This window comes from Rhipicephalus sanguineus, chromosome 6 (assembly GCF_013339695.2).
Source record: "Rhipicephalus sanguineus isolate Rsan-2018 chromosome 6, BIME_Rsan_1.4, whole genome shotgun sequence".
NCBI classification, from domain to species: Eukaryota; Metazoa; Arthropoda; class Arachnida; order Ixodida; family Ixodidae; genus Rhipicephalus; species Rhipicephalus sanguineus.
The window spans coordinates 132,279,650-132,423,828 of NC_051181.1; the positions used below are offsets into that span (position 1 = coordinate 132,279,650).

Genomic DNA, 144,179 nt, shown 5'->3' on the forward strand with positions numbered 1-144,179 from the left:
ACAGCAGCGCGATCCCCGACCGCTCTCGTAAATTAGTTTCGAGTGAAGGTGCCGTCCTCCATGGATAATTGAGAGGATGCCAAGTGGACGACTGTATGATGACAAGGTTACTGTTAGTTCTTACCGGCAACCTTCAGCGCTTGAGCCAGCATTAATCACGTGCGACACTACTGACGATCTGATCACGCCGCTTAATCCGATCGTCTTATTTCTGTGCAATTGCAGGAAGGTGTAAAAAACAAGTACTTGTTGCAGTTTTGCTGCCCTTCAAGCTAACTTCTCAAAGAGGTTCTTCAGCTGGGGCTAGTTGGTATTACATATATAATGAAGAGTAAATTATACGCTACCTTGTGCTGTTCTCGCACCTAGACATTGTTTTTACGGCGTTTCCGTGAGAGGTCGAGCGCTGAAGGCGGCCGATCTCACCTTCCACTCATCATGCAATGCGCAATAATGGAGGAGGACTATTATACTTGCTGTCTCGTGAGCACGGTCACATTTCTTCGCTCGTAAGAACTGGCTTCGACCGTGGCCTCCGATATTCGCGAAGGCGCACTTTGCTCTGTGCGTTATCTCGGAGTCCACGCTTTGACCGTATAGAGTTTATTGCAAAAAGTGCTGGAGGAAACTCTGGCACTATGGTTTCGCGTCAATGTATTGACAATATTCAGTTCTGGTCAGAAATGTAATACAGAAACGGTACTGTCGAGCGATAGTATTGCCAGCACTCCGCCTCGTAAGTATAGTAAGATACTTTACCGCTCGACTTGGCCACAGACCAACGACGGTAGTAACCATTTTGGAATGTCGTCCTGGGAAGTCATGACAGACGAAGGCAAGGAAGGCATTGCTAAAATTCTTGAAGACAACAGACTTGCGCCGGCGGTCACTGTGAAGATTGTGACTTTGTGTGTGCGCGCTCCCCCTCCCCTTCTTTCTCTCTGCCTCCAACTTTTAAACTCCCCTATGCATTTCTCCAGTGTAGGGTAGTATCCCTGTTATTCTAGACTGGTTAACGTCCCTGCCTTTCCTCTATTTCCTGTTCCTTCCTTACCGCACCGCTTCTGTGGCGCTGCGCGTTACTGCTGAAAACACGGCGACGACTTGCGCACGTTCCTTTGAGCGAAGGAACAACAACAGAGCGTATATATACGAACGCGGTCGGTGCCAAGCCAAGCCAAACCAAGCTGTTCGGGATAATCATTCCAGCCCGTTAGGCAGCGAGCAGCGCATATTGAAGCGCTGGCTCTCCGCCGAATGGAAACGATTCGAGCCCGGCCGCACGCGCCCATTGACATGCATGGCCGCAGAGCTATAGAAGCACATAAGCAGGGATGAGAATAGCACGTCCCGGCTAATTGTTCCCTCATCACAGACGAAGCGCGGCCGGGTTTTCTTAAGTGCGCGGCCCGGGACAATGCTGCGTCTATATGATGACTGCTCGGAAAATGTATGCATTGCAAAAACGTGCGACGGCAATTTGCGTAGCCTCGTGGGCGTGGAAAACGCGTTCGCGTAATTTCTGCTTTCAGGTGCACGCACTGGAAGAAAAGCGCAAGGGGGTTGGGGGGCATGAAAGAGGGGGCAAAATGAGACTGCCGTAAATTAAGACGCAGAAACGTTAGATTCACGGTTGAGAAAGTTCTGAAAAGCCTACTTGGGGGAGGGATGGGAGGGGTGGATCCAGGAAGGGAGGTTGCGTTTCAGGCAAATTTAATAAGCATATCTATATATCTGTGTGTGCTTGTTTTTGGGAGTAACTACTAGCGTTGTGTGAGCGATAAACGTGGGGAAAAAATGGTGAAAATGAAATAAAAAAAGAAATATTGCCGTGGATATACGCGGTAACAGGCACGTAGGCAAGGGGGGGGGGGGGGGGCAAGGGGTCCCCCCCCCCCCCGAAATTCGTCCAGCCTTCTATATTCCTGGGCAACTTTTTTTTCTTTTTGCCTTGGAAAGATTTTCTTACGAACAATTAGGCTTTGCCCCCCCCCCCCCCCCCCCCCCGAAAAAAAATCCTGGCTACGTGCCTGCGCGGTTAAACTATGTTTCTCGAGGGATAGCTCGGATTTTCTTGCTTTGGGAAAGGACAAGACCATTGGTTTGTGGATATTTAACTGTATTGCTTGTCTTTATTGCAGTCTATAAACGTTTCGACTACACGCCGCGACACGGGAGAACGTGTGGCAGTACAACACACAGGTGTTAGAGATATAAAAAAATTCGGCAGATCCCACGCCTTGTGAGGATTGGTTTGATGCAAAGCAGTCAGCGAGTAGTTCTATGCTGCATTTTTTTTTTGCTCTGAGCCAAGTGTTACGATGTGAATTGACGTGTTTTTATAAGTGTAGTAGGTTGTGTGCACATCGTGGGCTTAGCAGGCACGACAGCACTGGCGTTTAAAGCGTAACTTATGGTCTGTCGTAGCGTCAGCACTCGCGTTACAGCACAACGTCAGTGGATGGATGGATGGATGCTATGAGCGTCCCCTTTGTAACGGGGCGGTGACATGTCTGCCACCAGGCTCGAAAAAAAAAAAAAAAAAAAAGCTTCCTTGTTTTATGTTTGCCTAATACCTTATCTACATTGATTAAATCTATGTTATTATACCAAAAAATACAAATTCACGGTCTATCTCTCTGCCTCTTAAGGCAGAATGACCTTATTATTCCCCCATTATTTATTTTTGTTCTTTATCTCTACTTTTCTGCCACCAATACTCTAACCGTCTCTTACTTATTTCTATCGCGGACATGTTCAGCTTTCGATTGTTGTCCCTAAAACCTAAGGCTTCATGTAGACTCGTGCCCACACGTATACCTGGGTGAATATCGCCACATTCAATCAGTACATGTTCCATCGTTTCCTTAGTTCCCCCGCAGCATGTGCATTGTTCTTCTTCGTTACTGAATCTCGCTTTATAACTACGCGTTCTAGGGCAGCCCGACCTTGCTTCAAACAGTAAAGCGCTTCCCCTTGAATTATCATAAAACCTTTCCCTCCTTATTTCCTTTTTTCCCTTTCGGTAGTTACTCAGAGCCGGCTTCTTTTCCATCGCTGCCATCCAATAAGTCCTCTCCGCCTCTCTGACCTTCCGCTTAATGCTCCTTGTTGCCATATCACCCGCACTGCAAGCCGTATATTTACTGGTGAGCCTCCTAGTTCTTTTTCTCCACTGCGTGTCAACACTTTTTCTATACAAATACCTGAAAACCTTCTCTGCCCATCTACTCTTCTTCATTTTCCTCAGCCTCTCTTCGAATCTCATTTTGCTCTGAGCTTCCCGCACTTCAAAGCCTGTCCATCCCATATCACCCTCTACAGCCTCATTTGTCGTCTTCCCGTGAGCGCCCAACGCGAGGCGGCCCACCGTCCTTTGATTTACATCCATTCCTGATTGTACCTCTGACTTCATGCACACCACTGAGTTCCCAAATGTAAGCCCCGGGACCATCACACCCTTCCACAGCCCTCGAAGCACCTCGTACCTATTGTACCCCCATAAAGCTCTGTGCTTCATAATTGCAGCATTCCTCTTTCCCTTTGCTACCGATGCTTTCTCTTGTACCTCCATATATCTATCCCCCTCATTTACCTATACTCCGAGGTACTTGTACTCGCTTACCCTCGGTATTTTTTGGCCCTGTATAAAGACCGCATGGTCTTCGTGATCATTGAATACCATCAATCCACATTTTGTTGCACTAAATTCTAGTCCTAGAGCCTCACATTCCCTTCCGCATATATCTGCCAGTCGCTGTATATCATCTTGACTGTCCGCAAATAAGACAATATCATCAGCATAAAATAGACCTGGAAGCTTCTGCTCAACCATCGTGCCGACCTGTTTGTGTGACAAATTAAATCCAATGTTGCTACCTTCTAGCGCTTTTTCCATCCTCACCATGTACAGCATGAATAACAGCGGGGACAAAGGACATCCCTGTCTCAGCCCCTTGCTAATTTCAACGCTGTCCTTGCTACTTATTCCTTCCCATTCTATACAAACTGTATTTTCTCGGTATATTTCCCTCAAAAGCTGTATACAGTCGTCACCTATGCCCACTTCTTCCAGTATATCCCACAAAATTTCCTGATTAACGTTGTCATACGCCCCGGTAATTTATTTATTTATTTATTTTCGATACTGCCAGTCTCATACGAGACCAAAGCAGAAGGGCATCAGTTCTTGGATACACAATACAGTTTTCAGTTTCACGTTTATACAGCGGCATATTTGTCAGAACGTGTAAGAATGGTTGGAGGCAGAAATGCCTGTAGGGGTCTCGAGGCAAAATTCAATAAGTACATTCTGAAAAAATGGCGTTAATTGTATACAAACACTGAGCAATCGGTACATACTTAAAGACGGCATAGAAGACAGCTCTTATCTAGTAGACAATAGAACTCTAGTTGTACACAAACACAAGAGCACTGGGAACAATACACCAGAAAAATCTAGATAAGCTACGTATAAGGGCCTGTTTTCTATTTTCGATATTTCTATACACTGAGTAAGAACAAACAGATTATCGTCTAACCGCCTGTCGATTCGAAATCCATTCTGAAGTTCTCCCAAAATATCATTTTGTTCCACCCACGCTTCTATTTTTAATTTTACTGCCTGCATCGCCAACCTGTATAGCACCGATGTAATGGTTAGCGGTCTATACGATCGAATGTTATCCTTTTCTCCCCTGCCTTTATATATTAAGTTCATTCTACTTTTTCGCCAACTGTCTGGTATTTCCCTCTCCTGTAAGCACTTTTCTACGGCTTTCAGCAGTGCTTCTTCAGTGTTATGTCCGAGTTCGTTAATGAGGCTGACTGGAACCCCATCTAAGCCCGGTGTAGTGCGCTTAGGAATTTTTCCTTCGGCTTTCTTCCAATTGAAATTCTCTAGTACTACATCTTCGTCGGTTGCACTCCTTTGCGTACTTTTACTCACCGGGGGAATCCCCTGGGCGACCTTTTTAAACGAACCGGCTGTTATCTTTCGGATGTAACCTAGCGCTTCATACCCTTCCAATTGATTTCCTCCTTCATCTACCATATGTTGTTGCATTGTGACAGACTTCCTACCCAGCGCTTTTAGGTGGCTCCAGAATATCCTAGGCGCGGCCTTCTTCTTTTCGCGAATCTCTGTCATCCAGCGTTCACTTTCACCTTTAATTTTTGCCTCGACTAATTTCTGCACAATGGATTTTTGCTCTAAATATATTTCCCATATTTGGTTGACTTCGTCCTGTGGCCGCTTCTCCTTTTTTGCTTGTCTGTGCTCCCGTGATGCCTCACGTCGCTTCTCGATCGCCTCCCGAATTTCTTTGTTCCACCAACTTTTTGGCTTTCTCTTTCCTTTCCAACAAATCGTTTTCTTCTCTTTTTCCATTTCTTTTGTGATTATATGTAGCAGCTCACTATACTTCCAGTCTTTACCTGGTAGTTCGTCTACTTTTTCCTCGACTCTTGCGGCTATATTTGTTATTTGTTTGTCATTTAGATACAAGCTGCCAAACTTTGATTCTATGTTCTTATTATCAGTTTTATATCCCATTTGTAATATTATGCGTTTATGATCACTACCCAAGCTGTTAATGCCTTCCTCGTCTATTCTCATCTCTCTAAGTTTGTCATATATTCCTTCTGTCATGAGACAATAATCAATGCTCGATTGCCGGTTTCCGACTTCCCACGTGATCTGCCCCTCACACTTAGGCCCCACGTTAACTATCTCAAGACTATGTTGCTCGCAGAGATCTAGCAATAACTTGCCATTGGTGTCTGAATATCCGTCAAGGTCATGAATGTGAGCGTTCATGTCCCCTAGAAGGATTATCTCGGCATCATGACCAAATTCTTTAATATCGGTGCTTATGCATTTCACTATCTCCAGATTCTCCAGTATTATCGAAACGAAGTGCCCTTTACGGTGTGATGATGTGAATATCATACGTAACTTTCGTTAGCGTATTCCTCCGCGGTCGAGAAACGCTTATGGGCAGCGTCGAAACGCCAGCTGCCCAAGCGCACTACATTATAGAACTGTGCCAAATTGAGCCACATTGTTTAAATTGAAAGTTTGCCATCAGTTAGACTATAAAGCAAGATGGCTGTTTACTCGGACCACCAACATGGCAGACTTTGGCAATGTCCACCACGACACGCTTAGTCAAAGCTGGTCAAAGCATGACACGGTGGACATTGTCAAACTAAGTCACGTTTGGCATACTTGAGCTTGACATCTGAGGTCAACTGCGGTCCTTTTAATATAGCCCCGGTTGTAAAGTGTCATTTTCTGCTATTTCTTTTTCTTGGTTGGGCGGCTGTCTTGCTCTGTGGCCACAAAGTAAATTGCGGCGAGATTTTCGAGCGCGGTGGCGGAAATGAGTTATCACGCGCAAATGGGACAAGGTAAAGAGGCAATTCGTAATGGGAGCGCATATACAAACATAAATACAAAAAATTAGAACAAAAATACGCGATTGCCGAGATTTTCGCAGACCCTTCTGTGCTTGTATACCTTGAGGCGTACATTTATTGCGCGTGTGCAAGATTTATCTCGAATATATACAAACACAAACGACGCGCGCCAGCCTGCGTTCGTGTATAGAGCGGCGCTGAGCGTGAGGCCTTTAACAAAATTGCCTAAGAGCGCGCAATATCTACACCGAAAACCCCCTCCAGGGCCCGCATAGAAAGCGAAACTTCCCTTGTCCATGCGTGAACGCCGAAGAAGGGATCGAGCGCGCCCACACGTATACACGCGGACATTACAGCCGCTTACATATATCGTGCCGTACGCGATGGATTTTCCTCGGTTCCAATTAGCCCTCGTTTTCTCACGTTCACGCGAAAGCAGCGCGCGATCATCGGCGCACCTGCCTGTCGTGCACATACGTGGACACAAACACGCACGCGTGCGTCTTGTTGTGTATATGCGCTATAACAACCGAGCAAAGCTCGGCAGCATGCATGCAGGCAACTAACACACCGTACGCGGGCACGGTGCTGCTCCTAGAACGATTAATTTGTCCACGGGTTCGGGATGTATGACTACACGTAGCATATCTCAGGCCTGCTACAGCGAAGTTCGCTATGGCCCAACACACCGGCACTTATTTTCCCTTGGAAGGAACACAACGCAATAGAATACGGGGACAGGGAACGGCGACGCACACACAACGTGGACTTACAACACGTTTCAGCGCTGTGTGTGCGTCGCCCTTCCTTTTCCCCGTCTTATACTGCGCCGTGTTCCTTCCAGTGTTTCACCAACACGCCCAAGCATACACTAAGTTATTTTCCCGTGCTGCAGTTCCAAATGGCGGCGATCGTGCGACGGAAGCGAGGAACGTATACATAGCGCGCATGCGCACGCCATCGAGCACCGTGGAATGGTCATCGCATAGATTTCAACTTCGAAGCGTGTTCGCGACTGCCTATACGCCAATCGCGAAATCTGCTTAGCGCAATCGGAAAGCGAAATTAAGGCGAGCCGAATCGCGCGCTTGCAGGGCGTATACGAAAGCGTCAATTGGGAAAATATCGCACGCATTTCGGAGCCTCCGGAACTGCAAGGCGCGCCGGTAAACACCGTTTAGATATCGACGTGATCTTGTAGCTACACCGACTGCATTTCGTGCCCAACCCCCTCCCACTCCCTCCCCCTGTTCCCCGCCCGGGGTTAAGCTCCGGGGTATTCGAAGTCTCATTTGGCGAAATGCTCGCGGAAATGACACGGCGCGCCTGTAAAACGGCGTGTGAACGCAATTACACGGAGGCCGCATAGTTTAGGAAGAACGAAGCGGAGAACGCCGGTACGTGGTTTAACTAACCAGGCGCCGGAATTCGGTGTCCGCATTCGCAAAGCAGACCGCGCGAGGTATAGCGCAATACGTACGAAGACCTGTCTGGCGAACTGCGATAGGGAACGCGTACGTATATAATACTATAACTCAAAACCAACTCCGCCCACGGGCGAAGTTGACTTTGAGTTGTGCAGCACCGCGCTGTATATACATGGTATAAAGGAGGACACAAAACTTTGCACAGTTGACAGTGCACATTTGAGAGTGTATACCTCCATAGAAAGCGGAGTTGGGAGTCGGAGGGACAAGTTGCACTTTCACTGTGACACTTCAGATCGCTTAGCACGAGGTGGAATGTTTCGAATGTCTCAAGCATTCCAAGAGCTCATGCTCCGCGTGACTTGGGCGCGTTTACTGTCTAATTAAACAACGGGAGCACCTCAAGATTTGAGCATGGGAAGGCTCGCCGAGTTGCGTGCGCTTAGACGAGCGATCAAGCGTAGATCTCTAGCATGTGGGAGGTCGCCTTATTTTCTTTTTTTTTTTTGCGATTCTCGTGGTTGGAGTAGGCTGCAACAGTATGTCGAAACAAAGCGTAATCTTGCCGGTATAAGGTGCCTATAGCCCATAAAGTTTCATAATAATGCAGAGGATAATTTGGCGCCAGTGTGCATGGTTTAACTGATCTAAGCGCACACAGACGCTAGCACGGTTTCAACCAACAAGCCCAGCTGATTCTCTTGCCAGTGTGCATGATACTGGAGCCAGCATGGGAGTGATGGTTAGTACATTGACTTGCTTAAAGTGGCACTGACACGAAAATTTTCAGTTGTCGTTTTTTTTGCGTCAAATGAAAGGTCAAGTCCTCAAGAGCCTAGAAAAGGTAGTGCTAAGCGCGAGTGCACCCTGAAAACGTAATTACTGTATGTTTTTAAAAACTAGTTTTGGTTCCAACTGTACCCTGACGTCAAGCTAGTGTCGATGTCGGTAGGTGCGCCATGGAAAAATTTACTTTAATATCAAAATAAAGTATCTTGTCAGCATTTGCTGAGCTTCACACTTGCTCAGAGCCGTCTCTGCATACAGGAGATTTGTATGGCAGAGTAAACTCGCCTTCGAAAAGAGGTGTCAGTACCCCTTTAAGGTCCGTTCTTTCGGCTCCATGTGCCTTTTTAAAAAGACTTTTGAAATTGGCAATTATAACAAAAATTAAGCACCTTGACCATCTTAACCCCTTTAGGCTCACCAGTTCAATACAGCTCACGAGGTTCACGACGAGCCATTATTTTATCCGAAGCAGAAGTCAAAACACAACAACAAAGCCACAGCTGTGTTCAAAGCCGCAAGCACGAAGACTAGGCAAATCCACGTATTACCATCCATCATTTCCCATGGTTGCTAAACGAACGCAGTGCCAGTGTTCCCTCTAGCAAATATTGTAGGAAACTCCATGCCCATATCGAAACCAAGCACTGCCCTCATAGAAGTTTACTGCGCAGTTTCACGATTATGGTAGTCGAGAATGGGCGCGTGTATGAAGTTTACCGTATGTAGGCCACGCTCAGACGATCGGCTCTCGATATCGGCGTGAGGGAGCCGTGCGCACGGTGCCAGATCGGAATGCGCGACATTGTGTCGCGGGCGCGAGCAAAACAAGTAAACAGCTCTCAGACCGCATCGATCCGGCGCCGGCCGGCTTTCGCGGGCTCGGCTGCGCTTATCTCAGTCGTGCTGAATCTCCTAACTGCATGCTAAGCATGTAATACACGCGCGTACACGCACGTGTAGACATGGTCGGGTTACGGCTGTAGTTATCAGTAAGAACTGTTGAGGCCAAACCCCATATGCGCGAAAATCCACGCGACGGCGACGAGCGATGAAAGTAGCCGTCGCGCGACAGATCACTTGGCTGATCACTCAGTTTCGCAAATCTAGAAACTGTCGCTTGTCGCCCGGAAGTCGTATGACCGACTATATCCAATAGCAAGAAGCCTTAACAGGGTGTATACGTAGGTGACGTACTGCTGGTACTAGACATAAAAAGCAAATAACCGCACGTTCACGCACGTCAGAGGAAAAAAAAATTAATACAAGATCTCCAGAAATATTTTATGTCGCTCTGTTCAAGAAGACATATATTACTTTACATTCGATACCGCTGGCATCATGCCAGTTTAAGTACAGAGTATAGCCGCTCTCATGCCATCAACACCAGAAATTCGTCGCGAAGCCGTCGTGTGAATGGGGTTTGGTTTTGTAAGCAGCAGCTTGAGCAACGGGATCTTCGTCCTTTGAGCCTATCTGTTGTAGGTCACACAAAGCAAACTTACGCGACTTCCTTACAGTCTTCATATAGGATCTCGTGAAGAAAGAGATTGAATCATATATGCACGTTAAATGGATCGCGCCCTGCGGCATGCCTTATGTCTTATGCTGAGCTTTGAGATAACGAACGTTTAATTTTAAGCACCATGTTGGACAATATTTGCCCCAAATAACACCTATTTCATTATGCCAACGGGTATCAACTATACCAACGGGCTTAGCGGATATGACGTCGTGCTGCCCAGCCACAGCAGCCGCATTTTGATGAGGGCGATTTACGAGAACGCTTAAATTTAGCTTCATGTTTAGGAGATCAATAGGTTGTCAGGATTAACATAGAGTCCTCCCTTACGACGTGCCTCATAATCACACGTTGGTTTTGACTCTTAAAACATTAGACCTTAATTAAAGCTTACTGACTTACACGAAAGTTCCATACATACGTGTTTGTTACGTCAGAAATTTATGATGAATACCACTTTATGCCTCCATATATAATAACAACTTGTGGAATATGTGCGCGTCACAACGAAGTGAAGGCTATGTTTAACCGTTCCTTGAAGCTATCTGTCACACTATAGCAGCAGCAAGTTCAACGCCAAAGTATACAGGCAGCGTGATGCCATTGGTCCAGTGACCCATAGCAACAGCACTTGATAGGGCACAGCTGGGTTTCCGGTCGCATATATCTTAACGACCGTTGTACCATTGGTTTGACACAGCCACCGATAAGACATTTGTTTTGCTGAGTGCGTTGGCGAAGTTGGGGAGCGTGATAACAGCCATGCACGGTGTCATTCTCCTTGTAAATAAGGCATTTTGTAAATACAAAAAGAAAATATGCGCTGTGGGAATCGATGTTATGTGATGCATCTTGTGGGTAAGCTGTCCATCCAGCGTATCGCCCAGGATTCTGAGAAGCGTTACCAGATCGTCAAATGCTTTTTGTGTAAGGCGAACGACTGTTTGCTTGCTGCGAGCGTGTGTGTATACACAGGACGATAGAAGCTGGCCAATGACGATAGAATGACAGTGATAGCGTTGGTATGTTGACTGGTGTGTAGTCAAATGCTTTCACAACAAAATGCTCGGGAATTCCAAAATTCTTCGTTAAAAAACAAGATTTAATTGTGAAGGTCGCGCTGAACACTCCGCTCGCAAGAATCTTAGCCAAGACAGTTCGGCATTTGCCATGAATTCCAGAGATATTCGGCGAAAGAAGTCACTTCCCCCCATCATTTTTTTCAGATTTATGAATCTAGCTTTCGTGCAAACGCGCGATGTGAATGAAGCACACCGTATTAAAGGGGCCACGACACCCAATTTTCGATCACAATCTATGTTATGTGGGTTTATCCTTGTGCGTCCACAAACAAGCTGGCGAAATTTTAGCGTATTTGGTCGAGCAGTTAATTTATAATTGAATGCTCTCATAAACATGCGAGTGGCCTGAGAGTCGACCAGTACGCACTCGCCAGCCATGACGTAACAAGCTGCTTGTCGTGCGAGTGTCTGTATTCCGGCGACGATTTTGTTCCGTAATCAGCTGCGCGTGCAGTCGAGCTACTTCAGCTTTGTTCAGCTTGACATTGAAATTAAACGATTTACAGCGGCTGAAAGTTTGGTGGAAGACGACGGCCATGCCCCATGCAGCACATGACGGCACACCCGCCATGGCAAAATGGCGGTCGCCGATAAAGCTGGCGACTTCTAGGGCTTATTTTGCACTGAAATATTTTTTTTTTTTGCAGTCCATTTTTCATATGTGTATAGGCACAATAGACCTTCTACTTCCATTTCTCGCTGAAAACTGCAAATGGTTGGATGACCTTGTCATGACCCATTGAAGAGGAATCCCACTAATTGCTGCGCTAATTCGGCACATGCCGTTATCTGAGGTTAGTCCCGTAGCATCGCCAATACTGCACCAATTTAGTTTAGGGTTCAGGTATGGGCGGCTGGCATATGCGTATACGGTGTACACACGCGTGTGCAGTGCCGCGGCAGCCGGCATGCTCTGCTGCACCGAGCGACGGGCCCGAAGCCATGCAGAACGCGACCAGCAGATGACAGGCGCAGTGCATTCACGTATATAGCAGCCTGCAGATGCGCTCCTTATTAACAAGGCGGCAGTCTGCAGTTCAGACGTCGTCGCTGCGGCGACAGATGCTTCCCGCCCGCTCTGGTGCATACATTTGCGCAGGAGCGCATGCTTGCTAAATTAATTCACTCCTGACCCTGACAAAACGGGAGACTCGAGCCGAAGTGCTCACGTGATGCCCTCCCCACACATATACACTTGCTTCCTCTGCAGTGACGAGCGCAGAAATACTGCGCGGAACATAGTGTATGCGCGAATGTGTTACCCTGACACTGGCCATGCATGGTCTTGGTGGATCGCTGTCGTGGTTCTCATCTTCAGCGTCACCCGCCGCGGTAAACTAGTGGTTATGGCGCTCGATGGCTTTCGATGGAGGCAAAATGCTAAAGGCCCTTGTGCTAAGATTTGGATGCACGTTGAAGAACCACAGCTATAGGTGGCCAAAGTTTCCGGAGCCCCCCACAATGGCGTCTCTCATAATCATATCTTTTTGGTTTTGGGACGTAAAACCCCACCAATTATTATTATTTGCAATGTCGAGTGGCTATAAAACATTAAGTCTGTGCTCGTAGTTCTAGTGAGAACGCTTTGAATTGGCTGTTATACGTAACACAAAGTTGATAGTGAGTGATCGACTGAGACTAAAGGACCCTGAGGAAATCGTTGTGCGGAGCGCATTGTGGATGACGATGTTAAGTGATTACAAAAACTTTTTTAATTGAGTACGAAATCGCTGTGCGGGCTGTCCGGTAGTTTGATATACCGGAGGTGTACGTTAAATGGAGACAATTTGTGCGACCGACATCGCTAATTGCAACACACGTTGCCTAAAAAGAAGTGTAAAACATCTCGGGTGCGAGTGACTGAAATACAAATAAAGGTTTTTTGTTTTTCGGACGTCATTAGGGCGTTTATAATGAGGGGCTTCTGGCTGAAGATATCTTGGGACCGCGTGGCATCGTGCGCGTACAATGTTGCAAATTGCAGCTTTGTTTGCACATTGGGCCTAGCTTCCCAGCCATCTGATGCATGCATTCTATTTGCAACGTATAGTCTGCAAGGTATACAGAGACACCCACATGCTAATGCATCAAATGTGTATACGTGTTAGTAAGTTTGTATTCTACGTCAGCAAGTGGTGCGTGTTTTTCTGCACCTCTTCATGAAATCTGTCTTGTTCCATTGGTGTTGCAATACCACTTGTTTTCAGACGCTGTTTTCGACGCCACGAATTCCGAGAATCCTCGCAATGACGGAAAGTTCCATCTCCATAACAGCGGAAGTTTTCTTTTCTGGAATACGCGGGTATTAGGATCATATAGCCTTGTTGACGATAGTTCCGAGAAATATTCGTGAATAAATTAACATTGACAGCGAAGTTAAACAACGAGGGGTTAAAGGAGAGATCAGATTGAACGGAAGGCGTTCACATAAACATTCTTCAAAGGCACGGAGTCGTGTTGTACAAAGGATAACACGTACTCCTTGGCTATATAGAGGAATTGAGGGAAATTAAATAAATAATAAAAATTTCGAGCTGTCACTGTGGAAGCTTGACGTTCGAAAAATGTTCGAATATAGGCGACACCTCCTGCCACTTCTCACATGAAGCTCAAAATACTCGCGAAAATCTAAAAAAAAAAAAGAAAAATCCGGCAGATCCCACGCATTGTGAGAATGGATTTCATGCGAAGTAGTCAGCGAGTAGCATGCCTATGCCGCACTTTGAGCCACTTCTTACGAGATAGATCGACGCATTTGTGTAATTTGAGTATTAATGTGCATACCATCGCCTTACCAGGCGCGTTGACTATATATACTCTGGCGTGCACACGGTAGTTCATTGTGCGACGTAACGCCGTCACTCGCGTTACAGCACAGACCTCACATTTGTCGAAACGAAGTGCAAGACGAGTTCGTCCCACGCATTGTGGGAATAAGTTTCATGCGAAGCAGTCCCCGAGTATGGCAGCGTATGCCGGATTTCTCGGAGCCGAGCACTACGAGGCGGATCGACATATTTGTGTAAATTGAGTAGTTGTGCCCATGTCATGGACTTGCCAGGCACGTCGACTACACTAGCTCCGAAACGGTGTCTCATAGTCCGACGTAACGTCGAGCTCGCGTTAGAACAGAGACGTCAGTTTTATCGCAACGGAGAGCACGCTGATGCGATGGTGTGCATATCGATATCATACGTAGCGGTCGACGGCGTATTCGAGCAACGCTTAACTATGACTTGCCGAGTCACAGGTGTAGATGTGTAATGTTTATTACATTGTACAAAAGCGGATAACCAACTTTACAACCACAATTGGCGTTGTCCCGACGGGACTATAGGATCCTTAGATTGAGGCACTGGCGTGGTGGTAGAATACTTACCCACCTATGCCAGTTAAGGAGACGACCATGAGAGCGCAAAGAGATTAGATAGATAGATAGATAGATAGATAGATAGATAGATAGATAGATAGATAGATAGATAGATAGATAGATAGATAGATAGATAGATAGATAGATAGATAGATAGATAGACAGACAGACAGACAGACAGACAGACAGACAGACAGACAGACAGACAGACAGACAGACAGACAGACAGACAGACAGACAGACAGACAGACAGATAGATAGATAGATAGATAGATAGATAGATAGATAGATAGATAGATAGATAGATAGATAGATAGATAGATAGATAGATAGATAGATAGATAGATAGATAGATAGATAGATAGATAGATAGATAGACGCGCGTTCCATTGGCTCACTAACAAATGCTTCGCATTGAAAAAAGAAAAAAAAGTTTCGAACTGATGAACGAATAAATTTTATGGAAGAACAGATGCGTTCGTGATCTATGTTGGTGTGCGGAAAGATGGGTAGGTTGGATGTATCGAAGAAAGTGTAACCTACTGTCACTTAGTCTGTACAACGGCGGTTCTTTTTTTTTCTTTTTTTTTTCATTATCTAAGAAAGTAAAATACATCTAACGAATGCATCAGTCTGGCTTTTGGTCCCCAGCTGCTGTCGTATCAGTCTTCCTCCCGTCAGTTTCTGTTTCTTTTTCCGCCTCGTTCAAAACAAATTAAACGGCGGCGACATTGACAAATAAAGTCAACCCTGTTTGTTATCGACGTCGCCTTCTTAAGCGAGCGCTTTGAGCAACGGCAGCCTTTAGTCTTTTTAAATGCGAAGCATTTGTTAGCGAACCTTTGGCACTTTGAATGTTTCTATCTACGCATCTATCTATCTATCTAGCCGCCTACGTCTGGGTGCTCTCGAGATCACCTCCTCAACTGAGTGTACTCCAAAATTGGCATAGCAGGGTAAGAGGATTTCACGAATATGACTGTCTGGTCATGACATGAATAACGTGAAATTCTGTCGAGTACGTCGTCAAACCCTTTCCTCCAGACACGTGTGGCACATACCCGTTTACCACGGGTCGTGGTGTACGGGTATGCGCCACAGGTGATTGACACTTTATATCTACCCAGGAACGGCGAGGACAGACATGCGAAAACAGACATTGGTAATTAAACTCGAAAGCGTTAAGAAAAACCGACATCGGCAGCGTTGACCCGACGAATGCAAAGATTAAAAATTACGATCACAGCAGGAATCGAACCCAAGCATTCTGCGTGGCGGTCAGGTATTCTACCACAGAGCCACGCCAGGTCTAGAAAGTGCCTTGGAAAAACGCCTTATACAGGCGTAATGTCGGTGCAACGTGAGTTGTGGTTGTGGTACTGGCTATGTAATTTTATAACAAAGCAATAAACGCTACATATGTACTCCTAAGATACAGGCGTCATGTCAGGTTAACTTCTGTGGTTCCAGTGTTGGCTCCGCTTTTATAGCAGTTTAATAAACATTACATTTGTATTCCTATGATTCACCAAGCTAAATTCAAGCGTCGATCGACCCCGGATGATTACGCTAACGAAAGCTAAGTATGATATTCACATCATCGCACCGTAAAATGCACTTCGTTTCGATAATACAGACGTATGTGCTCTAACGTGTGTGCTGACGTTACGTCACACGATGAGTTACCCTATAAACGCCAGTGCTGTCGACGTGCCTGGTAAGCCCACGATGTGCACACAACTACTACAATTACAAGAACACGTCGATCCACCTCGTAACGCTTGGCTCAAAGCCAAGAAATGCAGCATAAAACTACTCGCTGACTGCTTCGCATGATACCGATTCCCACAAGGCGTGGGATCTGCCGATTTTTTTTTCTTTCTTCCTTCTTTCCTTCTTTTCAATTTCATTTTCTTTTCATGAGCTGTTCATGCCAGCCGTTAGTTGTACTCCGCGAACGGAAAACTATCGTCATCATGAACAGGCACGCGCTATGTTCATCCTATTCTTCCTCTTCGTCCCCTTCTTCATCTATTGCTTCTCTCCCAGAACACGTGCGCCGATTTGTCCGGCGTGGGATAGAATAACCTAGTAGAGAGAGAGAGAGAAAGAAAGATATAGAAGGAAAGAGAAAGACTGAAATTCTTGCCAAAAAAAAAAAAAAAAAGCTCTTGAGTAGATGGGATTCGAACCAGCGTATCCGCGATCCGAAAGCGAGCATCCTAACCACTCGGCTATCCAGGCACGCCTGCAGAGCATTACATAGACTTGTATAGTATAGTATACCAAGGGGTAGGAAAGGGAATTGAGGGTGATGAGGAAGGAAAGGAGGAGGGGAGAGGTAAAGCGTAGCATAGAAAGATAGAAACAAAGAGAAAGAAAGGGAAGAAAAATAGAAAGAGAAAGAAAGAGAGAAAAATATATTGACAGAAAAGAGAAAGAGATAGAAAGAAAGATGAAGCGAGAAATCGAGAGAGAGAGAGAAAAAAAAGAGAAGAAAGAGAATGAAAGATAGAAGGAGCGAGAATAGAAAGAAATACACGTATATAGAGTTAGAAAAAACAAAGAAAAAGAGAGGAAGAAAGAAAGATAATAAACAAAGAGAAACAAGCAAGGGCGCCCAGCTCCGCACTTCCTTCTGGCTTGGCGCCACTAGTGCTAAGCTGCCTTAATTTTTTTTTTCTTTCTTGAGAGCGCTTGACATGACTCGCACTGCTGCGCGTGTCTCAAGTCACACCCGGTGATATTCATGACGACGCCGTAGTGTATTTAATGCATTTGTTATCGCGTAGCTACTGTGCGTGTTTCCGAAAGAAAAAACAAACGAACAAACAATATTAGGGAACTGACTTTGCAGCGTTAACACGTGTAGCAACGGTAGATTTCGAATTTGTGAGCGTCTTCCTCATTCATCGTCGATGGGATGAGGTAAGCATCATTTCGACGATCTAGCGGACAAAAATGAACACTATATATATTTCGGCCTACCATTTCACGTTCCCTAAAGCTACCTGTATACCCGCCGCGTTGACATTGCGGCTTTTGTGCGTCGGTGGTTCAGTGGTAGAATACTGAGTAAGTTGCAGCTATTGCGTGACGCCTGCCAAGCATGCCGAGGGCGAGGCGGGTTCGATTCCCGCCCATGGTGGCCGCATTTCGATGGGGGCGATTCTATTCTGGTAATTCTGCATTAAAAAAAAAAAACTAAAAACTAACAGGGTCCCTTATGCACACGCCTAAGACGACTGGAAAGCGAAAGCAATCTTCTTTCTCTTCTCATTCAATGCATTGTTCCTGCGCCGCCACCCTCCGAAAGCTTTCTGCATGTAATGTGGTTTTGCATTGCCTCCAGGATCGCAGGCACCTCACCTGGTTTTGCACTGCCTACGTCACGGGCCCACCGTTGACCAAGCTAAGAGACATGTGATGACGTAATCACGTGACCTAAGTGTGACGTCACTGACGTCACAAATTTTTCGATCTGGGACGTCATGATGCCGTCGTACAGTGACGTAATCACGTGGTTATGATTTTTTACGTCACTCGTGCGGACGCCGCCGACGCGGGACGCCGGTCTATTTTCGCGTTTTATGAGGGTATCTAAGGCTTTCGCCTTTATAACGAAGATATTAAGATGCCGGAGAATAACCGGGTTTACATTTGCCCCGTGTGGCTGCGGAATCAGTGGCGGTCGGCGGAGGAAATGGAAGACGGCGCTTGAGCTGGCGTGTCGTTGCATGTACTCGTGGCGTGATGTCTGCAGCCGCGCTACTGTGTGCGTTGAGTCACCGCTGTACGCCGCTGCGGAACCAAGGTCGTCTGATAGCAGCTGTCAGGAAATGCCTATGCGAACATCCCTCAAGTCGCGATACTCGACTATGTAATGGCTAATTGCCTAATTAAGTTGTTTATCATCTACCTCACGCTGATCATCTACATAACCTTTCTTTGTATTTTTGCATCTAATTTATTAACTTGATTGACAATATGTCATCCTCATCATTTGTAATCCCTTAGGGGCCCTGGGTTGGGCATTACATACGGAGGGGGGGGGGGGTATATTCAATATTATTAAATATTATATGCAAGGTCGCGTTAACCATGCAAAGGAATATCACAAAGAGGCATGTTAGCTTTCTAGATTTCTATGGAACCGAGAAAAAAAGAAAAAGAAAAAAAAAGACACGTGCAATGTGTTTCCGCATATGTCGATAAAATCATTTGCATTGTGACTGCACAAGCATGAGATAAAAAAAATGTAATACGTATGTACTCGCTCCTGCAATATCATGCTATGCAAAATGGCAGTATATGTAAATGAGTAAGTGAAATAAATATAAAAAAATGCGAGGTAGTACCAAGCTTTTCTTGTTTTTATGTGTATTCCATAGCAAATGGACTCGCTAGCTTATCACGACATGCACACTTTTATTATTATTTATTACTTTATTGTTTTTTTTTTCTTTTGATGTCCTTAATCAAGTTTGCTCAGCGAGTAGACAGCACTAGCCAACGCTTACCGTCATTTCGCTTACGCTACCCAACATCAGCATTCATTTTGCCATTTTTAGCCGCTATTAACCAGCATTACAGAACGTTACTTGGGGCGCGCGAATATTCCGACATTTCTAATATCAAAACTAACAGTGTCCTATATATCCTATTCCGAGCCTGCTATTTCTAGACACGAATATTTTTCGGACAATTTACTAATACTTTCAAAATGCAACCTCTATGGAAATGCACAAGAAAATATATAGTTGAAAATATGTGGCACGTTTAAACCTTGCAAGAAACCAAAACAAACAAACAAAGAAACCACGTAGGATCACGTATTGCCGCAGACTATGTCGCTCTAGCAACCTGACAGTATACCGGCTATACTGTCTGGTAGCGGTCATTCGCATTTGCTGAAAAATTATTTGCGCGCCACAAACCTGTTTGTTTGCTCCTGATGCCACACTTTGGCTCATACTGCCAATATTAAACATAATATTATGTAAACAACATTTTGTATCTAAACCTTACGTGGTTCAATATTCGAAGACTGTTCGAAGAAAAAAAAATGTTCGATTCGATCGACTTTTGACACTATTCGATTCGTATTCGGCAACAGTATGAGCATTCACTGTTAGCACGCGCCTAAACATTGCCTCATAATTGAGAAGCATTAACTTGTGCTCTGCAGGGCCGATAGTAGGCGAGTGAATACGGTATACCATAGCATCACCTTTCACAAATTGTAGTCTGTGTACGCTATCTACGATATGCTCTTGCATATATATATATATATATATATATATATATATATATATATATATATATATATATATTATATATATATATATATATATATATATATATATTATATATATATATATATATATATATATATATATATATATATACTCGCAAAAATTCATAAACCCGGTAACCCATGTCGACCAATCATATCAGGCATAGGTACAGTAACCGAACCCATATCGGGGTACGTGGACAAATCAATAAGCCACATTCCTTGCACTCTCGCGTCGTATGTAAAGGACACCACACATTTTCTTCGAGATATTGCATATCTGTGCGTGCCGAAATATTCGTTCTTAGTAACCCTTGAAGTGTCCTCATTGTATAGAAATATCCCTCCCGATGATGGCATAGCGGCATTAAAAAACTTGTACACACATCATAGACAACCTGACACCCCATATTTCCCTGCGCTCGCAAGTTTGACGAGGATGGTTTGAATTCAACCAGGAGTACTTTCGACAAATTAGCGGAACCGCTATTGGTACCAAACTGGCACCAAATTATGCTAACATTTTTATGGAAATCTAGAATCCGAATTTCTGTCCCAAACCTCCTTGAAACCACTCCTATACAGAAGATACATTGACGACATTTTTCTCATTTGGACCCACCTCAAAGACACACTTGCAAACTCCCAAAACAATACTTCAACTCCCAATAATTCATGCCGACCCTGTCTAAAGCCTCGATGTCTTGTATGTAAGGCGATGCGGGAGACAAACAAGGTAACCAGCACATAATCCAAGTTTTCAATTAACATACGAGGAAATATAACATGCGATTCCTCTAATGTGGTGTATCTACTCGAATGCAACGTGTGCAGCATGAAATACATCGGACAAACAGAAACAACATTTAGGATTCGTTTTAATAATCACAGAGCCCACGAAAAATCAGTCCCAAATCTACCTCTATCGAAACATCTTAACCTTCCCGGCCATTCCTTCGACAAATTATCAGTTGCACTCTTAGAAACAGGATTTAAATCAAACCGGGAACGTGAACAACGCGAGTCATACCTCATACATCGGTTTAACACCCTCGAAAGAGGCATAAATGAGAACCCGGGTACACTTGCAGCAATTGAAGAGTTCGCGGCACTGTAACTGCAACGGTGACTGGACAGTTAGAAATATCTTTTATTGTCACTATTCTCTTTGAAGCACTACTGTCGTCTTTTTCCACCTCTATCTTACTGACCGACCAAGCTTGACATGTCTAACAGCCACCGCGTACACAACCAAGAGCCCCCGAACGCAGAATTGCAGAACAAACTAGTATTTACATTAAACGCCCGTTTGCTTCTCCTTGCGGCAATGCGCGGTGTCCCCTTCGAAGCGAGACGTCGCCGTACTAATGAGTTAATATTTCAACTCCTTTTCTGCCCGTGCCGCCCCGCCGGAGCCGCGGGCGCCGTCCTGTTGAGGAACAATATTCGAAGGGAGGGAAGGATAGACGAAAGACCCCGACCGATTGTCCCACCAATGTCGTCCAGTCAAGGACGCCGACACCTGAATGGCGACTGTCGGTAAAAAAAGGAGGGGGGCGAGACGAACACTTGGTAAGCGAGTAGGTCGTTGGACGTGCACTTCCGCACACACCAGCCCTTCCCGTTGCCGGCCACTCGTACACGTCGTCTACATTAAAGGTACCGCCACCCGAACACACACAGAACGCAATGCTTCCAAAGATATAAGCATTGACGACGCCACTTGCATAGCGCAGTGACCCCTGGAAATTTCTCCGCCTCATGTTCTTCTTTTTCTCCTTTTTTTTCTTTCTTTTTCTTTGCTTCTTTTTCTTTTTCCCCTCTTTCTCTTCCTTCCTCTCTCGTTTTTCGTAATGAGTGCAAGCAACATGTACCCTTATTCCTGATGAAGGCCAGCCTCTGGCCGAAACTGTCGAAATAAAAAGGTTCCGTTGTTTCTCACCACGGAGGATCTTCTGCACTGTTTGCAACGCTACGGCCACTTTCGCCTACATATATATATATATATATATATATATATATATATATATATATATATATATATATATATATATATATATATATATATATATATAATCTTTTGGCAAGTCTGCATGACAATTCACCGGTGATCTGTGGATAATGTCATAGAATACTGATCTGCACTGAACGCGTCAACTGTCATTCGCTGCCAGAAGAAGCGGTATTGAAGGCGAATGTGCCGGCAAATATGCTACGTGTGTGTCATATGTATAGTTACTAACTCAATTGTTCTTTCTTGACATAGCCGGTGATGAGAGTACATTGCGACAGTTCGAAGCAACGAAACATTTTGATGGGAATTAAATGCGCTGAAACTTGTCGTTAGGGAGCAATTACTGATCTGCTTAGAGCACTAATAGTCGGGATCGAGCATTCCGAACTGTCAGGAGAACGCACTAACGTGTGTTAGGTTAGCCTAGCAACACGAACTGCGAAGAGGTCTTCCAGCGAAGATGTATTCATTGTAGAAGACCTTTTCGCTGGGAGTTTAGTTTGACAGAGGCGAACAATATTGGCGTTAAGAGTTCGAGAGCATATAGTATACATATATAGGCTGACTTTTATCGTGGCCTCCGCGATTACCTCCAGCGGAGCGGCGCTGCACGCTGCCGGAGCTAATCGCGAAGCCAGTCTTTTATTTAAAAAGAAAAACCGGTCCACCCAAGAGCGGGGAGAAATTCTCTTCAAATTGCTAACGCAATGCAGGTCTATACGCACCGTGATGGTGGCGAAAATCACTTGACTCTTGGGGGAGAACTACAATGGAGCGACGAGCGGTTGGCGTACATCTCTCCTTTCTGGCGGATTTCGACCGATGCATACCTCGTTTTCTTGAAATACGTTGGGTGACGATTCGCATTACTTTTAATTCGAAAGCCTTAGATGCCTGATCGAGCGCGAAAATTGACCGCCGGCGTCGTGAGCGTCAACACGAGTAATGCAAAAAATATCACGTGACGACTTCACGATATGGCGTCATCATGACGTGACAGATCGCCAAAATTTGTTACGTCACCATGACATGGCATAACGTGACGTCACACGATGGCGTCATCGCATGACATCGTCGCTTAGTCAAAGGTGGGCCGACCACGGAGGCAATGCAAAACCAGGCTGTGTGCAGAAAGCTTGCAATGCCTCCGATCTTGGAGGAGTAGTTGAGCTTTCGTAGGGGGGCGGGGAGGATCAATACACCGACTGTGAAGAAAAAGATGAAGATGGCTTTCACCTTCGTGTCGTCTTAAGCGAATGCATAAGAGATCCTGAGAGTTTTTTTTTTTTTACGTTGCTATATCGGAACGTTTTTTTTTTTTTCAAGAAAACAAAATATAGACGATGAGAGTCTTGGTTTCCATTCCTCGTGTACGCGATGACACAGGCGTTTCCACTAACCATTAGTGCGGAAAGCTCACCGGGCACGTCATGTCTCATATATGAAGCTTATAGTGCTGTTGTAAAAATAGCGTTGAATGGAATTTATGCAGCTGTCGTGATGAAACGTGAAGCTACAGAAATTTCACTTTACAACATGAGTTTCTGTCGTGTTGCTGAACTGACATCGCATTTTAATAAACACTAACACCACTTTGAAAAAAAAAAGTTGTTTACGCTATATAGCTCTTGTTGTTGCTCGGTAAAATGTCAGTCCGGCTCACGATTTCTCCGAATTCATAAATATGTATGACGTCTTTTCTTGGGTGAAGCTTTGCGAGTGTTTTCTTGTCATAATGTATGTGATATGGAAGGTTAACATGTCAATAAAAAGAAACAGCTCACCTACTTTTACACCTTTGTCCCATACCAAAGAAAATGTTACTTAGTCTGTAAATACTAAAAAAAAGAAGCATTTAATGGCTGTAGCTTAAGCACATGCATGTATGTAAATGCAGGATGTAGTTGATATCGCAAAGTTCACAGGTTCGGCTCCCACCGGCGCCAAGGATGTACTTGTTACGGACGTTAACTCCTATTCCCTATAAAAGTAATCAGATGATCGCAAAGTTATAAGCGTTGTTTACCGTAATGGTGGTAGTGGGTTGCTAGAGGCAGTGCTTGCCCGTAGCTTTTCGTTAGAATGTTCATATCCATGTCTGCGGATTCTTATGCTTCACAATGAGTTGGCTTCTTATGAATGAAAGCGCTAAGGTATACACAAGCGAACGCATACAAATAGGAGATACAGATACATTGGAAGATAGAGGCTTGAACTGATTTAACAGTGGTGGAACCACTAAGAACGTTATCTAAGCCACATTTTCGACAGACACACCTGTTTTTTTTTTTTTTTCTCCCAGACCAGCAACAGCCTTGCATTGGCCTCAGCGACACTACTTGCTCAATTATATGCGGTTAATACATTTGTATAGTATTACCATGCGGCTCGCTTGCTTCTAGCTCTCTTAACTACATTTATTCCACAAACTATCCGGGTATTTATTTTTCGTCGTTTCTACCTAGTTCTTTCTAACCCAGAGTCGGAATTACTTTAAACTACGGACTCAATCCGACGATAGCAACAGCACGTGCTGTTGCCGAAGCAGCTGATGCCGTGTGCACTGTGATTCTTGTTGCTGGGATGTAGGCTTGTGTCCATGGTTTGAAGCGGCTGACGCCACCGCGAGAGTTGCCATTTCGTCTTCGCTGCTGGCTTGCAGCAGGGGATATAGTATAGTTACGCTGGCTAAACTTAGGAAGACGAATATGTATTATGCAGGAAGCAGTTGGCAGTAATCGTCGGGCGTACCATCTTTGCAAACTCTCGCTTGAGGACGGTGAAGCAAAGGGCGGAACGTTGCGGAGGCAACATTGCGTTAAAGCGAGAGATAGAGACAGAGCGAGAGAGAGAGAGAGAGAGACGCGTGAAAAAGAAACAAAGTATGTAATGTATAAAAAAAGACAGCTAATTCAAGCAACGCCATTCGGAGTCTAACGCAATAACGGAAGAGGCTCTCCAGATAAAGCTGGCCTGCTTGCTTTGCAACTATTGCGAGTACACGGTCCTCCTGCTTGAAGAGCTGGAGACTGGGGGACGAAAAGAAAGGAAAGAAAGAAGGGAAGGGAAGGATGAGAGTAAAGAAGACGGATGAATATTAAGCACGGCAGCATCGGGGCGCTGTTGCACGTGTTGCTGGCAAGCGTTGCGAATTGTGAGCTTGAGCTCGATCGCTACACCAAGCGTTGGTTCCTCGGAGAAGGAAGGAAGAAATATAAAAGAAAGAAAATAATATAATATAGTGTTGGAGGGGATGAGGCGTTGCCGGAGGCTGGAAGGACCCGGAACAAGACGGCGCATTATGGTAGAAAAGGGACTCGGTGTGCGTTCGTCTTGTTGCGCACGCCTGACAACGGGCGACTATTCTCAGTACTATGCCAGGGCGTTTTGTAGATGTTTATTATCTTCGTGCGAAACAAGGGCGAGGGGGAGTGTAGAAGCCAAGGAAAGCGGCCACAAAAGTCCAGTTTGGCTTTTTGTTGCTTTGCGATGAGGTTACGACACGAAGTTACGATGTCATGACGTAGATATAAGAACACAAGTGCATACATCTGCAATAAGAGATAGATAGATAGATAGATAGATAGATAGATAGATAGATAGATAGATAGATAGATAGATAGATAGATAGATAGATAGATAGATAGATAGATAGATAGATAGATAGATAGATAGATAGATAGATAGATAGATAGATAGATAGATAGATAGATAGATAGATAGATAGATAGGAAAAGCTCTATTAAGTAGGCATATTAACGACAGTTCTGGACGGGGCCCTGAGTCCAGGGCTCCGCTGGCTCTTGCATCTCGCTGAGCTTGGCCTAGGTGAAAGAAAATAAAATATAATAGGAAATGAAGAGAACAATTCACGAAACGTGAGTTGGCAACAAAAGCAATTTAAGAAAAAAAGCGTGCTTTGGAAACCACTTCAAACCAACTTGGGGATAAGTAGGGAAGGGAATTATCAGTGAACCAAGGCAGACCGCCAGAAACCCACTAGATGAAGACAGCACGCTGCAGGTGTTACGAGCGAGGCACCGCCGGACGGCGAGTTCTAAATTTAAAAATAAGCTTCCGGGTGTGCAGGCCATGCTCGGCGCAGTGTCGAAACTGTGTCCGCTGCCTTCACGCTCTCTGCGAAGTCTGCGATCGAACGCGCGCACGGCCAAGGTTGGCGAAATACAGTGTTGTTAAGGGGGAAGCTTTAGATGCCTCATCAAACGTGAAAAGTGACCGTCGACGTCAACGCGAGTGATTCAAAAGATCATCACGCGATGACGTCACAATAGACGTCATCATTGCGACGCAAGCCGCCACAATTTGTGACGTCACTCTGACATCGCATAATCTGACGTTCTATGTTGAAGTCATCACATGACATCGTTGCTTGGTCAAAGTTGGGCCAATTTCGAAGGCACTCCAAAGCCACGCGAGGTTCAGATAGCTTCTAACGCCAGGATCCCGGAGGCAGTGCAAAACCACGCTGAGGGCAGAAAGCTTTCGGACGAGAGATCAGTACAATCGACTTAGGAGAAGAAGATGGCTTTCGCCTTCGAGTCGCCTTAGGCAAACGCATAAGGGACCCTGCGACTTTTTAATTTGATACAAGGGCTCTTTCTGTGTCATAGATATACAACGGCAGCATCATCACCGCCGTCTTCGTGAGAACATGGTGCTGTCGCTCGGTGAGAGTACAAGCGTACCGATATCGAGAATAAAAAAAAAGCAATACAATTTGCCCTTCGAGCTTCAAGGAAGGGATGGAGAACTTTCTGGAAGACTGGTCGGGTAGCATTGAAAATGGGGGGGGGGGGGATGAGAATGGGAGAAGAAGGGGGGGAGGGGAGCGTGCACTCCGGAAACAACACCGCTATCGTTGTGCGGCTTCTCTTTTGTCACAGCGCTTAATGAGACAGATTCGGAGGCAGCTGCAGTCGTCGCCAGATCGCTTCCGTGTTGACCTTGGCCTTCACACTGGCTCTCTCCCTCTCTCTCTCTACTCTTTTGCTTGCACTGCTGGAGCCCGAAGAGTGGACGAGAGTAGAACGACAACTGACGAAGGGATGCGGGAGTTGCCGCAACGGTCCGTATGTTGCGTAACGGCGCCGTTGTTATAATATACACGAAGCAGCTGTACAGTGATAAGACGGAAGGGCTAGCAAAAGAAAGAAAACAGAATACGAAGCAGAAATGGGAGAAAAAGTAAAAGCGAAACGTAGTCAAGTTATGCATACGGGCGTAAGGATAAGGCGAAAAGGAGAAACTGAAAAAAAAAACAGAAAGAAAACGACAAGGAAAAGAAACTGTAGCGGTGCCTGCTGGCTTGGCTCGGAACGGCTTTTCCATGTTCCAGCGGAGACTCGAGTACTGTAAAGGAGCGGTCTTAATAGACCAATATATCAGGAGGAGGGTGGAAAACGACCGAGTGTACAGAGAAATCGTGTGCCCTACGGGAAGGGGTAAAGCGATATCTCTGCAGAGGCTCGGTCCGCTGAGTGCGTTGCATACATATAGGTATGTATAGCAAGGCCGAACATGAAACAAAAATTTTAAAAGGTGTAAAGCGAAGATAACCCCTCTGCGCAGGGGTGAAAAAAAAGAAGAGAGCTACGCTTTATTATACAACAGGCGCCCCCCCGCGGTCTCTTCATTTTGATTTTTTTTTTTTAGCCGAGGTACACGTATTGAAGAGCCCTGGTGCTCAAACTGAAGGAGGCTCCGCGCCAAGCACGGACTGTGTTTTTTTTTTTTTTTTTTTCCCCTGAAAAATCTCGACGGTGCGGAATTTTGTATGCGGAAAAGAACGGGCGGCTCGGTACAAGAAATGTACGTGTCCGGCATAGGCCATGATGTATACTAATTTCTCTTGCCTCCTTACAACATTTACCTGTGCTCCACGCTGAGCGCCTCTTCTGTATTTTCGTTTCTGTGCGCTGCGTTTTTTTTTTTTGTGTGTGTGTGTGTGTGCGTTCATTACTTTCGCTTCACGCTGTTGCGCAAGTGAGCGCGCACATGTAGTTAGGGGCACGTGGTTCTCCCCGCAAGAACTTTTACATTTCCGGTTTCGGGTGCCTTTCGTCGCTCTCAAATCGTAGATTTCTCCATCACGGATCGATTGTTCCACGTGGCAGGTGAAAAAAAAAAGTTGTTTTTGTTCGAGTTTATAGCTCTATACGTGCATGGTTCGAATGCCCACTTCCTCGTCTGTTACACATAGTTGTTGGCGTTCGTAGTTTTCCTTTAATATGACTGCCTTATGTATCGCTTCCGCCTAGCAAAAGTTGTTATGCAAGAGCACTCCGCTTGTTCAAGGGAGGTCCAGTTATTATTAAACGGCTACTTAAGATATTCGCGCTTTGTAGTTTGTACACAAGCGTGCTATACGTGCGCTACACAAAATAATAAGGATGTAACTATCCCTGGCTCAATACTACAGCTGTTTTATTTGCTCTAACTTGTAGTAATTATTATTGCAGCTACGGGCAGCTATCAGTGATGGAGATGACGCGAATACGTTGAAGGCGACGACGATTTTGAGGCTGTTTTGTGTTGCTTAGGTGAAAGTGCCCAAGTACACTTCTAAAGATACACTTGTCTGCACCTCCTCACGTAACAATGTTTAGCAGTTCTTCATAAGCGCGATGTGCAGCTACTATTTGGAGTGCAGGAACACTTGAATAATAAGTTCCTATATTCGCAAATGACCGATTCATGTCCGTGTTTTTCGAAGGAGGATCCGCCTTTCCAGTAAAAAGTGAGAGAGAGTCCGCTTCTTCTTCCCTGTCCTATCGGATGTTCTTAGTATTGATGTGACTTTTGCGGTTCTTTGTTATCACTTTTGCCAATCGATTCACTCATTGCCAACGCTCATTGCATAGGAGAGAAACTGTGTTTGGGTCGACTGCTTTTTACCATCGGTCGCGTTACCTTCGAACAAAAACGACATGCCCCAGCGCGCCCGACACTTCCCAGGGTGACCTTTCCCGTCTGCAACAGCACTGCCAGCGGGGTCAAAGAGGGGTCAAGTGTGTGAGCGCGTCCGACTAAATCGGCTAAAGACCCCGGAATAACCACGAGTTCGTTGCCTCTTTGCTTGTCATCACTCAAGCCTTTTCACGTAAACGGCAAGTGCATGGTGTCCACTGTGCTGCCAGATCGCAGGTGACACAGGACTTTCTCCCCTAAGCCACCCCGTTTCCGCTTCCATTGTATCCTAACCCCTTAACGATTCCCAAACGACAGTGTTTGGGTACTGTGCCCAAGCGGCCAGGAGAAAAGTACGTCTACTTTCGCCAATTTGTTGGTGACGTGTCGCGGGGGGTGGGGGAAGGGTGGAGTGTTTACTGCAGGGTACGTGCGTCTTTTCACGTTCTTACCAGCGGGTCCTGCCTGCTAAGACATGCTCTTCGTCACGCACGGTTCTTGCGATTACGAGGATGTGCTGGTAGACCAGCTGTGTTTGGTTGGTTGTGCTTACGTGCGGCCGTTCGCACGGATTATGGACTTTTCATCCTGTGTTCTCCACCTTCGTCCGCAGTTTGTGTAAACTGTACGCCGTATTTAGACAATTGGTTCAGGTGCCGTGCTTATACTATAGTAAGGTGGGAGGAAAATGCGTCGGGAGGGTTGTCGTGGCTTTCGATTGGTTATTTACTTTAATAGAATGAAGAAAATGAAAGTCAGCAAAATTGCTGTTCACAACTGTCTAGCTACGTCTGGTGATACCTGGACTAACCGAGCACCGTCAGGTAGCGGCGTCATCCTTCGGGCTTTCTTCTTCTTGATGCTAATGTTTTACCGATGGGTTCATAGCGTTGGCACAAATGTGTTCGTTTCGTTACCATTTATGAAGTGTTTGCCGCAAAGAGCTTCATCCTATACACTGCTCTCCCTACCTCAAAGACTCTATTGGTATTTTCATGCGAGGCATGGGTATACAATTTACCGATTAACACAACAGTAATTCGATGGCTGAGATGTACATAATACTGAGAAATACGCGAAAATTGCTTTGACTCGGTGACCGCGCTGCTGGAAGTCATCATCTCTCGCTAGCCGTTGCCATGGAATCTAATAAATTGAATTTCAAAGTATTAATTTTTTTTTCCCCCAGCGCAACGTCGGTCTATATCACGCACGTGTTGTGCCGTTGCCCTCACAGAACCTCGCGTTCGTCTTAAAACTGCGCGCATACACTGTCCTACAGCTTGTGCCGCTTATGGCCTGCTGCGGTATATATGGGCGCTCGGCTGGAAGAACATAAATGAACATGGAGTGGGCGAGGTTTTTTTGTAGCCTCGGAGCGAAAGATCAAAACTTCGCTTTACGACCTCGAGAGAGAAGGCGCGCGTATAGCGGATTTTTAATGTTCCCCTGCCAACCCAGCCGAGCCCGGGACGCCAGTGGGCTGCTTCGCCCTATTCGCTTCATACGCCACATCCCATAAAGGGATCCCATTCGGCGGCATAAAAAGAAACCCGTGTTCTTGTATCGAGGCAACACGTGAAAGGAGGCTCCCATCTCCGAGACGAGCAATATCTTACACACGACGCACTTTCTTCGAGCGATATTTCTTTTCTTTTTTATTTTCCTTCTTTTCCTGTTTTATATATCTCGTTGAAATATCGCAGTTACCGTTTAGTTTGCGATTCCGGAACGACCACCTTTGGCATGTAAATGAGTTTGGCCGACGTGAACTTGGGACTTATATAGGTTGTGTTCTGCCAGTATATTATAGCGGTGGCGTAAGAGGCATCGCTCGGAGAGTACTATGCAAACCGTTTTATTCGCCGTACAACCCCATGAATATGCGACGGCCTGTAGGATTTTCGACTTTTACGTGCTCTGGCGCTCGTCTTCGTATATTACAAAGCCTAATGTCGCAGTTGGGCTGCTGGTATAGGGAACTCACATATGCTTTCTTCAACTTGGTCATGAGCGGTGTTGCTCCCAAGCCGCTTTTCCTTTTTTCTTTTTTTCGGAGGTTTTTCATAGCGTTGTTGAGAGTACTGTTGTATACACTGAGCTTCCCAACACAACGCAAACTTACGACTTTTTTTTTTTCTCGAAGCATCCGCTGCATAATATTGGCTGCAGTCGCTGACGTAGCACGAAATTATCAAGGCGAACGGCTGTCGTAAACTTAAGCGACTTGTCGGACTTAAAGAAGTTTGTTAGAGCCGATCCCTGCCGGTGCGTTTTGCGTCGGCGCGGTAATGAGGCGTCGGTTCGTGTCGCGCTGTAATGAAAGCTTAACTCCCACCAAAAGGGTATGGTTAAAGAGACCGACAACCAATTTTTAGGGCACCTGTTCTCATTAGCGCAACAGAAAGCTTGCCGGTCAGAGTGTCTAATCACGAAATGGTAACGTGGAAAGCGCCGTGAAACATTTATAATCAAAATTTCGGATCTGCGAAAATGATTAAGTATACACACAACACACGCTGCAAACAGTGGGAGGTGAGCGCGAGGGCGGTTCGTGTTTGTGCGCGGCGGTTTGCTGCACGTGCGCGCGCTCCGCGCGCATGCGTCGCGGCTCGACATGTTCCACTAGTTGCCGCAATGGCAGCACCGCTTCTCAGCGTGCAACTTTTTTTTTAGCTCGTAAGCAGCACAGAATAGAGCGGGGATGAATAATTATATACATACTCCAATTTTGAGCCCTAATTATGGTGTGCATGAAAACATCAGACTTTTGTACAGCAAAGCATCAGACTACGTACAGTCTTTCCCTTTAAAAAAGGTAACCTTTTCCAACTTTATCTCGGAAATGGAACATTTATAAATCATTAATCTACATCCTGCGAAGGCGAAACGTCTATAAGCAACTACTTCCGGGGTCGATTTTCAGGTTTTTTCTTTTTTTTTTTTGTAATATTAATTTTGATAAAGGGCTTTTGACGCGACATTTCCGGCTTGTCAATATATTTTTCTTTATTTTTTCGTTAAATTAAGGTCCGCGCTCCCTAGACCTCTCGAGAAAAAAAAATCTTGTTTTGTTAGTTTTCAACAATTGCCTATACCTTAGCGATGATAGCCTCCATAAAAAAAAAAAAAAGAAAACCCTCAGTAATGCGGTGAAGACGAAAAGTCGTACTTATCGAATTTCGATCACTGAAGATGCCAAAAGTGAAACTATATATAAGATACCAAAGTTTGTTCTATTTTCTTTGTTTGTCTGCGTGCGTATATCCCTTACAAAAATCGCGCAAGCTATATTCAGTTACATGTCATCCAAATGTCTATTGAAAACAAAGAAAGTAAAAAGAAAAAAATCAGAATAATTGTGAAGACTTTTCAGAGGACTGCTTGCTTTAAAAACTCCATCTATGCTATTTTTCTATAGGGCTTATAATCTTCTGAGGATATTATTCCTTGCAGAGACGAACACTCCTAAGCCTTGGAACGAAGAACTCGTTTTCTTTCTCCTCTACTCTTCCAGTAAATTACAACACTTGGCAAAAGAAGGTGTCAGTTCAAGAGTTACTCGCGACGCAGCGGCGCCGTCGTCGATAACATGTCCCGACACATCGCTGCCATCGCCGCCTGCCACCACCACCGCCTCGCGCGTGCGCAGAGAGCGTATTTCATCGGTCGTCTCATTATAGTTTGGAATCAATTAAGTGAAGGCGCCCGTAATCCTCGGTGCCGCATGGCGCAACGCACCCCCCCCCCTTTTTTTTTTTCGTCTATGTGCGATCTTAGTGACCATGAAGGAGCAACCTTTTCCCCTTTTCAATCTATACTTGCCTCGCACGAAATCCCTTTTAATTGCGTACACGCCGGCTGCCGACGTAATGCGGTGTCGTTTCCTGGTCTTCGTTTTACAGCGTGGACAAAACTGCCCGTGTATCAGCAGCTTGCTCTTCACATATTTATAGCCTCGACACAAATGTTACCGTTGTTATGCTTGCGGGGCTCTGCTAGCTTGTACTTTATAGTCGACCGTGGACGGGGTTAAATCGAGCGCCGCATGCTGAGCACAAGCATTGATCTCTTCGGTGTGGAGAACGCGACCTGGATTAAAATTGTGTACGTAGATTGATCGAGTATCGCTCCTGTTTTACTTTAAGTTCCTTATTGCAAAGACATCTTTTTTTTTTTTTTTTTTCATTGTACCATGTTCTGCCATTTGTATATTTAAGCAGGAGTTGCGCCGGCACTAAGAAACATAGTCATATGCTTGTTTTTTGCCATGTAAGTAACTCTCACGTCGTCTCTCTTTACTTGCGTCCCATGACTCTCCAAAACCAAATTAACGTGTCTCTTTAAAGAGAGTTTTATATATATATATATATATAAGGAACAAGAGAGAGTACGACGCACGTTGGTTTTTGCGGTATGTTTACTGACGTTTCGGCTGGTGGACCAGCCTTCTCTCTCTTGTTCCTTATTCTACCGGGGCCAACGTGACTTCCTTGCTGCAACTATATATATATATATATATATATATATAATATATATATATATATATATATATATATATATATATATATATATATATATATTATATATATATATATATATATATATATATATTTGAGAGTAATATACGCGGCAAAAAAAAAAATCATACGACTCTTTTTTTTTTTCTTTTTTGCTCAGAGTGTACTCTGGAAGCAGATACGTTCTTGATTTGCTTTCGTTTTGCTGATAGCTCGTATATATATACCTGACACGCGGGTTTGGTCAACGTTTGTGTGGAACTTGAAGGCTGGCATTTAGTATTACCAAGGAAGCAGGTGAATTCACAGCTTGCTCATCACTTTCTTTATCGCTTTTTCTACACGTATTAAAGAAAAATAATAGTCGCTCTATTCCTCTCGAGAAACTGACGCTATGCGGTTCTGTTGTTTTGGTGCGTACTTTTTCTCGATACAGCTGTCCCACGTATATATATATATATATATATATAATATATATATATATATATATATATAATATATTATATATATAATATATATATATATATATATATATAATATATCAGCGTAGGAAGCTCTGCTCAACCAAGTTTACGAGAGACCAGACCTCCTTTTTTCAATCGCTCGTAGGGTGGCAAATCGGAGACTTAAAATAATAATAGTAATGACTTCATTTCCACCAAGACACCGATGGGGGGAAAGGAGGGAAAATGAGGGGGAGTTGTGGCGGTTTCTATGCGTAAACGCCGAGACACCTGATGCATGAAGTTGTAGAGCGCTCAAGGACATATTTTGAAAGGAGCGTCTAAACAGGCTCCGCGTACGGCGTAGGTGTCACTTTCTCTTTTTCTTGCTTCACTGTGACGCGTTAGTGCTAGGAACGCTATTAATGCAGAGACGTTCGGCCGCGGAGGTGGTATAAGGGGAAAAAAAAAAAGAAAAAAAGAAAGCCCACTCGCTTTAGCAGTGGTGCCCGTTTTGTCATTCGATGCACCCCTTGCGCCATACCTTCTGACCGTGACGAGTCACCGCAGCATAACCACCAATTTTCCGAGCGCTAAACCGACGCTCGACTCTCCTTCTACCGCTAAACCGCATACATATACACACGCTGCATATTCATGAACGCATGCGCAGTCTCTCTCGTCGCGCATTTCGCACGCGAAAAGAAAGCGAGCCCTGTGGGCGTCCGCTGGCTGGCAGGCATGGCAGCGGCTCAACGTAGGAGAAAGAAAAAAGATACAAAAAAAAAAGAAGAGTGTCGGCTTGGAAGCCCATTTTTCTAACGGCCTGAAATGAAGCAAGATAAAAATAAGGACGACGGTGAAGTTGACTAGCAGAACGAGGCCGCGTCGTTGTCATTACGACTGCGCGAGCACTGTCTGCCCGGTACGCGTCCGTTGACAATGCAACCAACCGGCGGTAGTCGGTCTCAGCACTGTGTGTCAGGGTGGCGTGATGCAGTGCGGGTAAGGGGGGAGGGAAAGGAGGGAGGAGGGGGGGGGAGATGCAGACAGGTATAGCGGACGGTGCCTTCATGAGGTTTAGCCCGAATGACACAAAGCAAAGCGACAGTTGGTGAACGACTGAGAGAGAGTGAGTGGGCGAAGGAAGAGAGAGAGAGAAAAGAAGATAAAAGCAGGCCTAACCACTTAGTGCAAGTGCCTGTACGAGCCTAAAACAAAGCCATCAAAATCCAGCCGTCGGAGTAGGCGCTGTCCCGTCGGCGTCGACAAAAGAACTCGCCCGCCGAACAGTCCGCCGCCGCCGGCTGTTTTCCCGACAGCCACGCTATACACTCAAGGCACACCACGCGATGTCTAGCAGCCTGCTGCGTCTTCAGCCTATTTGCTTCTTATGATTTGCACTGAGTACTGGACTTCGGGATATACGCGACACGTGGCGGAAGAAGTGCTGTAGAACCAATAAATATTAAGTATATATAGAGAGAGTGAAGCCAACAGTAAAACGGCTCATGTTGTTTCTGCAGGATTCTGGTTATATACTTGGCTTAAGCAAAAGAAAGCAAAGGGTGTAATTAAAGTTTCCAAAATATGATCGACCTATTTCTGGGCGGCTTCGAGCCGTTCCAAAACGCTTTGTTCTATGAGCGGTGATAGACCTCAACACAGGCTCAATCCGTTAAGACAACGACAACACTGCTCGCGCAGTTTCGCCGAATCTGCACTGCAATTTCTGGCCCCATCGGAAAAACTACTTCGCCGCCATCACGCAGCGCGGTTTGCTAGAATCAAACGTCTATGTATAGAACAATGAGGTTACTTCATTGCAGAATTTTTTTTAAAATTTTTGCAACGCTTTGTACATATGCGTGAGGAAATGATTTAGTTTTCTAGAACTCGCAATGCGATGGGGAGCGTTTCCCTAAACTCTGCTATCATTCCGATAGCTGTGGAAATGATATAAGGACTTTATACAGCAAGTGAGACGGTACCAGCCAACTTTAAAGTTCTCCGACACCGCTTTCGATGACTGATTGATTGTTGGGCTTATGTCGCATACGGATAAAGATGTCTGAATTTGTCTTCGAGCGATAGAAAGTTGGGCTAGTTGGTGCAGAAGTTCATCATGACGAGTTCACCATGACGAGTTCATCATGACGAGTTCATCATGACAAGTTCATCATGACGAGGGGAGGGGGGGGCTGGGAGGGGCTTTGTCACCCCCCCCCTCCTTTCCCCGCCTCATTAGCCGAGTCCGAATGAAAACAAGCATCGCAATGGATGCAAAAATGAAGCGATGGCGTGCTTCTCACGACGGCCTGCCTTTGGTCCCCGCCTTTCCGGGGGTGAAGGTGGGGAGGTAAACAATTCTTGGGATGCAATAACACGGCTCCTCGGCCGCCATTATTGCCAAGAACCTGCATGACTATGACCCTGCACTTTCGTCGGACATCGAAGCTGTAAGCGCGCGAGTGTATGCGAGGGTAGACTGAGACACCTTATTCCCATTTCGAGCATCATCATCGTCATCATTTCGTTTCTTTTATTTCTTTATTCACTCCCTCCTCTGGTCACGTGACCTGCATGACACTTACTACTACTACTACTATTACTACTACTACTACTACTACTACTACTACTACTACTACTACTACTACTACTACTACTACTACTACACTACGACTACTACTACTACGACGGCGACGACGGCACCGTAAAAAGAACAAACAAGAAAGTGGTCTGGTTGACCGCACCGTAAGTAACTGCCTGTTTAGCCGACGTCTGCGACCTCCCGTCTTTGGGTGGCCCGCTCCCTCGTCTGTGTTCGAGGAGCCCTGACTTTTTCCTGTCCCCTTTTACCAGGAGCTTCTTTCTGCCTTAGCCAACCTTCCTGACATTGCTTGGCGTCCTCTTTCTATACGTCTTCCACAGTTCCAGACTGTTGTTATCCGGGTAGCGAGAGCGCGGCTCGCGGAATCGTTGCATTTTCCGTCGTTTTGACGAGAGAAAACGTGATCGACTTTGATTGCCGATGCTTCGGTGCGAGAGAGAGAGAGAGAGCGTCAGTCAGCTCGGCTGACGCTCGGGCCGTGCCGTTTTTTTTTTTTTCTTAAACAGGTTCTCCCGAGGCTACAGTCGTGACCGTGGCGACACTGTTCGCTTCTCGGCGATAGAAAAAAAGCCACGCCAGGCCAGGCCCCCGGTAGACGCTTCCTCGCCGACGGATTTTGCCCCCGGATTGGAGCGTCTGCTTGGCAAGATGAGTAGGCCTGACCCTGGCGGACGGGTCGGCAGTGCTCTTCCGTGAACGAGTCCACAACCGCTTACGGCAGAGGGCCCTTGCTTCTTGGAGAAGGAGGGAGCCGAGAAAGAGGAAGAAGAGATCGCCGTCAGTCGACCACTAACGGCGTCGTTGCAAGCGACGTAACCTCGCAGTGCAAGATCCTGACAGCTGGTTCTAAAGAAGAAGCCCCGTTGCGGGAGAAACAAAACTACCGGCTGCGGTGGTCGGGTGGGAATAGTCGTAACCAAGTCAAACCAAGTGGTTGTAGAGCGCGTTTCTCGGGAGACCCGTCCGCCTTCCGCAACTGCGGGGACGCGGTGGTATACTTACGTGAGACATGACGCCGCTACAATTTATGCCCCCCACATTGTGATGAACGTGTTCAAGCCTGCACGCTCCTCCCCCGCAATTTGTATTTCCTTGCGTGTTGAAAACTCTTTCTTCCTTTGTTTCCGACGCAATTTTTACTCAGAGAGGAAGGAGGAGAACCGCTGCGGCTCGCAATGAAACACAATCAGGCCTCGTTCTCAGCATCGGAAACTAGAGTCGCAGAACACGATGTTTGGGTAGAGGTGGCGGGGGTGCAGAGCTAAGCCACGACGATGCTGCAGAAGACGCTGGCAGCGAACACGCACTGCAAGAAGCAACTCAGCTGTAGAAGAAACGCCGAGCGGATCGGCGCCGTTCGTTGCCGCTTTGCGGGCTGCTGCTCTGTTGCTTTGCTTGCTTCTATCGACCCTGCCCTGCCGGTTCAAGACGCGGCGGAGGGGGGTGGCGTCCCATCCTCGGCCAGCCGGTTCGGTCCCCTCTTCGGCAGTGCTTCATCTTCTTTCCCGCTGTCGTGCCGGGGCTTGGTTCGCGCCGGGGAGCCGTGATCGGGGCCTGGAAAAGCAAACAAAATAAAGCGGGCGCTCGAGTCGAGAGGCAGCCGGGTGAAAAGAAAATCGGCCGAGAAGTTCGCACTTGGCCCCCTCCAGTCACCGACCGTCCCACGCTGCATGAACAACTTTTTGGCCGAATGGGGCGGGGCGGGTCCATGGATTCACGACCGAGATCCCGGGGCGTTCGTGGGGCACCGAGTTTTATGGATTAGAAAAATTCTATATACGGCTGCGTCGAAGTGCACCGCACCGCACTGTTGATAGGACGACGTATATTGGCGTGGACTAGGCGAACAAAACCTGACGTGTACAAAGAGTGGGGGAGAAACCGCTTTTTTTATATGACAGGGAAAAGGCAGGGAGGTTAGCCAAGGCAAGGAGTTTAACCAATGACGTGTCCACTTGGCTACCTTACACTTGGCAAATGGGAGTGATATAACTAATCAGAAAAAGTGAAGTAATTCAAATAACAAAGTCTCAGTTAATGTGAGTACATAGAACACACGCTAACAGTTCAAGCGCTTTCGTAAAGTACAGCCACCTTTAATTATCGCAGCGGGACTTTTGTAGCCTTGTGCATGTAAGAATGCGTATGCCAAGATCCCAGAATCTTTTCCTTTGAGTGTGGTCTTTACCCCAAGCGGCGGCGCCTGGCTTCAAGAGCACATCGTTGTGTTTCGAAGGATGGGCAGTGGCACAAAGGGCGTTCAACTGTCTCGTCGTGCTCGTCATGGCTGTTAACAAGGAATAAAGGCATTTGTGCATGTCAGGCTCAACCCTCACACCTTCTCTAGTAAGTACAGGAACGTCGTGTGACAAAGAAGCGTTTGGGGCTGTTGGTTTCGCCGAATATTCGTCGTTTCTTTCACGCAACTTTTTAAGGCGAAAGTCTTAGATGCCTCACCAAACGCGAAAATTGACCGTCGGCGTCAAAACGAGTGATAAAAAAGATCACCAGCACGTGATGACGTCACCATATGACGCCGTCATGACGTCACACATCGATAGAATTTGTGACGTAACTGTGGCGTCACGTAACGCGACTTCACATGATGACGCCATCGCATAACATCGTCGCTTGGTCAAAAGTGGGTCGATCACGGAGGCAGTTCGAAATCAGATGACGTGCAGAAAGCTTGCAATGCCTCCGATCCTGGAAGCAATGCAAAACTACGTTTGGTTCAGAAATCTATCGGAGGGGGGAAGGATCCGTACATCTTCTGAGAAGAAAAAGAGGCCGAAGATGACTTTCGCCTTCGAGTTGTCCTAGGCGAATGCATAAGGGATCCTGCTAGTTTTTAGCGTTGCACCAGGTAGACCGAAGTCACGCCTCCCCTGCGGAACTGTCTCGATATGAACAAAGGTCTGGAGTGAATCGCAGACACAAGCGGCGCCAGACAAGCAGGCACCGAGTGGATGGGCCTCGACGGGGTTACCAAGACCCCGTCTGGAGGGGAGTCGGGTGCAACCGCAGTATTACGGGTCATAAACGAAAGCACCGTAGACTAGGCGCCATTGGTATTGAAAACGGGCAGTTTACTGTGTGAGACGCTGGCTGCTTTACGTCTCTTTCTTCTCTCTCTCCCTCTCTACGCCGCGCAAGAGCTTTTGTGCCTGCTGGCTGGCGTCTTCGGAAACGTGGCCTGGTGCCAATTATTGCCAGTGCCGTCCCTCTGTGCAAACGTCCTTTTCTGGTCGTAAAGAAGAACGTGTCGGGCGAGCGGCGCTCGGATTTGGCGCGGGCTTGTACCTTATTTGCGCACATTTGTGTGGGGCGCAATTTGTGCGAGGATCACCCCAAGGCGTCTCGGGAGAAGCGTCTTTTTAGCACTTGTGTCTCTGGTGGTGCCTGCTGCAATATCGGAGGCTGGTTTCGTCAGCGCTTAGGACTGTTTACGTGAGACGGAAAGTGGAGTGAGCCGCATAGTGCCGAAACAGCGTACGTGTGAAGGATTGTATTAGTGGGTGCTAGGTGCGCAGATAAATGCATGTATGCAGTTGGTCGACTAGGAATATTTGCTGCACTCTCAAAAAGAAAAGAAGAAAAAAAAAACTGAATTCCGGCAAATTCGGAACACATGGCATAGAATGAAAGCGATACTGCCATGACATTTCCGACATGTTGTTTGTGTTTAGCAGATCTAAATAATTCATTACAAATTTCTTAATATGCTACCCGCCGCAGCAGTTGGAGGCTACGCCGTTGCTGCTGAGTTCAAGGTCGCAGGTTTGACTCCCGGCGACGGAGATGACATTTAGATGGAGGCAAAGTGCAGCAACGCTCGTGCACTTCGATGTATGTTCTCTTTAACGAACAAACGAACAGCACCAAATAGCCAAGGATTAATCCAGGGCCCTACACAACGAAGTGTCTCGTAGTACATCTTGCTTTGGTCAGGACATGGCTTCGCCGCGCGCATGCGTGGCTTTAGGTTTGCGTATTACTAAACCTCTCTCGTGAAGGTGACCTCCAGCAGAGTGAACCGCAGGACAGCACATCCGAACTACTTGAGGTTCTGTGCATCCGTGATTGGCGTTTTGTGCCAGATTTACCTGTTCACCTCTGGAGGTGCCCACCAGTGCATTGTGAGCCACGGTGGTAACCAATGCGTATGCGCGTAACTTTCGGGCATGCGTCGAGACAACTGTAGGTGAAGACGGCCGCTCCGTGTAGCTTATAAAGTCGAGCAGCCAATCCTATATGCACTTCACACGTCCACTAACTAGATAGGCGGGCGATCAATGCAGAGTACATTACGTCTGGAAACTGAACACCAATTCACCGTGGAGCCTGCCGCTGACTTCTCGCCACGACCGGGGACGGTGGTACGGGCTCTCGCTGAGCCCGTTTATGCAAGCCGCTCGTTTGAATATAATGAACTGCGTACTCATATAACTATTCTTTTCACTTTAGGCGTTGGGACATTTAGCCGACAGGAAAGTGCATAGCTCATCGTTTATGTTACAGTGGCATGTCTGAATTGTCATGCCTGGTTGCACCTGTTTCCAACGGTTGTGACATTCACATACTTGTCCTGTCTTTGTTCAAGGTTAACCGTTGTATCCTAAGAGTACCATTCGCGTCGCTTAGATTCTGCATTAAACTGTTGTTCATTGTTCGGACAAGTCGCCTTGTCTCATTCACGCCGTCAAGTGGCGCAAGACGCCCCACACCTCGTGGCACTTCTCGGGAGGAGCTAGCGCTTCGACTACGAGTCGTGACGGTGACCTTCGCCTTAACCAGCAAGTATGACTTTTCAATGGGCGGGCGCCCATTTGAAAATTTCGAAATCTTATCGCGCCTATTTCGAAATTGCGAGGTGATCTCGTTATCGCATCAGGGGCGGCGCCAGTGGGGGGCGCTCCCCCCCCCCCCCCCCCCCCCACTCCATTAAAGAAATCCTGGTGCCGCCCCCGTATCTCACATTGTGTTTCCAACAGATGTGGATTGTGTGTCGCAAGCAATGAAGTTTTCAGTTTCTGACGTTCTTTGTTCTAATCATAACGCGAACAAAGTCGAAGATTTGCAGTGTTCTGAACTGGTATTTACCTTCCCTCGTTCGCGGCTCTGCACGTTCGCCGCTAATCACTTCTTGTGTCCGGCACTTGCTACAAAAATTATTCTTTCGTGGTGCCAGCACGTTCAACGGAGGAATGGTAGAGGAAGGGTAGGGCATTTTTTTTTTTGTTTTTTACACCCACATTTAGAATAAAAGAGGAGGAAACGTTGAGGATGAGCCTGTACCACCACCATGTATTGTGGGCAATAAAACTAAAGGAAATTGAAATGAATAAGGAGGTTACTGTAAGTTTGCGGCGCATGTTTTGTACGTGTACTTAAGGGTTGTCATACCCGGGCAAATTTAATTAGGTTAGGTCGGCTTTCCGATATGAATTATGCATTGATGGTTGAATGCACTCAAAAGAGGTCCGCAATCCGGTCTCTTTATGCCAAGGCCAGTCAATGTGAAGCAATGATCTCTATAGAGCATTGTCAAGTGCGGAGAATAAAGATGAGTAAGCCGCGCATATACTGTATAGAACAAAAGCGCGCGCGCAACTGTACCGTTGCGATATCGTCGATGTGCCCGCACGGCTGCTCGTAGTTTTCTTAAGCAGACTGCTTGGAAGCGCCAGCTAAAATAAATAATAAAGATTGTTGAAAAACAGGTTCGCAAAGCGTTCTATATACGTCGGCCTGACCCGAACATAACGCGTTAAGAACACGCATCGCGACGCAGTATACAATCGAAAGGGCGCAACTTGCGGGGGTCATGACTGCATGCCTTCGCAGCAGGGGCGGATTGACCAATCCAGGCAAGGCATTAAGTTTATGAGTCGGTGCGAGTTCACGACTGAAATAGCCTGAAAATTAAAGAAAATAAAAGAAAGGAGAGCATCTTAACGGCGCGCACGCGCACGTTTATAGAGCAGCTACACACAAGAGAAGCTGCCTCCGCGGAGGTTTCTCACAGCGGGATTGCGTGTACAGTTCATCGAAGCGATAACCTTTGTTCTTTTCTTCCAAACTTATAGAATAAAAAAAAAAAAAAACAGGAGAGCGAGAGAGGAGAGGTCGAGGCGTTATGCTTGCGGGGCTGATCATCGGGAGCAAGGCAAGCAGAGCCAAGTGCGAGAATTTTTGTTTTCGACAAGCGAGTAAAGCCAGGATTGTATGTTCGCTAATCGAAATAATAAAAAAAAATCGGCGAGACGGAGAAAACAATGATAAAATACTAATCACTAACGGAGGCGTTGCGCCGAACGCCACGACTTCACCTAAATTATATACCGTGCAGGAATACGAGGGAGGGGGGGGGGGGGGGGGGGGAGTGTAGCACTGGGGGGACCCTGTTGCTGGCTGCGCCCCCTCGTGCGTCCTCGGCGCATCAAGGTCAAAAGAGGAGCAGGCACGAAAAAGATTTAAAAAAAACAAGCCTGAAAGAGTACAGGAGAGCCCGAGCGTTGCTGCTGCCTTGACGAAGATAGGAAGAAGAGGCTCTTGCATGTTGTGCGTACTATATAAACAGAATCGAAAGAAGTATAAGAAGAAGAAGAAGAAGTAAAAGACAGCATTCAGCGCGGTGTGGCCCGGCGAGGACCAATCGGAGCCCTGCTGGGACCTGTTCCTAGCGCTTGCTGCTCGGAGTCTGCCGGGGCGTTGTTGTTCGACGAGCAGTCGAGGCAGAAGGGAGCGGCAACAGCCGTACCGAAGAAGCTTGCCTTCCTCGCCTCCTTCTTTTTGCTATTCTTTCTTTCTTTTTTTTAATTCGTGCACCAGGCACTACAGGTGCCTGCAGCGGAAGAGCGGCCGCACCGGCGCCGTTCTCCTCCCGCGGCACATCACTCTTTTGGCGGACAGAAAATCTGCGCGTGCTGACATCTTGACCCCTCCTCGCCCGTCCAGCTAGCTCCTTCCTCCTCTTCTTCTCTTGCTGTCCTCTTCCTGGCTTCTATAGACAGTTTATTCTCTTTTCCCATCTCCGAGGCATCCTTCAGTTTATTTACTTACTTATTTTCACGATGTTCTTCGGACCACTCCAGGGCTCTATCTTGGGGCGATCGGGTGTAGCTTCCCCCTCGCTTCCATCTCCTCGTACGCGCCTCGGAGACTCCTCAACTCGTGGCCCGTGGCAGGCGTGCGCGTGCTGTGCTCCCCGCGGAGCAATAACTCCGTGCGCACACGCTGCGTGCCTCGCTGGCGCAACGGGTGGGAGGTGGTACGTGCTCCTCTGCTTCAACAGCCAGCGTTGTGCTCGCTGAGTATACTATACCGCGTAGTGCACCCAGCCGCTGCTCTTCTTTTACTGCGCGCCACGGTTCTCACCATCTCTCTCTTCACCGCTGGCCTCACCTCGCGCGCGCTGTTGTGCCCGAGGCGCGCCTCTCTCTCTCTCTCTTCGAGCACTGCAAGATTCGACCCGGGGGTCACTGGTTATGTGTACGCGAATTCGAAGGTTCACAAAGAAAACAAAACCGCGCGGGACCGTGCTCGCGCGTGCTCCGAAACAATAACAATATTTCGCTCTTTCCGGCACCCCTCCCATCCGCATGGTCCCGGCGCATGCCCCAGAGTAAGAAGCTGAGCTTGCATCAGCTCGCCTCTTCGGAGGATTCTATCCCCGTCGGAAGAGCGGGTGCTTAAACGGCCGGGGCTATAAACACGAGCGAGGACGATCAGAAAGAGAGGAGCTTTCGTATAAGGTGCACGGTTTGACGAGGAAGAAGGCAACCTGTGCTCGTGTTTAGAGGCAATAAGGCAATTGCCGAACTTCTGCAGAGTGGCCGGGAGGGAATCGTCCGGTTCTTTTTGCCTGCGCCATCTCAGGACACGATAAGATGGGTTCGAGCAGGCGAGCCAAGCGAACGCGTGCGCCAGCTCTGGCAGGCACGCGTCCGATGATCATGCAGGTAACGACCTTGAGATGCTGCTCGCCTCTGGGTTCACCCTGTTTGCAGCGTTGTTGCGTTCCCCTCGTTCCAGTGGCGTCATCTATCTTCCTGTTCCATGTCGGGGATGGGTGCAGCAGCGACGGAAATGGTCTCCCGGGCCTCGCCTTCCTCGCTCCGTATCGCGTCTTGCATGACAAACGATTGCTTGCGGTCAAGCATTAATCGGTACGGCTCTTGCTCTTGCCCGCGGGCTCCTCCGGAGGGTCCCGAAAGACTCTTAATAAGCGCTATGCACGCTGCCTACTGCTCGGCATTGTCGCTCATGGAGCTAGACGCACTGTTTCCGAGACTCTTGTCTTTACACGTCCACCTTTCCTGTTGTCCATTGCTGGCTAGCATGCCGGATTTCTCATTCTGCTTAACCTTCCCACCATTTCCTTCAAAGGACACATTTTTTCCGTTAACACACACAGATGAGACATAGACGACGGTCTCACTTTGTGGGTGTTTTAACATGCGACACGATATCACCTGTAGCAAATCCAGAAAACCGTTCTCTTTACACATATCTCCCATCGCCATTTTCTTTCTTTTTTATTCTATGGCTCTATATATTCCAAAGCCGCAATATCCACTCACGATGGCCTAAACCAACCTCCCAAGCCCGCTTTTTTGTCAATGTTTTCTTCTAATTTATCTGTGATGCACGAATGCGCTTCAGGTACACGAGGAAGACAGCGTTAAGCCATCATCTCAGTGTCAGGCTCGCGCTGTGTGCATCATGGCAGGCAATAAGGGCGGCGCAAGGCATCGTCGCCGCTCTAAAGCTGGCCAGAAAAGGAGGCCAATTAAAAGAGCCTGCCTGCCCTTGCGTGCAACGTTAACCGTTGACAGCGGCGAGGATAGGAGAAGGAAAGGAGGCTGGTGTTGTCCGGCTGGGCACGGACACATGTACAGCCGCCTGTGCTAGCGTCGGGCAAGCGGGCGAATAAGTTGCGGCCTCCTCCTACGGGTCGCCACGACGTTACGCTGCTGCCGCCAAGGGCACGTCTTCTCGGCTGTAGCGCGTCGGCGTGTACACCGCACGTGCGGCAGTCGTCGTCAGACCCTCGGGCCAATGAGGGGAACAGCGTCGCGTAATGGACAACGCGACGTTCTCTGCGCCGTGGTTCGGCCAGGCACCTGCGTGATTGAGCGCTGCTGGCAGCGGATGCTCACGCCTACCCATAGCAGGGCACGTAGTCCGTGCGAGCGTACATGTATGTATGTGTGCGCGTACAAACACACACGCACACGCGTGTGTGTGTGTGTGCGAGCGTACGTGTGTGTCTGTGTGCGTGTACATACAAACACGCGTTTGTCTGTGACTGTATGCGTGTGCGTACAAACACACACACGTATGTGTGTGAGTGTACGAGCGTACGTGTTTGTCTGTATGCGTACACACACACACACGTGTGTGTGTGTGTGTGTGTGTGTGTGTGTGTGTGTGTGTGTGTGTGTGTGTGTGTGTGTGTGTGTGTGTGTGTGAGTACGCAGTGTTTCTGCCGGAAGGCACGCGGAGAAAGCATTAAAGCGTGAAGCAGTTAATTCTTGCACGTAGCTATGCGCTCGCGCGCCTCTGCGCCATGACATCAGAGCGACAGCATCGGTGTAGCAAGAATGCACGCTGAAGGAGAAGCGTTCGAGATTGGAACGTTGATTTATGCGGATGGCGAAAAGCGCTGCGTGCGTGGTGTATATGCGTGTGGGCACGTGTCATTAGGCGGCGTACGTGAGCGGATGCTACGGGAACGTTTTTACACGCGGCCCGTATACGCTGTAATGTTCCTGCGGCAAAAACAAAGTTCGTGTGACTGCAGGCGATACGCATCAGAGAGACAGTCTCTCAAGGCGGCATTACACCTTCAACGGGACTCGAGCTTAGAAATACGGCATATTCAAGCGCGGGATTGGGGCCGCCAGCAGACTAATACGCTTCCGAATCTGCGTAAGCTTCACATCATGTACCCAGAGAGATATCCCATATGCCTATATGGTGCGGAGATATTGCAACCCTTACACACATGACATACAGCTGTCCAGAGCGACCCGCTGCATTCGACTCACGCGTGGTCGTGGGAGGCGCGACTCGCTGAACGGATCCTGGGTAGCTAAATGGTGGCCCTGGGCCAGGCCCGATGAGCCCCTAAGCCAGTGGAGACTTGGAAGAAGTGCGCCACTTGCAATTAAGCCCCCCTTTTTTATTATTGTTAATACGTGTTATCTCTCGGCCCATGGCAAAGCACCACCTGTGCGTTACGCGCCACGAAAGTGCTGCTGGCGTTCTTGCGGGCCACTAGCCTTAAATTTTTTTTTGTATATAGTGTAATCTATGCGTGTTCCTGTGGCTGTGTGTGCTGTTATGTGTTTATCAGTGTATATATTCCTAATCACCACCCAGCACCTTGAGTAAAATGTCAGGCGAATAGCCAGGCTAACATCTCCAGCATTTCATTAAATCGCTTCTCTCTCTCTCTCTCTCTTTATGTTGGCTTTAGGAGAAAAGTCGGCCGCGTCGGACGTTGCAGGATATACTATACTTGTCCATCAGTGGACCGCGCTGACCTCGCGTCGTTGGCACGGGCTGCGAGCGACGACTAATCTCGGTCACGAAGGAAGGAAGTGAAACGGGGGCTCATCAAAGCCGGGTCGGGCTAGTATGGTAGCAGATTGACGGATAGCGACGTGGACATACGTTATTTCGAGGGGGTGCTTTTCCTAACTAACTAACTAACTAACTAACTAACTAACTAACTAACTAACTAACTAACTAACTAACTAACTAACTAACTAACTAACTAACTAACTAACTAATTGAACTGATACCGGCGTCACACGGGCACTTTTGATCCCTATCAAGGCCGATCCGGATTAGGCATCCGGACCAGGTGCTGCTACACGGTCGCTTTTAATCGCGATCAGGCCATATCCAGATGAAGACGATTGCGATCTGGCTCCGTGATCGAGATTTGGCTGACGCCTGCGCCAAACTTGATTCGAATTAGGCTGGGCCGTGTAGCAGCGACTAACTTGATCCGGATCGGCTCTGATCGCGATCAGAAGTGCCCGTGTGACACAAGTATAACTATTTTTTTCATGCTGTGCTGCAATGTATGCTTACTGGAACGGTATGGGGACTGCGACATAATATGTTAAGGAAAGTTCTCAGTTTGAATTTGTTTACGGTATGTAATAGGGCGGCGTATATATATATATATATATATATATATATATATATATATATATATATATACGCCGCCCTACTTTTCTTTCTTCACATTTACCTTACACTTACTACTAAAAACATCCCCTATACTTTCCTTGGCATTATTGTCTGTTAGTGCTCATTAATACTGTGTATACCAAAGAAAACGAGCCCTTAGAAATTAACACTTCTTTCCTATATATATATATATATATATATATATATATATATATATATATATATATATATATATATATATATATAGTATTCTGGTATTCTGTACCTCTCTCATTGATTTGCAATAATTTGTTACGATTTCACTGCACGGTTCATGGGGAAATGTCTACGTGTTCGCAACACATATATTCTGATGATGCAACGCTCCAAGCGCGTACCTTTCTTCGCTTACGTACTTATCTTAAAGGACCTCATAAAGCTTTAGCTTTATTCCACACCCAGGCTTAGAGACCGCAACACGAGAGGAACGTGATGCTTCGGTTGCACAAAGGTCCATCTGGGTCGAAAGCCGTTTTGATAAGGCTGAAAGCCGAAAACTTAATAAGGCTTCAGCACACCTTTCTGCGTCCTTCATTACCATCTGGACTGTCTCGTCTCTGGTACATCTGCATGCGTATGGTATACTGTCTCCCACAAGCACTACGCAGGAGATAGTGGTATATCTATTCGTCGTTACAGCTTCTGGCGTCTACGGCGGCCAGCACCTGTGACGAATGTCGGCCACTGTAAGCTAAAGTTGTCGTACATTTCGTGACGAGGCGGCTGTTACTGCAACTGGTGCACTGACGAACTCGGGGGTGTGCGCACGTGATCGTTCCTCGACCTTGTAACATCCCCCCTTGAGCCGTCTCTTGCAATACAGGGAAGGGCGCGCCTGTCAACGGACGGTGCACAACTGTATTCATCCGCGACATCTTGGACGTTTCGAAATGTCTGAGGTCGCGCTCGCATGCCTCACGAGCGAACACTTTCTTTCTGCACGCGAGCGAGAACCCCGCGCGCCTTTTACAAGCGGTCACGTGTCGAGCGACACTTTGTCGCGGTCGTCGCGTTGCTGTCGGGCTGACCGCAGATGCGAGCCAGTTGCACAGCTGTGCGCTCAGTGGCCGTCGGCAACAGGGCGACCCCGTGCGTCTGCAGGGCGCCCGGGGAAAGCCGCCCCAAGGCCATGGCGAACTGTTGTCGGGAGCCAAAGTGACTCACGACCTGCCCCACCCCCACTTGCTCCCCTCTCTGCAAGCCCAACAACTGCGAGGCTGTACCGGCGGCGGCGGCGTCGCCGCGTCTGGGCCGACCGCCTGTTGCCATCCGCATTATTCCGCGCGTAGTCGTCGTGTGCTTTGCTTGCATCTGCGCGCAAGGCGGCTCCACCGCAAACTGCTTTCCAAGCGAAGGACGCTGCGTGCGCGGAGTCAGTGGAGCGCGGAAGACGGGTGCCCCGACAATCCTCGCCGCTGTGCGAGTGGAGAAGGGGAGACTAAATAGCAGCGTTACTTGCGTACAATGCGTGGTTTTTCTTTTTACACATTGTTTGCTGTAGTATAAAGATTGCGCGGTGAAGTTCGTGCTAATATTTATGTAGAGTGAGCCCATCGGAGAGTGGGCTAGGTTTAGTGGAGATGTTTATATTACTCGACCACACTCGTCAAAACGACGAGGTGAAACGCGTTGTACGTGCTTTTCCTTTTCCCTCGTATTGGCCTCAGTTTCAGGACGCACGGCACGCCAGCGAAGAATACCCAAACACAAACAAGTCGCGAAAGCCAACCTAACTCGGCACACAACATGACAACAAGCTCCACAGAACACTGCTCCAATTCATACACAACACAGACTCACAGCACACATATAATACACATATGCACATAAATAATGAGGCCTGAAGGACAAGAATTTCGCAATTGAAGAAAAAAAATTATAGTTCCACGCCGTGAAAGCCGTCGGACAGCAAATCTGCAAGCGCGCCAGTGTTTGTGAGTGCATATAGACTTTGACAGCTTAGTCTCATTCCGAGCATCATCATCATGGTCATCATCATTTAGAGCATCATAATTATTTTTTTTAGTGATTTATTCACTCCCCTCTCTGGTCACGTGACCTGCGAGACACCGGACCTACATGCAGACTGAGCAGGCTCGACTAGAACAGTGCCGCTGTCAAAATATTGACTCTACTGTAATACGCCTCACGATAGATAACTTCGCCAGTGATTGGGATTGCATAGCGAAGGTCATCACCGGGGCTCAGCTTAGTTCTTCCGCGCAAGCGCAGTCCAGCTTTGTTCCACGCAACTTTTGACAGATTGCTTTAGCATACCGTTGCCGCTTATACCGTTGCCGCTCACCGTTACCGCTACCGTTCCCGGCCACCTGCCTGCCGTCGTTCGCGCTCATTCCAGCCGCGCAGGCACCTGGCCGAAGCGGCATGCATTTATCCAGCACGCCGGAAGCTGTCAGGTGGCGCGGCTGCTAGCGATACAGTGAATGATAACGCTATACACGCGTAAACTAAAGGTGTGTCTGCGTTAACGTTGCTTTGTTGTTACCGCATCCGCTGAAGAATACAATTAATGGTCCCGTGGAATATTAGGTCACTTAATTAGGTGCGACGGAGTTCACCTCCGTCGCACTTAATCAGGAGATTCTAGACACTACAACAGACGTTCGCATTTCAGGGAACGTGGTCTCTAAGCAACACAAATTGAAAGTCTTAGAAGGAGGATTCACTCACTGATGTAGATGTTTCAGATGCACCCCAAACAGAAGCATGCGTCCAGTGCCATCCGCAGGAGATCAAGAATTGTTCGTGTTGAATATAATGGAGAGTGTATACCTATAGCTTATATGATAAAAAAAAATTCGGCAGATCCCACGCACTGTGGGAATCGATGTAATGCGAAGCAGCCAGCAAAGAGCTGTATACATCGCCTTGTTTGTCTTTGAGCCAAATGAAATCATTCATGCCATGGCATCTAGTCCACCATATATCGCATGTTTGCCATGCACGCATGCATGCACAATCTAGTGTACACCATGCCAATGAAACGCATATTCTGGTATGTAGATGCATGACCTGTCGTTTATGTTCATCACGCACTCGTGTCATGCCATACCAATATTGGTATATATCACGTTAACAAAACGGCCGCAAGCGCACCATGACAGTGGCATGTAAATCATACCGTACATGACATGCATAACATGATTCGCATGTTAAGACCTCTCATTTATGTTCATCATACAGTCTCATCGCGCAATACCAGTTTTGGTGTATATCAAGCTATCGAAACGGCCGCGAATGCACCATGAGCGCGGCATGTAAATCATGACATACATAACCTGCATGTCATGATTTCCATGTTACCACCTCTCATTTACGTTCGTCATGCAGTCGCGTCGCGCAATACCAATTTTGGTGTATGTCAAGCAAGCAAAACGGCACAAGTGCGTCATGAGCATGACATGTAAATCATGTCGTGCATGTCATGCATGTCATGATTTTCATGCTGCCACGTCTCATTTACCTTCGTCATACAGTCGCTTCGCGCAATACCAATTTTGGTGTACATCGAGCTAGCGAAGCGGACGCGAATGCATCATGAGCGTGGCAAGGCAATAAAGTCATGACATACATGACATGCATGTCATGGTTTTCATCTTACCAACTGTCATTCATGTTCTTCATACAGTCACATCGCGCAATACCAATTTTGGTGTATATCAATCTACTGAAACTGCTGCTAGCGCATCATGAGCGTGGCATGTAAATCAGGTCGTACATGACTTGCATGTCATTATTTTCATGCTACCACGTCTCACTTACGTTCGTCATACTGTCGTGTCGCGTAACACCAATTTTGGTGTATATCACGCAAGCGAAACGGACGCGAATTCACCATGAGCGTGGCATGTAAATCATGACATACATGTCATGGATGTCATGGTTTTCATGCTACCACCTGTTATTCATGTTCTTCATAAAGTCACATCGCACAGTACCAATTTTGGTGTATATCAATCTAGCCAAACGGCCGCGAGTGCGCCATGAGCGTGGCATGTAAATCATGTCATACATGACATGCATCTCATGATTTTCATGTTACCACGTGTCAGTTATGTTCGTCATACAGAAATGTCTCGTCATACCAGTTTTCGTACGTATCCCTTCACTTAAACGGCCGCGAGCGCCCCGAGACCATGTCATGTATATCATGCTGCACATGACATGTGCGTCATGATTTGCATGTTAGGACCTGTCATTATGTTCGTCATGAACTCTTGCCACGCCGTACCATTTTTGGTATATATGAAATTAGCGGAACGGCCGCAAGAGCCCAAAGGCCATGGAATGTAAATCATGCTGTTCATGACATGCGTGTCATGATTTTCATGATATGACCTGTCATTTATGTTCGTGATAAGGCCATGTTATGACACACCATTTTGGTACACATCCGATTAACGGAACGGCCAGGGAGCCCAAAGGCCGTGGAATGTAAATCATGCTGTTCATGACATGCGTGTCATAATTTTCATGATATGAGCTGTCATTTATGTTCGTAATAAGGCCATGTTATGACACAGCAATTTTGGTATACATCCGATTAACGAAACGGCCAGGAGAGCACAAAGTCGTAGGCGGCTAGATAGATAGATAGATAGATAGATAGATAGATAGATAGATAGATAGATAGATAGATAGATAGATAGATAGATAGATAGATAGATAGATAGATAGATAGATAGATAGATAGATAGATAGATACGCTCAAAGTCGCAGAAGTTCGCTAAGAAATGCTTCGCATTTAAAAAACTCACAGGGTCCCTTGTGAATTCACGTAAGACGACTCGAAGGCGACAGCCATCTTCTTTTTCTTCTCAGTCGATGTATTAGGAAGCCTACATGAACGGCCGGTCACGAAGGCTCCCTAGATGTATTTATCCTGCCTCGCCACCCTCCGAAAGCTTTGTGCACCCATCTTGGTTTCGCTTTGCCTCCAGGATCGGAGGCACATTACTTGGTTTTGCACTGCCTCCGTAATCAGCCCACCTTCGCCCAAGCTATATGATGTCATGTGATGGCGGTGTAGGCTTGTGCCACAGGAGCGAAGGAACGAGACAGCTGAACCAGAATCGACGCCAGCAGGAAACACGAGCCGTGGCTTCACGTGCCACTGCGAAGCACCGTCTTTATTAGATGTGAAGCATCTTATAGCGGAGTTCAATCCGGTGGTGGTGGTGGTGTGCGGCGTGACCACCCTCACTGCGCATGCTCAAACCCTCTCCACTTTTGCATTTGTGACGTCATGGTGACGTCATCACGCGATGATAATTTTTTTACCACTCGTACCCGACGCCGCAGGATGCGGGGCGCCGCCGACGACGCGGGACGCCGATGGTCCAATTTCGTGTTTAGTGAGGCATATAAGGCTTTCGCCTTGATAATCGCGAATACTGCTAGAACGGGCTGACAGACTTATACTTGGCTCGGCTGAATTATCGTCTTCGCATAATGCCGACGTCTAGAGTGGCGCTTAGGCAGAGCGCGGTAGAACCTTAATCGTAATGAGTCGCTACGTTGGCATTGGTATGCGACCGTATAAAGGCATCGGTACAGCAACGTTTTATCGCAAAGTGATTCCGTAAAGTTTTGTTTAACAGAATCGTACAGCGCGAGAACCTAGTAATCGCAATGTATAGATCGCGTAGCATGATGAGATGTCGCACACGGTGCATTTGTTCTAGAGTCGGTATATATGTATACCTTTATAGTACCTAAAGGTAGCATACACGTATAAAGCATACATGCACGGCATACATGTATAATGTGACTCTAATGCGTTCGTGCCACTGCACGCCATCTAGTGTTCATTTTGCGGTTTCCAATTTGTACGTTCGAAAACGTTTAAGGCAGTGGATATTACACAGGCACACAACGGTATACTCCTTCAAAGAAACCGCTGAATTTACGAACTGGCGAAGGAAGCGGCGCAATGCAGGTGATGAGAGTGTTTCCGCGAAAACATCCAAAATGGGTTACAATGGTTTCGTAGAAAAACGGATGTTTCGCCACCGTTGGAAAGGTTAGTGTACGGGAAAACGAAGACGAAGTGATGCATAGAAATACGTAGACAATACAGGCTCTCTTGTGTTGGTTTTCCTTTGTCCTGCCGTGTTTCTGACCCTTTCTTCGTCTCCTTTCGGGCTATCTTTTCAAAGCATAGGAAATCCCGAAGCTTGTATGGAAAAAAAGTAGATTTGTTTGAAATCATACTTCTGGTGCTTTTGTAACTGAGGTACTACTTTTTACCTTATCTGGCAACGCTCATTGTAATGTAATTGTTTTTTTTTTTACTTTAATTCTTTGCATGCAACCGGTTAGTTCGTTGACGAAAAGCTACGGCATTTCGAACATCTGGATTTGGCGGCAAGGTTAATGTTGGCTCACGCTGAAACCTGTGGCTCTGGCACGTCGACACCCGCCACGATGGCCCAGTGGTTATGGTGCTTGACTGCTGACCCAAAGGCCGTGGGATTGAATACCGGCCGTGGCGGCCGCGATTCGATGGAGGCAATATGCTAGAGACCTGTGTGCTTAGATTTAGGTGCATGTTAAAAAGCCCCAGGTGGTCGAAATTTCCGGAGCCCTCCATTATAGTGTCTCTCATAATGATGTGGTTTTGGGACGTAAAACGTACCCCAGTAATTATTACTATTATTGGCACATCGGTGCGCGTTTCAGTACACTAAGAGTGCAGCAGTGGAACTTCCGGTCGCTGTCACATCCGGTAGGGTCGCGTGACCTTAGCAGAAACGTCACGAATGACGTCATTGGTAGAGCGGCACGTCGCTGTCGGTTCTGAAAGCAGTGATGCTGGCAACTTAGTGAGGACCGCAAAACGGCATGGCGTGTAGGTTACTGGTTCCCCATTGACACGGGCCCACCAGGACGAGGGTCCCGTCGCAGCCCTGTACTTTGGGATCCTCGTCTGTACATTTTACGCTCTGTAACATCCTTTTATGTAATAATAACAAAACCTATTGATTGATTGATTGATTGATTGATTGATTGATTGATTGATTGATTGATTGATTGATTGATTGATTGATTGATATATTGGTTGATTGGTTGACTGACTGACTGACTCACTGACTGACTGATTTATTGATTGATTGATCGACACTGGCAAAAAAGCCATTTTGCAAAGCCTGACAGAATTCCTTTCCTTTTCATTCAAATTTTGGCGGTAGTATCACGTCATGCGTGACGTTTCTGGTCAGGTCACGTGACCCTCACGCATGTGATGACGAGCGGAAGTTTGTGCTGCTGAGCTCTTTAGGAAGCGGAGACACGCGACATCGATGCCGCGCACTGGCGTAGCCAGGGGGGGATTCAATGCCCCCCCCCCCCCAAAAAAAAAGCTTCATTTTTTTTTATTATTTTACACACACGAACACATACAAACGCGCGCACGAACATACATCAATGTTCATTGAAGCCCCTCACACCCCCCCAGCCCCCACCTCCCCGAGAAAACAATATTGCTACCAGGGGCGTAGTCAGAATATTTCAGCTTTCTTTAGTCGTTACTGGAGGTACTTCTAGACCCAGCAACAGTGGGAGCCTGCGCGTCATAGAGGACCCAGACGCGAGAATCGTCGTACTGTGTAACCAGAATCTCGTATACTCAAGATGCGCTTGCGTTACAACACCGCTGTCACTCCTATAGCGCGCGCATTGATCGAGCGAGCTTTCAATGTCCTTGATAGAGTGCTCCACTAGACAACGAGGGAAAGGTGAACGACGCAAAAATTTAAAAAATTCAACTGTTCTCTTCTGTTCTGTTCGAACTGGCTTGCTGTGGAGAGGTTGATGTTTATATCCCCTCGACTACTCCATTCAGATAAGTTCTGCAGCGCAAAAAAAAGAAAGGGGTGCCCCCCCCCCCCCCCCAAAAAAAAAAAACAAGGAAAGAAAAAAATATAATTAACTTAAACAGATAAAGAAAATAACATTGCAATCGACAGTTCGCTTAGTTATGACGAACGTCTGAAGGGCTGCAGAGGACACAAAAAAGCTTTAATAAAGCCACGGAGAAAAGTGATGAAATTAGGTGCATTTCATTAAGTGCTCAATAACGCTGCAGTAGCTGGTCACTTTAACCAATCCCGTTTTAAGTAAAGCAACAATAATTGTAATGAGCTCCTTTGCCCCTTAGAGTGCCCAGCAAACCGTATAATGAAACCAGCGTCCTGACAGGGCGTCTTGCCTCAGGACGCCTTCCTTGTCAAGAGAGTGCGGAATATATTTGTATCCTCTGAACCATGGCCGTAGCCAGAATATTTTTTGGGGGGTTCAACCACCGTTTATGTGTGTTCGTGCATGCATTCGTATGTGTCGTCTGCATGTACACTGGCAAAATTGAAAAAAAATTAGCGGGGGGGGGGGGGGGTTGACTCTCCTCCCTCCCTCGCTACGCCAATGCTCGGAACACTTTGATGTTCGAATTTTCATGTCCGCGTAAGCATATGCGAACTGAACAGCGTCGTATTTAGTATCGCGGACGGTCGCAAATTGGACGTTGTTCTCATACAGCTTTCGTGGTCCGTTAACCTTCGACGCCGACTGTACACGTTCTAGCAGCATAATGTAGTAACGTTAGCCTACGTGTTAATCTAAGTGTGTGAACGAACTCACAGGCAATAGGTCACTAATGCCGAGAAATAAAAGTTGAAAGCTCCGCCGTTTGAATTGGTGGGTGACTTGGTCTGAGTCATCCACCGTGGCCGTTGCGGGTAGTACGGTCAAGAAACGACGCGGGCTTTGACCGCGAGGTGGATTCCTTGAGCGCAGACGACGGCGAGCTGCTTTCTTCGGATCTTATCTCTCTACTATGGCGGAGCGCCGTTTGTCTTAGAAGCGCGCGCCGTTGCTCTGGAAACTCCCAGGTGCAGTTTGCAGATCAAGAGCAAGATACTGATGGCGAACTGGCATGACGCGTGCCGACCGTCACGTCGCCGCTCTCACTTTCTTTCTTTCTCTTTTTTTTTTTCCACGCAAAGCTCTCTTAAGAACTAATCCACTTCTCCTTTTTGACGCCCTCAGTCCTTTGTGATTCGTTCTGCATCGTGATTCGAGCTGTGGTAAATTGACTAAGCCGTATAGTCTGGGTACAGCATTATCGGATCGAAAGATATTTCGGTCACAATAGCCTTTACGAGGATCTCTTTCAGCGTGATCACAGTATATAGCATGGAGTTTACCCAGCATCTGAACACAAGTCCCAGGAAACACCACTCGGAAAGTTACAGATGGTGTCGTTTAACAATCAGCACACAAATTGTCGAATACCGCCATGCTGTGGGTGTTCTTGCACCAATTACACGCGGTATATATATATATATATATATATATATATATATATATATATATATATATATATATATATATATATATATATATATATATATATATATATATATATAGATATATATATATATATATAGGCACCGTGCTACATTCTCAAGCTGAACAAGATCTCGAACTCGATCTGAAAGTCCATAGATGATCGAAATTAGACCGGAGCCTACCAATATACACCGTTCAGACAGTCTATTTGTGCAGGCTTGACATTAAGTCCCATAAGTGACTATTTATCTGCCTGTCGGCTGTGTTTTTGTGTCTCTAAAGCTTACAGTCGGTGGCGTGCGACACAGTGGAAGAGGAGTGACACATACAACTGCACGCCGAAGAGAGAGAGAGAGGGGGAGGGAAAGAGAGAAAGTAGTTTTCAGAACACTGTAAGAGGATCTTTTTGCCTCTCTGCATGGCATACAATGTTCGCGAAGTGGTCTGCTCTGTATATGGCAGGAATTTAAGCAGCCGCCCCAGAACCTCCGCTACGGAGATTCCCAGCGGGGCGCCAAACGGTGACGCTTGAAAAAAGTGGGTGGGACGCCCTTCCCGTTTGCGCACAACACTTTCCGGCCCTGCTCGAGCTGCTCTTTCATGATGCGAGATCTTAAGAAGTCCTTTCCATGGGCCAGTGCGGCTCGCTTCTCGGCCTGTACACTGGCATACCTTGCCGGAGCTATGAAGGGCGCATTGGGGATGGGCTTGACAGATATGAGAGCTAGCTCAACGTTCAGCAGAGTGAACAGAAACGCCAAAGCTATAACTATGCAGGATATGCGTGAACCTTCACGTGTTCATATATACGTACCATTCACGGTCCTCAAAGAAACGTTGCGAACAAGATTTTCGTGCATGTGTTTGTGACTGCATGTGATAGTCGCGTGTATACGCAATAACTATATTTACTGTGATCATCACTCGGCAGCAAACCAAGACATCAGCCAGGCTAACGTTTCCTTCGTGTCACAGTGGTGAAGATAGAAGGCGAAGCAGCCTTCAAATAAAGGCTGGAGATGTTGGTCCGCTTGCTACTCCACATGACTGGGAGATGGAGGAGGGGGGGGGCGGAGTGATTTCTGGAATGATGCCTTTTATATATGACGGATACGCGCACATCACACGCAAGAACACTCAGTATCCACTGGATAGAGTGTCCCGTCTGGGCCATTGTCTCTGAGAAAGCCCAAGAGCGCGTTCGTTGTTCGCAAGACAGGCAGCGGCGCTGCTACACAGTACAAGTTTGCATGATTTAACCCTGCGTAACTGCCACGTATATTCGAGGCAATTTTTGGAGTGGTCGTTGAGACCGCATAGTTACAGAGCGAAGGGAACAACAGTCGCGCTTGCACGTGCGAACACGAACGCATACAAGGGAGAGAGAGAAAGAGAGAGAGAGGGAGATGAACTTTGACAGAAAAACAGAACCGATGATCTCAAATTGAACGGCAAGACGGAAGAACCTCTGCTGGCCACTGTTCCCCTGCACACAGGCGTCCGGAAAAGGGGCACCCCACAGAGTTGCGGCATTGTGTGTTTCACCCTCCAAGTCTTTACGGATTGCAGAAGACCCCCTCTCCCTCTCCTGCCTGTCGCTAACCCCTTCCTTATGAAGGCGCATATATCAGGACAGGACAGACAAGGGGCTCTCTTTGTTCCGTCGGCGATGGTGCGACTTTCGCGCGAGCCAGTCCTTTGTGCGCTGCCCACGCAAGCACACACTCGATCCGTCTTGGCTTGCCCCGGGGTGTTCGGTACACAGCGCCGTGTGCGCAGGCGCGCTGGGGCGCTGTTGACGTAGTGTTAAAGGCTCGGTTTGCGAGGCGCGCCCAACTATAGAAGACGAGCGCAACGCAGCGGTCTATACCGGAGAATATAATGGCTTCGACCCGCTTTTGTACCAACACATCTCTCTCCTTTGCTGTTTTATGGTTTGTATTCCTTTGTAATAGGCAGCCATCTTGACGTCGCTTTATGCGCAAGTCGCTACGGTAATCCTTTGGAGGAGGACACACGTTTCTTGGTTGGATTTTGCTTAGTCATTTCGCGCAGAACGTCATCTAGATGACAGAGAAGTGCATTCTGCCAAAGTATAGGGAATGGACAAACTGCTAGCCGAAGCTCGAGCCAAGCTAAGGAAATATTTGTCCTGCTTCCTTGCATAGAGAATGACAGCAGAAATTAGGGAGCATGAATATCGACGCAGTCATGCCTAGGACCGAAATTTCGTAATTTTTTTAATGACTAAAGTAATTTGCACACGCATTCAACACGATTTGAAAATAAATAACAAAATAAATATAATAATACTAGTCAATGCAAGTACAGTTGCGAGCAAACGTTTAGGGACCACGGCACCAGCAAAATATAGAAATTTCACCAAGCACAGCTCCGCCGAGTGAGATTGCTTCAATGCCTTGCATTGGCAAAACGTATGCACTTTTTCTGCACCACTCGATTTAAACCAACATACTGAGGCTGCAGAGAAAATAAATTATTTGTAGAACTAACTGGCCTCTGAGCTTTTGCTCGCGACTGTACTTCCATGGAGCCAGCTCTCATTGACTGGCTGAAAGCGGTTATCTCCGCCGCATCCCATTATTTATACGTCTCACATCTCTGAAAGTGTATTTCCTTGAACCGCGAGTCCTCATTCACACAACATAAAGCGGGTTTTTTATGGCGCTGAAGGCCAGATAACGAATGACAAGGCAAACATTTGACGACTGAACTCGTAAGCTCGGAATTCGATAAGACCGTCCATTGAGGGCTTAGGTTATACGCCGCTGTACAAGATCCCACAACTCGGGCTCCACGCCAAGAGCCGTCGTATAGCCTCTTGCGTCATGCAAGTAGGAAAGAATGCTCCTCAACTCGGAAGCGCACCGTGGCTCTTCCTGTCACCGCGCATTACTTTCGGTCTGATGCAACAAGTTGGGGGCATTTCGTGAGCTTCGCTGCACTGCCTGCTGCATTGCTTTTGATACTTCCTGCTTGCCCTTAACCCGATGTAACGAACAGCAACTTTGCATGTCACTCTTGCGGATGTGATGAGAGGATGGAACCGATTCTGTATCGCTGTATGTCCATCAATCTGCCGATTACGTTATCTGCGTTATTTAGTCTCAGCGGCTTAGACAACCCACCATTCTCTGAATATAAGCCCCTGACCTTGAGCGAAGAACTATTGCACGCAAAGCCATTAAAGCGCTAGTGCACTTCTCAAACACAACTGGACTATATACAAATACTTGCTTTTTTTTTTGCTTGATTGATTTAACGTTGGCCCTAGCTATGCCAGGCAACATCGATAATTCCATGAAGTGATCTGAAGGAACACTAAGAGAAGTACTATTCAATTCAATGTATTTATTTTCTTGACAAGTCAAGAGGGAGGCGAGGATTGAAAGCTTATCTGACAAAGTACACGCCCCCACACACACTTCAAAGATTAACAATTTTCTGTAGAGCGTAGTGCTGTTACACGTTAGGTTTACCACCAGCGTATTCTGTTAAAGCACCATTTCAATGATATTTTTTTCTGTAAATTCGCGTATAATAAGCTTATTACCTTAAGAGACTTCAGGGTAAAAAAAAAAAAAAAAAAACTTTTTTTAATGTCATGGCCAAGCACAGCGCTGGTACGTGAACGCCACACATTTTATTGTGTCCGTCTGTATTCGAGCACTTTTGACGCTGTAAATCTTCACGAAAAGTCTCTGCGCATCTGGAGAACACTTTATACGTCCGGCTATTTAGGCCCTATCAGAATCTATCGAAATTCACGAGGTCATGTTGAACTGACACCGGGACTTCAAGGCGGCGTCGCTAGCTATCTTTCATATTTTCTTTTTATTATTGTCTCAAAAGTTTATTTATTGGTGGCGTAGAAGGTTATCTTGCTAGTACAGGACATATTTTTTTTTGCATAGCACCCCTTCAACGATCGAAACTGCAACCACGCCGGCGAAATATAAAAGGCATCTAAGGTTCCGTTCGTTTCGAGCATTATCAGCACTTCTTACGGAAGCACGAGAAGCGTGAAACCACACACACGGAGCAAATGATGTAGACAGAATGAATTCTAATCCGTCAAAGAGAACGCGCATACCGACGCATTCGCAATGAATGCGACAGTATAACGCGATGCGTCTACATATCTACAGCTTAACAGAGCGGCTAATCGGTCACGAAGCGACGGTGTTCTGTCAATGGCAACGCTAACCAGTATATACTTTATTGATGGCATGCCCGGTAACACATGCAGGTTACGAAATGCAGGTCGCTGACGGGCGCCCTCAAGCAAGCAAGACCCATCCGAGAAGAGCAAGCGCCTGCTGACGGCTCAGAAGCGATCACGCCATTTTTGGGCCGCAGATGTAGTGGAGAAGACCCCATGGTTGCTTCCCTTCACGGCCAAGGCTGCCGTAAACGGCGCCTGCTCCGCCTTCAACCCTTTCTTGGTGCAGTGAGAACGGGGTCGGGCAATTTGGTCATCAAGGCTGTTCGATGACCTTCACCCTCTCCCTTGCACACACTTATTGCTCCTATACCAGCATGAAGTTGCGCGCAGTAGCGGTGATAAACCTATGTGTACGCATGTATACGGGCGCAAATTGCAGCCTCTGGCGCTCCGTACGTAAGAAATAAATAAAAAGAGAGCAGTACCTTATTCTCTAAACGACCACGCGACATCCGTATGGCGTGCCCGTTCTCTCCGTTCTCCAGTGCGCACTGATGAACACTTGGACGTGGGAATAGTCTGAATTGCACCCCCTTATCCTGTTCTTGCGGAGGCGAGTGGCAGAGGCGCGGAAGGCTTTAATGAACGGCCAGTCGTTGTCGTCGTCGCTGGTTTCGTGTGAGAGCATAACCCGCGATGCGTTTCTCCGCAGTGATTGGTCACACAATGTTGCAGGCTTCTATGTACGCTGCACAGAACTGTGTTCGACCGACGGTGCCATCATAGCCAGCAGCAGGAGCATCAACGACCAGTTTCCTATACAGCAACCAGCACACCGAAGCGGCGTCGCGATCAGTGAAGTCTTTTTCTATTGGTCATTATCCGAGCGCACTGAGCCTGAATACAGCCACCTCGCAAGATGGGGGTGTGGCCACGCGGTGCGGGTTCCTACGCGCACATTCATATTTACACAGTCTGCCTAGTCTTAGGTTGATGCGGCCCTCATCGCTGCAGCTGTATAGGATATAGCCGGAGACTGAGCGAAGAGTTGAGGCTGCAACTCTTTCGACCCCCTTGTGTGAACCACGCTCTTTGTCTAATGCAGTGCTTAGCTAGTCAGTGCCAGACTATGAGCATACGGCCAAGGAAGGATACAGACGACTGCAATTTGTGGTCTATAAGGGGCTAATTATTATCTCCGATTTGGTCCTCCGCGTTTCTTCATTCTCATTTCTGCATGGTGAGCAGGAAATTCGAAGGCGGATGCAGCACCTTGGGCAAACTGTGAACGGTCTACATGAAATCTGTCCTCGGTGTTCCGTTCACATAAAATCCATGGACACTGGCAGCAAGGCACACGGAGGTTCCGCGCTGAGCCATAGGTTTGCTTGGTGTCACTACTCGTAGACTGAAAAAAATAATCTTAACAGCGAAGCTCTTCGTTGCTTGTTCAACCCGTACCAAAAAAAACTATCATCATCATAAACAAGTATGTTCCACAGAAATTGGGCAAATCCCACTACACACAACTCCCACTATAGGAAGGAAGAAGGCAACAGTTAGCCCAACAAATGGCTGCGAAGCGACGGCGGCGAGCCGAAGACCCCGAACACGTAGGAGAAGAGAATACTAGGGAACGAGAAAGGCAACGGCGGCTGCGAGAAGACCCGGAAGCGATGGAAGGCCTTCGCCAACGACGGCGTGCCCGTATGGATCTATGATAGGTGCGAACGCTTGGTTTCAGCGCGAGGTTCTGTCTCTGGAGTTTGGACATCCGGGTCGTGTCTGGACTGTCTGTGGTTTAACTCGAATATCTCTGTGTTGATAATCAACGTAGAAACAACCTAGAATCACCTATCTAAAGCCTAGCTACTACCTAGAAGCAACCTAGAAATAACCGGCATCATCTAACTAAGGCCTAGAAACAACCTACAAGCAACCAGATTAGACTTCAGAATCGTCCAGTTTCGCTCTTTCGCGGTGACATCTTTAGAAGTATAAGAGACATCTAACCTACATATGCTATTTCTTCCTTTCTTAAATTTTTTTCCACTTCCTGTACGCTTCGCTGGCTTTGTCCGTTGCTATATAAGGGTGCAGATCCTGTCAGTAAACCTTGTTGCTTGCTGGGCGAGCCGGTTCATGATATTTGAAAATAAAAATGCGCAACTACTCTAGACAAGGACGAGGCGCTTGTCTGTGTCTGTGTTATCCCTTCGTCCTTGTCTTCAGTAGTTGCGCATCTTTTTATCTTTCAAATAGCAAGACACCGTCAAGCTGGATAGATGACATTTTGTGTGCACTCAGCCATTACTCCTGATGCATTGAATAATTGATGCTACATTGATTACTTGACGCTGTTTCTCTTGCTTTATATGATACTTCTCATGTTCCCAGACTGTTGACATTGAAGATCTGCAATTCACGGAATGTAAGTTAACTTGCATTCACACCAGGCGGGAGAAATTATGAGGCCTAAATGAATGTAGCAGGGACCATTGGCGTGCGCATGGTTTGTCATTGGAGGGTGGGGGTGGGGGCGAAGTGGGTGAAGATTCACCGCAGCCTCCTCCCCCTCTTTCCAACACCCTCCCACTGAGGCTCTTATATGTATACGATCGGAGTGCAGTGCAGAGAGAGGGTATTAGAGCCTCCCCTCCCCCCCCCCCCTGGCGGAGACTATATTACTAAATTATAGGGGAGTCACTCTGCAAGATTTGACTCACGTGCGTACAGGCGACTGACCATGCAGTTTCAGAATATCTATCCATATTAGAGCATTGCTTCGATGAACCAACTGAACTGTCGATAAACCATCTGGCCAAATCGCAGTGCTGGAAGCACAATTATACTTTGCATTCAGTGGGGACCACGTAGCTTCTCTTCTTCAGCTTATAAGCGCAGCTTTGTTTTCTGGTACATACAACGAGGGAGCGCCCCCATTTTCTCGGCAAGGCACGAACAAACACGTGCGGGGGACGTTGCCCCCTACGGACTCGTGGATGACCAGCTTCCCGTGGCAGTCACTCGAGATATCTAGAATTGCCGCGCCTAAGTATCCGTGCTTGCGCTTGTCTGCAAATGAGAGCAAGCTGTATTGTCAGCACGCACGCGGTCACCCACGTGGACTTATTATCTCGTTGTTCCGCTTTTTCGGAATAGCGCTAATCCGACTCTGAATTTCTTTTCTTGTTCGTGCAGCGCCACATCTTCGCGCGTTCTCTTGTCTTCGGTGTGTGCTCCCGCGCTTCTTGGTCTATTTATTTCAAGCGTGCGTATCTTTAAGCGAAGCCTTTAAAACTCAAAGATTTCGGCGTCGTACGTGACACGACCCAGCGCCGGCAATCGTACAGAAATGCGGCGCTCGGAGGTGCGCCGGTCGTAATTGTATGCGCCGTTTTACATTAATTCATGCTCTCTCGATCGTGGGATTATCGGCAACTTGTTGATTTCTGATATGGCAATCTGATCTTTTATCGAGGTGACTTGTCATTTCGCGTTGCCACATTTCACTGTTGCCTGGATGTGAACGCATGACCGTCGTTGTTGCCTGCAGCAACTGAAGCGTTGCGCTGCTAGACACGTGGATGAGGGTATAATCCCCGCCATGGAGGAAGGGAGCAGTTAGGAGGGAGTATTGCGCAATGCGAAAGAAAGAAAGAAAGAAAGAAAGAAAGAAAGAAAGAAAGAAAGAAAGAAAGAAAGAAAGAAAGAAAGAAAGAAAGAAAGAAAGAAAGAAAGAAAGAAAGAGGCGTTCTTATGTATACATACGCTTGTCCGCTTCAGTCTAGCTCTTTTGCTCGTACAATATTTATTGCCCATTTAACGCCGGGAAATGCAAATGAGCGCAATCGTGACGTGGGGGACGGAGCTGAGTGGGCAACAAAGTGTCTTATTGCAATTACGACGGGGTGTGTAGTCAGCAATGGATTAAGGGTCGTATTTATGCACCAGTGGTTACAGGGCTATACTTACAGCCTTAGTTTTCTACTATGTATAAGCGCCAGTGCTTCCGATTGTTTACCGCTTCCTGGTAATAAGTCATTTATTTTTTGTTACACGGATCGTCCAGGCCCTTCAGGACGTGTATCAGCGCGCGTCAGCTTTGGGACGTGTAGAGGGTCTGCAGGGCGTAAGTTAAAGGGACACTAAAGTGAAGCAATTAATCGATTTGTTAGATTGATAAATTGTACTCTCAAAATACTAACGACGTTGATTTCACCATCATAGTTTTATTAATAGATGAGAAAATCAAGGTCACAGTTTCATTTCTAATTTTGCGCTCAAATCTCCGCGCGTGACGTCGTTCAATTCAAAGTGTACTGTTCGTTTTTTGGCGACATTGGCTCAACGAAATTTCGTGAAACTTGTATATGTTAAGTTTGTGGCCCCCGCAGAGGATAATCTACTTAATTTTACCGACTAGGAACTACGTAAGCCCTAGTAGACGCCGTCGTAATCCATAATGTCGCGGAGATGGGTACAGGAATTTTAATGTCGCGTCGCCACCCGCATTTTCTTTCTGCGCGTTTTCTCGCTTACGAAGCTTCTCGCGGCAAGCATGGCCACTTCGATATTGTGAAAGAGTAATTTACTAATACGAGAAAAATCGTTTTTCTCTTTAGTGTCCCTCTAATCGTCCTGCGGGTGCTATTAACAGTAGATCTGTTCTAGGGCTGGGCCGGACGACAGATGAGTGTCGAGGGTAGTCACGCTTCGAATCCCGGATACATCCATAGGTGGCGTAACTGCCTCGCTGGCAGACAAAACGGTGGCCGCGCACTGAAAACGGGGATACGCGCCTCGAGCGAACCGAAACGTGCGGTGTGTGTGTGTGTGTGTGTGTGTGTGTGTGTGTGTGTGTGTGTGTGTGTGTGTGTGTGTGTGTGTGTGTGTGTGTGTGTGTGTGTGTGTGTGGACTCGAACCAAAGACCTTGTCGTGATTGTGCCGTGGGGGTAGTGATGAGACGTGGGTAGTGGTGGGGGTCAAAGGTGCAACAAATGTGTCACCATGCCGTTCTTCGTGCATCTCTACTTTACAAATAACGTAATCACAGACACCCGCACAAAATCACAAGACGTGACAGAAAATCACAGAGGAGAAGGAGGAGGAGGAATAAACTTTATTGCATGTCCTGTACAGGGCTGGAGAACCCGCCGGACTACTCCCACGTTGGAACCGGGAGGTCAAGACTCCTGGTCCTATCATGGGCGCACTGGACAGCTGGGACTTGCTGCTTGTGGGCTTGCGACCTGATAATGCTCGGGAACCTGTTCTAATGTACAATCATCAACTTTGTATGCTTTGCATATAGTATTCATGTCTTGAATGTTATGCCATTTCTTGTATTGTACAGGCGAGTAATGTGAACGTGCTTGTAATTGTCTAAGTGTCACTCTTTGTGCCCTGTTAACTTTGATGTGTGGAGGAGGAAATAGCCTCTTACTCACGTAATATTGTTTTGTAATTTCGTTGTATGTCATGGGAGTATCTCTGAGTGTATTCCCAAATCCTGCAGAGTCAAGGCCATTTGTGAAAGCGCCCCGGGGCGGTCAGTGACTTCGCAGAACCACAGTTTCGACGTTTCTGCTAATTTCACACTGGGTGGAACTGGGGTAATTGTTTTCCCGGTTTCCTGCTTGAGGCACTGTCTTCCCAGTCAGGTGATGGCAGCTGCTCGCATTCGTGGCCGGTATATATATGCGCTGTTTTTTTTTTTTTCGGTCTGGTTGGGGACAGGCGACAAACTCGAGCAGACAACCGCCCGCGCCGAAGCGCGCCACGGTCTGCCAGAGCCTGAGCCCGCGGTGTAGACGTCGGCTGTGGCGAGTGACACGCATCGAAAATGGGGTTCCCGTCGTCAGCGGTGCGGTTTGACGTCTCGATTCTCATCACGCGCTTGACGGAAGGCCCACGTTATAGAGACGGGACGCGGCGCGCGCGAAACGCTCCACTGCCGCGCTCACAGGTGCGAGTGACATTTCAAGGCTGTCACTTTGTAGACACCTATATCTACAATATGTGCTACTCATGTTCAAAAACGCGCGTCTCTCGTAACGTGCCAGCGTCGTCTCCGAACAACTGGTAGTTTATAATAAGTCTACACGGACTTGCGGAAGCAGAGTTCCAGATAGGCTCCTGATGCGAATTTCGCGATATATAGTATTTCGAGGTTAGGAAACATGCTTATTTTTGTAACACATAAGGGAGCACGTCGTCGCGTCGTTGAAGGGGGGGGGGGGGTGATGACAGATCAAGGATAAGAGAAATCACTGGTCCTGCGTGTTCGTGTTTCTTCTGTCTTCGTAGTTTGTGCTGATTACCTTAGCGTCACGTGTTCAAGATGAGTACCTAAAACACCGAGCGTCAGGTCGAGGTACTAATCTCCCCATTTGAAGAACTGGTGGTTCCCTGGCGGCACTGTGATTCGAACCCAGTGCCTCTGCAGCATTGGTGGCAGACGCTTTACCGCTTGAACACCGCTGCTGTATACACCCGACGCTTGAGCAAGCCCAGTTTGTTCTCTCTATATATCTCTCATGAAGCAGGCCTTAAGCTCTTTCTTCTAGCGTTGGTCTTCATATTCGACACCAATATTTCTTCAGCACAGAATATGCCTGACAGGAGAATAATGTTCCTGTATGCCCTGGAGATGGTGTAAAATCATTGAACAATGGTTGTCGCTGGAGCCAACGTTTCGACAGGTGGTCTTGTCTTGTTCAAGCCAACAAATAATCAATTGCTGCCTTAATTGAAGGAGACAAGACCACTAATCGAGACGTCAGTTGCTGCCTTGAAGAAGACAAGACCACTAGTCGAAACGTCAGTTGCTGCCTTGAAGAAGACAAGACCACTAGTCGAAACGTCAGTTGCTGCCTTGAAGAAGACAAGACCACTAGTCGAAACGTCAGTCGCTGCCTTGAAGAAGACAAGACCACTAGTCGAAACGTCAGTTGCTGCCTTGAAGAAGACAAGGCCACTAGTCGAAACGTTGGCTCCACCGACAACCCGTGTTCAAGAATTTTTCATCTATTCAAGCTTCCATCTATATACTCCTGAACTGCTACTACTGCCTTGTTTGGAAACGGTGCGTTACTCAAGACGCTGGGATGCAGCTACTTGAATTCTTCTTGCTCTGTTTGCATATGTCATACTGATCTTTCTTGTCCCCTTGTCTCCCAGTCGTGAGCAGCGATACAATGGTCTTCATATCATGGAGACAGGCCCGCGCACGTTTGTCTGTCCTCTAGTTTTGCTCGCTGTTAGCATTTCGATTTTGCATTTGTTAACGCGGCTGCGAAGCTGAATGGATCTGTTCTCGAATTCCTGAGAAGAGATGAAACCTATGCCGGTCGATAACCTCGAGACATTCTTTTATGTCGCGCTTCGTGCGCACAATAATGTGACGTGGATGACTAGTCCGTTAGTACCTAAATAAAGAATGTCGGTTAAAGGTGAGTCGCTATTGAAAACGCTTATGAACCGTCACCCGGCAACAGCCTACTCTTGAAAAATGTCACGGCGTGAGAGGGAAGACAATTGCAAGTAGAGCCAATGCCCTCCACGCAAAAAAACAAAACAAAAAACATGGTTGATTCTTTCGTCATAGGAATCGATATAACACGAAAGTGAAACGTGTCTTCACTTTAAAGTAGTTCAATGTTCATTGTACATTGCTAAATGAGAGCTTGCACAATGTCTGCTGATATTTGGCGGCTATACCACCGTTTGATGTGGACGCACTTACGTTGACGCCTGGTGGCACATCTCCATCCCGACGACTAACGTCAATAATCAAGATTAAACCTTTGTGGTAGCTGAAGTAGTTAACATAAACCCGGACACAGCGTACGGTCAATCCTGCGCAAAGATGGCATCAACAAGCACATAATCACTAGTACTAGATATGCGCTCATAGAACGTGTCGTCACTTGAGGAGGGAAACGGCAAGGTGCGCGCTCTCCAGTAATTGGGTAACCTACACTTCTGCTCATGCATATACTACCACACAGCGCTTCAAGAACGCGAGATGCGGAGCTCGTAGCACGGCCGCTAGCGGCCGTGCTCGTAGCCTGAGCTGTGAACGCGCGAAGGCGTTCCGCTGCCCGCTAGCATGTCTCACTGCAACAAAGCACTCACTCAAATTGTACTGAATTTAAACGAAATTGAGTGGAAATCGGGGAGGCAGCCTCCGCGGCGCTGAGTAAGGCGCCTCGATGCCAGCTTTGAACGAAGCAACGCTGGCACAGAGGCGCCCTATAGGCTGAGGCTACTTAAGCGCGTCCTGTCGGCGCTCGTTAGTGTCATGACTTCACCCACCTCTCCAAGACGGCGACACCGTCCCGCGCCAACAAGGTCACTGTGAAAGGGAGAAGTGAAAGATATAAGGCGCGTTTGTACTGAGGCTCGACCATGAGCGTTGGCGGCGCAGTGGATAAAGCGCCCGTCTCCCATCGGTCCCGGATCGAGAGGTCGTGGGTTGCGACACCCAGGTCATCCAAATTAACGAAACTTTTTCAGCTGTTTTTCTTTGTCATCGGTTCGTGCGCTTTTTGCCCATGTCACATCCGTGACGGAAATGATGTCAGTGAAGTCTTGGTGAACCCCGGCATAAACCACTTTCGTGTTAAAAAACCCTGCGGTTCTGGGCAGAATGACGAAGCAATTAATGCGATAGCAACACACTGGAATATTATACGAAGGGAGACTAGCCGATTTACGGGTGATGTGCTTCCACTTTGTGCTCCCAAACAATGGAATCCTATCGACAAGGCTCCCTCCGGCATTGATCTGCAGCATGTCTCGCGCGCAGCTGCGCGTCGTTCCTGCTTGCGAACATGCATGCGAGCGCGCTTTTGTAGCGTTAGCTAGACTTGCCTAGCCGGAGCCGATTTCGCGGAGCCTCCCTGTGCATGCGCGAGGATCAGTGATGTCACACAGCGTGCTCACCGCTCTCCGCGCTCTCCGCCAACGCGCTCTCTGCGCCACCGCGATCTCACGCGCTCTCCGCCACCGCCGCGCGCGACTCGCCGCTGCTGGTCTGCGCGTTCATTAGGAGTGGCGTCGTAGCCATGGCAGACACACTGGCGCCAGCGCGCGCGCAGCCATTCGCCTTCGCTGTGCAGTCGCCGTCTGACACTGCGCTGGAGCCGATTGATAGCGCCTCTGACTGGCGTTTGCAGGTGGGTAACGCCATGGAGAAGGAGAGCGCTAATGCTGCTCAACGGCGCAGAAGAGCCGAGAAGCTTATCTCATCGGATCCCGAAGTAGTTGCCTGGCAATTAGCGGTTCAGCCTACGAAGAATGAACAGAAGAAGGCTAATAATCCTGGACAACCTGGAAAGCTAAGAATAATCAGCTCAACCTTTGCTAACGCTCGTATATCCTGGCATAGCAGAGCTAAGCCACTGCGAATTTTTTCTTCAGCGCGACTAGAGTTTCGCTGAAGCTCTTTTGCTGGCGTTGCGCTGACACGCGAAGCACGCCTCCCACGGCCAACTGCGTGCGGCTCACGCGAAAGGCGCGAAGACGACGTGGACGAAGTAAACGCGTAGCTCACACGCTCACGTCATTTCTCGTTTCTTTTTCACCAACGCGATGCCGCAGACGAGGTGGACGAAGTACACGCGCTCACATGACCTTGACGAACTTTAAGGTCAGATTCACGCAACGAGCCAGTTTCTGTGTTCGTGCCTGGAAGAGTAGAGTTATTACTCTAAAAACAGAATTCATGTATCATGCGTGCATATGTGTGTAACAAAGCCAGCATAGTACTCTGCCACCACTGCGGAAGTGGATAGATGGTGGTTTGAGGTTAGAAAATACGCGAATTTCCGCGACTCCGCAGCCCATAAGAGAGCATCGCGCAGCGTCACAGGAGAGAGTGTGTGTTGGGAGGGGGAACTGCGGCGACAGCATGACAACCATGCGTGGACGACCGATTACTGACATGTCGGGGACGTGCTTCCTCGAGAACAAGAACTGCGTGTTCTACGTGCAACCGGACGTGGGATCAAATATGCCACCTGTACGTACATGTACCATTTCGGCGACTTTAAGTTACTGCCGCAGAATCACGATGATAATACCTGCTGCTCTCCTAAGCCGGAGAAAGCACTGCGGATATGTATCACTGGCAGAAAGCGAGGAAAAGAAATTTGCAGAAGCGCCCGTCTGCGGGTCACACAATCACTGCAGCGGCTGAATTGCTCTGCGCGAAAATCAGCGGGAGCTTCCTCTCTCGCGCTGCGCTGCTGCTTGCGCGCAGGCACAGCGTGAAGTCGGTGATCTGTCACCCGCACGGTGCGGGGCTTCGGTAGGAAACGGGAGATCGCACAGTACGCGGGAGGTGGCGTCCTTTACCTACGTATGTGCCCTATGGCCTGTCCCCTACTATACCTTTGCGAAGCCCTACCTGACGACGCTGACTGAATCGAGCCGTTTTCGTCGGGGAAAAAAAAAGGAATAGCAGAAATGCGCCGTAAAGATAGTAAAAGCCTTTTCTGCACCGGAAAGGAGCACGACTGAGAAGTTGCGTGCTGCCCGGTTGCGCACGCCCCAGAGGTGCATTATTCACGGCATGGTGACGTAATAAACGACCGAGCGTATCCAACCGCCGATAGAGATAGATAGATAGATAGATAGATAGATAGATAGATAGATAGATAGATAGATAGATAGATAGATAGATAGATAGATAGATAGATAGATAGATAGATAGATAGATAGATAGATAGATAGATAGATAGATAGATAGATAGATAGATAGATAGATAGATAGATAGATAGATAGATAGATAGGAATGATGATTCAACGTAGCGTTAGTTTTGCCAGACGGAATCTAATCAGACCAGACAACGCCAGCGAACCCGCGTGGTCTACAGGTACTGACTGTTCTGATTGAAGCAAGAAGACGGTCAGGGATCGCGATGGCTACACACAAGTGAAAACGATGAACTGCGTTAAGAATGGATAAAGTATCTAGACGCATAGGCGTGCGCAGGGTGCGAAGGTTCATCGCGGCGCCCCTCCTACCTGTTAACTCATTATATAGGGCAGACTTTGCGCCCCACTCTTCTTAGGTGACTGTCGGTCGCGCAGACCTAATGGCCCAAGTTGTTTTGTATATGTCCGCAAATATATCGAGCTAGGAAACGATGGCGAAGATGCAAAAGTGGGGCCATGGACTTAACTATCATCTGCGGACTGGGTCAAACAGCTGCAATATTTGACAACGGCTGTCCCTTGCGGCCGCTTTTCAGGTTTCATAAAGGCATTAGGCCAATGACCATCCGTTTTCGCCAAAGAATTACGTTAATCTCAAATGATGGGGCCGTCGTCAAGTAGGTTTATATTATAAACTTTGCTGGCCGCCGCCCGTTGCGTGCTCAACCGTAGCATTATCTCAAGCGGACTCAAGTTACTACAACGCGTAAGATATAATTGTCAAGGCGGGAAAGATGTCTTGACAGCTACTCTACACACAAGTTCACAGAAGGTTGTGACAGTATAATGGGCTCTACAGTGGTCCAATATGGAACGTCGTTGAAGACAACGTTTTGACAAGGGAACCTATCCTATTCTCCTCCAGTTCTGCGCCTTGACCCCCTCCTCCTTCCCCCCTATTTCGAAATATGGACTCCAGCGGCATTCCTTGTTCAATCATTACCGATTGCACTGAGGCGTGTGTTAAATGTTGTTTTACCACGTGCCCAATAGTGTTGGTGCTGCACGCAACTGCATTCAATAGGCATTCTTCTCGGTGCTTGTTGCGGGCACATACTTCCTTTCTCCCTCTTCCTGACTGCTTCTCTTCGTCGAGCCGCGCTTCATCGGTGACAAGTGACATCGCAGACACAATGGCGCCTTCGTAGACGCAGCTGGAAGGCGGCGATGGAAGTCCTCGCCCTGTCTTCTTCAAGAATACTATATACGATAAGGACGCGCCCGTTCTGTCACGCTCGTCCGAGGCATTGGCAGGCGCGCGGGTGACACCAACTGCGGCGCGATAATTCGCCATCGCACTGAGGGCGCCTTTACACGTGTCAAAACTGAAAAAAAAAAAAAAATGTACGCGTACAGTATATGTGGCATATGTGTAACTGCTGTGTATCGAGCCTAAATGTCCGAGAACCGCCGAGCCGAGAGGGCTATTGCAGAACGCAGTACATAGACACCTGGCTTCCGAAGTATTTAATTATTAAATCGAAAGGCTTATATGCCTCACCAAACGCGAAAAGTGACCGTCGGCGTCAACACGAATGATGCCAAAAATTATCATCATGCGATGAAGTCACCCTATAACTCCCTCATGACTTCTCAGGCCACCAAAATACGTGGCGACATCATGACGTCACTATGACGTCACATGATGACATTGTCGCTTGTTTAAAGGTGGGATGATCCCGGTGCCAACGCAAAAACACGTGAGGTGCAGAAAGCTTTCCGGGGAAGAGGGGGGGGGGGTCACTACAATCGACGGAGAAGAATAAGAAGGCTTTGACCTTCGAGTCGTCTTGGAAGAAATGCATAAGTGGCGACATTTTGCATCATTGTTGCAGGTCATTTGCCTGAGATAGCACACGTCCCGTTACAATATGCATTGTAGAAAAAGGAATACGAATATGTATATATATATATATATATATATATATATATATATATATATATATATATATATATATATATATATATATATATATATATATATATATATATATATATATATAAAAGAAAAGAACTGGTGCGTTGATCATTTCACGAGGAGAATGGAATGTCCGCGTTTCGTAGTTATGCTTGCGAGGAAACAATTGGTATTGAAAGCAGATTTCCTACCTAAGCATATATGTAGCTGTTGCGTGTGATGATGTAGATATATTCGAGCGTACATACCTTAAACGGAAACTTTTCCGCAAGAACTTGCGCAAAAGAATTCAGCGCATTTTTTTTTTCAGTAGTTATTGTGCATTGTCTAGCGCCTCGGTTGCTGCTCGTGGGTGATATCACATAACGTGCCCTGATATGGGAATCATCTCTGTAATCCTGCTGAATATGTGCCCAGGTGGGCCACATCATGGCCATCCTTAAGCAACTAAGACATCAGAATGTCCATCGTTTCGCAAAACCCTGCGCAATACAGTGAGCTCGGGGGCTTGCATCGTGAAATCGGTTCGGCTGGCTGGTTGTTGGATCGCCCGTTGTGGGCTATTAAGCCTTCCGTTAAGTCTCCATTCAGTTGGCGTTGGTCAGAGGTCGACAGAGCTAGATTTAAGACAGCCAATGGAGATGCCCTTCTTGTTCCCCTTTGATGGTTGCCTGAAGCTAACTGCAGTCATTCGCACACTGCACAGAATTAAAGAGGTACGTGGTCAGCTGGTAAAAGAAATAAGTTCAGTCCTTCTATCTTCCGCCGCAATAACTCATATGGTCCCTTGTACATTTGTCTAAGGTAACTCGAAAGCTTTCTGCATCCAACGTGGTTTTGCACTGCCTCCGAGATCGGGGCCATTGGAAGGTTTCTGCACCTCACGTGGTTTTCCAGTGCCTCCGGGATCGGCCCACCTTTGACCAAGCGACGATGGCATGTGATGACGTCATTGTGTTGACGCTAAGCGACGTCACAGCGATGTTGTGATGACGTCTTGAGGACGTCATCAATTTAGTGAACTTGTCACGTCATCAAGACGTCATAACGTAGCGTCATCACGTGATGATGACTTTTCGCATCACTCTTATAGACGCCGTCGATGCGGGCGGTCACTTTTCGCGTTTGATGAGGCATCTGAACATTAGAAAGAACGTGACCGGTGCCTGTTCGAGAATGTAGCAACAGCGCTCTTTCATTGACACATACAGCTAGCGCAACCAACAGGTGATTCACCTGTCACTGCAGGTCTTACTTGGCAACACCGCCACTACATGAGCAAAAGAGAGAGCATGCACCGCTTTGTGTGGGAGCGGTCCTCTCCTTTAGTGCTGTCTTGGGTTTTGCGGTGCGTGTAAGAGCGATTGCGCTCGCGCAGCAAATATTGAATTATGTAATGACTCTCGTTGCTCCATCGGCCAAGATTACGAAGGCCCCATTAGCGAGAGAGAGTTGATCCACTGTATCCGCAGCCGCGCAGAATGTCGCAAGCTGACTCTGCAGCGATCGTCAATGTCGGGACATGTAGCCCCATGGCTATTACGAAAAAGATGCGGGCACGGCGGGAATGGTGACGTAATACGCGTGTATACGAACGGGTTGCCGCGTATACGTGATAGTGCATACTCAAGAAAAATAAGAGAGAAAAAAAATCATTGGCTTTGAAGGAAGGTTGACGAAGAGTCAATATTTAAATTCACTTTCTCCATTGCGCTAGATAGGCAATCGAGGCCTGTGTATTGACACATGGCGAAGCGGCGGCATCGTTCAGATGGTCAGATACCAAGAGGAAAAGCGAATAGGGGGATGTAGGCAATCGGCGAACGCCAGGTTCTTAGCGGTGCGGCCTGTGCCAACAGTGCCGCGGGGCTTGCGCATTTTGATGACCTGAATGCGGGTATCGGAAGATGTGGTAGTATCGCGTATCGGCGTAGTCAGTAGAACCCCTCCCCCCCCCCCCCCTCCCACGCCCAAAAAATGTTTTTATGTTGTACGCGTATATATACGGACACATATAAACGTTCGCGCGAACATATATATAGGTTGGTTGAATACCCCACCCCGAAAAAAAATTCTGGTTATGCCCCTGGTATCGCGTAATTCATACGAGCGTTGGGATCTTGTCGCGTCACATCGTGTTCACGCGCTTGGAAGCGGTCTGGACTGCAATGCCTTCGAATGAAAACTTGCCTTAAAGGTGATAGTCATCACCATCATACCCTGCCCATTACTATCGGCCTGAAATGACCAATAGGTTAGCTGTTTGGTGAGGATTCATGTTAGCAAAAGGTACTCATATAATGTGCGTAGTCCGTTCCTGTGCACTTGCGTTCGTGTCAGCACGTTTACCCATTTCTGATATGAATTATGACAGTATTTTTGTCAGTATTGCTGTTTATATGAATTATGACAGTAAGTATCTCGTAAATATATTCGCAACAGTATGATCATTCATCGCTGACATCATAACGGAGCGCCGTCATGCGCCATGGTTCCTCCGACACACGAAGTGCGTGTGCATCGTGCTAGAATTTCTGTATATGCTACCTTTAGGTAGCATATACAGTAATATACAGTACCTAAAGTTAGCATATACAGTAACTCTACATCGTGCAACATTGTGGCGCCATCTGTAGCATCGCACAAACAGTGGACGTTTAGAATCTGCAAAATCAGGCAAGGTGTGAGAAAAAATTTTTCTATCATGGCTTCGACAACGATCTTAGCAAGGAACGCTGTTCGCGTAATTATCACTTCGCAATTAAGAAGCTAATGAACTTAGCCCTCGAGGCAGATATGCTGCAACCGCGCGTCCGGTAATCTGAGTCTCGTTCTGCCATAGGAGCATTACGCAGCAACGGAAATTAAAGCTGTTGCGGGACGACGGCAAGTGCTCGGTCAGGATGACTGAGTATAAGACGGTAAGCCACGAATTAAGGATTTGGAAGAGCAAGTATGAAAAAAAAATATATCAGCAGTGACTAGGAGTAACGAGCGAGACGCATAATTGTCATCGGCCGCAGATCACGACATTGATTTTGGGGGTTTGAATATTGCGCTATGTTGCTGCGGAATACGACGGCTTTCGTAGGTGGAACGAATAACGGTGACGGCCAAGGATGTAGCCAGAAATTTTTTTCGCGCGGGGGAGGGGAGGAAGGGGTTTAACCAACTGTTATGCATGTTTGCGCGTGTTTGTATGCGTGTTAAAATTCAAAGATATTTTTTTCGGGGGGGGGGGGGGGGCTTGAATTGCCAATCCCCTCTGGCTACACCAACGGTGACAGCTTATTAAGAATTAGAATAGCGAGCGAGCGTGAGATGGAGTGCTACAGATTCAAAGATATTTTTTTCGGGGGGGGGGGGGGGGGGGCTTGAATTGCCAATCCCCTCTGGCTACACCAACGGTGACAGCTTATTAAGAATTAGAATAGCGAGCGAGCGTGAGATGGAGTGCTACAGCTTCTCTGAGCGTACCCGACATACGACCGATATTATAAATCATATTGTACTAATCAAGCAGGGCGTTGTATACGAATGATGTCCGCATAAGAAGCGGTAGCATGTATCCCCAAGGTACTCAACCATCGTACTAATGAAGTCTTCCCGAAGTGTCCTCATTTTTAGGCATTTATCATGTTTCTCGGCTGCTGACGCGAAAGACACGCGTTCGATCCTGGCTGCGGCGGTCGCATTCCGATGGAGGCGCAATGAAAGAGCCCCGCGTACTTAGATTTAGGTGCACGTTAAAGAATCCCAGGTGGTCTAAATTTCCGGAGACCTCCACGACGGCGTGCCTCATACTCATAGTTTTGACACGTTAGACCTTAGAGATTATTAATAGTTTAACATGTTTCATCGCACCCCACGTAACATTTTTCCTTGCTAGCTTTGCTGTATACCGCTCTCTTCATGTGTGTACGTTTGTATGAGAATGCGGACGTTTTCTCTATATCGGCTTTTTATGGTACATTGGAGTGGTCGTCTTCGAGCGCTCCGGAGGCTCTGAAAAATTTATGTAAAATAGCAACTAAGGTTTGCTGCTAAAATAAGCGGGCCATTACATGATAATGTAGGAGCAACATGACTTGTTTAACTGCTCGTTCTCGCTCTAGAGCTGTTGAATTCACCACTTTCAAACACGGTCATAGCGCTCTCGAACGACCACCCGAAGGTGCCATTCGAACCAGAGAGAGTAAGTCACGTGAGCCCTAGATATAGGATGATGTGCTTGGGAATGCCGAAAGTATTGTTCTTACACTGTGCGTCAGTACACAGTGGCGAGGCGACAACCTTGATCGAATCATCTCGACGCGACGGCAGGCACAGTGTTGCACGCATGCATGTCAGGCTCGGCGTGGTCTCAAACGATGCGGCAACCGCGCGTACACGCGGTGTCGCGGCGTCTCTGTCGCGCGGCCCGAGCGTGTCGCGTGCTCAGCGGGCGTGAAGAGGTGTCGCAAACGCACGAGAAGGGAAGGGGGCTGAGTTAGGAGACGGCGAAGGCGCTGCGTGTGTGAACGCTTTTCTCCGAAGCATCGACCCGGCACTATCAGCCGCAACAGACACGCCATAGCGGCGGCGCGGTGGCGCATGCATAATACCCGCGTTTCGGGCCGCTATATAGTCTTCCTGACGGCCACACTGTATACGCAGCCGTCAGGCTCAATCGTCGACTCGCTATTGGCTAGACAGCGCGATGATATCGCAGGAGGCGAGTACACATAACTGGTTTAGCAGCAGGGTGGCGGGAGGTCACCCCCCCCCCCAAAAAAAATGTTTGAATTTCACGTGTATATGTATACACGTATACGTATACAAACACGTGCAACAACCATACATACATAAAGGGCGGTTAAACATCCTCCCCAGAAAAAAACTTCTGGCTTCGCCCCTGGTACGCATGTATCAAATACTCGTTGTAGCGAAATCATTTTATTGGAAGTTCCGCTTTATTCGAATTTCATAGGGGTCGAGATTGCAACCCGTGCGTTTTGCACCGTACTACGTGTTATTCGCCGGATTACCAATAGGTACGTCGTGCCAAGCGGGAGATCCATAGGAGACAGTTGGGTGCAGCTTGCATGGTGACACTTAATTTTAACAACAAAGCTGTTAAAGCGGAGGTGAAACGGCTGACCACAAAAAAACTATCATCATCATGAACGGGTATGTGCCTCAGAAATTGCGAAAATCCCGTTACTCACCGCTGGTCCACTAAAAATGAAGAAGGCAAATAAAGAAAATAGAAAGAAAGAGAACGAAAGAGAATAAAAGAAAGAAAGAAACATATAGCATAAAAAGAGAATCGACAGACAAAAAGAAAAACAAAAAAAAGAAAGAGAAAGAACTAGAGAGAGAGAGAGAGAAGAGATAGAAAGTAACCGGCGTTAGCCAGAAGACTTGCGACGTGGTTGCCGTTTGCTCGAACGTTCTCGAACCTGTGCTGCTTCTTCAAGGGCGTCTTGGTGCATCCTCCAGTGGGGGTGCGGCCGGATCGGGCGGTGCTTGCTTAGGCATCTCGGACTAATGTCTCTTTCGTCTCCCGGCCAGGCACATTCTGCCTGGTCGGCTTCTCTTGCTAACAATGATCGGCCAATTGATCTATTCTTGCGCAGTGGTCTGAACAACGTTCCTGTGGCCCTGGTTCCTACCAATGGGGAATCAATTCGCATGAAAAACCCGAAAAGCATTCAGGAAGAGCTCCGGAAGATTACTGATCATTTCCAATTGATCACTGAGGTGCGTCAATTTGGACGTGGAGGCATTCTGTGCTGTTCGCCGGACCAGGCCTGTGTCACAGATCTACTAAAGTGCTCAACTTTCGCATGTCATCCGGTGAGCTGTTTCGTACCAACCCATTTGGCATGTGTGAAGGGACTAGTTCGTGGGGCTGACCCGAACCTTACTCCGCTAGAGATTCTAGAAATGTTCACTGTAGCAGGAGCAGTCTCTGTATTCCGTTGCTCGCGTACCATTGAGAACAAAAAGATTCCCACGGAGTCAGTGATTGTGACTTTTGCCGGTACGAATCGACCAACAGAAATTAAGGCATGGCCTCTGATCTATCGCGTTGAAGCGCTAACTCCTCGCCCACTTCAGTGTACAAAATGCTGGAGGTACGGACACACCTTAAAGGGATGTAGGTCCGACGTCAGGTGCCGTAAATGCGCACAACAACACTACTGAATGTTCAACACAAGAAGTGAGTTGTTGCTTGTGTAGTGGATCCCATCCAGCTGATGACGGTAGTCGTCCGTTGAGGACGCAAGAGTTACAACTTCTGGAGATCATTGAAGAGAAGCGATGCTCGCGGCGTGAGGCCCGAGCTGTACTTTCAGAGCGCACACGTGGTTATGCCACCGCTGCCAATCGAGCAAATCAAATGTTAGACTCTTCGCTGACAGATATAATAGCATCAACGGTGGAAAAGACGATGACGAAGATGATGGAAACTCTGTTTGTGAGCTTAACAGAATCATTGGCGCAACTAGTGAATACACAAATGACACAAATATTTCAGGGCGGTAATCGACAGCCTAACACCCCTCCACTATCTACGACAGTTGAGGCGATTACTGAGGTTTCATCGGAACCAGGTCCTTCAAAGGCAAAGCCAGGCAAGTCAAACACAGGCCGAATGATAATTGTTCCCATTGAACAGGAGTTAGATTGGAGCTCTGACTCCGGTTCCCATGACTCACAGGTGGAGCAAATGGAGTTTGATTCAAAAACAATGAAAAGACGTGCTTCCCCTGAAGCACAAGGTTGCTCAGTGAATCCCAAGTCTAAGACTAAGAAGTACCAGAAAGAAAACTCGTCAAAAAAGGACTTTTTAAAAGATAGCATCTTGGAGAAAGCAGTGAGTGCTGCTGGTATCTCAACAAAATAGGTCGTTTAAAAGTATTACAGTGGAACTGCCGTTCCATTTTTTCAGCAGCTACCGATTTATTCTATCTTTGTGAACATCACTCCCCTGATGTAATTGTTTTACAAGAAACTTGGCTTTCAGAGGAAAAGTGTTTTAAAATAAAAAATTACCGATCATTTCGCTTAGACCGCCCCACTCGGGGTGGCGGTTTGGCAATATTTATTTCTGCTAAGATCGCTCATAGAGCTAAAGTTACATATCAGTCTATGACTTCGGAAAGTGAAATTTTAGCTTTAGACATAACTCTCCCGGGATACCTTCCATTTTCATTAATTAATGCATATTTTCCAGCGGGTGTACAGAATTCTGCCGTGCTAGATGCCGTAATTTCATATTGCCGAAAAGATATAGTATTAGTGGGGGATTTCAACTCTCATCATATTTCATGGGGTTTCAGAACTGACTTGAACGGGAAGCGTCTATGGGATTGGGCTGCTAAGAATAACTTTGCGTGTATTAACACCAAAACACCCACTTTTATGTGTAATCAGTCTTATTCTGCGATCGATCTGACTTTTTCTAGTTTTACTATGTCCATCTCAACGTGGTCTGCTATAAATTCAGGCACAAGTAGCGATCATATGCCTGTACTGTTTGAGGTTGTATGCCCGGTAACTTCTGTAACAAGGCCATCGGTTACGCATGTAAATTTCAGAACATTTGAAAAACTATTACACGCGGCTTTATCTAACCGAACAGATGATAGGGAACTCGATGCCATCAGATTAAACGACATCTTAAAAGACTCGTTAAATCATTCTAAATTTACCATTCAGGTCACGAAAAGTGGATCCACTAACCCTTGGTGGAATGCGGAATGTTCGCGTGATTATAGGTTGAGAAAAGCTGCATGGAAAAAATTACTTTTCAACCAGTGCCCTCGTAACTGGAGTGATTATAAATATGCGGCCGCTGTTTTTAAGAGAACAGTAGCCAATGGGAAGGACAGATATGAGAGTGAACGGTTAGAGTTTCTTTCAAAGACTGCCAATAGAAAAACATTATTTCGCTTCCTAAGAACCAAGAAAGTTCTTCCTGAACTGAAAAACATGGAATCTGTTGTATCAACGCCAAGATATAGCTAAGGGATTAGAAAATCGCTTTACGACTGTTTTATTATACCCCTCCCAGTCTCCTGATCGGGGAGAGGATTTTGAAGAGGTCACAGTTGCAGAACTAGCAAATGTAATAACGCTGCCTAATTCCGCGCCAGGTCCAGATGGCATGACCACGTCGGTTATAAAAAAATTACATAAAATTCACCCCATTGGACTACTCGAAATTGTTAATTACTCAATCAGAAATTCATGGATTCCACCGGATTGGAGAGTTGCGAAAGTAATTCCATTATTGAAAAAGCAAGGCGCTGGATTTACCTTAGATAATATCAGGCATATATCTCTCACATCGAATCTAGTAAAACTCATCGAAAGAATCTTACACATTCGGATAGACAATTGGTTGAATGACAACATGATATTGAGCCCATGCCAAATTGGATTCAGGCGTGGCTGCTCCATTTGGTGTGCGCACGTCGACCTAGAAAGTAGAATACAACTTGCTCGATATGAGAAACAATATTGCGCTTTAGTAACATTAGATATAACAAAAGCTTACGACAGTGTGGAGCATGTGAAACTTATACATTCACTCCAGAACTTAGGTCTGCCACAATACTTTGTAGCGTGGATCTATGCATTCTTAAGTGATAGAGAATTTTATTGCTCGCAATCCGGTGTGGCTTCTTCAAAATATAAACAAACGAGAGGTCTCCCACAAGGGTCTGTATTGTCACCGTTATTGTTTAATATTCTGCTATGTACCATTCCCATACAACAGGATGTACAGGTGTACGTGTATGCCGATGACATCGCATTTTTTGCTGCATCAGCAGACATTCACACACTATACCAAATTCTGCAGACATATATGAACAGACTGGAAACATGGCTGGAGGCCATTAACTTATCACTCAATATCAATAAAAGTGCCATTGTAGTGTTCACACAAAGTGCTCCAGTGCAAATTTCTTTACTTTACCAACAAGACATCATACCCCAGGTAGAGGCAGTTAGGTATTTAGGGGTAACCTACACCGAAAAACTTAACTGGAGTTCCCATATAGAAAACATGGCTGTTAAGGGAGCACGCGCAGCAGGTATGCTACGCAGGCTCAGCAACAAGCGCGCAGGTTTACGCAGAGATGTGCTTCTTATGATTTATTGTATGTACATTCGACCGATATTAGAATTCGGCTGCGTTTTGTTTTCTGGTGCTCCAGCCTACAAAGTTCGACCACTGGTTCTTTTAGAACGTGAATCATTACGATTATGCCTTGGGCTTCCTAAATTTGTCGCAAACAATATTTTATACGAAGAATCACGACTGCCCTCTCTTATCAAAAGGTTTCATATTCTAACAGTACGAACATTCTTAAAAATTTATGCGTCTCCACAGAGGAGGTCACAGTATGTTTTCATTAATCAGCCGGCCTCATTCTTTAACCGCCAATGGTCTCGATTACGCTGCCCCCAAGTAATTTTTACACAAAGACTTTTGGACCCATTAAAAGTTCACCTCTATGAAGTACTTATACTCAGCACTGTAGAAATGATTAGGATTGAATTTGACGACATATATCCACAGAATGCTAAACAGTTACCATATCGATATCTAAACGGCATTTTGGAAGATCATTTGGCCAATCTGGAAACAAACATTGTGATAGCGACTGATGCTTCCGTTTGCGAAGAAAAGGCAGGGGTGGGAATCGCATCATTCTCTCTAGATTGGTCTTTCTCAATTCGGTTACCTGACTATACACCTATTTTCCAGGCTGAATTGCTGGCTATAGTCTTAGCATTGCGTAAATTGCCTCAGTGCCTGTCGGAAGCGGTTATTCTAACTGACTGCCTCTCTGTCTGTTCATCCTTAAGAGCACCAAATTTGTCAAGTACCTTAGAGACATTCTATTCGCTAATTCCAAGACACTTACGGCTTATCCGTTTAGTGTGGGTACCTGGCCACAAAGGTTTGATACTCAATGAATATGCGGATTCACTTGCAGTATCATCCCTCGATGGCCCTGTTATGTCTATTTTGCCGACGTCGGCATATGTCACTGCAGCGAGATTTGAAAAGCTTACAAGGTCCAATCACTTCGACAAATCTCCTTTGTTTTCATCAGACTTCCCGCAACTGAAGTTTCCTTGGAAGAGCAGATGGTGTTCCTCTAGAAAGGAAGAAATCTCAGTTACAAGGTTACGATGTCGAGTCCCCCCACTGAACTTTTACCGTCACAGGTCTGGTCTAGCTCAGTCACCTTTATGCCTTCGCTGCATGGAGAGTGAATCTCTGGATCACTTCTTTTTAACGTGCCGCAGGTTTAAAATCCAACGGAAAAGACTACTAGAAGATCCCCTTCGAAAGATGGGATTAAATTTGTCACTTCCGGTGGTTCTTTCATTTGGTGCTACCGTACTTGGTTTTAGCCACAGGAGTGTTTTCGACGCTGTATGCAATTTCCTACGAGAGACTAAAAGATTTGAATGTTAGGTGTAACATAGCTCAGTTTATTTTTAGAGCGTTTCTTTCTCTAATCACAGTTGTATATATAGGTATTTTTGGCCCTTTTTCTTTCGTTTCGTTTTTCCCCTTTAAGCTTTATGAAGTTGTACTGGTGATGTGTAACGCATAAAATGTTAATTTTTAAAACCGTTTCTTTCAAGAAGCGAATCCAATCTTTGAGAAAGGCACCGTCCGATTCATGGCCTATCCCCCTAAGTGGGTTGCGCCAAGTGTCTGAGGAACAACAACAACAACAACTTGCTGTGCCAAGCTCTGTGCGACTTAATACAATGTTCCCGCAATTTCTTCTTCGTGGCGACATAAGCACAGACCGAGAGTGCTGCGAAGGCGCCATTCCGCCCCGTGCCGGCAGGCCATCCTGATTATATGCGGTTGCATCACGTGATCAGGCCACTTCCGATAGACGTCATAGCAAAATCTCACTGTTATTTAGTCGCCCTATCGAACACAGCGTTGCTTCAGCGCACTGCGTTTTGCTAAAATAGTCTGTATAAATAACGAGGACCCGTGGTCTTAGACGGTTTTACTGTTCAAGGGCTAGCTCCGAATCCCCTTTCGTTCTCTTCCATCTCGCGCCTCTCCCCGAGCCCATGCCCCACTTCTTTATTTTCAACATCCTCCGAGGGGACGGGACGAACGTGACGTAGGTTGTTTCGTTTCTGACAACATGCACAACCTATGTACAGGGCTTCAGAACGTGGTCCGGTTCAAGGCGAACGAAACAAGGTCTCTCCCACCCAAAGTCGGCAATGCATGGCAGTGTAGCGATGTCACTCGATGGCAGAAGCGTTCTCTTCTTGCACCACTGCCGCGCCTCTCCTGTAAATCTGCGATGAACATCGGTCCGGGACGCAGCGTGTCGATCTGGCATGGAAATGGTGTGCGCGTTTCCATCTCCGACGTTTCCATCCCGGCAAAACACTGCTGTTGTGCTCCGCATTCGGGTTCTCCTGCAGACACTTTTCCGCAGCGTATTGCCGTGGTGTTCTCCACGAAGTGCCTGTATGTCTGCAGCGCCCTTCGCGTCTGTGGCACGAACTATGCGTCATCACGAACTTGGAGACGGATGTCGAGATGGACGCATCTCCTTCCGATGGGTTCAACATATCAGGGGCGAGTCTCAGTACGTGGCTGTTCCTCTGCTCCCAGAGATTAAGCTCGTTGAGGTGCTCGGGTGCATGGATCGCGCTGTTTTGCTTCGGCGCCGCTTGCAGTGCACTGCACTTCACTTCCGGAGGCAGAAGCAGTGCTTTCTCTTCTTTGCCTAGGTGATCAACTTGTTTGGTCACAACCTTTTCTAGTTCCACGAAGCTGAGCGGAACAAAATCCTGACGTCCAGGCTGCGCATCCAACGATGAGGACACCACAGGAAGCACAGCGGGACTGTTAGCTTCACCGACCAGCAGATGGGAGGAGTCGTCGTTGCGGGTGGGCAAGCTATCGGCAGGGATACGAGGCTCCTGAATCATGAAATGCTCTTGGTAACACCGTGCTTGTCTGCTCAGACAAGGCACAAACATATCGAGTTCTTGGGTTTTCTTTGGAATCTGGTTCTCAATACCAATCGTGTCGAGGCGCCACATAGCCGATTCGTCGCACTCGACACCAGCTGACATGAGGAGGGCACAAGTCGTCGTAGCCTCGTGAGGTGAACTTGCTCCCTGTACGGTCCACCCAAAAGACGTTTCGACCGCAGTGAGTTCCTCATTGAGGCGATCGATGCTTCCGGTGGCAACCTTCCAGTAAGCGTCTGAGCCAATCAAGATGCTGATGTCATCTGGGTGCCAAGTCTCTGGATCGAACAGATCCGCAGCATCGTGTTTCCTGGCGCACAACAGCTCGAGCGCTTCAGTGTCCAGCAGTGGACTTGTCGCGGAGCATACCTCAGGTACCTCTAGTGCTTCCAACGTAACGGTGCTGTCGTTGAATCGTCCACGCAGCGTGACGGAAACGCGTTTACAGCGCAATTGATGCCGCAGCTTTGCATTTCCGACCGTCACCAATGATAGCTCGTCGATGCCAAGGGCTCTACACCGCAATCTCTTTGAAACATCGGTGCGGATAAACGAACGCTGGCTGCCGCTGTCCAGCATCACACGCACCAGGAGTCGTCGTGGTCCGCTCTCCGCCCAAACACGACCTGTCTGAAGCAGCACTGACTTGGCTCCCTTTTCACCAGTTGAGGCCGTGGTTACTGTCGGTGGAGTAGTGCCAGACGTAATCAGCTGCTCAGTCGTTCTTGGAGAAGCGGTCATTGCGACAGCGCGTGACAATTCGCAGAGGACCGTTAGGTGTCGGCGTCGGCACTTATTACACATGAGATTCCGGGAAACTCGGCAAAATTGCGCGACATGATTGCGCGTTCCGCACCTGTAGCAGCAACGAGAGTTGCGAAACCTGGCTTTTTTCTCTTCGACAGACATGTCAACTGTGCATTCTGCGAGGCTGTGAGCTCTGCTGTTGCACAGTACGCAAGACAGAGTGCGCTGCTGTTGGGACTCCGTCGCAACCAGCGCAGGTGCTGATGGAATGGCATGTGCAGATCTCGTCGGCGAATTCATGTCATCATGTACCATGGTCGAGTGGCAAGGATGCGACGACGGCGCTGCTTGCTTTCCTTCTTCGCGCACTTCGACCTGGATTTTCAAAAAAGACAAAATGTCGGTCGCCTTGTGCGTTCTTGCTTCAGGGGTTGTGTGCTCAACTGATGCGTCACCATCCTGGGTGCTCTCCTCCTTCTTCTTTTGTCGGTACAATATAGCCAAGTCTTCTGGCAAGCACCTCATCAGGACGCGATTAAGCACCACAGTGTACTGATCAGGTGGAACACCCAGGCCTTCGAGCGCACTTACGCGGAAACGCACGGCGTCTTGCAACATCCGAAGCTTCTCCACTTCCTTGGAACTCCTTACCGGGGACAGTGCAAGAAGCTGGTCGATGTGCTCGTTCACTAGAAGTTCTTGTCGACCGAAGCGTTCTTTCAATGTCTTCACAGCAATATCGTAGTTGTTGTCGGCCAGCCTGATGCCTTCGATCGCTCGCTTGGCTGCTCCCCTCAGGTATGTCAGTAAATACTTGAATTTCTCGATCGGTGGCAGCTCGATATTGTTGTGAATGGTGGCGCTGTAGTGGTCCCAGAATTCTTGCCACTGACGTAAATCGCCGGCATACGTCGGGACTTGAAGCGTCGGAAGTGCGACAGACCGGTAACGTGGCGTACTGACTGGTCCTTGCGGCGCCTCAGCAGATGCGATGTTGCTCTGGGTGGCTGCTACCCGGTCGCCATTGGGTCGACTCCTAGACGGTTCGCTGAGATGAGTCGACTGTTCTCGCTGAGACAAGAAGAACTGCGCGTCAGCTATCGCGTACAGAATCTTATCGTGGTAGTCGGTTGCACCTTCGACTTCGGCTTCAATAGCTTCATCTTCCGTGAGGTCGAGAACGACCTTGTCTAGCTGGCGGAGTTCAGTTTCCTTAGCCTTCAAAACGGCGACTTGCCTGTTGACCTCGCGCGCCTCGGTGTCGGGGTCCTGCAGTAGTCCTGTCAGGAGCGTAATATTTCGTGAGACGCTGGCCCTGACAGTCCCACGCACCTTCCGAAGACGCTCGGCCGAAGTCATGGCAGTCCCGGAATGACTACTCCCGGGTTTCACGGCACCAAAATATAAATAACGAGGACCCGTGGTCTTAGACGGTTTTACTGTTCAAGGGCTAGCTCCGAATCTTGTTCTTGTTCTTGTTTGCCTTCAACTATGGCTCACACCCACTGCGGGGGATTGGCCAAGAAGTGAGTGGTTTTATAACATGTTAGAATACTTTAGAAAGGAGGTTACAGAATAGAAACTTAACAAGTTTGATAGAAAATTTTGGCGCTCGATCAAATATGAATATATATAGTAATAATGAAATAAAAAAAAAATCAATCCCCTTTCGGCGTTCTCTTCCATCTCGCGCCTCTGCCCGAGCCCCACTTCTTTATTTTCAACAGTCTGCAGGCTGTTGTATGTTATTATGAATCTTTTAGGGCATCTCTGCTTATAACGATGCTTCACTTATACAGGCATATTTATCCTGTATTGGCGTCTTCATTATGAGGGTTTAGTGCGTATTCAGAAGGCGTTACTATCGCCAGTAGAAGCGCATTATAGGCACGCAGTTTGCATTCTGTACGCCTTTGTCGACGTGTATGTCAGCTCCATTAAATAGCTCGTGAGCTTTCCATAAAATACAGTGCAATTGTACCCTAAAATATTACTAATTGCTTCTAATTACTTGCAGACTAGATATGAAAGCACGTGCGTCGTTTTTCTTTGTTTCTTTTTTTTTTTTTTTGAGGAGGGGGAGATGGCTCAGTATTTTTCAAAAATTGTTGCACGCCAGTTCTTATCAGCCTTCGCAATGTGCCTAGCCGGTGCCGGATACAATGTAGGCGCGGCTTAATTCCACTTAATGGCGAAAGGCCGAAAGAACGTGAAACAAGAGTAATTGTCGCATGAGAACAAAAATACACGATAAAGAAAAAAGCAGCTTCGTTTTTCACAGGTTCGTAAACGACGAGATAGTCGAGCATGGTAACGCAGGCCGTACGAAGTGTCTTATCTTTACCGCCGAGGAAAGTAACGTTTTTAACCTTAACTCACCAACTAAACGCGCGTACACTACATGTAGTCAACAAGCTATATATACAACAGCGTACTGGTAGAGATAACGTGGCACGTCCTGCAGGTTTACGGTTTCGTTATCGAAACTGCAGTCTTAGAAACAAGAGCAAAGCCTCGACAAGTCCCAGTTTGCGGCGGTCAAGCGAGCCGCTTCCTCCACACAGCGCTTCGCGCTCGTCTCGTCCTCCGACGCACACACTGCATGCATGCAAATCGCTTTGAATAGCCACGGCTTTTCGTAGTACCGCGTGTATAGAACTACGTGCGCGCTAGTGTTCAAAGCACGCGCTAAGAAAAACAATAAGTGCGGTGCACTAAGACGTGCGGGGCAATTTCAGGGTGCCCCGGGCTGATGAAAACATCGCCTGTGCACAAAATTAGCATGCGGGCACTGCGAACCTGTTCCTATAAATGCAGTGTGGCTATATACCCACCGCCGTTCACGCCCAGTCTACGAGATAACGAGTTGTAAATTTGCCCTTTTGTTCGTGTTAGAAGCGGCGGGAGCGTTGTAGAGAGGCAGTGCACGTGCAACACTGCTGCCTTATCTTTGGTTCGGAGTTCGCTTTCCTGCAGTGACTCAGTGGACGTCGTCTCACTTCCTGAGGGAAGCGTGCGTGAGAGCCTATCGTAATGAATGGAAATTGCTTTCAGGACGACTGGAGAATGAGGAGATGTACTAAAGAGAAAACATTCAATCGATTTCGAATGATAAAGCGTTCTAACGAGAGTTCAGCACGATTAACTTTGAGGCATCTGAAAAAAAGAAAAGTTTAAGTAAGTGCCTAAACTTGAATTTAACGACGAACCCCGCCCGCGATGTTATCGGGACGTCACGGATTTCAGTGCATTACTCGATGTCGGGCCTAGTCGCAGCATGTTCACTAATGATATTAATTGGGCTTAGGGCAAAAAGATAACCACGCAAAGGACACATAGACAGGACGGGAGACTTTCAGGGTATATCTACGCATTGGAGGCCGCTGTGACTGAGGAAGAAGCTTATAGCTTAAAACCTGCTTAGCACTTGTCTACAGCTCTTTAAAAACGTAATGTTTGTCTTTACCGTCAGAGTGTTGCCAACAGAGAGATTTAAACTTCCCTTTTTGAAGAACTTGTACTATATGCTTGAAACCGTGAAAATAGTTACGGTGCTTATGGTTCGGTGGTGCCGAAACTTTGTCCATCTTGTGAACTATACGGCAGAACTCGTTTGCAATCGCCATTTTGACTTCAACGACACCTGTGTTGTTCCGCATTTTTAATTCTCATCGTCCAGGACATCCACGCAAAAAAATGAGCATGACGGAAACTTGAAAAAAAGAAAGAAAAACCGTCACTGTCTGTATAGGACTTGCATACGTATACGTAATCCGATCACCATTTACAAGATCCATTAATTTCTCAGAAAGCGTGCTAGCTCTAAGGTTATACGTGTTTTCAGGATACAGAGTTTCTCACATCGTTCGTTTTGGGTTTAACGCGTTCCCCTATCACAGGACATGGAGGTGCGCTTGGATAAGCCGAAAGATTGCATGTGTTTGCGCCAAATAAAAGCTTATTATTTTTTTCTCTTCATTGTTCAGTCGTTCTTTTCCAGAGCAGGGCAGCCAACCGGACTCGGCTTGGTTAACATTCCTGCCTTTAACTTAATCTTACGTCTTCTCATTATACCTCTCGAGCTGCAAAAGACAACAACATAAAACAGAAATAACGTTAGGGAGACGCGTAGCAAGCAGAAAAAAACAAGGGAGCCAGAAGACATCCCCTCGTACTCGTATATATAAACACTTGGCAAAGACGAAGAGAGGGTTGTCTGGTAAAGCCTCGTTTATCAGTGTGGTAGATCGCGTTTGCACGTAGTCGGGATTAATGTCGCGCAAACCGCACGGACCTATATTGCTGCTACTGTGCGGGAGCCCCCCTCCCCCCCCCCCCACCCCCCCCCGGCTCTTGCAACGTCGCGCTGAATGCAAAGTGCACGCACGCGCTCGCGGAGCTGAGCCAAGAGAGCACAAACACCCCGCGGTTTCTCAACGCTCCATGATGCTCTTTCCACGTGGCTTATACATAAAAAAAAGAGAGCATGAACAGCTTGCTGCTGGCTGTCTCTCCTTTTTTCTACCTGAGCCTGGCGAAGATTTAGCTTCGCGAGAGCTTGTCTGCAACAGCGGGTAGAAGAAGTAAAGAACGAGACAGTGCATGAGCCGCGGTTTGCGAGTGCTGTACAAGGTGCGCGCTGGTGCATCTTTTCTTCCTGATTTTAGTTCTGCTTAGGGTTAACGGTTCGCTAACCTGGTTTAATGGCACTCCACCATCGCGCGGGTTTCTCGCTGCAGTAAGTGCGAAGAGATGATGTATAACGAAACGATGGCGTAGAGCGAGAAAAAAGAAAAGGCTGGAAAGACTAGCACGAAGATGAAAACTGGGCGGAGGACGATGACCCCTTTTAGCCATGCCGGTCACACCCTGAGAGTTGAGCGCGTCCACCGCGCATCAAGGAGAAGCGAGATGACGAATCAAATTGCTACCCTGCGCGACCAAGGAGCAAGAGACGCCGCGCTGCCGACATTCGGAGCGACCACGAAATGACGGCGATTTCGCTTCGCTTCTGCGTGGAAGCACTGCGTGTTTCTCGGGCTCACTCGCCGTACACACTTCTTCGCGCGGAAATCGCGCGGGAAATTGCCAGGAAATGTGAATGTGCGTGTTCGCAAATCGGTGTGTATACACGCCTGCATGCGCGCTTCTGTATGGCAGTGCTCGCGCTGTGTGTTTTTTGCAGGGAGGGGGAGGTGGAGTTTTCGTGTTTTTTTCCGTTCTTTTTTTTTTCAGATTGCTCCCTTGCTGCTGACGAGATTTGAAGCTGGCCAAGCGGACATTGGCAAAAGGAAGAAGAGTTGTCATTTTCGCGCAGACCACTTTCGTTGCAAGCCTTACGCCTCAGAAAGGCTACAGCGCACGGGGCCAGAGTGAAGAAGACGCAAGACTTAGCGACATGTCTTGTGTTTTATTCACATTTTCCCCGTCTGTGTGCGCTGTAACGTTTCTAACATGCAATACCAACTAGCCTACCAAGCCATCCTCGTACACGCACCGTGGTGGTATAGTAGTTATGGTGTTCGCCTGCTAACCCGAAGGTCGGGTTAGCAGGCGAACACCATAACTACATCGAAATGCGGCTGCCGCGGCCATCCCGGCCGCGGCAGCCGCATTTCGATGGAGGCAGAATGCTAGAGGCCCGTGTACTTAGATTTAGGTGCACGTTAAAGAACCCCAGGTGGTCAAAATTTCCGGAGCCTTCCGCTTCGGTGTCCCTCATAATCATATCCTGGTTTTGGGACTTAGAACCCCCCAAAAATTATGTTAAGCCATCGTCGTGAATGTCTTACGCCAGTCGGCAGAAAAGCGGATCAACGTTTGCCCGGTCAGCGACTCGCGTAACATGATTATCTGGGCTGCAAGAGTTCCAGCCCTCAAATGCGAGACGCCGTCCTCGAAGTTATAGCTGTAGGAATGGTCAATCCCAGTCAACTGTACAACATACGAATGGCGTATGTAGAGCGCGCTTATTATTCCTAAACATTCGCTCTTATACCGTGCCACGAGGTTGAGCAGCTTGCATCATTTACTTTCTCGCGAAGCACGCTCGTACGCTAATTGCCGTCGTTACTGTAACGGCAAACGTTGAACGCCATTTAGGATAGCGAAGCAAGGCTTAAGCCCCGCCTTTATTGACTGTGGAAAATGTCTTATTGTTTAGAGCAGTAGATAAAATAGCGCGGTAAGAAGGACACCACTATCGTCTCGCTGTTTCGTCATCTGCTCTTAATATGAACTAGCCCTCATCAAGCTGTCTAATTAATAGTCTGCATTGACAATCGGAACTCTCATGTCTTCTACTACTGCAAGCTGGCCTTCCCTTCAGTGTCACGAGCAGCTATGACCGCTGGATACATGACAACAGGTTCCTCAAGACACTGCTTGAATTCATACAAAACACAGGCCTTTCAGTACACATCTAATACACATATGCACACACAGTATTATGCCTTATGGGCAAGCCTTATCACAATAAAAAAAATAAATTAGTTGTAGATCCACGCCGTCATTTAGCATCATCGTCATTTCGAGCATCATCATCATCATCCATTCCTTTTACTTATTTCTTCATTCACATCCCCCTGTGGTCACGTGACTTGCGTGAATATTACTACTACTACTACTACTACTACTACTACTACTACTACTACTACTACTACTACTACTGCTGCTGCTGCTGCTACTGCTACTACTACTACTACTGCTGTTGCTGCTGCTGCTACTACTACTACTACTACTACTACTACTACTACTACTACTACTACTACTACTACTACTACTACTACTACGATGACGACGATGGCGGCACAGGGTAGAGTAAGACGGCTTCGCTGTAAAGGGTTCCATTGATTGAATTGCACGGCCGTAACCTCAGCAGCTGCACAAGTGGGTCAGCACAAATTTAAAGCGATTTTCGAACCTGGCGGTTTTAGGCGTAGGTTCCTTCAAGTTTGCTATGTTTAGTGCTTGGGTTCCGCTGGAACGTATGATATCGCTCCTTCGCTTTCTGTGAAGAAGTACATCTAGCCGAACAGATGCTGTCGATATAACTGACGTCAGTGCAGCCGCAGGAACTGAGATGGCATCGGTACGCGCCCTTTGCACACCGTCTCTTCTAGCTTGCCATGCCTCTTCGCAGATTAAAAACGGTGGATTTGACATTACAGACGCGTCACTTGCTGACGCGATTGAAGCTTATGCTCCCTCTTTAGGTTGCCTTTCTTCCCCGAAAACGCAGTGACGTGAGTTCATAAGCGACAGTTCCTTTAACCACGCGAACATCCCCTGTATACCCTTCCTTTGTTTCGCCATTGCACAAACAATAGCTGCGCGGAAGCAGCCTATGGCAGTAGACGTCATCTAGACGAACTAAAACAGGCGGAAGGTCAAAGTAAAGGCCCGTTCGACGGCTTCGTAGCTTTGACGTGCATGCTGTTATAGGAAAGGATGGTTGTTTGACGTGGGCCATCACTCGCATGTCCATTCGGTCCATGAAGCCAAGAACACCCACGAGGCGCACATATTTAGAAAGAGTAAACTCAAGCGATAGATTAACAAGAGAAATCCAAGTGACACACGTCGCCATCGCCGCGGACAACGTCGCCGTCGCGCTAACGCCTAAAGCGGACTCACGGGGTTGCGTAGCGTTAGGTTTGGTTATAGGTACTATAGTTAGCGGGTGCTCTCGGTAGGCCGCTTCAGGTCTTGTTTGCGGCTGGGACGCGACTGAACGTGAGAACACAAAGAGAAGTGGCACTTGAGGCTGTCTGCCTCACCCCCCCCCCCCTTCCCTTCAGTAACCACCGCATAGGCACCTGCCTATATGCAACAACAGAAGCCCCGGGCGACCGACCGGTCGCGGCCGTCTTGGGGCGGCGTTGGGCGAAAGGGCGGCCTCACTCAGCTGCCAGCGGTCGCCGACCCGACGCCTTCGCCGCTGCGCCATGCATATTGAGGCGTATAACGTGCCCCTTCCACTGCGTGCAACGCCAAGCTTGCCGCACAGTCTGTGAAGCCGGTCCTGACTTAGTTGACTCTAACCCCCTTGCCATCCAGTGCCGCGCTGTGTTTTGCTTTGTCCTGCCCGCCGCCGGCAGTCCTTGACAGCTTTCGCGGCTTTGACGTTTTGAGTGCGCGTCGGTTCTTTTTCTTTTCTTTCTTTGTTCGAAATATACGGTGCGCGTAGTGCTCCGGGCAACAGGGTGGTGAAAAATCACTGCGCTGGCTGCTAGCTCGCTTTGTTGCTCGCTTCACTTGGGTTGCTGGACATACTGCCTTTAAGATAGAGTGTCTCGCAATCCGTTAGTCGGGGCGCTTGCAAAAATGTATTTAGAAGCTCTGCAGGAACTGCTTTGTATTTTCTCGGTGTGATCAAAACACACTATGTGTATCTATCCATCGCCACGTATACTCTAGAGATTGGCGCTTGCGTAAGCCTTGTTGTGTTGTCTCCGCGCAAATGAATATTGTTGCATGTGATTTCCAATAGAAAGACACTCTCCCACAGCCTCTGTCTCTCTCTCTCATACACGCAACAAGGAAATGCAGGGACATTGACAAGAAAGCTCTTCGGCTTGCTACCATGCATAGGGGAAATGAATTTTAGAAATGGAAGTGAAAGTTTAAGTGAAACTGAAATCGGCGCACAATATTTTGAGGCGGGCACGCGACACACTCCAATGGATCTCGCAGGCCAGTACTATTATGCAGACACGCAAATCGAAGTATCATCATCATCAGCCTGTCTACGCCCACTGCAGGGCAAAGGCCTCTGCCATGTTCCGCCAATCAACCCGGTCCTGTGGTTTCTGCTGCCACGTTATACCTACAAACGTCTTAATCTCATCTACCCACCTAATTTTCTGTCTCCCACTCACGCGTTTGCCATCTCTTGGAATCCAGTCAGTTACCCTTAACGACCACCGGTTATCCTGCCGACGTGCTACGTGCCCGGCCCATATCCATTTCTTCTTCTTGATTTCAACTATGATATCCTTAACCCCCGTTTGTTCCCTGGCCCACTCTGCTCTCTTCCTGTCTCTTAAGGTTACACCTATCATTTTCCTTTCCATCGCTCGCTGCGTCGTCCTCAATTTAAGTTGAACCCTCTTTGTAAGTCTCCAGGTTTCTGCTCCATAGGTAGGTACCGGTAAGATGCAGCTGTTATATACTTTCCTCTTGAGGGATAGCGGTAGACTACCATTCATGATTTGATAATGCTTGCCAAATGAGCCCCATCCCATCCTTATTCTTCTAGCTATTTCACTCTCATGGTTCGGCTCCGCGGTTACTACCTGTCCTAAGTAGACGTACTCCTTTACAACTTCCAGTGTCTCGCCACCTATCGCAAAGCGCTATTCTCTGCCAAGATTGTTCCAGATTACTTTAGTTTTTTGCATATTAATTTTCAGACCTACTCTTCTACTCTCCGTATCTAGTTCAGTAATCATGAGCCGTAATTCGTCTCCCGCGTTACTCATCAATGCAATGTCATCAGCGAATCGCAGGTTACTGAGATACTCTCCATTAACTCTTATCCCTAATTCTTCCCAATCTAGGGCCCTGAAAACCTCCTGTAAACATGCGGTGAATAGCATTGGAGAGATCGTGTCTCCCTGCCGTACGCCCTTCTTTATTGGATTCTGTCGCTTTCTTTATGGAGGACTATAGTCGCTGTGGATCCGCTGTAGATTTCTTCCATTATGTTTATATAGGCTTCGTCGATGCCCTGATTCCGCAGTGCCTGCATGACTGCTGATATCTCCACCGAATCAAATGCCTTCTCGTAATCTATGAAGGCTATGTATAGGGGTTGGTTGTATTCCGCGCATTTCTCTATCACCTGATTGATAGTATGAATATGGTCTATTGTTGAGAAGCCTGTACGAAATCCTGCCTGGTCCTTTGGTTGATTGAACTCTAATGTCGTATTAATTCTGTTAGCAATTACTTTTGTAAATAGCTTGTAGACAACGGACAGTAAGCTGATGTTCCTGTAAATCGAACTATACAGCGTTCTATATAGGTGGCTTCAGCGGGTCTTCACAGAGGTTGAAACGTAATCGAAGAGATGTGGAGCCTCTAATGATTGGGCGACCCGGCGGACGAACTAGACGGCCGGCAGCGCAGTTCGACGAGGTCAGAGCAGCATTGCCTGCAGCAGTGACGGCGACGCCGAGCGTGCTGCGAAGCTGCCAACCGCGAAGTGTGTCTGACCCCGTCCGACGCCGGCTACGACGATCTAGGGTGGCGGCGTTTCTCCCGCCAGATCACTATCTAGCCACGACGTCGCGGGAGGAAGCTTCGAGAACGTTCGAAAGGCTGCTTCCTTCCCTCGGCGGCGGTCATCGCGGCCGGCGTGCTGCGACCGCGCACGTGGTGGCATAAATGGGACACGCCCGCTCGCGAGGCGCACTGAGGGCAGGTAACACGTGGCGGGAGCGCGTTGAGCAGCCTGTTAGAAGCTGCTCTGGCGGTACCAAGGGGGGTTTAAAAACATGCTCGTGTGGAAATTAATTCCCGAAATTGAAGCCAGGCCTCCACCATCTTACCATGGGCACGATGAAACGTTAGCTTACAGCGAACAAAAACCCACAAGGCTTCCTTATGCATTCGCCTAAGACGACTCGTAGGCGAAAGCCATCTTCTTTTTTTTCGTCTCAGTCCATGTACTGATGCTTGACCGCCGCCACACCGAAAACTTTCTGAACCTTACGTGGTTTTGCATTGCCTCCAAGATCGGAGGCATTGCAAGCTTTCTGCATCTCATCTGGTTTTGCACTGCCTCCATGATCGGCACACCCTTAACCAATCGACGATGTCATGTGATGACGGCATCGTGTGACGTCATAGTAATGTCATGATGACGTCACTAATTTTGATGACTCGTGACGTCGTATGATGACGTCATCACGTGAAGGTTCTGTTTTGCACCAATCGTGTTGACGCCGAGGGACGCCGGCGCCGACGGTGAATTTTCGCGTTTGATGAAGTATTTAAGGCTTTCGCCTTAATTCCCTCACATGCTCTATACTCTATTGTTCCGGACAAATGCTGCTAAACGTCTCTTTGCGTTAGTGGTTTCCTTAAGAAACCTCGAAGTCTTGGCAAACTTTTATTAGAATTCGCGTTATCAATACTCATTCGGATAAATTACTTTAATCGGGAACAGCGATCTCTTATTTTTTACGTTAGCAGAAGAAATCAACTTTGTCTGTCGTCAATTGGACAACACGCGAAAAGGCTGTGTTTTTTATGTCTAAGGTGAGCACAAATGCTGTAAAAAGAAGCGAGAGCTTCCACTCCAGCATTTTCTAAAACCTCCTTGGGAGGTACGCCAAAGTGTTTTAGTATTGCGTCACTAATACAGACTACCATGCCTACGCATGCAGTAGAAATCACTTCGGGAACGCGCCTTTACAATCATTTCATCAAAAGCGAGGCGTGGAGACATGGACGCAAGAGACTCAGGCATTGCTGCGCGCCTGACTTGATCCTGCGACGAGTACCTACCAATTAGCTTAGCTTTCTGTCGTTCTATCAATCGAAAGCACTACATCACATCCGGGAATCTCGTGCGTGGGCAGTCGTCGCTGTCGATAAGTGCTCCCTAAATGCCTCGTTATCTCTTCAGGTTGGTTTGGCTCGTGACTGCGAGGCCCTGTTGTGCTTTCGAGGAAACGGAAGTACGCCCCCGAAGGTGCTAATTTGGACGCTGTCATCATATTACAAGAAGTACTCGCCCCGATTACAACTGCCTGACTATGCCATATTTGCATCATGACCTCTCACGACGCAGAGAAGAAGAAGTAAACTTTATTTTAAAAAAGAAGAAAAAAAGCCGACCAAGAATTATTCAAGGTGGCCGGTATAGGGTCCCTAGTCCAGGATGCTGTAGGCCTGAGGTGACAGCTGGGACCTGTTCACCAGGCGTTTCTGGTCTTAACAACCGAAACAACAACAACGACGACGACGACAACGACGACGACAACAACAACAACAACGACGACGACGACAACGACAACGACAACAACAACAACAACAACAACAACAACAACAACAACAACAACAACAACAACAACAACAACAACAAGTTTGTCCCCTAACTAACGCTTCTCGCACAATTCAAACGGTGGCACGCTTCCAAACGGCTCAACAAGAACCACTCGACTATCTTAACACGGGCGGGGAAGTCCTTACCTAACCATCCTAACATGGCGAAGGACTTTCGAAAGACACCAGTCAGCAATAAGCACTGACTTGAAAAGCGATTGTGTCTCTCAGTCGTCTACAGGTCTCCCGCGAAGATGAGTGGCATAGTACTTATCGCATCACACCATAACACACCGACGGTTACCGTGTACGTTGGCCGAGCAACTAAGGAATGGTCGTGACCTCTCGTATAATTCAACTCGCCGAGGCAACGCCTCGCCGCCGCAGCTGCTTCCCGACAGCGAAGGTATAATAATGTCTCGCGCGAGAGTTCGGTTAACAACCGTGCTTTTGACCCGTGAGAAGGGGAGGGTGTAGCGTAGAACGTTACATGCTTTTTTTTTTCCATGGAATGCATTTCATTCTTAACTGCGTCGTCTACAGAGCTGGCGTTAACTTAAAGCCGCCCGCATATAGTGGTAATATGCGTCTCCTCAACACTTCTATTTCATAGTTCAATCTCTTAGGTGCTTTCGGTAATATGTTGGCTCGGCTAATAATACTGATATATTTAAGCTATATGCACATAAATTGGCAGAGTTTCCATACAAGGCCCGGGACATGGATGAAAATAACGTACAGTGTATGAACAATACAAGACCAAAATATATATATTTTTTTGCGAACATGCGATAATATGGCAAATGTAGTGCATGCCTATATATGAAGACCATGTCATCAGCGTGAACAAATGGGGCGTAACATTTACAGGGCAGGCACGACATGTTCGAATGCAGTACACGAATCAGATAATAAACGCTGTCTGTCGTCAGATCTCTTTTTGCCCGTGTGTCCTCGTTCTTTGTTGCGCTATTACGAAGCGAAAATGACATTCCAAAATGCTTACATCGCTACCTTTAAAGATAATAGAACTCTGGCTTGTATCAAAGCGTACTCTGTTCGATTTTGCGCAAATAAAAAGGAACCAAGCATGATAAGACAGTCAGTTGTGCGATTTAATGTGACGGAAAGGCGTCGCAACGCAGCCTCTCCTCCTCCTCCTCCTCCTCCTCCTCCTCCTCCTCCTCCTCCTCCTCCTCCTCCACCACCTCCTCCTCCTCCTCCTCCTCCTCCTCCTACTACTACTACTACTACTACTACTACTACTACTACTACTACTACTGCCCGCCGTGGTAGCTTAGTAGGTATGCTAATAGCAATAATAAAAAAAAGCACCAACAGCAAAATCCGTCTGCAGCGCGCCGTTGCCTTGCTTCTTCCGCATGAATGGCGTCTTCTATCAGTGTACGTTATAGTGAGGGCCAAAAACGAGAAATACCTCCAAAATTTGGAGTTAGGTCTTCCTCTATGCATGTACAGTCGGTTACAACCTGAGACAACAGATTTGATGAAAGCGACACCAGTCAGCAAAGCGCCGTTCTCTCGGTTGAGAGAGTACGGACGGAGGCCGAAGTCGGCGAGACGGGTCCAGTCGTGTGCGCTGCAAACATAGTGTGTTCCACGAGGATTTTATGTCTTCATTAGCTAGCTCACGAATTTTCATTGCGGCGTCTGTTCTTGAGAATGGGGTTTAATCTTGTATGCCGTGTTCGTGCGCAGATCGAGCAGATACATCGGCATGTTCGTTCCCCAACGTGCCACTGGAACGTGATGTAATCTCCTTGCACGAAGAGGTGATGGAACAGCTCTCTATTTCAAACACTAGTTGTTCCTCAGGTCCCCGGCGTAACGCGAATATCAACCACTGGAGAGCTCCCTTGGATTCTGTGAACACGCTCCATTTCTTGGGCGGTTGATCGTGAATTAGTCGAAGTGCGCTACGCAGAGGCAGCAAGTTCCGCAGCTGTCGATGTCACCTGGTGGGATAGCCGAATCCTCAGGGCGGTGGTTCTTGCAGGAAAGATCACCGACCCTGCCTTCCGAATCGTCATGGAAGAGAGTGCTGCTTGCAACCACTGCGGCAGCGAAGAAACGATAGAACGCGTTCTTCATCGCTGTCTTCGGTATACAACGCGCACAGACTGCCGCTAGCTGCTGCGTTGGCCCGCCTTTATGACAGACCCCTGTCAGAACAGTCAGTGCTAGAATGTCGACCCGAACTGTCGTCGCACCGGAAATCAATTAAGGCCTTACTGAACTTTTTGCGTGGCAGTGGAAATAGGCTTATAGTACTCCCGCCCTGCACCTTCTCGTTTATTTATTTATTTTTATTTTTATTTTGTTCGTGCGCCTACTCTTCTCTCCGCTCTCATTTTCATCTTTGTTTCCCTTTCCCCTCCCCTTGGTGTTGGTTAGCAAACCGAATGCTACAAGTCTGGTTGACCTCCCTCCCTTTCTCTCATTTTATTAACTCTCTCTCCCTTTCTCTCCACAACCTAAGAACAGGCAAGTTCCGCCGCCACAACTGCGGTGCGCCTGCCATTCATCTGTGCAAGGGTCGTGCTAAATGCTTTCCGATCTAACCATGAGTACTTTTTCGCTGCTAATGTTAATACTACGCCTATTACGAAATAAAAGTTCGTCACCCTTCCTTGAAACGTTACGTTCGGCTGAGCCGTAATGTCGAAATGCTTGCTGAAATTTGTCAGGAAGTTCGAGTTTCTTATCAAAAGCTAGCGACACGAACATGTGTCTGTATCCTAAAATAGCTTAGCAGAAATGCACGTAGAGTGCCCAACGACACAAATGAAATCACGCCGGTATCGAGGCGCCTTAGGACTGTCCCATAGTCAAGTATATGGTACTTCGAAGCGTCCACCATTTGTTCTAAACACAATGAGACAAATAAAGTCACGGCTGTATCGAGGCGCCTTAGGACTGTCCCATAGTCAAGTACATGGTACTTTGAATCGTCCACCATTTGTTCTAAACACAATGAGAGAATGTGATTGGAGAGGGCAGTCTGTGCAAATTCTGTCTTGGTGGGGGAGTGACGTCTGTTGGCGGAGCGTACATTTATACTTATTTTGTAACCGACTATAGATTTCTATATACGATTCCTATATATATTAGATGCGAAGTATCTTAAGGTCGAGCTCAATCCGGCGGTGGTGGTGGTGGTGGTGGTGTGCGGCGTGACCACCCTCACTGCGCATGCGCATACCCTCTCCACATACCTCCTCTCCACTCCCCCTCACCATTCCCCTCCCCTCTAACCCTCTCCCCTTTCCACTCCCCCTCTCCCCTCCCCCTCTCCACTGACCCTACCCGCTCACCCTCTCCACTTTCCCTCTTCCCTTCCCTCTCCACTTTCCCTTTCCCCGTCCCCTCTCCAATTTTCCTCTCCACTTTCCCTCTCCCCTCCCTCTCTCCACTTCCCCTCTCCCATCCCCTTTCCACTCTCCCTCTGAAACGCGGGCTAGACATGCCGAAATTCTCTCCTGCACAACGCCGCGATGAGCTCGAGCGCATGCGCGTCCCCTCCCCTTCTCTCTCCTCTCCTACGCTGCCCCCCTCTCGCCCGCCTGTCGACGCCGTTCCCCGCTCGCCCTGTGAGAATTAACGGCCAGGCTAGATGGAAGACACGACGCGCGTAGCGTCCCTCTTCGCGTTCCACGACACGAGGTCGGTAGCATGCCCAACGAACGCCAACGGAACGCGATCGTGCAAGTGCTCCGGCTTCGCATCGCCTCATGGTCCCCTTTAGCGGGAGATGGTGTAATTTTTCCTTGACTGTGCCTAGATTGCGCCAGGAAGACCAAAACACTGCAATCACGACGATGGCGACGGCGTTGTCGAATCACCTGAAAGATAGCTCCCTTACCCGTGGGCTTCTAAAACTCTTTAAGTTTCCTCCGGGCTTTAGATGAAGATTACAAAAGGAACGAGAAGCAGTCTTTTTCCGGATACGGTTAAGATACGTTTGTCGTACGCGTTTGCTTCGTATTCTTGGACCGTCTCCACTTTGCGAATGAGATGGCAGCAGGCATGAAGCGCGAGGTTAGAAGCTCCTAGTGCTGAATAAAGTGGGCTGTTATAGCCTACACGCTATAATCGGTGAGAGGCACGCCCAGCTCGGCGCTCTTGTATATACGCCTGCCCGCTCCAGCCTAGCTCACTCACTCGCGCGAAATTTATTGCCCGTTTAACGCTGGGAAACGCAAATGAGTGCAACCGTGGCTGCCTACAGGTGGGAGGGAGCTGAGTGGGCAACAAAGTGTCAGATAGTAATTACCACAGGGGATAGTCAGCAGCGGTTTACGGGACGTATGTTACACCACTGGTTACCGGGCTATAGTTACGCGCTTAGTTTTCTATTATGTTAGGCGCCAGTGCCTCCAATTGTCTGCCGCTTCCTGGTTCATCATCATCATCATCATCAGCCTGTCTATATTCCTGGTTATAAGTCACTTATTTTTCGCTATAGCTGGCTCGTACAGGCTTTTCAGGACGTGTATCGGCGCCATTAACAGGCTTGTTTGTGAGCCGCATATAGCCAGGTAAAAAGAGGGAGGTGAAGTTTAAGAACAAAGGCCTGGTTGTTGGATGGTATGAGCTAGCCTGACACACTCTGAACGGAATACGATATGAGACATTGGTAGTTCTACCGTATATTTCTCTTTCCTGAAGTGACTTGCAAGTTCTGGCTCGCAAGCCAGGGAACGGCCTTACAAGAACAAGAACAACAAGAGGCGTAATTGTGTCGTGTGTTCTTCTCGTAAACGTACTTCAGCCGTAAATAACTGAGGCTACCGAAGGCACCTCAAGGGGTGATGAAGCTTTCGTCTTCGACGTGTATTACTATTGCACTATAATGTGAGCGCAGCAAATCAGTGACTCTGGGCAGGTGTCAGGTCAGGGCTTATGGTTGCCGACAGAGGTTCCTCATAATACTTACTTAGAGTCTCGGGGGGGGGGGGGGGGGGGAGCGGATCAATACATCGACTGGAAGAAAAAGAAGATGGCTTTAGCTTTCGAGTCGTCTTAGGCGCATGCATAAGGGACCCTGTGAGTTTCAAGAATGCTGTTCATTCAGCATCTTCTCGCCACTCTCTTCCTCTTGTTAAATGTTTACCACCATGGCCGGGTATCAATTGCACCAGCGACCATGTAGTCGGCACGAATTTACGAGGCCGCTGAACCATGGCCTCGTTGGAGGAAGAACGCGAGTCATCGCTCCAAGTGTGTCATAAGTGATAACGCATTATTACGAACTTGCCCAGCAGCGATAAGGGCACCGTCGCTGTAGCACAAAGGAGAAAGCCCGTGGAGCAACGCTCACTGACGATGCAGAAACTGCAGCAACGAAATATTGGCCACGTGAATGGGTACGGTATTAGGATCAGAATGAATTTCATATGGTACTTCGTACGTATTGGTTGGACAGGATATCCGCTAGCACGCAAGAAACAACGCTGTGAGGCTGAGGTTACGACGCTTTCATCCTTTCTTTTCGAAAACAATAAACTTTCACGTTGCGATACGTTGCCAAGCCTGCTTTCTTTCCCGCCGGGACGTTTGTTATTCCTCTGTTCCCTTTGCTTCGGAAGGAAAGATAGCTAAAGTACCGTTACGTGTGTCGTTAACCGTATTAACGGCGAACCGATAGGTCGCTACTCCTTAGCTAACGGGCTTAAGGTAAACGGACTTCTGAATCAAGGCTTCCCTTCTCTGCGCGGTGCGATATAAAGAGAGTCGTTAGGGTCATTCGTAAAAGGGCCGCCTTTCTTTTTTCTCCTTGTTCTCTGCAAAGTGCCGTTTCCTGTCCCTTGTGCGACTTTCTCTTTCACGTTCTTTTTTGTCTTTTTTTTTTCTTACCTTTTAATATAAGCTGAGGAAAAGGGTCGTAAGACCCATGGGGGCGCGATCGTTCACAGACGTGCCGACAACATCCCCGGACGTGTTTAAAAAAAACACAACAGAAACAAAACAAGCGCGCATGCAAACGTTGAGAAGAGGTAGAAAAAAGAAGGGGTTTCGAGGCGAGGCAGCTGTTTCGGAAATGGCTTCCGAACAGACGCCGCTGCTGGTTCGGGAGCCTCGCAGGCTCCGGGCGGAAGCCGAGGCTACGGCCCCTGCCAGGCGTCTCACCCCATGTTTCGAAACCTCCCTCCTTTTTTATTTTCCTTTATTTCTTTTGTATTTCGTTATCTCTTTCACTGAGCGTATACACGTTCTTATTAGACGGGACGTAAGGAAAGAAAGCTATAGGAAAGGTATCGAGAGAAGGCGCTTCCTTTCGCGAAGGAGCGTGCGCAGTAGGGCGTGAAAGTGGCCCAGCCCGCGGTCCGACGTGTATTTGGAATACACGTAGTCGTTCACGTGACCATGTGATGCGTTCGTTTCTGTGCCCGTCAACCGAGTTTTCTTGAGATATTCGTGTTAATGTTTACCTCATGCAGCGCTTCGGGTAGGAGGGAGAATCAATCTTATTTGCGCCATTTAATATACACTTTTTGTACATTGGTATGAATTATTACAACTCCCCTCCCCCCCCCCTTTTCCCCTTCCATATGCAATGCCTGAACTTGGGCTTTGGTGTAAATAAATGAAGAAAAGAAAAGAGGAAAAGGGGTTTTTTTTTTTTTTGAAAAACAGAGAATTCTGCATTCGCTTACGTAACCATCGACCCACATTGTACTCTGCCTTGGGTGAAGAATCGGGGGGAAAAGACTTTGCGGAAAGAAGGGAGGCCCCGCTGATGAAAACTCGAGAGTGAAAGAAACAACAACAAGATGGGGGCGGGAAGGGTTGCTAACCATGTATAGTTATAGCGAAACGGATAAGTACATTACGTAGCTCGTCGATTAAGCAAAATGTTCTGAAGAAAGGAAGAAAACGAATGTAAAGTTTGACGTTGTTTTCGAGCAGTACTAATCGGGCCTGGCATCGTTTCTGACTTCCTGTAGCCCGACTCATAAAACCGATCTTTTCGCCTGTGTGACACACATAATATATGTGGACCGCCTTAGATTGCCAACTAATGCATCGCTTTGATAATTGTGGCGCGTTGTGAACTTTCTTGCTTTCTTAAATTGCACGTCAGTTGGTGGCATTAGCACAGCCACAATATCAGTATGGGTTGGAAGGGGAGGGGAGGAGGCGGGTATAACCCTCCTTGCTGGTCGGTGCACCACTGCGTGGTGGCGATGTTTTGCTTGTGACACGAATCAAGGCACCGTATCACCTGTAAACACGAGTTTATTTTGTAGTTCTGTGATACACTGAGGCCCGACAGATGCGAACATTCCCCTTTCACATTTTGTACCTCTTTGTAACTCGGGAAGAGGGCGGGGCGGCTACGGGACGCCGATGTTTTCACGTCCTCCGTATCCCAGGTATCAATGTAGCAGTCCACTCCAACAGTTAGCGAATGGAGATTTCTGAAGTAATTTCAGGAGGTAGGTGTCCGCCAGTACTGTTGATAGTATCGTCCGTCGATTGACTTGAATCGACGGACGACACTATCATCAGGACTGATGGAAATCTCCCTGCTAACTACATTCGTTCAGTACGTCATATTTTAGCATAAAAAGCGACCTACGGCTCTTGCCTGCTTTAATGTGGTCAGGGAACCCGTAAGAATAATAATTCTAGGGGTTTTACGTCCCAAAACCACGAAATCATTGATTATGAGGGACGCAGTAGTTGAGTGCTCCGAAACTTTTGACCATCTGGTGTTTCTTAAAGTGCACCTAAATCTAAGTACACGGACATCTAGCATTTCGCCTCCACCGAAATGCGGCCGCCGCGGCCGGGATTCGATCCCGTGACCTTCGGGTCAGCGATCGAGTTCCATAACCACTAGACCACCGTGGCGGGTCAAAGAACCCGTGCGGGTCACGAAACGTCTCGAGCTTGTGTGTCTTCCACCTTGACTTGGTCAGTGACCGCGACTACTGTCTTCATCATGTTACCTATAGCTGACCAGACGAACTTATGTCGAACTTTTGACTAGATGTACTTTAAGCTAACATCACCAAACGCAATTTTTGAAGCGCACATTTCTTAAACGGGGGGGGGGGGGGGGGGGGTGTAGAGAAATGAAAACTACAACAGAAGGCACTTCGATAGATCCCAGCTGGTTCCCAGCACCCAGAACGCAAGCAACACTCGCGTACGATTGCTTCCTTTAAAAAGGAATGTTCCGACAATGAAGGGTTCAGTGGGACAGGGAAAGGAGGTGACCACTAAGATGGGGAGAGAGTGAGAGGCAGCACATTTGGGTGCCGTGTGGTGGGGCCCGCGCAACAATCGAGCCTAGGTTGTTCTCGTGCCGGCACCGGAAGCAGGTCGGCGAAGCCACGGAAAAGTTGCAAACAGGAAGTTCCCGTCGCACCCAACAGTCAAGTCCCCGGGAGTCGCGCCTCGCCGATCGTGCAAGTCTGCGAGAGAGAGAGAGTAAGCGGGAAAGAAAGGTTGGACGAGAAAGACGCAAAAAATAGAAGTAACGGAAGGCCATCTTCCGATAGTATACGCTTACTACGCTTTTTACTACGCGCCCATTCATGGGGAGTGCGACGGATCGCCTTGCTTGTTCCTCTTTCTTAACTGCCCGGGTTTTTTTCTTTTATTTTTCTTTCTCCGGCTTTTTGGTGCGGCAAAGCAGACGGTTGCGCTGAGTGTTCGGGAGTTTGAGCCCCTTGTGCGCAGCCGACCTTTGAAACTGCTGTTACAGCCCTACAGCACGGGATGTGCCATACGGTGCGAACGTGATCTGGAGAAAACAGGGGAATGGGGGGAGGGGGGGGGGGGGGGGAGTGCTCGGGATTTCGTGCTCTTTTGAAGTATTTCTTGCGTTTTTCTCACTTTTCCTTTCGTAGCTGTCTTGCACCCTTCTTTTTTATTTTCAGACCCTGTCGTGAGGCATGACGTAAAGGTCTAATTGTCACCGCGGCTGGCAACTTGAAGATGTGCCTTCTGTTGTAACCACGGGAAGAGCCAGCGGCAGCTTCTCGGAAGGCACATTCCTACATGGCGCTACCTTGTGTTGTGGGTTCGACATTCAGGTAAGGCACCGACACGATAGTGCAGTATCCGATACGGGCACCTCTTTAGCCTTGCCTGCCTAATAACTGAAAATATGTGCTAACATGGTTGATTTGCTGTCACCAGTTAGTGTTAAAAATACTGTTAGTGCGTTAGGTGCTAGCAAAGCGAGTTCCTCATCTACGGGGAAAATTTTCGTTCGGAACCACAGCACCATGTACCGCAAGGGTGTGAGTATGAATGCTCACTAAGTGTGAACGCTTTCGTCTCAATAATAAACGAAAAATGCTTTCGAGTCTTGCTTGAGGAACTACGATTAAATGAAGCCTCAGTCAGGAAAGGCGGACAATATAAACAAAACGACGCGCACATTGGCGTAGTCAGGAGGGGTCAAAACGCCCGAAAATTTTCAATTTTGTACAAACCCCCCACCCCTCTCCCCTGCCCAACTCGAACACAATTTGTGGCTACGCCCCTGGACGCGTATACACACTGCAGCGGCTCGCTCTTGCGTAATCACCAATAAAGTTAAACCAGCATAGGGGGCGGAGCGGCGCGTTATTCTTGGGCAAGGAAAGCCGCATTGTTCGCGCCGATGCGGTCTCGTGGACTTAGCGCATCGGAAAAACACCGGCTTTGGCTCTTTGTTCTGTTTCTTCGAGGTTGAGTCGCGCGCAGGTGCGACAAGCACGTCACCCAAAAAGCACTCGCACCACCTGTGTGTGGATCACGAAGAGGCATCGGGAAGTACGTCCAGCTCGGCATTCTGACGACCGATAAAAGAAATAAAGAAATAAATTCTTTCAGTGAACATTGTGTTGTAATAGAAACGGGGCCCTGTGCCATTACCGACAGCCTATGGCTACTGCCTACACTGTGACATTGCCAACATGCTCACGTCATAGCAAGGGATGCGAAATAATAATAATAAGAGGATCGCGAAGGAAACCATGTATAGCCGGACAGCCAGTTATTGTTCATAAAGTTACGCAAACGACACGTGCGTCAGCGATGCCTTATACTGCATTACGCCCGTCGAATACTGCAAATGCCTTTGGGATTCCCGTTGAACCGAGTGATTTAATAGGGAGTGTCTATATACCATTGTTGTGCAAACAATGTGGCTTCTCGCTTTTATTTTTCGTCTTGCGAAGTCACGCGCTTACTTTCATGCGGACACAATAGTATAGGGAACACAGTACGGACTCGACCTAACGAAGCGTAACGTAACGAAAGATATAGCGGAATGAAAATGGCCCGATTGCCTAACAAGTGGGAGTGCCTTGTGACTCAAGTATGTGGCACGTTGGCCTGCGCACTGTTTTACGTATTAACGCAATCTCGGCACTGCGGTTTATACGCCAATGCACTCCCCTAAGCCTTTGTTTCGTGTTCATTATTCGTTGCAGTCTCGTCCGTACAGAATGCACTGCTGCAAGCTGCTACTTGGCAGCATTGCGACTGCTTGTAACACTGCTCTTTCGCATTTTCCAACGCCTTCATTGTGCTGCCCCGGCATGACATTAAGGTTTAGCGCAGCAGTGATGTAGATTTTAACATTGCACTCGCCATGTTGATGGGCTATCTTCGCGCATTATCATTGCGATAGCGATGATATGGACACCAGAGGCATAGCCAGAATTTTTTTTTTTCGGGGTGGTTCAACCACCCTTCATATATGTTCCTGGGTGTGTTTTATGTCTTGTATGGGTGCGTGTATATGTACACATGCAATATTACGAAATTTCGGAGAGGGGCCGAGGAGGCTCTAATCCCCCTCTTTGATGGACACTCAAGGAGCATTTTTGTTGTCGCCGTCGGGGTCGCCGTGATGTTCCATATAAAGTCCAAATCGATAGCATCGCTCCGCGCATCGTATGTTTTCTTTTTAACTATGAAAATAAAAGGAAGATTGCAGTGATTTTTACGTCTCAAAACCACGATAATATTATGAGGCCCACCGTAGGGGTGCACTCCGGATTAATTTCGACCACCTGGGGTTTTTGAACGTGCAGCTAAGTCCAAGCACTCGGGCGTTCGTTGAATTTCACTACCATCGAAATGCGTCCGGAGTGGCCGGGAATCGAACCCGCGCCCTAGAGCTTAGCTGCGCTAAGTTACCACGACGGATTAAAATGAAAGGAAGAGATTTGGTCTCTTTTAAATTCAATCGTTCAATGGTTTGTCGTTCTCCCTCCTGTACTTTATCTCCTTATATTATCATATCAAATTCTATCTCCTATCATATCATATCATATCATATCATATCATATCATATCACATCATATCGTATCATATATCATATCATATCTTATCATATCTTATCTTCCTTGCTTCTGACGCCGATAGATTTTGTTCAAAGACACATCTGAACTAATAAGCTGTTGCAGACGTGACGTGTAGTGCCGGTCAAGCATAACGTCATAGCCGCAAGAGTCAACAGTGAGAGCTGTTTTCAAGAGAGAAAGAGAATTCATGGATAGTTGACGCTAGATCAGCTACAGGCTTGAAATGTTCATTCATTTGTGTTCGATGAGGAATGAGCGTCACGTACATATATAGTACGTCGACATTTAGTAACGAGCAGGGTACTAAAAGTTCAGCTGCTCAAGGTTGACGTACACGAAGCCACGTCTTGGAACAGAAAAAAATACTGCACATGCGCCGCCAGGGCGATTAGGGTCGCTGACTCACATTCCCAGCGTTGAATCATGTGCTTGCACATACGTAAATGCCAAAGAATAGGGACGGCGTGTGAATTCCCGCCGTAGCAGAACGGGTAACGCAAAGAACTCCCCGCCACCACCGGCTGCAAGTTGCTCCGTCATTTCCCCACTCCCATTAAGGCTAAACCCGTTATACATGTGGTACGGGTCGGGGTATGTTCATTTATGTTTTTCTTCTATTTACCCCACAATAACTATTGTCCCATTAAGGCTATAGATAGCTTCGCCTATGCTTTCCACGGAGTCGATATCTATTTGCTGCATATTGTCATTATAGAATTGGCTAGTCGCTTCTCCCACTTTTCACCCTTTTCATTTATTGTTCTTTATGTGTGTTGCGTAGAATACTTAGGACAACCTCTTACAACGTAGCCAAGGTGTACGTCGAAGGGCGTATTCTCAGCTATAGTTTGATAGACATGTGATGCTATGTGCCAAATAATAAGCTTGTAGATTAGCAAGGACTGTGGAAAAAGAGATAGATTAATTGTGCTTCATTATAAGATAAGAATTGTTGCGGTTTGAGATCTCTAAACCACAATATGATTATGAGAGACGCCGTAGTGGAGGGCTTCCGAAATTTCGACCACCTGAGGTTCTTTAACGTGCACCTAATTCTAAGCACACGAGCCTCTAGCATTTTGCCTCCATCGAAATGCGGCCGCCGCCGTCGCGATTAGACCCCGCGACCTCCGGGTCAGCAGTCGAGCAACAGCTAAATCACCGCGGCGAGTCTTCGTGCATTCTGAGCAAGGAATGGCTGCCAAAGAATGCATGGCTGCCCAGGAAGGGTATGCCAAGAAATTGGATCCAGTGCCGAGGTGATGAAATATTGCGGCATGTATTGGGTTCGTCAAACTCGAGCAAAAGAAATTCGGTATCTGTGGACTATCTCTTCTTCTTGCGGTGGGCTCAAAGCGGATGTTGAGGTGATAAGTATATAAAGTGTACGATCAGAACGCCTGAAAGTTTAGTTATAGTCTGAAGGGATTCTTCGTGAGAGAAGGTCAGGCATGCGACCTCGGACACAAGAAGTGACAGTAACGGAAACGCTGTGAACTGAAAGGGCACTCTTCGGCGATTTGATGTCTACCCTCTTTTCCGTCAGAGTGCGCTTTTTCAGTAGGTAGTCTTAGTTTGTGTTGTTTTGTTCTCTTCTCTATTGTCCGTGTTTGCACACTTCTTTTATGGCTGCGACTAGTTAGGAGTACGGCATGACCAGATATAGGACGGAAGGAATAACCAGTGCTCTCTTGTTGGAACATAATAAATTGAAAATGCAGGCTGGCATTGCAACCGATAAATGAAGTGCTGAAAGCAGTGTGATGATCATGAGCATGTTAACAGGTTGCGTTGAGCTGTTAATTCTATCGTGTTCAGCGCCTGTTAAAGTGGCGTCGCATGGTTCCCTAGTCAGAGTGTCAGTACCAGCCCGTTGAAAGACGACATCGCGGTGACAGATCGTCTGTCCCCGTGTGATTTATGTCTCACTTGGCCGACTGGCGGTAAGCCACAGAGGCGCCGGATCGACGCCATCACGTGGGGGCGTTCGCCTGGCGCCGTCCTGTCGCGTTACTCTTTAATGTTAGAGTTGGGCGAGAAGGAATGATTTCGGTCCAGGGGGAACTCCGTTCGTCCTGTTTACCCGACGGGCCCCTGCTCCTGTAGTCCGAGTCCTATGTGACACATGTTGCGTCCTATACCAACCTCCGGCACTCAGTTGAAGGGAGCCAACGCTCGCATTGTCAACACGGGGGCACCGAAATAGAATGCCTGGCCATATGCCTTGACCGTGGGCGCTGGCTCCGAAGAGTCTGCGCGCCGTGTCGGAGGAACCATCACAACTTTGTAAACATAGGATAAAAAAAGAAAAAAAAAAGAAAGAAAGAGTGTATTGTTTATTGCCGGTGAACGACGGATGCCTCGTGGTGTAAACAACGCCAGAGCACTCAGTGGAGGCGCCTCTACAGGATAGGAAAGAAAAACATTTGCGAAGAGCACCGGTAACCAACTATTTACGTACTGTGGCTGCGGATGCTTCAGAACAACTTAGATTTCAAGCGCTGAAAAATGAAAAAAAAATAGTAGACAGAAAAGAAGCGCTACAGCAGAGGAATGACGAACAAGGCACTTCGACGGAGCGAACGTTTTGACATGGGAACCTTGTCATTGTCTGGGCTTGGCAGCAGCTCTGATCAGCGAAAAAAAAAATGCCTATTATTACTATCCTTAATTTTAGAATTATATTTTTAGGCCTCAGAAGCACAGCTGGGGATGCTTGGGCCGCGGCTGTATGCCAACGACCTCAGAAAACGTGGTAGACGCAGCACAATTTGAGCTTTGAACAGACTGCATTATAAGCTAGGATGCAAATCCGGAGTTGAAAGAGTGCGAACGTTGAATTATTTGTCTTAAGAAGCGTGCGTTTTTCGAAATCGGTACATTTGTTACAGTATAATGGTATGCGAAAACTGAAGCGTAATATATTTCTTTTGTTGATTTGCAACCTCGTGCTATTAGCAATTTATATTAGTATAAACGGGGACAGCTTGAACCGACGACATTTAAGATTGCCAAGACGGCAGAATAAAAAAGTGAGCGTAAAACAGAGGTGTATATAGGGCTTGAAAGGCTGATACTTATGAAACACCGAAAAGAATAAGACAGTATAAGAATGTGTAGTGTGTTGCTAGTAAAGATCAGAGTACACTTGGACAGAGGAAGAGGATAATTCACACTCTATCTTTGTGGTATTTGCAATTTGCTAGCAGTACATCGTACGAACGATGCCAGATTTCCACTCTTTGCTAGTTTATTACTCTGTAAAACTGCAAATAACAAAATTAAACGATGGTACACGTTTCACAAATTGCGACAACAGTGTAGGTGGAAGGCAGTTAAAATCATGACATGCGCGTGGAATGGGTCAAAATGTTTCGGTGGATGATGTTTACTGCATTAGCACTAATGCTTTGTCTGTAGTTTCTAATGTTTTAGACTGGTGCCAAATGCCAACCATATTGAATATCGTCTCCCGCCGCGGTGGTCTAGTGATTAGGGTGTTTGACTGCTAACCTGAAGGTCGTGGGATCGAATCCCGGCCTCGATGGCCGCATTTCGACGTATTTGCCAGAGGTCCACGTGCTTATATTTAGGCGCTCGTTAAAGAACACCATGGAGGTGGTCGAAATGTCGGGAGCCCTCCACTACGGCTGTCCTCATAATCATATCGCGGTTTTGGGACTTAAAACACCAGTGTTTAGTGGTGAATATGGTCGTTATTAGTATGGCATTAGAAATAGATTGGAAGCTAGCGGGATAGCTTGCCATCGCAAGCACTCTACGCGTCTGTGCGATCATTCGCGACCAAGTTACTGCGGCTGTCGTGTTCGTCTTATCTTATTGACCTTCTTTTTTTTTTTTTAAGGAAAGGGCAGCATTGAATCGTTCCACGGTATTGAAGTCGTGAAGAAAGCAAATTATGATAACGGCGTTAGAATGGGTTATCTATAGAGTGACGAAGGAGCAGTACGCGGGGTCTCCTTGGAAAAGCCTCGCCGCAGATGCGCGAGAGTCAGGTACATTGTCGACGCGGAGGAGTCACAAAAGTGTGACTCAGTGTCACAGACTCTGTTCCTTGTGCAGAAATGGGATTGGGAAAGTGGGGCATTGTACTGGTATCAGCGGTTCCGTTGTTTCTCACTCGAGAAATATGCGTACGTGGAATATAGTGCCGGGCATTGTACGCGGTGCACAGTAACAAAAAAAGAAAAAAGAAAGAGGTCTTTGACTCTACTCTGTGAGTCCTGACTTGCTACGTTATATACCCTCTAGAGAAAGGTGTACAACAGCTGCATCTTGCCGGTAGTTACCTAGGGAGCAGAAACCTGGAGGCTTACAAAGAGGGTTCAACTTAAAGGGACACTAAAGGCAAATGTCAAGTCGACGTTGATTGTCGAAACAGCGTTCCAGAAACCTCGTACTTGTTGTTTCGTGCTAAGGAAATGCTTATTTTGAATGAGAATCCCGTTTTAGTTGTCCGCACAGCGTTAGTGCACTTCAAATCGCGCGCCTGAAAAGGCCTCCTGACGTGGCATTTGCCTTGCCCAACGTTGCCCGCTTTTACTACCCGGCAGCCGACGCTGTGGTTTCTGCCTTAAAGGGCATATTAGACAACGTGACATGGACACGGCATTTTGTCGAGCTTTCCGTTAGAGCGACTTTCATGAGCGTGCAAGGCACTCAGCATTACGTGATAACGAAACTACCACTGAGACGCGACCGCGCGAGCGGAGCGCAGCCCTGCGAAGACGGAACTTTTGCACAACCCGCGCGGTTCTCCACTGTAACGTCAAGTTCTTCTTTCCGTGAGTCAAACAGCAACGCACAAGCAGCATTTTATTACGTCTTGCAATGCTCCGAATGTTCTTTTTTTAATCATAAGTAGCTTGAATACTAGTGATAATTTATACTCGGAACTCCTGACGTCATCGGGCTCGTTCCAAAACGTCTCACTCGCGGCGCATATAGTGCCCTACATTTACCCTCATTTCTCGATTACTAGAGCTCTGCTATTTATAATATTGGCGTTTTAGACGTTGGGGGGGTAGTGGTGATGGCGGTGGCGCTGCTGACTTGACATGTACATATGTCCATCTTTAAGGAGACACGGGATCTCTTTTAGGAAATAATTCTACTCTCGTCGGAGAGTCGTGAGACCCAAGAGAGAGTTGACGTGTCCCTTTAAAGAGAGTCATATACGAATACACTTTTTTTATGGAGGTCGCTGGAAGTAAAAATGAATAAAGTGAAATTGCATGGCTTGCGCGCCTGAAAATAAGCTTGACATTTAGAACGATTACTGCAGAATGCAAAGAGAGAGAGAGAACTCTTTATTGAAAAGCAGATAATGGGGAACGAGATCGGGGACTGAAAGACAGAACAAGAGAGAGAGAGGGGAAAAAATGAGCATGCAGATAACACGGGTACGAAAAATAGAGAATGGAAAAGGGAACGCACGCGTGCACACTCGCATGCAGAGTGTCCGGGCATGTGAACGCGTGCGCTGCCTTTCGAAGGAACTTAACTGATAAACCACCAGCGGCTGTTTCTAATTGTCTCACATTTTTAAAAGCAGACAAGCCACTCCCGTTAAATCCCCTCAGGCCAGGAGCACTGTGTGCAGCGCTTGAAACAAAACAAGACAACAACAACAAAAAAAGAAAACCAAAAGAAAGGAACCCATGAAGCAATGCAAATAGTAGAAAAGCAAGTGAGACGTACGGGCGTGTACAATTCGGAGAAAGCAAGCGGACGAGTGTCGCTTCCGCTCGCAGCCGCAGTGCAGTGTACAGTCTGAATCACGCTTGTCTATAGAGCGGCCAGTCGGCCGCCTCAGTCGCCGTATTTTTGCAAAAAAAAAAAAAAAAAAAGAAGTGCAGAGGCCGAGGCCGTAATGATACCAAACGTAGTCATACCGCATGCTAGGTCCTTGTGCTATAATTCAAGCACGAGCGGAAGCTTGTAGGTAATGCGAGGTAGCAGCTGCGGACGGCGACAGCGTCCACAGCCACGCGTTCGACCGCTCTATAGGCAAGTGTGATTCAGATTATACTAGAATGCCTTCTTAGTTCACTGTAGCCGCAGTGTCGTCCACTGCGGCCTCGATACCAGTCGGGGCGTGCGCTCACGGGCCGGGCACTCGATCCCGGAGGCGGCTGCGAGAAGCAGCGAGCCCGTATTGAGGTTGGCCTTACACCACCGCGACTTCGGCTAGCGCGCCTGTCGACCTCACTTCTGCGACAGCGATGGCGTCCACCGCTTCACTTGTTTCTGTCACTTGCGCTATTCGACGGGGTGGAAGTAAGCTCCCCGTAAGCGGTGCGCTGTGGTGGCCTGCATGAATTCAGGGGCTTTGCGAATGGTGTACACAATTCACATGCGTAGAAAGCGGATCGTTCTTTTTTTTTCCGATCGCGTGACCCGGTGCCTCATAATGTGTTGTTTCCGCGTTTCGGTTTTGGTTTCCCCGCTGAATTTGGTTGAATTTCATTGCTTCGCAATTGTTACTAGAGGCCGCTTTTTCGAAATCTCAAAGCTGAAATGGGTTCTTCGCATGAGGGACATCAAATCTCCCTTTTGACATGAGCACCTAACTCCACTAATTAAAAGGTTAATTAATTTAGTGTTCTTAATTAATGTCCCAAATTATGTATTTAGTCATCTTAAGATGCCTGCGCATACAGACGAAGTAACTGTAAAGGCATCGAACATCGCATTTCTCTGATTTCTGAGAATTTTGGACACATTTCTTGAAACACCGGGTATTGGTAGGATATAAGTGTACGAGTGTTGTATAAATTAAGTCTTCACAGGTATGCATAGATGTTTTATACGTTTGAATATTCATCTTTACCTTTACCTTGCTGCCCAAAAAATCTGAACTTGTATTTTGCATGATTTCTTTTTAACACGAAAGTGTTTTATGCCGGGGTCGACCAAGTACATCCGTCACGGATATGACGTTCATAAAATGGACGCCAACGGGCGAGAAAGAACAAAACCAAGAAAAAGATACTCCGCGCCGCCGTCTGTGAGAGTTGAAAACAAGTAATGCTTCACGATCGACACTTACTAGCGCTTACTCCGAGATTGCACGCGATATCGGGGGTCATGGTTAAAGCGTCTCGATACCAGAGAGGTAGACTGGCCGCGCTGGCGTCGCCGAGGCACCCTAGACGCAGTTACTTTCTTTGCCTTTGGCTTCGTGTTAGCGTGCGTCGGCTCATCGGAGTAGTGCAGCTTCCACGTTCACCAACGGGATTTCTCCGCCGCTGACTGCTTCAATTGCGAGAGCACCGACTAACGAAACTGCTGCAATATGCGTTGCAGAAAGGACGCGATTTCGACGGGCGAATGTCGTGCCTTGGTGGAGCGAGAGCACCGCCTGCGAGACAGAGGCCAGCGGGACGCACGCGTTTGCGGCTCAGGCTACGAACCTCTACCTCCCGTGTTGCTGAAGCGCAGTGTGTGTTATGTATGCATGAGCACAGGCGTCGGCTACCCATTACTAGAAAGCGCACACCGTGCCGTTTCTCTGCTTAATTGACGACGCTTTGAAGAAGTGCATACCGTGTACCAGTGTTGATTATGAGCTTGTTGATATCATCCTTACGCGGGATTCACGATTCGCTGTGTCCAAATATATGCTCACACCGTCAGCTACCGCAACGGTTTAATCATGATCATGGGCGTTAGTCGTCGCCATAGAGACATGCTGTAAACATGGGTGCATCCACGTCAAACGGGGCTATAGCTGCCAAACACGAATAGACATTGTACAAGCTCTCATATATCACTACACAATAAGCACTACTTCTGTGAAGACACGTTTCACTTTTGTGTTATACCGATTTCTATGACGGGGGGATCAGCCATGTCTTTTTGTTTTCCATTTTTTTGTTTTCCATTTTGACTTTTACATGTTTACTGTTCGTGCGCTTCCTGCAAAAAGCTCTAGTGGGATTGGAAGTATCACCTAAGAACAATGTAGTTTCTAAATTAGCTTTCTTTTGCTTTGGCCGTGCCATCTGCGCTGTTTGCGCGGACTTTAGTGTACAGAAAAACAAAACAAGCATTTCTTTCTCCTGACTCACTCGCAGAATGTTTCTCCCGGAGCACATCGCAATAGAGACGCGCTCGCAGGTGGCTTTTTCTGCACGGCACAGCTGGCGGGAAGTGCGGCGATCCGCGTGCTTTTATGATCACGTATGCGTGCGCTGCGCTGTATATCGAATGGCCAACTCGTGCCATCTGTTGTCTTTTGAAAGGAACGGCTTAAATATTTGACTTTATAGCTGCAATTAATGCCAGCCAGCTTTCAAGGTAGGAGAAAGCGAAACCGCCCGTGCCAGAGTTGGCGAGATAGTGCTCTTCAAGTCACAAGTATATACGTATCAGTCGGCTTAACTTGTACTAAATAAATCTCCTTGGGCGTTCGTATACATAATGCCACCAGGAGGCGATAGAGACTTGATAGTATTTAACAACGACGACAATAGGCGTGTGTATGGTTCTCCGATAGAATCAGCGAAGGTTCACCCCTTTGCGCACGACTGTGACGACGACGACAACAACAGGCCCATGAACCTGCCGTTCAGTGTGACCGCACGGCTTTACCAGCGTGATATCGCGTAAGAGTTTACTCTTACGGTGAGTCCTCACCTTCCCTCTATATATGACTGTCTTTAAAGGGACACGCTAACTCTCTTTTGGGTCCCACGACTCTCCGACGAGAGTAGAATTACTTCCTAAAAGAGATGCCGTGTCTCTTTAAAGAGAGTCATATATACATAGCAAGCTGAACTTAGCGCACAATATTTTCCAGCTGCAAATTGAAGTCTTACGTCACGTTTCAATGAGTCAATGTTGCGGTTCTCGGTTCGAATGGACCACTTAGCATCAAATGCGTAGGAGCAGTGTTAATTGCCAGTCCTGCGGTACACTTCCCGTGTCCTCAATATACCGTGAAACGATAAACGAAAGTTTTCTTTAGTTCAAAAAAGTGTATTCAGACGTTCAAACTAGAGGAATATATATATATATATATATATATATATATATATATATATTATATAAGTATATGCGCCTTCATAAAAACAACTGTTTATTTTGTTTACGTTTCGACGGGTTATGTCCTGAAGAAGACGGGGCTCCCGTCGAAGCGTAGACAAAATGAACAGTTGTTTTTATAAAGGCGCATATACTTTTATACTTATAACCTTGCGGCAACCGAAGTTACTCTTCCGTATTTAAGCCATATATATATATATATATATATTGCTAAAATAGTAGCCGCTATCGATCATCTTGAAAGTGAAGGAGCTTGTTGATTTACTGACCATATTGTTTGCTTCCTTTAAGCTGAATACACTCCAGAACACCTCTCACTTCTTTTTTTTTCTTCCTTGTTTTTTTTTTTTTACTTTTTATTTGCAAGAGTCATATACGTATATGCCCGAATGTTTTCTTGTTTCGGTGGTATTGAGCAACCACCAAACACTCCCAACTCTAAAAATACGCAGGCTGCTCTATGTACCACGATAAAGAATGCTATGACGTTCAAGATATATTAGCTTGTTGATAAATAAATAGAATGGAATATATCGATTCTCGCTTCCCGACCCTAAGCGAAAGCGGGTGTTGAAAAAAAACTAACGCACAATATGCGCTTACTGTGAGTCGGGACTCGGTAGCTTTGAACAGCATTAAGTTGTTTTATAATGGTGAGATACCTTTCGAAGTCTTCGGTGGTCTTGTGATAATGGTGCTCGACTGCTGACAGGCAGGTCAGGGATCGAATCCTGGCAGCGGCGGCCGCATTTCGCTGGAGGCGAAAATGTTTGAAGCTCGTGTACTTAGATTTAGGTGCACGTTAAAGAACCCCAGGTGGTCGAAATTTCCGGAGCCGTCCACTACGGCGTCTCTCATAATCATATTGTGGTTTCGGGACGTGAAATCCCAACAAGAAATGTCGGTTAGCGGAGAGAGAAAAAAAAAAAGAACTGTATTAGAAGAGCATTTTTTCTCTCTGTCTCCACTAAACGACATTTCTCTCCTGCAGGCAGGCTACGTTGGGTAGGCAAATCATTTTTATATGTTTCAACTGTATTTCTTCCAGGAGGATGGGTAAAAATTCACTAGTTTGTTTAGCTGGCTCGTTTATAGCACACAATGTGATTCTTGCTTATCGCTTAACAGATCCCATGTGAAAACGAGTCGTAAATAAACGCTGTATGCAAATTTTGTCACATAGTGTGAGCGTCTAGCGCACCTTTCAGTATTGCGTCTTTTCCGGCTTGTTTGTATACCACTGAGCAACAAGGCTGATCTCTCTGGTATTCCGGAAGAAAAAATCGTCAATCCAGCTTAAACTTGACAGCTCTTTTGGCTGCTCCCTTAAGGGAACGTCGTCATGTAGCTCCATAGTTGCAGGAACTTCCCAGGACGATAGCCTTGCGCGCGATTTCACTACACTTGGCAATAATGAACGTAAAAAAAAAAAAAAACACTTCCGCATACTATATACATTCAGCAAGTGATACCAACGTGAGCTGCCTCTAAAACACGCACCTGGCGTCTTCGATTTTCTGGTGACGTCATTACACACACCAGTGTTTGCTGACCTCTGATATATATCTCAAGAAGGCTAAGTATGACGCTGTTGTTCATATAGCAACAATATTTTAGTGTGTGCTTCTGCTCTGTGCAGTGCACGCGTGTGGGGCGGCAGTGACTGTTTTGACGTCACGAAGTACACAAATGCATTCTTGGTACCGTCACCAAAGTTAGTTCGTAACAGCAAGCATTATGCAAATTTTTAGGACGCTACGACGCTTTTGCATTATTCGTGAAACGAAGTAGTAATAACCTCGAATAAGCCAGAAAACACATATCAGTATTTTATTAAATTCTGAAAAAGATTGCCCGCAAGGTTTTTCTCACGAGTACTGTCGTATAGTGTGCGGAACATGCAATGAATTGAGGCAACCACATAGTAGAATATGCTTATTATTTTGTTACGTTGTCGTGAAAACGGATTGCCAACATTAGGCACTGCTGGCCTTATGCGAGTAAATTAGATAGGCATCACAATAATTGCACAGTTTCTAAAAGAGTAATTACTGCTACCAGGCACGTAGCCAGGATTTTTTTTCGGGGGGGGGGGGGGGGCGAGGCCTAATTGTTTGAAAGAAAGTCTTTCCATGGGAAAAAGAAGAAAAAGTTGCCCGGAAATATAGAAGATTAGACGAATTTCGGGAGGAGGGGTGCCCACCCCCCCTTGCCTACGTGCCTGAGTGCTACAGTGCATAGTTTAGTAAGTATCAAATGCTTTTAGCTCTCGTTGTTGATGTCCTACAAGTCACCTTGAGCCAAAAGCCAGAGGCATATATCGGGCACTCAAACGAAATCATTCGGGCACTCAAACGGGACATCAGTGTACTCGAACTCGATGAACCGGACATCTTTGCGAGAGAAAAAAAAAAAAAAAAAAACGTGAACATCCGGGCAACCAGCCAAAAGCTTAAAAAGTGCTGAACCGGACATCTTTGCGAGAACAAAACGTGAACATCCGGGCAACCAGCCAAAAGCTTAAAAAATGCGGTTTCTGGCCGCCAACCCGCATTACAGGACCACATTACATACGCTAGTTATGGCCCAGACAAACGACCCAAAAAATTCACCCGAGTTCTTCTTAGTGTTTGTTTTGATTATATTTTTATATGATAATACGTATGTTCTATTTAACGGAAGTAGAAATCCTTGACGAAGAAAAAGAAAAAAAATGGCGTAGTTCGTTACCAACTCGCCCAACAGTCTATTCTTTCAGAGACCTTTCTCCCAATTTTGGCTCGCAAAATGCTCGTACATGTGCGTGTGATCGCGCGCGCGCGTGCTTGCGTGCGTGTGTGTGTGTGTGTGTGTGTGTGTGCGTGTGTGCGTGTGCGTGTGTGCGTGTGTGCGTGCGTGCGCGCGTGCGCGCGCGCGCCTCCCACAGAATGACTCGCATTACAACCGGCGGATCTCATGAACGTGTTTGAATCGATTATCTTCGATGCCTACTGAAATATAGTCACCTCTCTGTAGCACAGCACTCCTCGCTAACTGCACGCTACGTGTTATTCACTTGTTTCCCTGCCGTCAACTGCTTCTGCTGACAACCTCTTCACCTAATCAATAGCTATCTTTCGTCTTTGTCTTGCCTATTTGATCAACGTACTAAGTGGCGCGTATTTATAGCGCAGCGTTGGCACGTATTCTGACACGCGCAGTTCACACGTAGGTATACCCAGCATGCCACGTCTCAAGCCCGTAGCCAGGGTAGGGGGGCCCTAGCCCCCCCCCCCGCCCCCCGAAATTTTGGTGAAGTAGGTGTTTTTACCGCAAACAAATAATGAAAACAGGTGTTTTTCTCAAATAGTCAAGGTTTACAGCAAGTGCCCCCCCCCCCCCCCCCCCCCCCCCCCCCCCCGAAAAAAATTCCTGGCTACGGGCCTGCTACGTTTTGTTCTGAGCACGGCAGCAGCTCGCGAAGAGAACAAATAAGGAGACAATGAAAGATTCGCTTGCTTCAAATTCATATTCAGTTGATGAATGCTCGTATTTGTAAACCTGGCATGCTCTTTCTCCGAGTGAGTCGCTCTGAAGTTTCCGAGGACGGAATCATGCTTCCATAGAAGTGAGAAGGCTAAGGGTGCTGCTTCGTGGAAGCGACAGAGACCTGATTGCGGCCGCACTTAAGTGCACACGTAACCTTTTCTCGCTATCTTGCTCTGCGTGATATGGCCTATTCAGAATAGAGCTATTGCGGTACATCGTTACAGAAATTGATACGGGAACTTCGAGGATAACAATGACCCGCTGTGTTAGGCTCATTTCAATTAAACGCAGTGTCCTTCTGCATTGCCCCGTTTTGCGTATCGCGTCCGTACTGTCCTGGTGACCCTTTTCTGTCGACTTCTTTACCTCATCAGGTTGTGAGATGCAAATTTTTTCAAAGTACCCCTTTTCGTTTTGGCGCGATATTTAGCTGTATAGTACGGAGACTTCTAAAGAAAACTTAGCGAAGCAATCATTAGTAATTGTAACGGAAACACATCAGCGCACGACTTGTCTTCAGTCATCTTTGAGGTGATAGCCTTACGTGCCTCATCAAAAGGGAAAAGTCACCGCCGGCGTCGACGGCGTCAACGCGAGTGATGCAAAAAACCACCATCATGTGGCCAAAATTCGTGACGTCATCAAAATGTCATTGTGACGTCACGTAACGTGAAGTCACATGGTGAGGTCACCACATGGCATCATCGCTTGGTCAAAGGTGGGCCGATCCCGGAAGCACTGCAAATTCACGTACGGTGAAGAAAGCTTCTAATGCCTCCGATCCCGGAGGCAATGCAAGACCACATTGGGGGCAGAAAGCTTTCAGAAAGGGGGGTAAGTAAAAATTGACACTGGAATCTAATTATGACCCCAAGAAATCCAGGGTGCACATCGTTTTAGTCTGCTTCCCTTTTCACACTTTTTCTATGCTGTATCATGCGACATTCAGGCTACATCGAATTTCTAAACAGCCGTTATTATTTTGTTGTGTCTAAGTGCATCGTCCCATTAACGTATGCGAGGTGTTACTTTGGAAGTGAGAATTGTGTGCATTTATTTGTAACACATCATACGTACACTCACGGTGCAATACCACCCTTGCCTAAATAACAGCCGCGTTGTTATGCACCGCTTTGTATTTCAGCCTCCAGCGAAGCCGATTCAACTTGTTTTCGCTCTTACGTTGAAGTGTCACTAATGGGCAAGGTAAGCGAGTTTGTTCTTATACAACAGGCGTTGATCGATTGTAATTGTATCTATGAAATAAGCAAGTAAGAAAAAAAAAACAGAATGGCAGAGCTTCGGGGAAGTAATCTCCACGTCACCATAGCACAGACCATAGAGAGACAGAAAAAAGCACATACTATTGCTTTAGAAGTCATTATATATGTAGTCCCTTTGCTGTGAACTTTGCTGTTGCTTGTGCAGTAGTGAAACACCTGGAATAGGCGGTTCTGTAAATGGGGCGGTGTTATTCTCGGGAACGCTGGAATAATGTTGACGTAAAAAAAAAAAGGAGTCCGCTGTACTTATTGCGCTAGTTTAGCGTTACATTTTCGGAACATTTTGTCCTGAATTTATAGCCTCGTTCATCGCTTCGTCAGTCACGGAAGCTTTCCAAATAAACGTTTCCAGCTGATCGAAATATCGCGCTTTCATATAAAATGGTGATGAGCAAAGTCATCTGCGCTCGAAATGCGAAAAAAAAAGAAGAAGAAAGGAAAGACGAATTATTCAGCGCTTATAACGGTCTCTACACTGACGGCGATGATATTTGTTTTTCTTTTTTTATAAGTCACTATGTGCGAACTATTTTTATGTGCCTCTATTTGTTTCGATAGTTTGCCCTTAGGCAGAGTAAAATGCGGTGTCAAATATGAACGAACAAAGTTGATTCATGCAGAAAGTCTAGCAACGAACGATGATAGGGTCCTGAAAGACTCAAACGTGAGAAGTGGGCGTATAGGGTTAGGACGTGTAAAAAAGTTGCAACAAACTGCTGCGTTAGCTCGTAAGGCAAAAAAAGAAAAAAAGGAGAAAGGGAAAGACACAGGGCGGTTCTTCAATCAAAATTGAACTGGCTTATTTTATGGCACGCTTAGCTATACCCCTGATAAATGCGATGATAAACGAAATACACGCAAGACGCACGATACTTAACCTATACATAACGCACACATTACACAATATACAATGTTCATGTATATATTGTGCAGACCACCGTCAGGCATAGACGATAAGGGTGCTCTCGAAACGTGAAACCCAGCGAAAAAAAAAGAAAAAAAGAAAGGTAATGGAATCGCTTCGCTGGAAACTAAACATTTTCCAGCAAAAAAAAAAAAAAAAAAAAAGGTGGTGTAGTAAATCAGCTGACTGGTTAAGAAAGAATGACATTGTATCAGTTTAACTAACCATGACTGTACTTGCTGCATTCCGTTTCTATTTGGGATAACAAAACAATTCGAAAAACCTCAAACTATACTGTAGTAATAATGTGAGCCTTCAGAGAGAAAGAGGGAGAAGAAAATACGGCAAGTTTGCAATAAGATCCTGCCGCCCGGTTCTTGGCCCATCCCCCTTTGTGGGTAATCGCCACTAGTAAGAGGTCATCATCATCATCATCATCATCATCAAGTTGCGCAAAGCTTAGCAAGCGAAGCTGGTTGATCCTCGGTTCTTCGTGCTGCAGCACGGGTATCACAACGCCGGCGGCGATCGGACCCAGCGTGCTTGGCCGACTAAGCGGCAGCCAAGAGACGGCGACGGATCCGGAATACGCGCAAAGCTTGTCACTCTGAATGTGTTGAAATCGCTGTCCCTGAGCCACGGCGTACGAAAGTGCGGTGGTTGCTATGGCGACGGCTCGGCGGCGGCTGCTCATCGGCGCGGCGGGGGCTTGGCTATTTTTAGCACAGGCGGCGCGCAGCTGTGGCTGTTGCTATGGCAACGGCGTAGCGGTTTTTTTTTTGTTAACGGACGTCAACAGTCAGCTTTAAAAGGACACTAAAGGCAAATAACAATTTATGTCAGAGTGAAAGCTCAATGTATGACAACGTCTAAAACGGCAGTATTATCAACAGCAGTGCCCTACTTACCGATAAATTAAGCTAAATGTATCACACGATGAGCGCCACGAGTGGGACATTTTGGAAGTGATCCCGATGACGTGGGAGAGTCTGAATACAATTAATCACTAGTAATGAAACTAGCTGCAACTAAAAAAGAACCTTCCGTGCATCAAGACTCAAGAGACGTAATAAAATGCTGCTTGTTCGTTTCTGTTTGATTCAGGAAAAAAAGAACCTCTTTGACGTTGCCATGGGGAACGGCGCGCGTGGTTCGAAAGTTCCGTTTTCGCCGTACTGCGCTTCGCCCGGCGTTCTGCTTCGCTCACGCGGTCGCGTCTCAGTGGTAGTTTCGGTATTGCGTACTGCCGCGTGTGTTTTGCACGCTCGTGAAAGTCGCTCTGATAGAAAGTTCGACAAAATACCGCATGCATGTGATGTTGCCGGATGCCCGAATGGTGCACGCCGCCAGTGCTAGCCGCCGCGCAGTAAAGGCGGGCAACGTTGGGCACGGCAACAGTGACGTGAGAAATACCGCTTTCAGGCGGGTGATTTGAAGTGCGCTAACGCGATGCGGACCACTGAAACGTGATTTTATTTCGAAACAAGCACTTCCTTGGCACAAAAGTAGCACCACGAGTTTTTTGACCTCTATTTCAACGATCAACGTCGACTTACTATTTGCCTTCAGTCTCCCTTTAACAGCCTCGCTGTTAAAAAGAAAGTTATATAGGAAATGCATGGTGGCTGAATCCTATTTACTCTTCAGGTAGTCTGGGTGATAAATAACATAATAATCCCTGGTGTTTCACGTGCCAAAACCACGATGTGATTATGAGGCGCGCCGTTGTGGGGGACTCCGGGCCAATTCAGACCACCTGGGGTTCTTTAACGCTCACCTAAATCTAAGCACACGGGTGTTCTCTGCACTTCGCCCCTTTCGTAATGCGGACGCCGTGGCCGGGAAACGAACCCGCGCGCTCGAGCTTAGCAACGTGACACCCTATGTACTAAGCTAGCACAGCGGGTAGGAAGGTAAATGTGCGAAGTAAATTCGCCAAGCATGAGAAAATATTCTTCCATGTGATAGCAGTATAAACAATACAAACATACATATAGAAACGAAATCAAGACGCACACACAACACACAATTGAAAAGGTATCGTAGGTGGCTATCCACGCTGCAGTCGATATGCATTGCAAGGGGGCACTCTGATAGATAGATAGATAGATAGATAGATAGATAGATAGATAGATAGATAGATAGATAGATAGATAGATAGATAGATAGATAGATAGATAGATAGATAGATAGATAGATAGATAGATAGATAGATAGATAGATAGATAGATAGATAGATAGATAGATAGATAGATAGATAGATAGATAGATAGATAGATAGATCAACGTTGTCATTAAAAAAAGTATATGCAATTAACCACACCTTCTCTATCACGAAGGTGTCGAAAGAAGTAAGAAATAGGGCATAAATGGTAGCAGAAGCAAAAAAAAGAAAAAAGAAAAAAAACTGAGCGAACTCTGCAGGGCGCTCATGATGTGCCCGTTATAGACGATTTTACGTCAGACACATGGGCACCGCCGCCTTGGGCTGTTAGGCGAATGTTATCTTAGTTTTGTATATCGCGACCTCATTTAATGAGGTCCTGAAACGTCGAATGCACCAACCCACGCGTTTTCATGCATATGCGTCCACCATAGCACTGCTCGTTTAGCACCGAACCCCCATCCGTAATATAGTCTATAAAGGACGTCGCGAGCAGACGACGCCGATGAATGCTCACGCGCGCGTGCACCGACCGCAATATCGAGCTACCAGTTCATAACGGGACGAACCGCGGGGGGACGACGAGCGATATTAAATTAGCGTATACCCACGGTGGCTGCGTATACAAGTGGCTTCTTGAGAATTGAGGGTAAGAGGATGCTCGGAATCGAGTTTGGCCTATTTCGACACGACGGGCGGGACGCGCGGCTGCTTAGACTTCGTGTCGCTCTCCTATACCCCCGTGCCCCCAGATGCATTCTCCACCAGCGCTTCATTACGTATGCATGCAGGGCGTGGTGACGCGAACCGTTGACGGTTTTACGGCGGTCTGCGAAGAGCTCGCGTCGTCTCCTCTGGCACGGCAGCGCGGGGTAAAGTAATCATCTTGCGAGTGAACAGAGGGCCATGGGGGCAGGGGAGGGGGGGGGGGTGCGTATAGGTGCTTGCGCCACCATCACGCGGTTCTCTCCTGCATGGATGCCGAGACCCTTGAGCCCTGGGCAGTTGTTGAACGAAGTGTTGATTACAAGGCACCGAAGACGCTTCTGTGTAATCAACGCTTTCTTCCATTTGATTAGCGTTCGTTATTCGGTATAGTCACCTTCAACGTAATGAAGACATGCTGTATTCCACAGCAGTTTCTTGATGATGAAATTGTTTGCATGGTCAACGCATTGCTTGCGGGATATCGAGGAAGAGCTTCAGCTTAGGAAACTGTGCAGTTTTGATGCATATATTTATAGATAATTCTTAGAGCGAGCTAGCTTGGACCGACCAACATATGCCTTTCCTGTAACAAAGCCTCTCTGTTTGCAGTGTATCTAGTTGCCATGTGTATTCTTTGACTGGCTTGCAGCGCCATGAGGGTGACTCGCTGGCTCACGTTATCAAATAACAAGAGATAGAGATAATGGGGTAGTGCTGACTGTAAACCTCTAAGTACACATTAATCATCACTGCGCCAATGAGTGTTTGATTGATCTGCATGTTCATCCTTTCAGCGTGTGATTTTCCGGCTATTCATTGTTCAGGAACGTTTTGTAGGGCCATGCTTAGCCAATATGGTAGAAAAGTTCTAATATCTTTGATAAAAAGGCGGGGCTTGAGTCTCGTTGGTTATAAACGTTACAGCACTGAAGTGAAATTCTCTGCTGAGCCGCAGTAATGTGCAATCAAATGAATTCGCTTGTCCACGTGCATAGCGTGACCTTCTGATGTGCTCTTGTGTCGCAGCCGCGGTTTGCATTCCAATAATATGTAAGTACGTGATCACTTTCAGGCCAATGCAGGTCGTGACTCTCAGTTTTTATTACTTCATTGAGACACATTCCAGTTTTAAGGACGCATAATTAAGAAGTCTTAGAGTAAACGGATTCTATTAATGCTATCCAAATCAAAACCGCCGTCGGCGGCGCCGTTGTCGTGTTGCCCCGCTATCGTAGGCGCATGCGCGGTGCGGCGCGTTATGTAAGAGGGACTCCAGCAGTGTGATTCGCCCGAAAAACTTCGACAAAGCCAATTCGAAGCACTGTCAGTGCCGTACGCTAAGTCATTTCGGCGGAGAAAACAAGGATAGGGTTCTGAATCTACCTTCCCATAGTGCTTATCATCGGTTTCGTGCTCTGCTTTTCAAAGAAGGTCATAATGTGCACGTATTGCAAGCGCGCGGCGTCAGATGCGTGTATCAGCTCGACGAGAGTTCCACGGACGTGCTGGCATTCATAAGGAATAGCTAGGACGGAAACTTCTAGGCTAGTGCAATGGAAAAGGACTGTGGAAAACTTTTGCGATGCACGCTTGCCGAATACAAACAAAACAAACAAATATATATATACGGCAAAAAAGGTAAACAAGAGCAAACTGGTGCGGTGAGCCCGTAAAAAGAATGAGTTCAAGGTATATGGTTGTTGGAATGACAACTTATTTTTATGTGAGCAATAAAATAAAGAGATATAAGAAATGAAGAAGAAATAGAACGAGAAAGAAAAGAATTGTGTTAGAGGAAGAGAGAAGGTGAGCTGGGGGGGGGGGGGGGGGGGAGCACGGGGCGAATGCACGACCTTTTAACCTCGCTCGGCTTCGCTCATTAAACGCGCGCGTCCAGCATCTGCTAATGATCCACTCGGCCGTCCCGCGGCTCCATAGGCGACCTCGCAAAGAAATTTATGGCGTCACATTTTCGCCTCTCATAACGCGGCCGGGACCCCACCGCCGCCGTCAGCTTTCTCCCTCTTTCTCTTTATTCTTATGATGTGTAAGGCCCCCTCGAAAACGTTGCTGTTACAGAGAATGTTCTCGAACAGTACATAGATGAGGCGAGCGCGGTGCCGCGCGACATGTAATATGCACGGTAAGAACGGTAATGGTTTCGAGGGTCGCTGATTCTGAAAGATCCGCCGCCCAAGTGAGGGCAAGTAAGAAGAAGAGATGTCGCATTAGTTGAGAGTGGATCGGCATAGGATTGGAATGTAACGTTGGCTCGTATAAGCGGCGATCATACTGCGTCTTCACGTCTGACAAAGTCATGCTTTGCCACGTAATCCCCCAGCAAGAACAAAAAATCATACGAACAAACAGATAAACAAACACACTAAGAAGCAAGCAAAAAAAAACAAGCAAGAAAAATGCAAACATACACCAAACAAACAATTACAAACAAGCAAACAAGAGCAAAAACACACCAAACAAACAAGCCAGCAAACAAACAAGCAATGAACCAACCAAGCAAACAAACAACTACATCAGAAAGGAACAAGCCAGCAGTGCTCTATATTTATACGTAAGCCTGCAAGCGATGAGGCTTCGTGAACTCAGTGGAGTCCGTCAGGGCTCTATTATAGGTCAGCACCGTTGCATTCTGCGCTGAAAGCCAGGTGTTATTGGTAGAAATATAACACTGCGCTTGAAGCAGGTACTGTTACAGTACGAAACTATGTGGCTATTATATATGCGAATCGTGACGCTGATGGAAGTGCGCTCCAAAATGTCGCACCGTTTTATGCACTCGTTGTTGTGAAGGTCCATGTTGCTTTTCGCTGCTGCAGCCTGTCTTTGATAAGTACTGATCTACTTGATCGTACTATTTCCGAGTTCTCTTCGTGGTATAGCCTCTTTAATATGCCGCGTGCATTCAATGTCACTTCAATGACCGGCACTGCATAATTTGGCCGCGCTTCCGCATCGAATCACTACACCAAATTCGTTTTCATTCTACCATGCTCACCTTCACGTTTAGCAAAGGGGGCGTTACAAACGTGGAAGCGCCTTCTTCAGGTATTGCTGTTTAAGCTGTCGGTAACTTGTGCTCCGTCGTGCAAAACTTCTCAGGTGGGTATGCTCCACGGGAATTGGGAAAGCCCCACTACCATGTACAGCAGGTGCGTAGCGACGCTAAGGCATATGTGTATTTTCCGAAATAAAACCTTAGTTGGAAGTCAGCGCTAGTCCGTGTCGCCTCCCTTCATCCGTTCGTTTTTTTTTTTTTTTCGCGCTGTTGAAATTTTTCTTGACGATGAATTACCAACTCGCCCAGACGCCCACGTTAATCAGCATATCTCAGACAGAACTTCGTCTTCGTACCCTCGTTGGTTGCTCGCTTCGACATAAATTGGCCCATTGTGACTATTCGTGTCCTAGTCGTGTCTAGGTTTACATTGAGGATACTAACCCAATCTTAAAGCTGAACATTTTGGAATTGCCTCTCTGGCAGTTGCTCCCGGTCCATCAATTCCACGCAACCGAAAAACAAGCACAGCCTCCTCAGCACTCTCACCACCGCCTTCCCCCATCCTCCTCGCATCGTCCATAAATAAGGTTACAGGTAGCACATCGACGTCTCCACTGTCACTCGCCCTGAAGAAAGCATTGAGTTGATTCCGAAACGTCGGGAAACGTCGGGAAACGTCGGGTTACAAGTTTCAAGTGGAAAGCCACTTGAAACTTGTAACCCAATCTTCTATCCTTTTTCTGTGCTAAAATTCTCGGGCGCTTCACTTCGTGTGCAATTTAAACACTTTTAAGCTGGGGTTGTCTCAGAGTTGCCAGTTCCGCTTATAATAAGCGGATTTCGGCTTCCTTTTTCACCGAGTCGCTTGTCGCGTTTTTCGGACTCACTCGCGTTTTTCTGCAAATGTAGTTACTTCTTCATCGCTCCCATTTCCGCAAATGAAGTTACTTAGGTTCACTAATAGAGCGACTTTGTGTGTAGCTGCAGCGTCGATATCAAATATGCGTTGGGGGAGTCCACAAATAACTCTATTAATGAACAGAACATAGAATAGACACTACCTTGGAGACTGTTAGAAAGTAAATATATACGTTCGTTCACAGTTGGGCGTATTTTTCAATATATTCGAGCGACTTTTTTCATTATAAATTAAAAAAATGCTTTCAAGACTGCGAAAACTTATTGACATTCCGTTTCTTTCGGGCTTCTTTGTAAATGTCGCACCGCTCATTTTGGGCTTATTTTGGGATGATTGCTTGATAGCTTGGCAGCATCTGCCAACTCTGAGTAGTGTATACGCGTAGCGCATCGACAATTTGGCTGCCAGCGCTTGTGGAGCAAGGCGCCTGTTCGGGCTGGATCATTAGCAGCTGCGTGTCGGCAACGGGCTGCAATCGGCAGCACGGCCGTCACGGCCGCCACGTACTACCACGGTTGCGCGGTACTTTTCCAGCGTTGCCTTGCACAGTGTCGTCGGCGCGCTCGTGTTCTCGGAAATGGAGAGATCGAGGCACTCCTCCGACGGCGTCGAGCTTTGGGGCTTGCCTTCAAGGACTGCGCGCGCCAGACGTACGATGGGGCACGTCGACGACCGGAAGCCTTGTTTCGCCGTCGCAGGCTTCAGGCTCCACTTCCTATACGGACGTCCGCAAAAGAAGTGCACTTGGACGATACACTCACACAATGAACACAATGCCTTACTGCAGGGGCGTAGCCAGAGCTGTTTTCTTTGTGTGTGTGTGTGTGTGGGGGGGGGGGGGGGGGGAGTTAGTCGGCCCCCTACACCCTTATGTAGCACTGTGTGTGTCTCTTCGTTGCCATTCTTAACAAAACAACTTGCGGGGCTAGTTTGTGATGCATATATTTCTTTTTGAAAGATATCCAGCGCTACACTGTATTCTGTGGGCTTGTGTTCAAAGTTTGGGGCTGGATATCTTTCAAAAAGAAAAATAAATGTTGCCTTTCTTGTGTCCTGTTTCTCTGCACTACCATAGTTATCAAAAATATGCCATACTAGAAGCCCGAGTTACAACTTCAATCCCTTATGTCAGTTCGCGCGTGTGTTCGTATGTGTGAGCGTATATAAACAAATGCAAAATGTAAAAAAAATCGATGAGGAGGTGGCCGGGGGGGGGGGTTCAATCCCCAAGACCACCCCACTGGCTACGCCACTGTCTTACGAAGATATTTGCCTTGCGAAGTAAGGCCCCTGCGTTACGAAGACCGTAGGCAGTGTACTTGGAAAGGTGATACACGTATGGTCCTGTCCGGTATTTTGTTAAAGGGAACACATTGTTAGGTTTCTGTCATCGATTACCGCTGATATATGATGCAAAGAAGTGAAGCCAAACTCTTCGTGTGTAAAGGTAATAGTTATCGTACAAATCAGGGGTTTTTAACCGATATGCGTAAGAAAATTGTTGTGTTTTTTTAAATAGTGAATCACTGTTCCCTCTAACAGTGCACCGGACTGTATGCTGATGTTTATGCCTAAATAAACGTGAGAAGCATAAAAAAGGTGATGTACACATGATGTATATGTGGCTTCTGTAGATTTTTTATTTATTTTTAATTCACTAGATTGACTGAACTGGAATTAGTGAACTTCTGTGTTCCAGCTTGAGATGCTGGATAGCGCAGTCGTTGCTACTGTCGCGAAATGTGAAATGCTCGCGGTAACTATTTTTGAGGGCTTTTTGTAATTAATGCTTCGCACTTGCCGAAGTGTGTGTTCTTTTATTTATCGTGGGAGCAAAGACGCACTTTGTTTTTAATGTACGAGCGTACTTAAGTAGATGTAAGGGGGCAGCAGAAAGTTAAATGGGCAGATGAGTTTAAAAAGTTTGCGGGCATAACGTGGCCACAGCAAGCACAGGACCGGGTTAATTGGCGGAACGTGGGAAAGACCTTTGCCCTGCAGTGGGCGTAGTCAGGCTGCTGCTGCTGCTGCTGCTGCTGCTGCTGCTGCTGCTGCTGCTGCTGCTGCTGCTGCTGCTGGTGATGATGATGAAGTGCTAACATCTCCATGTACGTATTAAAAAAAGTACTGGGTTGGTATCTTCGAGCGATGACTTTCGAAGGTCATCATCATCGTTATCTTCATCTTGACTACATCAGCTGCAGGGCAAAGGTCCCTCCCATGTTTCTAGAACTAAACCGGTCCTGTGCTTACTGCGGTAACGTTATCACCGCAAACTTCTTAATCTCATCTCCCCACTTAATTTTCTGCCTCCTGCTGGTGCGCCTTCTGAGATAGCCGAAACATTGAGAAATACGGCCACATCGTCCAAATCACTGTGTTGTCAGCTCCGATTCCCTTAAAGGCCTGTTACGGCCTCTCTAACTGGTTGACAATGCGGCCACTACAGATTTCGATAACACGGCTGCGTGCGGCCATGACGTAGGGTTCAGCCAGTGACCACGTTTCATTTGCGCTCGCATGATCGGCTGAACTCACTCTTGCGTCAGCAAGTGACTGATTCGGATCTATTACGCGAACCGGGGCAAGTGAGAGGTTACACGATATACAGGCCGTGATGCGATAGCACCGCGAAATAACACCAATACTTTCACTTACACGACATTTCACGGGACTTACGTCAGAGTCGTTCGCCGCCTACGGGCCACATCGGTCTGGCAGTGTGCCGACTGGGCTAAGACAACGTGCCGGAGACGATGCAGCTCGTGTTGGGCTAAGAGAACGTGCCAGACAGGGGTGTGTCCAGCATTTCAAACTTTTTGTTTGGGGGGGGGGGGGGGGAGGTGTTACCAGAACGCGAAAAGGAGGGGGGGTACCAGAACGCGTGGAGGTTGGGGGGTGGGGGGTTAGGAGGAGTGTTGGAGGAATGCGTGTATATCCCTGCCAGATACGTTGTTTCTCGTACGTAGCCGCCGACGCGTGTGGCAAATAATGAAATAAGGAAACAAGTGATGCTGTGCTGTAGAAACACCTTGAGAACGTGCAATCGGGAGGGATCTCGATTTGGGAGATAATGTATGCAGCGCGCGTTGATTAAAGCATTTCATTCAAGATAGGAAAACGAAATCAACAAGCGGAACGTGTGGCTAGAAAAGTACCGTGTGTTATTCGTCGAATATAAGCTAAAAACAGACCAATAAGTCAGGGGAGGACTTAGTCATAATATTCCTTGGTTACTACTGAGGGGGGAAAAAGCCCATAAAAGTGCGATAATTATGCAAATTTGTTGCTGCGCAGCTTCTGGATAATTTGAATGAGTTGATGTATTCAGTAAGATACAAAAATGTTTAAACGATGAGGAAGAGGACGTTGCTTCAAAGTTCGTAGATACACATAGTGAAAAAAAAAAAAAGATCGGTCTGTAGAACCAAGCAAGTCCGAAAGGTGTGTTGGTAAAAGAAAGCATTGACTGCATTTCGACAGGCGCGAAGGGATAAAAGTCCCCTGCATGTAGGGGCCTGTATTTAGGGGCACATGAAAGAGCCCCCTAAAACAAGAACTAATCTGGAATGCCCCGCTACAACCTTCGATATTATCATATCGTGGTAGTGGCACGAGATACCAGAGAATTGCACAATTTTATCGTTCTCTTTTTTCTTTTTGGCTTAGCTTTCAAGGTGCAGGCTCACTTTGGCGACCACCCTCCGTTTCCACTACGCGGTGCGCGAAAAAAAAAAAAAAAAAAAAAAAACGAGACTTCTTTTGCGTAAAGAATCCACGAGAAGTTTCGAAGCTTTGACATGATAGGTCTTTCCTGGAAGCCGCACTATATAGTGACGTTACCAGGTCACCTCTTATCTCAACGCATTGAGATCGGGGAAAAGTGCTAACAAAGGGCTCGCCTCAGCTACGATCTTGTTTCTGGGCTTCACTCGGGGCAAACTGATAGCGAAGACAAAGTTATCAGCCCCCGCACGTGCGAGGCAACGGCGTCGCTGAACGAGCACAAGTTTGGCCATCGTAGGCGTTTCCTCTACACGGCACGTTTTTGCATGTTACGTGCCCCTTGCAGGTTACCTGGCGATAACGAATGACGTCGAAAAAGGGGTGGGGACGTTTCGTCGCGCGACGCGGCGAGGTGCCCTCGGAACGAAGTTGTAATTGACTGGCTCATTTGTTCGAGCGGTAACGCGATCACTCACTCACTCACTCACTCACTCACTCACTCACTCACTCACTCACTCACTCACTCACTCACTCACTCACTCACTCACTCACTCACTCACTCACTCACTCACTCACTCACTCACTCACTCACTCACTCACTCACTCACTCACTCACTCACTCACTCACTCACTCACTCACTCACTCACTCACTCACTCACTCACAGCGCAATACTTCAAATGAGATGACCACGCCCTCTAGGCTTATCGTGAAAGAGAGCAAAACGTGCATGCACAAAGGAAGAGAACAGAACAACAAACACGCCGTGTGTGTGTTTGCTCGCCTTACTTTTTTTTTTTCGTCAGGAATCCACACCAACTAGCTTTTACGTCTTTCTAAGCCTCTAGATTCACGTAACCAGATATTCGCCTTTGAAATGGAGAGTAAAATGAGATGAAAACGAACTAGTACGTTTGGAGCCGTAGATGGCGTTGCTTCGTCCGTTCGTGACTCATAAATCATGCCGCAACTGTGCGGGTATAACTATAGGTAATGTTGCGCCAGTAGTCTAACTATCTAGACAGCATTTTAGTCAAAAGCACATTATACAAGAAGCTTTGTCGAAAAGCCACCCCCCCCCCCTTTTCTCCATCCGCTTTTAAACACGTGTCGCAACAGCTCTTGCATTAGTCAAGTATTTTACCACCTGTGCATGAATGGAATGACAATGGGCGGCAACTGAAGCAGTCGCTCTCGCTCGGCCCGACAACCGACAGGTCGGCCGCAACGGCCGGGACTCCATTTACGTCACTCTGTCGAGAAAAGACGCGCGAGCGTTCCAGCAGACGTTGCAAGAACACTCGGAGCAACTAATTGCGAAAAGCCAATGTTTTCTTGCATCAGGATCCCCGGCGGTCTGACGCAACGCGTTCTCCCAACCTCATCACTCGCTGCCTCCGCGGAATGCTCGGAGAAAACAACTAAAAAAAAAAGAAACCTAAAGGCGTGCCAGCTTTCCGAAGCAGTTCGACGAGAACAAGAACTGCCATGGCGCAGGATAAAGCGACCTACCATATGCATTACGAATAGGAAAACAGCGCTAAGAAGACAGGACAAATAAAGGGCACAAACCACGGCGCTAACAACCAAATGTGTGTTATTAAGCCGAAAGCCGTAGATGCCCTATCAAACGCGAAAATTGACCGTCGGCGTTCCGCGGGGTCGGGACAACAGGAGTGGTGCAAAAAATCATCATCATGCGTTGGCCTTACCATATGACGTCATCGTGAGGTCACAGACGCGACGATTTGTGACGTCACGTGACGTAACGTCACATGATGACGTCATCACGTGGCGTCGTAGTTTGCAGTAGTATGGAAAGCCGAGCAAGTTAGTACGAATTCATGGTGCAATAGCGCAACAAACACAGTATCGTCTCTCTTGCCTGTGTCCCTGTGTTTGTTGCGCTATTGCACTATGAAATCGTAGCTTGGTCGAAGGTCTGCCGATCACGGAGCCAGCGCAAAACCAGGTGAGGTGCCTGCGATCCTGGAGGCAGTGCAAAACCACGTTCGGTGCAGAAAGCTTTCGGAGGGTGACGGGGCAGGATCAATACATCGACTGAGAAAAGAATGAAGATGGCTTTCGCCTTCGAGTCGTCTTGTAGGCGGATGCATAAGAGACCTTGTGAGTTATTTTTTTTTTCCAGTCAGCATATATTTATTCCGCCACTATCTCAATGAGGCACTATTGATTGAGGTAGTGGTGGAGCTTATACATATAGGTTGACTGGAAGAATATAACGCATTTTAGTCAGCGCCTTGGTTCGTGCCTTTTCTTCGTCCTGTCTTCTTAGCGCTGTTTCCCTACTCGTAATTATGAACCAACCAGCACAAATGCGTACCCTACTACCCTGCAAGTTCCAGTGGTGCGAAACCTTTGTTTGTACAGGTGGAATCGGAGTGAAGCGTACGATGCCGATTTGATGCACAGGTGACGTGTGGCAAATGTGGTATTCAAAGCGCGCCCCGTTTTCTCTGCATACAAAGCGTGTAAGGGTCAAACAATGCACGTTGTTCCCCAGCTAATCTGCATTTAAAATAAATCAAATCTGTAATCTTCGCTTCGTTTCACCTTTCCATTTCAAGGGAGACGCTTGTTTATATTCGTGCATATTAACAAAACATGTGCTTTTTTCGTATTGTCAGTGTGTCAAAAGCGAATTCCAATTGTTCATTTCAGAGAGAGAGAGATATAGAGGAGAGGGGAGCTTGGTAAAAAGTTAAAAGCGGTTTAAGCTCTTCAAATGAGTGTTGTCTCGAAATCCCATATACACAATTAGTAATGAAATCGCGAAGCATCGCATCATACTTCAGATGGCTTGATGCAGGTATAATAGCCCGAATCACGGATTGAAAAGTTGTCACGAAGCTTCCGATGATCTTTTGAGAACCATCACATCTTGCGCTTTCCATTCGGTAGGATTAATGCCTTTGCACGGTCAGCCGATTTTTATCACTGGAGGCGTTTTGTGAGAGTACATTAAGTGGACTGTCATTTCAGCGTGCGCTGATTGGATAGAGACCGGAGCCAGCGGTCGTGATTGGCGCCGGTCCGCCGGCAGCGATACAACCGCCACCTCGCAGGGAACAAAATCCTGGGTGGTGGTGGTGGTGGTGGTGGTGGTATCTTTATTTCTCCCAGAACAGAAAAAAAAATGAAAAGATAGAGGGCCCACCTGCTCTACAACGCGAATCGCCATGAGGGCGTCGTTGCGGTTTCTTCACGAAACCACACTAAATGACAAACTGACTGTTCACAGACAAAGTTGGTGTGTCATACTTGGACAGCACTGTAATCGACTTTCTAGTGTCATCACCGATTCTTCTCTTTAATTCTTACAGATCCATTTTCCTTTCCCATGTAGAGTTTAGCAAACCGGAGACTTCCTCTGGTTAACCCCCCCCCCCCCCCCTGTCTTTCGTTATTCTTTCTCCCTCGCCGAGAGACAGCCAATCACGGCATGCTAAACGAACAGTCGCGTGGACTCTCGCGGAATACCGTCCCAGTGCGCGATGAAGACACCTGCGAAGAAAGAAGGCCTTGAGTTCTGATAAGCACGGATAAACGCACTGTAGCCTTGCACAGGAAGAAGCCAGTCAGCGCATGGATCTCCAATGGCACCGCGATGCAGAAAGCTGGGCGACTGACGTTGTTGCAGCTGGCAATTAAGGGGCGAGGGAAGGAGCAAGTATGGGGCGTTTGCGAAATACACCAGCTATTTCGAGCACAGAGGTTCATTTTTCTTTTCCCTCTTCTGTCGCTTCTGTCTTCAGACTCGGACATTGGGGCTGCCCACTTGCTTCGAGTTTTTGTTTTTATTTCGTTTCATTATCTCGACTTTTCCCACAGCTTCTGTTGAGTATAGAGAAGGGGTAAGAGAAAAAAAGAAGAAAGAAAGAAACAAACAAGAAGAAGACGGTACTTCTTCGGCCACACGAGGCACGGTCTGACTGCGAAAACTGCCCGTCGGGTTTTCCCTTCCGCGCTGCTGCTCGATGGTTTCCCGATAAGCCCGTGGACAGCGAGAGCCACTGCTCGCCTCTAATTCGCAGTCACGATCTTTCCGTTTTTGCTGCGTAATCACTCGGAAAAAGAGAAAGCTTACGAGAAACAGGAGCGTGAAAACCTCGTGGTGGATGGCCATAAATTTTGGCAGATACGCCTGGCTGTCACTCGTATAGAAGAAGTATGGCATGAAAGGCAGCCTTTAATTAATGCTCAATTAAAGAGTTCCAGGTTGCATTAGCTTTCTTTATAGGGATGGGAAGATTTACAGACGGCCCAGGCACGAGATGAGAAGTCTTTACTGTTGATCGTACTATCTTCCTGACATTCGTTTCACGACCTTGCACAGAGTATGATAGGCTGGTAACGGTGCCGGTAAGGCAATGCAGTACGGACAAGAATGATTGCGATGGAGACAGCTTTAGAACTGCATTCGGAGGCCTTGGGTTGCTTCGTTACGTGCGCACTCAAGAGCTTTGCGTTTGACGCATGCGTGTTTAACGGCAGCCCGAGGCGAATGTGCACGCAAATCTTCGCGTAAGCTATTCTGTCTAAAAAACTTTGACACTTAATACCCAACAGTTCCACAGCGAGATACGGGAGATGCGTTAATAGTGGACTCCTGCCTCCCGATTTATATCGAGTACGTGATGTGTTTGGGCAGGTGCACGACGGCTGAAAAGACACTACGTCTGTTGAGGGTCGCGTGCATTAGGCGAAAATACTGCGACCTCACCTCCATCAGCCGCACCAGCTAGGTTCCCAGCTGGGGCGGTGTGGGCGGGCGGCGACGTGGTGATGGCGATCGACGCATCCAGGTTGGAGGTATTACAGTGCGTAATATCCGCCCAACACACAAACGCACGCGCGAGCATGCATAAAGTATGGTTGAATACCCCCCATCCCCCTCTTTTCTTGCCACACAAAAAAATTTTAATAAATAAATGTCCAGCTACGACCTTGGCCCCCGACCAAGTATCTGAGAACAAGCTGTCCTCATGGTCTGACAGATCGGTAGTATGGTGTTACGTACATTTTGACCACTTTCTGAGTTGTTATCCGATGTGTAGCTTCTTATCTTTATTTTTTAAATTTAATTTTGTAGGCATGTTTAGCTACAAGTGCTTTGACACCGGCTTTCTTTGCTGCTCCGTATGTCATGGCGCTTACCCACTGCTGCGGATGCACCAATTAAAGAAGAAGCCAGTTATTCAGAGAGTAATAAAGCAAGGTGGTACTAACTGAAGTTATACGAATAATACTGAAATAAATGAACTTCGGCGAGGAAGATTTTTTTTTTCAGATAAACGCTATTGCTGCAACGTTTTGTTGTAACGTGTCTAATATTAAACGTCCTATGCATAATATGTAAAATGCCTTCAGGTTTGTCGGTATGACAATAATAATATAATAATATCTGGGGTTTAACGTCCCAAAACCACCATATGATTATGAGAGACGCCGTAGTGGAGGGCTCCGGAAATTTCGACCACCTGGGGTTCTTTAACGTGCACCTAAATCTAAGTACACGGGCCTCAAACATTTTCGCCTCCATCGAAAATGCAGCCGCCGCGGCCGGGATTCGATCCCGCGACCTTCGGGTCAGCAGTCGAGCGCCATAACCACCAGACCACCGTGGCGGGGCAGGTATGACAAACGTAAGGGTTGAGAATGCGGTTGCAGAAAAGACACGAGGGCAAAGAAAGAAAATATAAATCTGCAGATCCTGAAAGCATAAGAACCGGTTACCAGTTTCCCCATCGCGTAGCCAATCAGCACCACTAAGTGGCCCTATAATATCTAGCATTTTGTCTCCATACTATGAGTTAGAGATACAGTAACTCTACTAAAAATAGGCGCGTGGCGACATCTGTCGCCACTCGCAGAACCAGCGGCGCCGGCCCCTTTTGAGAGCGAACGTGCGCCGAGTCGGAGTCGCTGCCCACGAGCTTTGATTTTGCATCATCTTCGTTATCTCCTCCATTCGCTTCTATATTTCGTCGTCTTCGCCTTCGTTTCGAAAAAGTGGCCGCAATTTCGTCAGGGCTTCCTTTTTTTTCGTCACGTCGAGATAAGGACGGGCGAGCAAGCCGTTGCATCCCGTGACCAGACCCTCAGACATGCGTCGAGCGCTGTTTTGACACCGGACACCTTGAAGAAGGGGGACTCGGGCTGTCTCGTCTTGGGTTGCCCTTCGAGGGTGACGACGACGAAGAGATAGCCGAGTTCAGCGACACATCGCGCAGCGCAAAAGAAAAAAAACGCATGGGCCCGCGCCATTTGGTACACGCCCTTCCTACGCGGTCCGTCCGACTTTTTTTCTGCAAGCTAGTGTCGTCTGGACCTGTTTATCAGTGCCGGAGGATCTTTCCTCCTTCAGAGAAGAGCAGCGTGGCTCCCATGCGGGGGCCGACTCAGTGTTATCGCGACTCTCCCCTCTCCCTTCGTTCTTCTCCCTTTCTTATCAGATTAGGTTACGCGCGAGTCCTCTTATCCTTTACTTTCTTTCTCTTTAATTTAAAGTTTTGTGACCAACGTCGTCCGATGATCCCGATATCTCTTCTGCAGCAAGGTGCAGTCAAATTTGTGGAACCCTTCCGTGGTTATCGATGTAATTGCTCAAATAAGTATAATTAATAAAAGCTGTTGGGGATTTACGCCCGAAACTAAGGTATGATTACGAGTGACGCCGTAGTGGAGGGCTCCGTAAACTTAGACCAGCTAGGATCGTTTAACGTGCACCTAAATCTTCGCACGCGGGCCTCTAGCATTTTGCCTCCATCGAAATGCGGCCGCCGCGGCCGTGATTCGATCCAGCGACATTTGGGTCAGCAGTCAACTTAAGCACTATAACCACTAGACCACCGCGACGGGTAAATAAGCATAATCAACTTCATAAATAGGGCACAGTATAGTTATAAGGGCTAATAAACTGTGCCGCAGTAAATTAAAAGAAATGTACTTGTTAAAGCTCTTGACACTGAAACGCATTCGATTTAAACAAATATGTAATATTACTTCTGAGGTGCGTTCACACAAAGCTACATCCGTACTGAATGCGTAGACATTTCAAGCAAGCCAAACGGAAGCGGGCAAACGTATACCTGTCCAGCACATACTTGACGAGTTACGCAACGTAGTCAGAACGAAATAAGGTATTGTCTCTGCAAACCTCGCTATTCGAGGACCGTCTTAAAACGACATTTGGACACTCTGCAGAGCACTGAGGCTTGGTTGCTATAAAAATGGTCTCGACGAAACGGAGGATGTATGTACCCAGTTTGGTAGCCAGCGATCGAAATGAACATACCAGAGCGATCCAGAGGTGATGCATTAAACAGTCCTCTGACGTTCAAGATTATTCACCAACTTCGTCGTCGTGATTAGCACCTTCTCTCTTTATTTACGCACGTTCCCCTTGCCCTATGCTGAATAACGGGTCAGAACTTTCAGGGCGAATCGTCAAAGCCTTTAGTTCATAAGTGACACCTGCCATTGCCTAGACGGCTTCGCTGATGACAGGGGCGGTGCCAGGGGGCGATACGGGGGGCAGCCGCCCCGCCTAAATTTTCGCCTGCCCCCCTTGACCCCCCCCCCCTCCCACACACACACCTGGCACCCTACTTGGCTGATGACATGCCTGGTGCCACGAGTGGCTGCAGTTTTCTCTTATGAAACACCTCGGTGCATCACGTTCTTGTTAATACGCGCCCAGAAGATCTGTGGTCGACAACTTCCATGATTTACTTATTTTGTATCGTAGCTTAGAAATGCTGTGCGCGAATACGGTACATGCTGCCACCTTCTCCGCAGCTACAAAAGTTGAGTTCACGACGGGCGATTGTCGGTAAAGTTGAATATATGTAACACTTCTAACTTCTCAGCCGAAAGCGCCTTCGTCTTCAAAGTTCGGGCAGCTGTTTATATCGCCAGAACACTTTTCGCTTCGCCGCTCGAAGAACGGAAGCCGTTCCGAGAAGGTGATACCGGAACCATAAATCTTTCGCTTCGTTAGGAAGAAGCTGAGAAGCTCTTTTAGGACGAGGTGGCATTGACTGTCACGGCGAAGCAATTTTTCTTGCTCAAAAAACGGTTCTTGGGCGAGTTGGGTAGGCCCGCTCCTTCACAGCTTCCCGTCTTCCAAAACTTCTCGATGGCGCTTCGAAGACACAAACAAATGATCCTGAAGAAGTGGAACACACAGAAATGGAAATAAGGCAGGATGGAAGTGCAAAATGGTGGCGTTGTAAGAAGAGACGAAGAGGACGAGGCGTGGTTTAGGGGTGGCGGTGGGAGAGGTGGGGAAGGGGGGGAGGAGACTGGTCAGCTGCTGTTTTGCTTAACCGATTGTCGAAATAATGAATAATGGTCGTTCACGCACGGAAAGGACGCGGTTATAGGCAGACCATAACTTGTTTTGACGTTCTAATTGAAACGCGAAAACGGCATCGTTCCATTACAGCTCTGGAAACAACTCAATTTCTTCCATAGTGAAGTGGACGAAGGAAATTACACAATGTACTGCGGCTGCATCAACAAACCTGAACGTTTATTTATTTATTTATTTATTTATTTATTTATTTATTTATTTATTTATTTATTTATTTATTTATTTATTTATTTATTTCTCGGACTGAAGAAGGCACGAAATACGTTCAAAAGTGTTCAATATGTGTTTCTGTTGTTTAGATTAACAAAGGGGGCCGTTTTTACGGCGACCCTGCTGGGATGCTGATTTTCCGCATTGTAAGCGCAGGACGAGATATTATTGAATATTCATTTTCTATTTTATCCCTGAACCATGGCTCCGCTCC

At 47.2% G+C, this 144,179-nt stretch overlaps 1 protein-coding gene and 1 long non-coding RNA gene across 3 annotated transcripts in view; one reads left to right on the forward strand and one right to left on the reverse strand.

Annotated features, from left to right (window-relative positions):
• Positions 1–37,841: 37,841 nt before the first annotated feature.
• LOC119397560 (uncharacterized) lies at positions 37,842–88,007 on the reverse strand. The gene is made up of 3 exons (XM_037664982.1): positions 87,981–88,007; positions 85,427–87,917; positions 37,842–37,972 (listed from the first exon to the last, which is right to left on the reverse strand). Exons 1-3 carry the CDS (start codon positions 88,005–88,007, stop codon positions 37,842–37,844), a joined length of 2,649 nt encoding a protein of 882 aa, XP_037520910.1.
• A 30,364-nt stretch (positions 88,008–118,371) lies between these two features.
• LOC119396439 (uncharacterized) overlaps positions 118,372–144,179 on the forward strand; it is a 177,878-nt gene continuing 152,070 nt past the window's right edge. For both annotated transcript variants that reach the window (XR_007416596.1, XR_005184438.2), the window contains exons 1-2: positions 118,372–118,687; positions 123,780–123,841. This is a non-coding gene — a long non-coding RNA (uncharacterized LOC119396439). The remainder of the gene's footprint in view (positions 118,688–123,779; positions 123,842–144,179) is intronic.

What these genes read in the sequence shown, in the direction of transcription:
- LOC119397560 (XM_037664982.1), bottom strand. Translation starts at nt 88,007, where the DNA reads ATGACTTCGGCCGAGCGTCTTCGGAAG. An exon ending in CGGCCGAGCGTCTTCGGAAG is followed by an intron (nt 87,918 to 87,980) that starts GTGCGTGGGACT and finishes GGACTACTGCAG; the next exon opens with GACCCCGACACCGAGGCGCG. An exon ending in CAAGTTCGTGATGACGCATA is followed by an intron (nt 37,973 to 85,426) that starts GTTCGTGCCACA and finishes TTGCTTTTCCAG; the next exon opens with GCCCCGATCACGGCTCCCCG.